Here is a 144179-nt window from a genome sequence, read left to right as displayed (position 1 = left end):
CTGTTCTAAGTGCTGGGGTAGATACAGGGTAATCAGGTTGTCCCACGTGGGGCTCACAGTCTTAATCTCCATTTTACAGACTAGGTAATTGAAGCACAGAGAAGTTAAGTGACTTGCCCACAGTCACACAGCTGACAAGTGGCAGAGTCGGGATTCGAACCTATGACTTCTGACTCCCAAGCCCGTGCTCTTTCCACTGAGCCATGCTGTACAGTGTTCTGCACATAGTAAATGCTTGATACCATTGAATGATCAATAGATTGATTGAATACTGGAACCAAAAAGATGTAGTACGTATAATTAATTAGAAATGATACCATTAACTTGAGCAATTTACAGTGGAAAAGAAAGAAGAAAATTTTGGACTTATAAAACCATGCACCCTATTAAGAAATGTAAAGATAAATGAAGGCAATCAAGATTGCAATATGAAGCTAATTCTGTATGGAACTTAGTTTTGTTGGATGCAGGTACCCAAATATGTATTTCACCACAAGAGTGGTACAAAAGGTTAAAATTTTAATTAGAACTATGTGTATGCTCATAAGAAACATTCAAATCATATCCTGGAAATAATATGCACCACACAATTTATTGTTGTTAAGGGGAATGATGTGGTGGTTTGGAATGTACAGATATCTATAGCATTTCTGTTTTATTTGCCAAAGGAAAATAGTCTAAATGTTGAAAATAGATATTAATTGGTAATTAAAGCAAGGGGAAGTTATGTATCAACTATATCATTTACAAATAAGGATTAAATTCTGATCATTTCTGCTCAAAGGAATGCAGCATTAATTTTATGAAGAGATAGGATAAGAAAAGCATAATGAGTCAGAAATCAAAACATAGTAGAGGAAATATGTCAACTTGTTAAATATTCACATTGATTAGTGATAGGGAAAAAGAATATATCATCTAGATTTTGTTTGAATCCCCAAGCTTAATTAAAATATTAAAAGAAAATATTTTCCCATGCCCAGATATTTTTGGTAATTACCAGAAATAAGTATATTTGTTTTTTAGATACATTTTGGGGTTCTGGCCGAACACCAATGAAAGAATCTAATAAGGCTGCTGTAATACTCAATATTTCATTTGGAATGGGTACTTTTACGTGGCTGTCACTTACACAGTGTCCTGCTCCCGATGGTTTTACATAAAACAATTCAACAGATACTAGAAGATAGAGAAGGTACAAAAGTGCACATTGAAGATATATTAGTTTGGGAAGCAGCTAAAAAAACATGAGCGAAAACTTGAACCGACGATTAAAATACAAGCAGTCAAGAAACAGAATGAAAGCGAACGTAAATTTAGATTGAAGGCAGTGCCATATTTTAGGGGAAAATTTATCAGCAGGTGGTGTAGAAATAGATCTAAATAGAATACAGGCCGTTACAAACATCTATTTCAAAAGACTAACAAGGGCTTCTGAAGACCTAGTGAACAAGTTCTATTTTTTGGAGAATATATTCCAAATCTGATTATAAAGCAAGACACAGAAGGTTTTTCACTCCCCTATTCCCATTGATACTCGATGACTACTACTGTCTAAATGACTCTGATGAAGTCTTTGATGATGATGTTGATGATGATGATGATGCTAACAACTGTGGTACTTGTTAAGTGCTTACTATGTGCCAGGCACTGTACCAAGGGCAGGGGTGGATACGAGCAAATCAGGTTGGACACAGACCCTATCCCACATTGGGGCATACAGTCTAAATCCCCATTTTACAGTTGAGGTAACTGAGGCACAGAGAAGTGAAACAACTTTCCCAAGGCCACACAACAGACATGTGGCAGAGCCAGGATTAGAACCCATGACCTTCTGACTCTCAGGCCTGTGCTCTATCCGGTATGCCATGCTGCTTCTTCAGTGATGATGATGATGTTAATGACAACGCTGTCTACCATGGGAAACAAAGCATAAGCCCAGGTCCTAAGATTTCCGAACCGAGACCCTGAACAAAGGAATTGATTATAATGTTAGTGGTTTGCTCAGTACCAATCAATCAGTGGTATTTATTGAGCACTCACTCTCTGCAGAATATTGTGCTACGTGCTTGGGAGAGTACAATATAAAAGAGTTGGTAGACGCGTTCCCTGGCCACAAGGAGCTTAGAAAGTGGACTCATCCCATGACTTATCTAAGTCGCAGCTAAGACACCATCTTCGCTAAATATTTAAAGGTTTCTTTGAGTTCAAGAAATTGGCATTTAAAATGGAATTGAAACCCCCGACGATCCAAAAGTTTTGTTTTTCTAGAATAAAACTAAAATTAGCATATTGCCAAAAACAAATTGAACCGATTCCTTCCGCCACTTGCAACAGATGGAAGCATCAGAACCCTGTAACTCCTTCTGTACTGCCCACTCTTAATTCCCAAAATCTACAGCCCAGAAGCTTCTAATAGCAGAGACAAAGTCATATGTCTTGAGAAACAGTGAACTTGAGCCAAATAAATAGGACTAAAACCACTGGCTATTGCTCCGTGATGTCCATAATTTAGTTGTTTATACTCATTTATGTTCATGTCTGTCTCCCCGTCTAGGCTGTAAGCTCATTAGAGGTAGGGAACGCTTCGACCAACTCTGTTACATTGTACTCTCCTAAGTGCTTAGTACAGTACTCTGTACACATTAAGCGTTCAATAAATAAGATTGATTGATCTATGTTTTGACCACAGGTTGAATTCCCTTTCATTATTACCTATACTAGAAAAAGCCCTTGGACTACTGAGTAGTAATCTGAGGGTCTGGCAAATGCTGAATAAAAATGTCTGAATGAATAAATGAAAGGTTCCTGGGACAGGAATATTTGGATCCACTCAGGCCATTTCCAACCACTTCCAGCATCTTGGTGCATCTGTGGTGGCTGTGGCTGCCCCCTATAGTTAGTGATTCTTGAGGAGTACAGGGAAAGGAGTTTATCCTAGTGTTGATGCCGTGCTGGCTGGAAGGGAGATCCTCTTCTTAGGAAGATTCCACACTCTGGCAGGCAGGCACTTGGTCTCTGACCTGCAGAGGAAATCCAACTACTGTTGTCATCAGTTCTTCTAGGAGGAGGAATGGTAGAAGTATGATACCAGTAGTGGTAATATCAGCGGTTATTGTCAGGCTGTCCAGTCGTGTCCGACCCATAGCGACGCCGTAGACACATCTCTCCCAGAACACCCCACCTCCATCTGCAATTGTTCTGGTAGCATATCCATAGAGTTTTCTTGGTAAAAATATGGGCATGGCTTACCATTCCTCCTTCCGCATAGGAAACGAGTCTCTGCCCTCGACTCTCTCCCGTGCCGCTGCTGCCCAGCGCAGGTGAGTTTTGACTTGTAGCAGATTGCCTTCCACTCACTAGCCACTGGCCAAGCTAGGAATGGAATGGGTAGGCCTCTGCTTGACTCTCCCTCCCGTAGTCATGACTGGTAGAGGACTGGAAACTCTCCAGGTGCGACCCTGAGAGGGGAATATCAATAGAAGTAGGAGTAATATCAGTAGTAGCATCAGTAACGGTAGTAGTACCAGTAGTAGTAGAGAGGCATCGTGGCTCAGTGACAAGAGCATGGGTTTGGGAGTCAGAGGTTGTGGGTTCTAATCCACTTATCTGCTGTGTGACCCGGGGCAAGTCACTTCACTTCTCTGGCCCTCAGTTCCCTCATCTGTAAAATGGGGATTTAGACTGTGAGCCCCATATGGGACAGGAACTGTGTCCAACCCGATTTGCTTGTAGGCGATAATCAGATACTATCGTTATTATTAGTAGTACTAGTATTTGTTTGTATCTACCCCAGTGCTTAGTACAGTGCTGTAGAATTGTTTCTGACTTATAGCGACTCTATAAATGAGAAGCAGTATGGACTAGTAGCAAGAGCCCGGGCTCGGGAGTCAGAGGTTGTGGGTTCTAATTGCGACTCCGCCACCCATCAGCTGTGTGACTTTGGGCAAGTCACTTAACTTCTCTGGGCCTCGGCTACCTCATCGGACGAATGGGGATTAAGACTGTGAGCCCTGTGTGGGACAGCCTGATGGCCTTGTATCTACCCCAGCGCTTAGAGCAGTGCTTGGCACATAATAAGTGCTTAACAAAATACCATTATTATTAGTAGTAGTAGTAATATCAGTAGTAGTAATTTCAGGAATAGTAATAGTTTCAGTAGTATTATGGGTATCAGCAATATTAGTATCAGTAGTACTAGTATTCATTCCTTCAATATTATTTATTGAGTGCTTACTATGTGCAGAGCACTGTACTAAGTGCTTGGAATGTACAATTTCTGATTTACTACTACTACTAATACTTTTGGCATTTGTTAAATGCCTACTATGTGCTAAACACTGTTCTAAGCACCGGGTAGGTACAAGGTAATTCGGTTGTCCCACGTGGGACCCTCAGCCTTAATCCCCATTTGACAGATGAGGTCACTGAGGCACAGACAAGTGAAGTGACTTGCCCAAAGTCACACAGCTGATGGGCGGTGGAGGCGGGATTAGGACCCATGACCTCTGATTCCCAAACCCGGGCTCTTGCCACTGAGCCATACTGCTTCTAGTATTAGTGTATCAGTAGTAGAATGAGGAGGAGTCAAAATGGCAGCATCAGTAGTAACAGTAATAGGAGATGCTGCCACAAGAAATAATGGAACTGACTGCATCTTTTTGACCTAAAACCAGGTTAGAGAAAAAGCCAGGTAACTGAATTTTCCCACTGGGAAAATTCATTGATTCCCAGTGGATTCTATTAGCTCAGGAGGAAGAGATCTCTTCGTATCAAGCGAATAGATTTGGTTTGGAAGCTTAACATCCGTCAATTCCGGTGACCCTGTCACTGGGCAGGGATTGTCTCTATCTGTTGCCAAATTGTACACTCCAAGAGCTCGGTACAGTGCTCTGCACATAGTAAGCGCTCAATAAATACTATTGAATGAAGCAACTTTGCCTTTTTCCTCACCCTATTGAAAGTTCTACTGATTCAGCAACGAGGGAATGAAGAAATTTCAGTGCCCTCAGGTAGGGTTTGGGAAACAATGAGGTACACATTGCACACACTGTATGAGACACTGAGGAATTGGGGGCACATCTGCAGTCCTCTTCCTCATATAATTTTTTGAAAGTTTTTTTATTATGTTTACACCCTCAAGCCCAACAGCCTGAAAGAAGTTATTGCAGTGCAGTCTACTGGGTAAATAATGTACAGAGGGTTTGAAAAACATGTAGGCATGTAATTATCCCTTAAACCAATTTCAGGTTTCATCTGGGAAAGTTAATAAAATGGGTTTGCACAAGGAATGTAAGAAATATATTACTGTTTGCTTAAACATCATCAGAGGTGGTTCTCTAGAAGCAGAAATGTGGGGCAAAAACTCAACTCCAGATTTAGTTTTCCAGAGCAGTGAAGTACTACAAAAAAGTGGGTGATGCCTGTACAGTTCTAGGCAGGACGAATCCTCCCTAAAGCTTGGAACAGGATCAATTTCAGGCCAGTAACTCATTTGCATCCCTAAAGTCACTTCTAGCCATTGTCTTTATGGTAAATGTGAGCTAGCCCATTTTTAGGAAGGGTAGATAAAGTCTAAATGATGATAATCATTTGACATACTCTGAGTTCTCACTAGGTGCAGGCCACCACTAGGTATTATGGGATTTACCTCACTCCTCAGGTGATGATATCCCGAGCCTTGCGGAGCTAACGATCCACAGAGAGAAATACCATTACTGCTGAACAAATACTATCATCAATTTAGGGATGGGTGAAATGACCAAACAAGGAAATCCATATAATTTTTTCCTCCTAACTGCGTCTCAATGACCTGTTGAGTCACACACTTTAGCCCACACCAAAATAGGGTGGAAAATAAAGAGAAGCAGAGTGGCCTCTGGCCTGGGAATCAGGGAACCTGGATTCTAATCCTGCCTCTGCCACATGTCTGCTCTATGATCTTGGGCAAATCATTTAAATTTTCTGTGCCTCAGTTACCTCATCTGAAAAATGGGGCATAAACCCTATTCCCTCTTTCTTAGACTGTGAGACCTATATGGAACAGGGACTGTGTCCAACCTGATTAACTTGTAGCTACCCTAGTGCTTAGAACACTGCTTTTACACTCACTCCCTCGGTGAACTCATTCACTCTCACGGCTTTGACTACCATCTCTACGCAGATGACACGCAGATCTACATCTCCGCCCCTGTCCTCTCCCCCTCCCTTCAGGCTCGCATCTCCTCCTGCCTCCGGGACGTCTCCACCTGGATGTCTGCCCGCCACCTAAAACTCAACATGAGCAAGACTGAGCTCCTCATCTTCCCTCCCAAGCCCGGTCCGCTCCCAGACTTCTCCATCACCGTGGATGGCACGACCATCCTTCCCGTCCCGCAGGCCCGCAATCTCGGTGTCATCCTTGACTCGTCCCTCTCGTTCACCCCACACATCCTATCCGTTACCAAGACCTGCCGGTTTCACCTCTACAATATCGCCAAGATCCGCCCTTTCCTCTCCACCCAAACGGCTACCTTACTATTACGGGCTCTCGTTATATCCCGGCTAGACTACTGTGTCAGCCTTCTCTCTGACCTCCCTTCCTCCTCTCTCGCCCCGCTCCGGTCTATTCTTCACTCCGCTGCCCGGCTCATCTTCCTGCAGAAACGATCTGGGCATGTCACTCCCCTTCTTAAACAACTCCAGTGGTTGCCTATCGACCTCCGCTCCAAACAAAAACTCCTCACTCTAGGCTTCAAGGCTCTCCATCACCTTGCCCCTTCCTACCTCTCCTCCCTTCTCTCTTTCTACCGCCCACCCCGCACGCTCCGCTCCTCTGCCGCCCACCTCCTCGCCGTCCCTCGGTCTCGCCTATCCCGCCGTCGACCCCTGGGTCACGTCCTCCCGCGGTCCTGGAACGCCCTCCCTCCTCACCTCCGCCAAACTGATTCTCTTTCCCTCTTCAAAACCTTACTTAAAAATCACCTCCTCCAAGAGGCCTTCCCAGACTGAGCTCCTCTTCCCCCTCTACTCCCTCTGCCATCCCCCCTTTACCTCTCCGCAGCTAAAGCCTCATTTTCCCCTTTTCCCTCTGCTCCTCCACCTCTCCCTTCCCATCCCCACAGCACTGTACCCGTCCGCTCAACTGTATATATTTTCGTTACCCTATTTATTTTGTTAATGAATTGTACATCGCCTTGATTCTATTTAGTTGCCATTGTTTTTACGAGATGTTCTTCCCCTTGACGCTGTTTAGTGCCATTGTTCTTGTCTGTCCGTCTCCCCCGATTAGACTGTAAGCCCGTCAAACGGCAGGGACTGTCTCTATCTGTTGCCGACTTGTTCATCCCAAGCGCTTAGTACAGTGCTCTGCACATAGTAAGCGCTCAATAAATACTATTGAATGAATGAATAGAACAGTACTTAGCACATAGTGAGCACTTAAATACTATAAAGAAGGGTTTTAGGACTGAAAAGTTCACCCACCACAGTTTATTTTCAGTGAGATTAAAAATAACTTTACAAATGAATTTGTTAAATTTTGATTGTTGTTTCAAAATAATAATAACTGTGGCATTTGTGAAGAGCTTACCACGATGAAGCACCGTACTCTGGTCTGGTGTAGATACAAGATATTCAGTCACATGAGGTTCACAGTCTAAGTATTGAAACCGCATTTTACAGATGAGGGAACTGAGGCAAAGAGTAATTAAGTGACTTGCCTAAGGTCGCATAGCAGAGAAGTGGCAGAGCCAAAATTAGAACCCAGGACCTCTGACTCCTACACCTGTGCCCTTTTCATTAGACCACACTGCTTTTCATGAGATAGGGACAGAGGGAGATCTAGTGAGTTAGATACACACCCCAAGTAAATGGTTGAACTCAAACTAGAAGTTATGAGATTAAATTCCTCGACTCAAATAATTGGACTTCAACCCTGCCATAGGCTTGACAAATGAGCTTCAGAAACTCCCTATGGCATCAAGGTGTGAACTGGAAACCTGGAAAATATAACTGAATTCATGTTGCAAGCAGAGAAAGCAATCAGAAGTCATATTAGGGCAATTGCTTTACCTGTCGGAGTCTCAGCTGGAACTGGGAATGAAGGTGCAGGATTTTGTTTCCACGGAAACACACAGGAATGGAGTCATAATGTTGGTATTTGTTAAGCGCTTACTATGTGCAGAGCACTGTTCTAAGCGCTGGGGTAGATACAAGGTAATCAGGTTGTCCCACGTGAGGCTCACAGTTAATCCCCATTTTACAGATGAGGTGACTGAGGCACAGAGAAGTGAAGTGACTTGCCCAAAGTCACACAGCTGACAAGTGGCAGAGCTGGGAGTCGAACTCATGACCTCTGACTCCGAAGCCCAGGCTCTTTCCACTGAGCCACGCTGCATATCCCTGTGAATGTGGGATGAGAGATGCACAGATAAATACTCAACAAAATTAACAACAAAAGAAAGGAGAACAGAAGGCAAGCATGAGAACTACGAAAAGACTAAAACTCTGATTGGTGATCCATTACTGAGTTAAACTAATTAATGATAGCTTATTAATTATACTAAGCTTATTAATGATGGTGATTAATGATATTCATTTGGTGATAATTATGTGCAGAACACTCTACTAAGCGCTTGAGAGAGTACAACAGAGGTGGTAGATATACGTTCCCTGCCCATCAAGAGTTTACATTCCAGATGGGGCGACAGACATTAAAATTAATTATGGATATGTATATATGTGCTGTAAGGCTGAGGTTGAGGTGAGTATCAAGTGCTTAAAGGGTACAGATCCAACCAGCCCAGAATCCTTCCTCTGTCACTTACAACGGGATGCTTAGAAGAACAATGTGATGATTGCCTCTCTGACATCCATTCTAACATTTTAGAGATGCACCTTCTGTCATCCCTACCGTTATATCCTATAACCTTAATTTTCTGTCTAGCAAAACATAATGTACCATTCATCTATGCATGTGCTCAAATTCCTCTTGAAGCTACCAATATTTTCAACCTAAATATTTTCCTGTGGTAATGAATTCGGGAGGTTTGCCATCACTGAGTTAAACAAAAAGGTCCTCTTTTGTTTGTTTTGTATCCATCCCTTTCAAGCTTCAGTAATTGCCCCCTAATCCTAGGTTGTGAGGTCTGGTGAACTGAATTTAAGGTTACCATACTTGATCCACTCTTCTGAAGAGTATGATCACTAAACTTGGAGGAGTCTTCCCCTTCTTCTCCAGTTCCTTTTCCAGGCTTGGACTCAGAAGCTGGAAGTTCTGGAATCTGTTTTGGAAAAAAACCTAAAAATCACCAAGAAGAATATCACACAGGTCTTGTCTTATGTTCTCGAGTCATCTCCAACCCATAGCAATTCCATGGACACCTCTCTCCCAGAACGCCCCATCTTCAACTGCAATCATTCTGGTAGTGCATCTGTAGCGTTTTCTTGGTAAAAATATGGAAGTGGTTTACCATTGCCTCCCTCAGTGCAGTCAACTTGAGTTTCTGCCCTCACGTCTCTCCCATGCTGCTGCTGCCCAGCACAAGTGAATTTTGTGTGCAGCAGATTGCTTTCCACTTACTAGCCACTGGCCAAGCTAGGAATGGAATGGGTAGGCCTCTGCTTGACTCTTCCTCCCATACCAAGATTGGTAGGGTACTGGAAACTCTCCAAGTGAAACCCTGAGAGGAGTCACATGGGGTCTAGTGAACAACTATTCCTTTTTTTTTCCAAAGAAAGATCAAGTGGGGAAATTGCAACAGGAAGGACTTCTGTTAAGCATTGTCCTGGTAGTAAGGAAGGTTGGGATTTTTCTCCTCTGTCACTTTAAGAAAACAGCAACTATTTTTCCTGCAATGAAAAAGTGTGATCAGGTTTGGAGGCAGAGGGATGGACTAGATCACTTCAATATCCCTTCTAGCAGAGTTGTTTTTTTCTGAAATTCTGTGGCCCTGCCCCACTACACCATGGTGAGTTGAATATTCATGAAGTATTAAACCTAGAACTACCAGTGAGAAGGGAGTAGGGGTGCAGCGACCTTTACAGAGTTGCAGTTAGCCAATACCTTCTTTGGGAAACAACACAGGAGTCTGACTGAGAAGCATTATGGCTTAGTGGAAAAAGTATGATACTGGGAACCAGGAGACCACTGGTTTGCTGTGTGACTTTGGGAAAGTTACTTAATCCCTCTCTGGGCTTCTGTTTCTTCATCTGTAAAATGGGGATAAGAGAATGCGAGTCCTGTGTCAGATAGGGATTTTATCCAATCAGATAACTTTGTATCTACCCTGAGTGTTTAATGGGTAGTAAGCACTTAATAAATGAATCTACGTCCATTCAGAGAATGATCTGTTCCCATCTTTCCAGAAGGCTTAGCACCCAGAATTTGGAGAGATTTGGGCTCTTTGAAGAAAGGTAGTTTTAGTACAATGCTCTTTCTGTTATTTATCAGCTGCAAAACCCAGCTCCTATTAAGCATTGAACTCAGAATTTTCAGTTGTAACCATAAATCAGAAATCACAGGCTATAGAACCTCACTAATTTGCACTAATGATGATGAGGCCCATAGCAAATCACATTTTGGGGATTAGAGAGATGCAAACAAACATGATTAAAATCAAAGATATTCCCTCCCTAAATGAACTCTATTCATTTAACTTGACAAGTGTTGTTTAGCTTGAACCAGTCACAAGAACACTTCATTGTATTGCAGTCGATGTCCTGATCTATAGGAAAATAATTAAGTGCTGGCAAAAAAGAGACCTCCCTCGCCATTCTTCATTAAATCTTTTCTGAGAAATGTGGGGAGACAGCCAGATTTTCTGGGAGACTAATCGAGATTGTGAATGATCTCTCTCCACTAAGGGAAAAAGAGAAAATGGTCCTAAAGTCTCACATGAAGGATTTGGGTCTATAAATATCCGTATCTGGAGTGCCATCAAATACTGAGATGGGCACAGATCAGTTAGAGTCAGAGAATAGCAGGGCTGGCAGAGGCCTTGAGAGAGGATATGGTCCGACCACCTTCCCCCAGGAAGGTGAACGGCTAAATAGTCCATGATGAATAGCTGACTATTAAGGATCTTCAGGGATGGAGGTGTCACAATTTCCCCTGGTAGCTAATTTCAGTGTTTTCACTAGCAGACCAACAATGCCATTCAATCTGTCAGTCGATCATATTTGTTGAGTGCTTTACTGTGTCCAAATGTACTCTCTCCTGCCATCAATAAAACCTGCTTGTGGAGGCACTTCTTGGAGATGGGATCTTTTCAAGGTGATTCACCTGATTCATATAAACTGGGCACTGATCACACGATACTTTCCATCACTGCTGCTGTCCTCAGGATCTTCACTGGAGCTATAGCCTGAAGCTTCACTTTCCAGCCGTGTTTGATTGGCTTGTGGGGCTACCACAGCAGAAAATCTTTCAATCCTGAATGTTTCAGAGTTATGTGGATTTCAGAGCATGTTTTCTAGATCTACAGATCCCAGAAACACTTGGTCTTAGAAGTCATAGAAATCCTTCCACACCACTGGCTTTCAAAAACCAAGTCTATGTCCTTGAAAGGATAGCTGTAAATGGAAATTATGAAGAATAGGCTAGTAATCTTCCCGGGGTGTTTTGCTCCAGTCCTGGGTGACATGAGGGAAACAGATTAGGTGGGGGTTCTTCAAATCCCAGAATTCAATGTTTTGGAAACTAACTAGTTCATGGCCCTAGTACACATGAGAGAATTTTGAAGGGGCTTAAGCTTGGATGTGGAAAGCTCAGTCGGCTGTTGGTTGGTAGTGGAGGTTGTAGAATTGGTCCCTCCCTAACAGCAAGGGAGCCGGTATTCCCAGGAAAACCACTAACTCAGCACCTTTGCCCATCCCTGGCAGCTGTCTTCCTGGGTTTTCTGACCCCATTCTAACCCAGGGGAATCAGAGGAATCTGGGATCCTTATGCTAAATCTGCTCACTACCATAGAAAACTGCCACAACTGGCAGTCCCACTCTGTCAGGGTCCTCTGCGAGGAGCCAGGGATTTCTTCAGTAGACATTTCAGGTTTGTTATAAGGTTATCTGGAAAGGGCAGCCATTCGATTACCCAAATGAGAGTGCTTTTTTTACTGTAATACAATTCAATCGTGTTTATTGAGTGCTTAATGTATGCAGAGCACTGTACTAAGTGCTTGGGAGAGTACAAAGCAACAATAAAGAAATGCATTCTTTGCCCACAGTGAGCTTACAGTCTAGACCCTTAAAACCCTTTTCAAGGGAAAACTACCAAAAACTTCTTAACAGGAAAATTTTCTCAGTGGGGAAATAGAAAATTAATGAAATGTAGACAGGACTCAGAAATATTCATGAAGACTGAGGGAAAACTTTTAGACAGAAACTTGGCAAGTTGAACTTTAAGACTGAGGGTGAGGGTGTTCATTATGGGCAAAGACTAAGAGAAATTGATCTTAGTTAAAGCATAAAAGAGAAACAGCTAAAACCTGTTCATTCTGGTTTCCAGAAAACCACACCTCTACATTTTTTCTGCAGTTTGAAGAGTTCTAGCATTAGAACATGCTCTGATTGGTTGGCCTAACTTCTAAAGCAGCTGCACCCTGTGGCTTATTTCTTTTCACCTGTAGCTTTTCCATAATATGAATGATCCAAGGTCAGTGGCTTAAATGAAAAGGAGTGACGGAACTTTTCAGCGACCAAAAAAAAAAAAACCCTGTCATTTTTCAACAACAAAAAAAAACCCTAGATTTTTAAAATAGACAAACTTCTCTAATGGTGTTTAACATCTGTCCTCTTGGAAAATGTTTTTCACACTGAATTTACTCTTTGCTCCCACCAATATTAAGGGAAACTACATGTGGAAAACAAATGTTAGAGAGAACCCATTACTTCACCCCCTATATCACTAGCTAAAGGTATGTGTACATAAGATCCAATATAGTGGTTCTTCTCAAAGTTTCAAATGCTAATAACAGAGTGGACTGAATACTGCAAGTCCTAACTACATTTAGCTTTATCATTTGTGCACCAGTTTTGCTTATGCCCTTGTATAAAGCTAGTTCAATTTTAAGGGGGTCAAATCATGAACTGTTTCACTTTTTCAGACTATGTTCTTCAGTTATTGTTTTTTTCAATATTAGACTTTATTGAAATGTTAGTGGTAAGATTTCATTGCTTTTGAAGTCACACGCATTTGACCTACCTTTGTAATAAAGGCATTTAGAATTAGATAACCCTTTTCCAGTGTTCATTTCAGATCTGACACTACCTATTAAATCTCCTCCTTGCCCCATAACATTGCTATAATGAATACTTTCTTAAGAAGTAATTACGGCCTGGATACTTACAGCTATGGATGGTACTTGATGGAATTATGCTTAACAGTATGTAAACAAGAAAACTTGGAGTTTATCAGTTGGAATCCCAGTTTTCCTAGGAAAAAAAACCATCTTGGTTGCAAATTAACAAAGATGTTAATTGGACAGAGTCTTTCTGTCTGTGACAACTTTGCAGGGCATTTTTTTCCCTCTTAAATAGGACCAACGGTGTCCAAAAGCTAATTGGATTAAATATTGAGAATGCCTTTATACTGATTTTTTTTTTTTGAGTTTTCAAAATATGCTTGCCCCTGAGCACAAAATGTAGTCCCAGACTTCTAGAACTGCACAACTTACAAAAGTATGAAAAGAGTGTACACTTTCTCTTTTTTCATTTGCTTTGTGCCTTCTTTATTTCCTTCTGGTTTATTTTGTTCTTTTCTGGAAGTTAGAGAAGACCCAGTGGAAGAGATGGGGATAGATTGTCAATTATAATGTTGAGTGGATATCACGACTTCATTCCATTTAACTGGGTGGGCAAGGATTCCCGGAATAAGTGGGGTTTAAAGTAGTTTTTAAAAGAGGACAAATGGTAGGTGGATAGATTTAAAATATATGTATGTCAATTCAGAAAAAATGGCATATTGGACCAAACAAATGGTCGATCGTACCCAGGACTTTTTCTCTCCCAAAAGTAACATGGTCTTGAAGCAACAATTGGAAGGTAGTGCTCCTTGATATTCATTATAGAGTTTTCCCTCTGCATCCCCAGCGTCCTCTCCATGAACTCCTTGTGGTTTGCTAATCTATGAATTCATCCAATCTCATCTTGAAGCTGTTTACTTGTGTTTGTTTTGCGCCTATCACTCTCAAGTGTCAACTGGCACCCTTCCTCCTGCCTCTCTTCAGTTGTGGGGTTTGGTGAACAACTCCAATTTTCTCCTGTTCACACCCTTCATGACTATGTAAAATTTAATCATAACTCCTCTCAATCTGTGTCTTTCTACACTGAGGAGTCCAGATCTTTCCAGACTACTTACACACAGAATCTTCTTCAGTCCCTTGATTGTGTAGGTCAGAAATTCAATACCTGTGCTCCCTTCTACTTAGAATGTGTTAAGTGCTTACTATGTGCCAGGCACCATTTTAAGCACTAGGGTGGATACAAGCAAGAATGTGAGTTCTATGTGGGACCTGATTATGTTCTATCTACCCGAGTGCTTGGCACATAGCAAGCTCCTGACAAATACCACAATTATTCTTATTATTGCTTTCTTTTCACCTTCTTAAGAGTAGATAACCAGAACTGTACACACCATACTCGAGGGGTGGGCAAACCAAGTTACAAAGGGTCAAGATTGATTTTGATTTTTTTAAATAATCAACCTATCTATCAGTGGTATTTACTCACTATGTACAGAGTACTCAACTAAGTGCTTGGGAGAGTATAATACAACAGAGTTGGCAGACATATTCCCTGCCCACAACAAACTTATAGTCTATCTTCCTGATGATACCCCAACATATTCTATTCCAGACTTAAGAGGACAGAAGAGGAAACTTCCAAAAGCAGGGTGGGAGGAAGGAAAAAAAGAGTCTGATAGGAGCTTTATTATTGTGTTTCAGTCCAGAATTATGATGCCTAGAAGCATTATTATCACTGCAGTCCAAATCTTAAATGAAGATAACCCTGTGGAGCAGAATAAGAGTATCATAATAATAATAATAATAATGTTGGTATTTGTTAAGCGCTTACTATGTGCAGAGCACTGTTCTAAGCGCTGGGGTAAACACAGGGGAATCAGGTTGTCCCACGTGGGGCTCACAGTCTTAATCCCCATTTTACAGATGAGGGAACTGAGGCCCAGAGAAGTTAAGTGACTTGCCCAGAGTCACACAGCTGACAAGTGGCAGAGCTGGGATTTGAACTCATGAGCCCTGACTCCAAAGCCCGTGCTCTTTCCACTGCGCCACGCTGCTCCTCTAATAATGTTGGTATTTGTTAAGCGCTTACTATGTGCAGAGCACTGTTCTAAGCGCTGGGGTAAACACAGGGGAATCAGGTTGTCCCACGTGGGGCTCACAGTCTTAATCCCCATTTTACAGATGAGGGAACTGAGGCCCAGAGAAGTTAAGTGACTTGCCCAGAGTCACACAGCTGACAAGTGGCAGTTCAGCCACTGCCTAACTAGGAATCAAGATGTAGCTGATTCTCTCCAAATCAACAGAGAAGCCATATTACACAGGCTCCAAAGAGAAACTCAGTGGGGAGAGCCATTTTTAGCCATGGGACTACTGTGCATAGATCTGTTTGAAGGGCTGTCCTTCCCATCCTCCTTCTTCGCATCACTCATCCTGATACTCATTCTTTCCAGTATCAGTAATGGGGAGCAGCAGATCATCTAAAATTAAACATCTAAAAGTGAATCACTGAAAAATTCTGATCATTTCCATTTTCAAAAATTAAAATCCACCCATCTGCAGCCTCAATCACTGAAAAATCCAGGTCAACTTCGGTTGACAAATCACTGAACCAGGAACAGATCACCACAGCCTTCTCTTCTCAAGTGGTAGGGGCTCCGACTGGTACACCTGATGGTTGTCATGGAGATTTGTGGACAAGAGGAATCTGTCCCCATCGAAACTCCCGGAACCTCCCCCATGATACCACTCACATTTAGGACTGCCTTAAAGATAGTGAGGGTCCTGAATACAGGACAAAAAGGAAATGAGCAGCTTTTCTGCTGATCAAGTGATGGTAGGGGCTAGAGGATACATTACTTTTGACAGTCCAGTGATTTATCTAAAATTCAACCTTGAATGATAAACACAGTCATCTTCCTTCACCTCTAATTTTAATAACTAAGGTGCTAAAGCATAGGTCTGACATTATTTTAGCAATTTTTTAATAGACCCGATGCTGGAAATCTTAGGAATCAGTCTTTACAACAGGGAGAAGCAGCATGGCCTAGTGGCTAGAGTATGGGCCTGGAAGTCGGAAGGACCTGGGTTCTAATCCCGGCTCTGCCACTTGTCCACTGTGTAACCTTGGGCAAGTCACTCAACTTATCTGCACCTCATCTGTAAAATGGGAATTAAAACTGTGAGCCCTTTGTGGAACTTGGACACCTGATTAGCTTGTATCTCCCCAGCACTTAGTTCAGTATCTGCACAGAGTAAGTGCTTAACAACTCTCATTTTTTAAAAGCCAGTGCCCATAATATTAGTAGAAAGTTTATAAATTCTCTTTCTGCCGTTGGTTGTGTCACAATAAAAATAAAATGTTCTTTCAGGGCCTCCGTTTCCACATTCCTAAAATAGGAAGGATAAAACTGGTTGTGAGATTTCTGACCAGGCTGAACCAGCAACTCTCTGCTTGGGTGTAATTTAGGAAAAAAATGCTCATCCGTGACGTTACCAGGGGTTTTCCACCCTAATTCCCTCCTATAGCCATGGATTCCCAGGTTCATGTGTCTTCCTCAGCAACTGGAAGCTTCTCCTCCACCCCCTATCTCAGTCAGACAGCAAGATCTGAGAGTGCAACAATCTTTAATAGGGTCTTAACAAGGGAATAAATGAAAGCAAATCCAGTTCCAACCGCCTCTCCTTGAATCTGCTACTTCTTCTTCCAGGACTCTCTGTACTTCCCAGCAGGCATCCTGGGGCTCACATTCTCCTTCACCTCAGGGGGCCAGGAGTCTGACTCCTCCAGAGTCCTAGCTGCTGGATTCCAAACCTCTAGGGATCCTCTTCAAGGCCTCCCTGTGCCTAGTGTCCCCCCAGAGTCCACAGTCAATCACACTTAACCCATCAGTCATATTTATTGAGCTCTTACTGTGTGCAGAGCCCTGTTCTAAGTGCTTGGGAGAGATATCACAGAAACATGCCTTGCACAAAACAAATTTACAGTCTAGAGGGAGAGACCCATTAATATGAAAAAATAAATTACAGATATATACATAAGTGCTGTGGGGCTGAAGGCACAATGAAAGGGTGCAAATCAGGGTGATGCAGAAGAGAGTGGGAGTAAAGGAAATGAGGCCTTAGTCAGGGAAGGTCTCTTGGAGGAGATGTGTCTTCAGTAAGTCTTTGATGGTGGGGAGAGTAATTGTCTATCAAATATGAAGAGGGAGAACATTCCAGGGCAGAGGCATGATGTGGAGGAGCAGCAAGATAGATGAGACTGAGGTACGATGAGTAGGTTGGCACTAGAAAAGCGAAGTGTGTGGGCTGGGTTGTAGTAGGAGAGTAGCGAGGTGAGGTAGGAGGGGGCAAGGTGATTGAGGGCTTTAGAGTGGATAGTAAGGAGTTTCCGTTTGATGCAGAGGTGGATGAGCAACAACTGGAAGTTCTTGAGGAATGGGAAACATGTCCTGAATGTTTTTGTAGAAAAAGGATGTGGGCAGTGGAGCGAAGTAATGACTGGAATGGGGAAAGAGAGGAGGGAGGGAGGTCAGCAAGGACACTGATACAGTAATCAAGAGGGGATAGGGTAAGTGCTTGGATTAATGTGGTAGCAATTTGAGTGGCGAAGAAAGGGTGGATTTTGTTGATGTTGTGAAAGTTGAACTGGTAGGATTTTGTGATAGATTGAATATGAGGGTTGAATGAGAGAAGGGAGTCAAAAATAATGGCAAGGTTTTGGGCTTGTGAGGCAGGAAGGATGATAGCACTGTCTACAGTGTTGGGAAAGTCAGGGATAGGACAGGGGTTTGGGAGGCAAGATATGAAGTTCTGTTTTGGATATTTTAAATTTGAGGTGATAGCTGGATATCCAAGTAGAGATGTCTTGAAGACGAGAGGAAACATGAGACTGCGGAGAGAGAAAGAGATCAGGGATGGAGATGTAGATTTGGGAATCATCCACACAGAGGTGATAGTTGAAATTGTGAGAGTGAATGAGTTCTCCAAGGGAGTGGGTGTAGATGGAGAATATTCATTCATTCATTCATTCAATCATATTTACTGAGCACTTACTAGGTGCAAAGCACTGTACTAAGCACCTGGAATGTACAATTTGGCAACAGATAGAGATAATCCCTGGCCAACAACGGGCTCACAGTCTAAACGGGGGAGACAGACATCAAAAAAATAACAAACAAGTAGTCAGGCATCAATACCATCAAGATAAATAGAATCATAGAGATATATACATCATTAACAAAATAAATAGAGTAATAAATGATATATACAAATATGCACAAGTGCTGTGGGAAGGAGAAGGGGGAAGAGCAGAGGGAGGGAGTAGAGGGAATGGGGAGGGAAGGGAGGAACAGAGGGAAAGGGAGGGCTCAGTCTGGGAAGGCCTCCTGGAGGAGGTGAGCTCTCAGTAGGGCTTTGAAGAGGGGAAGAGAGTTAGTTTAGAGGCTGTGAAGAGGGAGGGCATTCCAGGTCAATGGTAGGACGTGGGCTAGGGGTTTAAGGCGGGACAGGCGAGAACAAGGGACCGTGAGGAGGTGAGCGGCAGAGGAGTGGGCTGTAGAAGGAGAGAAGAGAGGTGAGGTAGGAGGGGGCCAGGTGATGGAGAGCTTTGAAACCAAATAGAATAGAATAGAAGTGTCTCAGTCCAATGCTCTGTACACAGTAAGCACTCAATAAATACAATTGATTGACTGATTAATTGATTTTCCCCTTCTCTTACTCCCATCCCACAGTTTCTTCTATTTCCTCAACTTTCTGTTCCTATCCTTTTCAACCTCCTCTCCTCCTTGTCACACACTCATACTCCCCTCCTTCAGCTTCACACTTATTCTCTCTTGGAGACTAGTCCATAGTAGTCTCCCTTCCCCTTTCTTAATTGACCATCACATCCACCTTTTGCTCCTCCAGGTCACTCCAGCCCTGCAGATTCCATGGTAATGGGACCTGCTTTTTGTTGACTCTGTTTCCCTTTTTCCCACCATTTCCAGTCACCCAGCCCCAAATCCCATACTTCATAGTAGCCTGGCATGACTCTCTCTGAACATCCCACATTGGAATTATTCATTTCTCACTTGTCTGGCTTCAATCAAGCAAGCTCAGTGGTATTTGAGCACTTGTCTGGCTTCAGTCAAATACTCAGTGGTATTTGAGCACTTACTGTGTGCAGTGCATTATACTAAGCATTTGGGAGAGTGCAATACAACAGAGTTGGTACACACATTCCTTGCTTCTTCTGGCCTTTCACAACTGTGTGTAGCTGAGGGAAATTGAGAATCATGTGGTTTTATTGCTACTGGTTGCCATATTGATTATTACGTAGGAGGGTTTCTGTACTAACGTACCCCCATAAAAGCAGATCCAGAATGTAACAATGTGCACCACCGTTCCATTAACATTATTTTATTCACATTAATAATGTTCTGATGGATTTTCATTTCCATGCCTCCATTTGCGATGGAATCATTGGAGGTGTTCTTCCCACCTCGACATTTATCTAGTGTTTCCCTGTTTCCCCCGGCTACATACACAGGTGTTTTTGATAATTATTACATCAGAAAACAGCAACAGAGAAATAATGAAATTGCCTCAAGGAAGCAAAGTTATAAAGCAAAATCTCTCTACCTATTATTTTTATTCCCCAATATGTAGTGTTCCCATTAACTTTAAGGGTCCAAAGACAGGCGAATTGGATTTTTCAAGTTCCTTGCTATTTGGAATGAAAATGTTTTGCTGCACAGAGACTACTGTCACGTGGTTTCCCATATTTCAGAATGTGTATTTCATTCACTTTGACAGATTTTTGTACTTCCAGAAGTATGGCATGGCCTCAAGGTGAGACTCCTAGGAGTACAGAGCTAAAATACATGTAGATTATAGCTTTGTATAACTGTCAGTGATGTAAGATGAGTTAAGTTGATGTGTTTTCATTTGATCATTTTACACCATCTAATAATAACAATAATAATGTTGGTATTTGTTAAGCATTTACTATGTGCAGAGCATTGTTCTGGGGTAGATACAGGGTCATCAGGTTGTCCCACATGAGGCTCACAATCTTAATCCACATTTTACAGATGAGGTAACCGAGGTACAGAGAAGTGAAGTGACTTGCCCACAGTCACACAGCTGACAGGTGGCAGAGCTGGGATTCGAACCCATGACCTCTGGCTCCCAAGCCTGTGCTCTTTCCACTGAGTCACACTGCTTCTCTAATAATGTTGGTATTTGTTAAGCGCTTACTATGTGCCGAGCACTGTTCTAAGTGCTGGGGTAGATACAGGGTAATAAGGTTGTCCCACCTGAGGCTAACAGTTAATCCCCATTTTACAGATGAGGGAACTGAGGCACAGAAAAGTTAAGTGACTTGCCCACAGTCACACAGCTGACAAGTGGGAGAGCCGGGATTTGAACACATGACCTCTGACTCCAAAGCCCGGGCTCTTACCACTGAGCCACGCTGCTTCTGAGCCACAGCAGACGTGATTAGGGATTAAGACTGTGAGTCTCACGTGGGACAACCTGATGACCCTGTATCTACCCCAGTGCTTAGAACAGTGCTCTGCACATAGTAAGCACTTAACAAATACCAACATTATTATTATTATTATCTATTTGAGTGTGATTACCAATGCAGCCCTGTCCACCAGGGTTTCTGATTTCCTCTGCTCCCTAGGGCTCTTGATCATCTTTGATGCCATTCTTGCTCTCATTCTCTGTTTCCCCACCCTCACTTTTTCCTTCCCCTTTTCAGGGTCAGGGACTTCTAGGATCAGAGGAGGGAAAATGTTCAGGAACTCCCCTTCCATGGTCCTTTCCTTAGCTTTTCATAGTAGCACATTTTCCTAAAAAGAGTTTGATTCATGGCAGGTCAGAGTAGAATAGGGGCTGATTCGCACTAAATCAAGAATCTTGAAACTACATGGTGTAGTGGATAGAGCACGGCCCGGGAGTCAGCAGGTTGTGGATTCTAACCCAGGTCCCGACACGTGTCTGCTGTGTGACCTTAGGCAAGTCATTTCACTTCTCTAGGCCTCAGTTATCTCACCTGTAAAATGGGGATTGAGACTGGGAGCCCCATGTGAGACAGGGACTGTGTCCAACATGATTTGCTTGTATCCACCCCAGTGTTTAGTACAGTGCCTGGCCTGCACTGCCATAGTCATCATTATTATTATTACTATTATTACATCCTGCTCTTTCCTACACATTAGCCCCAGATGATAGTCATAGAGAAAGGTCATTTTGTGTTATAAACAGAAGAACACAAAATTTGAAAATCAATTATCAAATCCACTTGAAAATGTAAGTCATTTTGAAAATAAATTGGAGTCCAAACATCCTCAATTGCTTTTACCTACAGGAAATCCTTTTTCCCACAAACATAGATTCCATTTCAAATCAAAGAGAAAGGTAATGGAAATGGGATATGGAATTTACATTTTCCTTGAGGGCCACCACCTGATTTTTCTTGCACTCTGGGCTTTTTTGGCAATCACTCCTTGGCATCTAGGATTGGTGGGCTCTCTCCTACCTAGCACTTGGATGTTTGAATTCAATCCCTTTTCATAAACATACTAAGCTATTTTTCTGTAATACCAAGCATATTAAATGAACAAAAACAGAAAATAGGTCAACTCTTACCACTCTTGTATACTCAAGTAAACTGTGAGGATTCTCCAGAATGAGTCAAAAGAAACAGGGACAGTGTACCACATCCATGAGTTTACTCCCCAAGCTATGCAATGAAGTTTGCAATGAGACAGTAAAATAATTGAACATAAGACAGGCCCACCAGCCAACCTGTACTGTACTTACTATAGTGCTCTGCACAAAAGAATTTCTGGATAAATACCACAGGTTGATGGAAGGAAAATGAGAACCGGAGCGGGTACGTGACTTGCCCAAGATCACAAAGCTGATGGGTTGAGGAACTGGAAGTGGAGTCCACTTCTCCTGACTGACTCCCAGTCCTGTCATCTTTCTGTTAAGCCTTAGCTGTAATTGCAATCTATGCATTATCCTTTAGTTATCCTAACTATTGTCTTCTTCCCATTAACTATGAAAAATATTTGGAAATAGGATTCATTCTGAACTCACTGCTATCTTCTGCTGGGGGCTGCACACCAGAAATAAATGTCTCTTTCATGCATTTTTAAACGGAACAGAAAGGCTGATGGAAAAAAAGGCACAATTATAATTCACAGATATTAATGTCTAATGGCTTTCCTCTTGCCCAGGTACTAATTCAGAACGAAAATTAAGATTTAATAAATCCCCTGCATATTATTAGCACTTGCACTTGATTTAGTTCCTTTAATCTAGCCCTCTTAGAAAACTTGGCAAAACAATTATTGATTACATATGGGGAGGGCAGAGACTTCTTTCAATTTAAGAGAGGTGGTCCTGGAGAGGAAGTCTGACATTCTTGGTCTCAAGAGCACAAGGCTTCCTTCCAGGAAGAGCAATGAGTTGATGTTTTAATCAATCATCAATCAATCATATTTATTGAGCACTTACTGAGTGCAGAATATTGTACTAAGCACTTTGGAAACCGTAACAGGGTTTGTAGACTTATTCCCTGCCCACGGTGACTTTACAGTCCAGAGGAGGAGACAGACACTGATATAAATAAGTTGATTCTGGATAGGTACATAAGTGTTGTGGGGCAGAGGGAGAAGTGAATATAAAGGATTAAAGGCTAGAGATCCAAGTGCATAGGCAACGCAGAAGGGAGAGGAAGTTGGGGAAAAGAGGTCTTAACTGAGTAAGGCCTCAGAGGAGACATGATTTCATAAGGCTTTCAAGATGGGGAGATTAGTGATCGGTCATATTTGGAGGAAGAGGGAGTACCAGGACAGAGGGAAGTAATGGGCAAGGGGTTGGCAGCAAAATAGAAGGGGAGATCAAGATACAGTGAGTAAATTGCCATTAGAGGAGTGAAATGTGTGGACTAGGATGTAGTAGGAATTCAGTGAGGTAAGGAAGGTGGGGGTAGAGGGAGGGAAAGTGAGCTGATCGAGCGCTTTAAAGCTAATGGTAAGTAGCTTCTGTTTGATGAAAAGGTGCATGGGCAACAACTGGAGGTTCTTGAGGAGTGGAAATATGTAGACTGAATGTTTTCTGTTTTTGTTTTGTTGGGTTTTTCTGTTTTAGAAAAATGAGCCGGGCATCAACATAAAGTGTCGACTGGAATGGGGAGACACAGGAGGCAGGGGGAGATCAACAAGGAGACTGATGCAGTAGTCAAGATAGGTACTTGGGTGGATGTAATAACAGTTTGGATGAAGAGGAATGGGTGGATTTTAGTTTGCTGTGAAGTTAGACCTACAGGATTTGGTGACAGATTGAATATGTGGGCTGAATGAGAACAATGAGTTGAGGCTAATGCAAGTTTATGGACTAGTGAGATAGGGAGAATAATGGTGCTGTCTACAGCAATGGAAAAGTCAGCGGGAAGACAGGGCGTGGGTGGGAAGATGAAGAGTTCTGTTTTGGACATGTTTAGTTTTAGATGTCGCTAGGACATCCAAGTAGAGATGTCCTGAAGGCAAGAGAAAATGCGAGACTGCAGAGGAGCAAGATTAGGGCTGGAGATGTAGTCTTGAGAATCATCAGGTAAAGACTGTAGTTGAAGCATAGGAGCAAATAAGTTCTCCAAGACAGTGTGTGATAGATGGAGAATTTAACCAGAAATCATATTTTTTTAAAAACTCAACCTTTTAAGGATTGACAATATATAATACTGCAAGAAGCTGAAATGGAATCTCCCATATTGTAATGGTCTTCCAAACCATAATCCTGACTGGGACTCTGGCTCTCACTTTAACTCTGCCTTTGAAGACCTATTTGGGTAATGCTCCCTATTACCTAATTCCAACTTTTTAGAATTCTGGGGACTTCTTGAATGTCACCCAGGAGTTTACATTTTGTTGGTCTGAGTTAGAAAAATCCAAGATGGGAAAAAAATCACAAGCATCACATTTTCACTCACGGGTTAAAAAAAAAGTGAGGCTTTGGATCATCACCACATGTCATCAAATACCCACCTAGCATATCTTTCCTCCTGCATTCATGGGACTTCCAGGACTTTAAAGAAAGCATCCTGAGGATAGATGAAAGTGAATCCTTAGGTGAATTAGATATCAAGAGATTAACTCATAAATTCTATTTGATGATGACGGTGTTGCTCATTCTTTCCCACGTATACATGGAGTTGTTCTAAGAACCGTATGGGCAAATAAAATAGACATGGCCCATGCCCTCAAGGGATAGTTCAGTGATTGAGGATGAAAGGGGTACCTGAAGTCTAATTTGTCAACCTGACATTAAGGCTGACAGTGATTACCCATTCCAAAGGGAAAAGAAATTATCAGCAAACCAGTAACATAACCCTACTTCTCCCCAGTAGCTACTTATAAAAAGATACTCCTTGAGGTCAGGTACTTCACCGATCTTTCAGACTCGTGGGGTTGGTACCATTTTGAACAGGAAACACTGTGGTAATCTCCTTACTGAACTTTCTGCCATGTTATTTCAGCATCTGAATCCCTCAAAACGGTAAATTTATTGTGGGCAGGGAATGTGTCTACTAACTCTGTTGTATTATACCCTCCCAAGTACTTACTGTAATGTTCTGCACACAGTAAACACTCAATAAATGCCACTGACCGATCCAAAAGAGTCAGTGCATTCTACTAGCACACGGGCAGCGATTACTCCTAAATCATATAACGATCAGTTATATAAGGCCACCCTCTTAGGTTGAAGTAACAGGGTCATAAGGCATATCTGTAAGTTCATTCATTAAAGGATTGAATGCCTTGCAAGAAACTGAAAATGTCATCTGATTTTAAGCATTGGAAAGAAACTGGCTTGTTATGTTACCTTAGAGAAATAATTATATCTGCATTTTAAAACCGCTCTCAGGGGTTTCTTTTTGGAATGGAAGTTATGTGTTCATTGAACCTAGAAACTTTCCTCTAGGGCTTGGCATTGCATGGCTAAGTAAGAGTCAGGTTAACCTAACTATGAATGTAGACTTGGTCATTCAGTAACATTAAAATGGAGCATTCAGTGTGGTTACTCAAGGTTTTGGGTTTTTTTCACCTAGAAATGCCTCCTACTTTTATGATGGTGTCCTGAACTGCTTAAGTTCAACAGTGTTAGAACATGAACCTTTTCACCTTAATGCTGCCTAATGAGGCCCATAAAGTAAGTCCATAAGTGTTCTGTTAGCTGTGCTGCTTTTAGAAATTCCAATCTCATGGAAAATGTTTTTTTTTTTTTCTCTTTAAGCCTAAGTACATATCTAGACTACAAGACACAGTTCTAGTAAAATGATGTGTTCATCCCACCTGAGGACTGATGAAAAAGAAATATTTTCTTCAAGGCCTTCTCAAAGACCGACCACCTTCATACCAAATAATATATCCCGGATACCTTCAGATTGGAAATTTTGAAAGAACCCCTGCTCCCATAGTTCTAATCTTTTCCCTCTCCATAAAAATGACTGGCATAATCCAGAATGAGCTGAATGGACCTGTTAAGCACTTTGGGGTCATTCATGGGAAGGAGACACTGTTTTAAAATGCCACTAGGTTCCAGAACCGGCAGAACGGTGTAACCCAAAGAGAACATTTTAAATTAAGAAACCACACTGAATTCCCACCACAATAAAGGGTCCACATGTTCTATTCTGTAGGAAAAATCCAGTAGAATGTAGCGGTGGATCCCAGACCAAATGTTACACAATTAACTATGTCATCAAAAAAAATTCAGATGACAAAATGACAAAGGGCATTCTAATTGGTATTACTGCGATGGCTAATCCACCCAACCTGGGAATGTAACCAAATGAAGCTCAAATCATCAACTGGCGTTGGCACACACACATATAGCTTGGATTGTCTAGCTACATCATGCCCACAGAACAGCCCCTTGGTTCCACTTTTGGCAAGGGTGGACAATTTCAGAGCCGCTACACTATTTAAATGACTCATAATTGTAGAAGAAAGTATAGGTGTGAAATCTTAGAATTTAGTTGATTTGCTGGTGCAGGAGTAGCAAGCCCTGAGCATTGGCTTCTATGGGTTTATCAAATTAATGAGGTAACTACTCCAGCTGAAATGAGCGAAAATATGGAAATGCCATTTATCTGGTCAAGTAGTTCAGTAAATGAAGGCTTGGTTCAGAGTCAGTTCTGCTTCGCTCTGAATTAGCTGTCCTATTCCCTGATGCAGTCTCTCAGTGGCCAATTGGTTTAATCATGTTTCTGGTGAGTTAGAAACTGAAGGTCGCCATAGTACACACCTAGGAAAAGTGAAGACACGCCCAATCCATACTTGCCCAGGTGCAATTAGAGAAAGGCGGCAAATCATGAGGTGGACGGGGGGTCGTAAGGATACATAGCCTCTCCGGGGATCCGACGGCAAACGTCCAAGAGAAGCCTTGTTTTCCATTCAAAATGTAAAACGATCAATCGATTATCATCTGGGGATTGGGCGATTGGGGAATTTTGTTCAAGCGACACGATAACTTGCTTGAAAATTCCTCCGGGAATTATTATTATTATTATTACTGTTATTTGAACTTTCCACTCGTAACTTGACGTGAACTGGAAAAGCTAGGTTTCTCTGCCATCTCCCTGTTGATATTGCGCACTAACTGAGGAATCCTAAGGAGAGGAAAGAGAGGAGAGAAAAGGAAATATGAGAAGAGGAGAAACGAAAAGAGGAAAGAAGAAGAGAGGCTCCGAGAGCAGAGGAGAGGAAAGACAAGAGGTGAGTCAAGAAGAGGAGCAGAGAGGAGGCTAGAGGTTTAATGACGGGAAAAAAACGATCAAAACTATCATTTTACTCTTAGATAGCTGCACTCCCGCAGACCTCCCCTTCCATTTGAAAAGCACAGCCTGGGAGTTTTCTCCTCTCCTGAGCCGGAGCGCGTTTTCCTCCTGGGTGAAGGGAGGAGAAGGGAGAGGAGAAAGGATCCGGGAGGGAAAGGTGTCTTAGCCTCGGCCCCTTCTGGAGACCTCGACGGCCTCGGTGGCCGACCTGTCCGGTCCTCAGGGGAGAGGGAGGGGAGAGGAGGGGGGAGGGGAGAGGAAGGAGGAGGGGGAGGAGGAGGAGGAGAGGGAGGAAGGGAGGGAGAAGGAGGCGTGGTCCAGGTTGGGAGATGGGGATATATAGGGCGCAGTTGGCGGGCAGGAGCAGCCGCCCGGCCAGAAGCATCAGCACCGCGGACAACGCCCGTCCAACCCGCCCGCAGCCCCAGCGCCCGCACCTGCTCCACACCTACACACAAACACACGCCCCCCTCCCCAACACACCCACACACACACACACACAACCCCTTCTCTCACCACCCCCCCCCTTCCCAGAAGACCCTCACCCTCACACACACACTCTGCACCCTCACACACACTCCGCGCTCGCACCCACTCGCTGATCCCGGCGCTATGGCAGAATCCCACCTGCAAGCTTCCCAGCTCACAGCTTCCCAGTTTTTCGAGATCTGGCTTCACTTCGACGTCGATGGTGATTGCCCTTCCCAAAGCCGCGCCGCCAACCGGAAAAAAAGTTGCTTTTTGGGGGGTGGGGGTGGGGGGTTCCTCTCTCTTCCTTCCTTTTGAGGGAGGGGGGGTCTTCATTGCAGACTTGAAACTTTTGATCCGCTCCAGCGGATCAAAAGGCAAGGAGAGCCGCGGGGGAGGGTGGAGGGTGGGAAAGGGGGGAAGAGGGGGTGGCGTTGGTTGGAGGGACCCCCATCACCCCTCCATCCCCGATGGACTCAAGTGTCCGAGCCTCCGGCCTAGGGGCTTGGGGTGGACACCGGGGAGGGAGTGGGGGAGACCGAATTCTGGTTGCGAGGTCTTGTGAGCAGATGAGAAGAGCCAACTTAGACTGTAAGCCCGTCAGTGGGCAGGGACCGTCTCTATCTGTTGCCGATTTATACATTCCAAGCGCTTAGTACAGTGCTCTGCACGTAGTAAGCGCTCAGTAAATACTATTGAGTGAATGAAACTGCCACCCAGAAGTTAAAGCTGCTTGCCTCGGGCAGTTGTCCACTTAAGCCACCTTGCTTCTCTAATTCCAGATTCTTTGCCCGACTACTTGTTTTTGCCTGACTGCTCGTTTGGTTTTGCTGTCTGTCTCCCCCTTCTAGACTGTGAGCCCGTCGTTGGGCAGGGATGGCCTCAATCTGTGGCCGAATTGTACCTTCCAAGCGCTTAGTACAGCGCTCTGCGCACGGTAAGCGCTCAATAAATACCGTTGAATGAATGCGTGCACGGAGTGGCGGAGGGAAGGTCGAGAACACCCTCCGGAACGGTCCTCACCAGCAATAATAATTATAAATAATAATTATAATAATAAATATGATTATGGCAGTTGTTGAGCGTTTACTACGTGCTCACGATAGGAGAGGGGGGGAAAGTCAGATGGGATCCCCAAGAAGCCTTTCTATGCTTGCAGGGAGCGGCTACTTGGAAGGCAAGGAGCTGCAGAACTTTATCCAGGAGCTGCAGCAGGCGCGCAAGAAAGCTGGATTGGTAGGTTCCGATTTCTTTCCTCCCCCTTAGATTAAAGAAAGCCCCTCCGGAGTCCAATCCAACTCGCTATCCCCCACTGGAAAACCCTCTGCGAGCTCGTCCAGCCAGTGGCCCCGCTGCCGATTTCGGATCCGTGGGCAATCGAAATTTACTAAATATTGAAGTTTGGCTAAAGTATGTTTTTCCCATTTGCAGAACGCATGCATTTCAGAGGGCAAAGCCACTCCCCGGCTGAATCTCCATAGCTTTCAGGAAAAAAAAAAAAAAAAGAATAGTTCTGAAATGCGTACTTGTGCAAATGACGGTGGAAAAACGTTGTGATCTGATCTTTTAGTCACTGTGGTTAGGGGGGATTAGTTAATGTTTCGCCTTTTTAATGGGAACCGAAGAGATGTGGAAATGTGTTTCTGCCCCTCGGTGGCCAAGAAACAGATCTGCAGATTAGGGATTTTTTTTTATTTTTTCCGAAGGGATTTTAGCTGTCCCGGGTTTTAGCAGGAAAGGAAAATAAATATCCCTTTTGGACCATCCCCGAACAGGAACCGGGGCAGGATACATCTCAGTGGTGAACGAGGTAACTCGGGAAAGCTGCAATGTTCCTGGGCTCTTTGTGGGACAGAGGCCGAATTTTCTAGAATTAGATACACTCTCCAATGAGGACTGAAGTTGCTGTGATGATTTTGAACAAATACATTATGGTGACATAATTTCAAAAGATGATCGCGTACTCAGAGACACCGCTAAACAAAGGGATCTTCTTTTTTTGGCTTAGTTTGCCATATAAACTCCCAGTTCATAAGAATTGGGCCAGGATGTGTGGGGGGCAATAAAAGAAAATGATTTCAACTCTAGCTGAGGCTGGTTGACTGAAGCAAAGTAAGCATTTTAATCATCTACTGGGAATTGTGTGACACTAGATTTTGGAATGGATTGCTGGATCGGAGATAATTAGTTGCCATTTGTTCTTGATTAGCTCTCTTTGAATTCGGCACCATTTATAACCCCATCTTAATTTCCCAGCTGCAAATTTGGAACTCACATCTATATATAATATGCCTCATTAAATATTAGCCTATGACTGAGACTGTGGTGGCTTCCACAAGTTTGCACCTTCAGTGTGGAATTATCATTTGCTAAAATCGTTGGTCAGCTTGATTTGAAACTGCCCGGATTTGGAGTTTGCTTATTGAGTTTAACACTTTCCCAGGGGTCAAGGCCTTTAGATACGATAGTTTCCGTGCCACTCTTCCTCCAAAAAACATCAAAATTAGGATTTACGGTGTGAAGAATTCATGGAATATTTTCATTCGGACTTTGTCCATCACTAGCAAAATTCAGATTTTTATACAAGCCGTTTTTCTGTTTTACAACCTATTCTTATTGAAAATCGGAATACTCGTTGAATGCGCGGTACTTTTTTCAGATTATTCTTGTCTCCCTCCTCTATAACACCTATCTTTTCATGGACATCGCTGATATACTCTCTATTATTCTGAAGTGCTTACATGTGCTTACAGTTTTTCTATCATGGTAATAATCTGGTTATAAACCTTTCAGGAATGTTCAGTTAAATGAACCCAACCAGTGATACTGAATTTGAGAACTCTGACTGGAACATCTCCAATTGCTTGGTATCTTGATCCTTGACACTTTTTCTGGACTAAGGATCTGGGCCATTTGATATTTCTAGTCTAAGGTGATTTTTTGATTGGAAGCTGACTTGCTGGTTTACCACACAGATTCACTGGTGTACTTAGCTTGGCCGCCGAGTCTGCTTTGAATTTCTCATCTGCGAGACTGAGAACATCAGATAATTCATAATGTCAGACATAGTGGTCTGTGATGATTCCGGCTTCTCTTCATTTACTTCCTCATTGTCATTAGTTTCTTCTTTCTCCTCATAACTGGAATTATGCCCCCTTCATGGCTGGATTCCACATCTATTGTGCTACCTGAATTAGCAGATTTAATCAGGTCTATCTGAAAATTTTTCAGCTTCTCCAATACTCATGTAAACCTTTGAACTTTTTCATTCATCTTTTTGTGAGTTCTAGACATTTTAATACATTTAAAAAGAACTGTAGTATTTAACTTGAATTATGAAATCTACAGATCGGAAAGATGAATATACTGTATTTAATTTGGAATTTGGAACACCTGGAGGACTAAACTTGCTTCACTTATGAATTACTCTAAAATTTTACCCTAATGAGGACTTCAGTTAAAGATCCACTGGACTCATAATGTCAAGTTAGCTGCTTTAAAATTTTTACTGAATGTAACTCTCTCAAATGCTAATATAAAAGGAACATCTTCAAACAGGATTAACTTGTATCTACCCCAGCACTTATAACAGTGCTTGACACACAGTCAGGACTTAATAAATACTATTATCATTATTTTCTTTAAGAAAATTTGATTTGAAATTGAATTAAAGTTGACTTTATACTTTAGAGGCTTACATCAACAATAGTGTCAATGTGTAATCTGCATTATTGCAGTTCTTAAAAGGTATCTCCATCCATAATACACTCTTTTGTAAGTTGTAATTGTAAATTATCTTTATCAACCACCAGTGAGTCTGAAATACACTTTTGGGGGTCAAAGTGTTTAGTTACTTCACAGATTTAAAGGATAGTATTTACTTTGTGCTATTATTAATATAGCCCAAATTTAACTTTTACATATCATTTAACACAGTATATAAACTTATCAATCCTCATAGCAAATCTAAACAGTAGTTCATTAATCCCAGAGTAACCGTGAAACCACCTCCATTTTAGATCTAAGGAAACTGAGGCCTCAATTGATTTCCCAAGATCACAGTGCAAAACAGTAATGCAGGGTGGCCCACTTAGAGAGTGCCCATAGTGCAATGGGGTTTGCTTTAAATGGGTCACCTTAGAAAACTAGAATACCCTGACCTGTACCCCAGGTCTATATTTGGATTCAAAGGTCACACTTTTTCTGTGATAAATTCAGTTCTTACCTATTCCAGTTGATTACGTGGAGAGAGATTGCACCGGTCACAGTACAGATGGAAACATCTATGTGTGAAAAAGAAATGAACTTGATCTCTCTCTCCACCCCCTCATATTTAGTAACATTCACAGAATCATGTAAGACACATCTGAAACAAGTAAACACCCAGTGACAAAGAACTGTTCACCCACAATGATGTAGGAAAAACTGGCCAAGAAAGGTAACATTCATCTCTTTTAGCAGGGCATAGGACAAATTTCAATTGTTCAAGTCTAAAGGAACCACCTGTCTTGATCCTCAGATGAGAACTGAAATCTTTCTGGCTCTGGCCAGCTCCTTGCCCCACAAGAAAAGATAATTTACTTAATTGATAGTATTATGACTCCCAACTTGCTATGAGAATATTGGACTTGTATCTTGAAGGAGTCTGGGTCTTTCCCTTTATCTTTCAATTTACCCGAAGGTAAAGAAAGACAATTTGATTATAAGATTCAGCATTTGAAATCAGAAAACATGGTGGCTAAATTAAGAAGTTATTGCAATAACGGATATCTAGATACGGACATGTCTTTATGGAAGCATAAATATTCAGAAACATTTTAAGGGTGTTATTATCTGGCTCAGTTGTTTTTTGTTTAGAATGAAGGTCTTCTGGCACCTGAAGGTAATGCAATTTCAAATTTATTAATGATAGAAAAATTGAATGGCTGATTTTGAAAGCCGAAGGAATAATTCTAAGTTCGTTGCCATATTGAAAAATTGCTAATGTTCTGGGGGAGTTGACATTTTTTTTAAGTAAACCTGACCTTTACTTGATTGATTATCTGATGCAAAATTGTTCTTCTTTTGTAAATTTACAGGACTTGTCACCTGAAATGAAAGCATTTGTGGATCAGTATGGGCACAGCGATGATGGAAAAATAGGAATGGTAGAGGTAAGGTGCTTTCTTTGTTTGCTTTTTATGTATACCTATTTCTAGAATATGCTTTTAATATATTTACTTCTTCTGATGGTTCTGCCTAGCGTTGACATAATATGGCAACATGCTAGAGAGTACCTCAGTTTTCTGATTCAACAGATTTTCTTTAAAGACATTTCAATCATTTGGTCAAATTGAAACATATAAGTAAATATACTTTTATTAATCTCAAACACTTCACTGGACACAGTTTCGTAGTTCAGACCTTGATATATTGAAAATATAATTTTTTTTGTTTACCCTTTTACAATGAAACTTCAGAAGGTAGCATTTTAGTATTTTAAATTGTGCTTTAGATTTGCACTTGCCATCAAGATTGAAATGATCATAAAAACATAACTTTGATTAACTATCTGAATTTTTCCATATGCTCCTTATAGTTAAAGAATACTCAACAATTTATAAAATTTAAAAGTACCGCTCTTTCTTTATGGTGATAGCTTTATTTGATTTCCAGGTTTTCTTTTGACAGTGAGAGGAGAATCAGTTCATCTTAGATTTAGGAAGGAGCTAGTTAAGCTTATGGCTGTCATCCTAAATGTGGCAGGCTGATATAGGGAACCCTGTGAAAAAAGAGGGATTTTTCAGGCATTTTTTTAAATGTAGATGTCCCCCAAAAGGCAGACTGAACTTCTTCAAAAACTATCCATCTTCAAGTTACGTGACACATTTTCACCCCCAACATCAGTTATTAGCATACGAAGAAATGGTAGTTGAAAATAGAAATAGAATGACATTTTTTAAACCAGTTTATTTAGGAATCCTATAAAATTAGATTATCTGGACTCTTTTTTTAATTATCCCCACACCTGTACCTCATAGCATATAAGTGTAACGTCAACTCAGTATTTGTTGTCCTTTATAGAGACTGTCTTTCTGTTACTTTAACTATTGTCAGATCTTTCAGTCCTTAGACAAAAGCACTTAGTTCTCGTTAGGTTTACAAGTGGCACTAATCCCATTTATTATCTTTAAATTTTCTTATAATTATGACAGTTGTCTACTTTGGGGGAAGAATCTCCAATTTTCTTTGCCTTTATCCTATTCATTAATTAGTTAAGTGAGGTTAAGGGTTGGGAAGCCTAAGGAAGAGAATGGGTCTTCATTGTTAGATTTGGAAGAGCAGAAAGGTGACCTGGCGGCTATCTAATAGACATCCTATTTGGAATATAATGAGGCACCTTAGTGTAATGGAAAAGCTTCAGACTGGAAGCTGGAGAACCAGGTTCAAGTTTGAGCTTTGCCACTGGCAATCTGTGTGACCAAGGGCAAGTTCCTTAATTTCAGTTTCCTTATCTGTAAATTGGAGATAATAATTTCTCCCTTTCTATCTAACTCACAGGGTCGTTGTGAGGGCAAAAATGAGATGACAGTGCTTTGGGAATAAAAGTACTATAAAAAACTGAGCTGTTAACGGAAGATGCAGGTGTCAGAGAAAGGAATGAATTAGGTTAAGAGGAGGGCTTGCCTGCCTAGGAAGAAAGGAGCAACATAGATGTGGGTGGACTGGTTATGTTTTTTGTTATAGGTTTCAGGAACCACTGGAAATTACCCCAGAAAACAGCAGGGAACACATGAAGGGTTTAGGTAAGGGAAATCACAAAGTTAAAACAGTTAATGTGAAAGATTATTTTGTCCATGACAAAAGACCCAAGCAAAGGAGATGGAAGTCAAGGAACTAACTGGTCACTAATGTCTGGGAAGCATTTTGGCTTTAGGAATGGAGACAAAAAAATAAATTTTTCGGGAGCCGAGAGGTAGAAGGTGCATAATTAGATATCCACCTGAATGGGGAAGAAAGAGTGAGAGAGAATGAGATGTCAAACTTGGCTCTAAGGGGTTTTTTTGGCTTTGTTTTGTTTTCAAAGCTATTTAATGTTGATTTTTTTTAAGCGTTTACCATGCTGTTCTAAGTGCTGAGATAGATATAAGCTAATCGGGTTGGAAACAGTCCCTGTCCCACTTGGGGCTCACAGTATTAATCTCCGTTTTACAGATGAGGTAACTGAGACACAGAGGAGTTAAGTGACTTGTTGTGCATCTGACTGCAGGAGGGGAGTGACAATAGCATAATCCCCCCTCGTAATCCCCCACTGTTCAAGTATGCCAAATGTGCCAACTTGAGGGAGTCTGTGAATCCTAGGTCGATTTGGGGAAAACTGGAATTGCTCTGAGTCCAGACCGGCCTTGAGATGTGCTCGGGGCTGCAGGTGTCCAGGATGGTCCAGGCCAGTGGAAACTTCCATGGGGCTAGATCAATTGGTAGTGTCCTGTATCCTTCCTGGGGAAGACCTCAGGCAGAGTCTTTGTCCACTTCAAGACCGAACCCCTTCTCTCATTACAGTTTCTCAGGGGTTCAGAATTTCCCCAGCCTGAGAAAGATGAGCTGACCAGGACTCTAAGACTGCACCAGGCAACCTGAATACTTGTGGTGTCAGCAGAGTTCCCTAATTGGCAAAGGGGTATAGAGGATCAGTGGTTTAGTGGATAGAGCACGGGCCTGGGAGTGAGAAGGTGCTGGGTTCTCATCCCGGCTCCGTCACACGTCTGCTGTTAGGTCACCTAACTTCTCTGGGCCTCATTTACCTCATCTTTAAAAACAGGAATTAAGAGTGAGCGTCAAGTGGGATAGGGACTGTGTCTAACCTCAATGACTAGTATCAACTCCAGTGTTTAGAATGGCGCTTGGGGCATAGTAAGTACTTAACAAGTACCAAAATTATTATTAATTATTAGAAAAGAAGACTGAAATGCTATTGGTTGTGTTCTGTCCTGCTTCCATGGCTGAGAGATGGTGGAACACCCCCCACACACACCTCCACCGCCCCATGGGTACAGTGAAGCTGAAGTGAAAGAGGGGCTTCAGCGGTTGATCTCTCTCTCTCTTTCTCTCTTTCTCCTATCCCACCTTTGGTTCACTACAGGCGCCCGTGCTCAGAAGCGTGGCACTGCTAACAATCTATAGCCTGCCCAGATCCATCATGAATAAAGCATCATGGGATATTCATTTCAAGCACAGCGGGACTCAGTCACTGTACATAAGATGCTAATCTTGATCAGACCTTAGTTAATGCCCCTGAGGGAGATTGGAATTTAAGGGCTCATCCAAAGCAAATTATAATCATCCTGTCTGGCTTACAGACATGATAGGCTGAGTCAGTCCTATGAGATACTGTAGGTCAAGGGAGTCCTTATGTTTGAAGCTGGTGATTAAACTGGAAAATTGTACCTTCTGCCTGATCTAGAGAATAGGCATATTTACATAGATATCCATCATTCATTTAATAGCATTTACTGAGTGCACTTGGTATCTAGAGATATATAGGGAGAAGAAAGCACAATATACACATTCCATTATTTTTATTCTTTATAGGCTCAGCTTATTTTTAATGTGTTCTAAATAAGAAACTTCTTCAGATGGATGCATTTCACCCCCTGCAATGAATTCTGTGATAACTGGACAAGTATCCCAAGAGTGAACAATATTCTGAATGGATACTAATAGTTGTTCTACAGGGAAGGCCAGTTAACATCCTTAAAAGGTGAAGGCCGAATGATTTCATGGCTAAGGCACTGATTTTTCATCTCTGGTGCTCTCATTAAAGAAAGTTTCAAAGCAAAGATATCTTGGGTTGGTACAACTTTAAGTTTTTAGCCTGTTCCCGTGGGCCAACATCTAACTTCCTTTCCTGACAATAGACTTGCTTTCCAGGTCAATGAGTCCCCTGAAAGTTAAGTCTGAAGCCCATGTTATCATAAACCTTAAAACTGTAGCCCTTCGGTATTCAAACCATTTAAGGATATAACCCTCCCAGGGAAGAAGTCACTTCCCAAACCATTCTTTGCTCTCTATTCTTCTACAAATGTGTTTGAACAAGGAAGAAATGGGTTTCAGTATGTGCCTAGAAACACTGTGTGTCATTCAAGGAAGAGAAGCCATTTCCCAGTGTAAGAGTCAGTGTCTGATAAATTTGATGGAAGATCAAAAGATCTTCAGGAAAAAGCTTTGGAGGAAGAAACTTTCCAACTATGACAATTGCTTCACCTCTCTGGTGGTCTAATGTAATTGTGGGAATTTATTAGAAAAGTTAGAAATTTCTGGGGTGCTTTCAACCATTCATCCTTTCAATCCCCTATAGACTGAAAACTCATTGTTGTCTACCAACTTCATTGTGTTGTACTCTCCTAAATACTTAATACAGTGCTCTCTATACAGTCAGTCCTCCATAAATATCACTGATGATGATGATCTTTCACCAAATTCACAGAAGACATTTTATGCTTCCCTGCTACTTCATATCCATTGTCAGAGTTACACCATCTATAGATGCATTGGAAAAATCATGTGTGTATCTGATCTATTTGCAAATTCACCTGCAAAAATGATGCTAAAATATATTTATATCCTAGTGGGAAGAAGCAAAGGTAAGCCATTTATGACAATGGGGTGAAATAAACCATATCATTCCTCATAACCTAAAAGGGGAATAGGTCAAGGATCTCTTTAGGCCTAAGATAATTGTTAGTGAGTTTTTCCTTTTATAAACATAATACCCATAAATATGTGGACACCACAGCGATTGCATGCCGGAGGCTTCCATGGAGTTGCCAAATATATTTCACTTAGATAGAAAAGATCTACCATGTGAAGTGTGGCCTATATTGAAAGGGTTGGTGGGACCAAAGTGTTGTGTGCTAGTAAAATATTTTCCCTACTGGCTTTACTGTCTCCAACATGTTCAAGATCAGAAAATGGGCATTGAGTTGAGTTTGTTCAAGGCACTGCTGTACCACTCTCCAGGATTATATGAGCATCCTTAATTCATGAGCTAGAAGCTCATTAAAACGTTGCTCTGACCATATAGTCTTTCTTTGGGTGCTTGCATGTATTGATGAGTGTGGGTTTACATATGCTGGGGATGTTCAGAAGATAGGGGTAATTCCATTACTGAGGAGTGGATAGGTAATCTTGAAGTGGATGATGCTTATCTATTCAGGGGATAAAATAACAACAGAAGATTTGAAATTTGATATTTTCTGTTTCCAAAAACAGAAACCTTTATTGTGATTCACTGAGACATGGAGTCCTTGGAGAGCATCCAGGGGAGTCCAGTGAAATCAGTCACTCAATCAAGGGTATTTATTGAGTGCTTACTGCGCGCAGAGCACTGACTAGGCTAGGGAGAGTTCAGTACAAAACAATAACGGTTGGGAAAGAGACCTTCCAAGGAGAGACTAGAAGAAACTGGTAACATCTTAAAGGAGAAAAGGCTGACGGGGAATTCAATAAGAATTTTTAAGTTTACAAAGGGAGATTAGGCAGGTCACAGTGAGCAGGTGTTCTCTATTTCCCCAAAGGGCAAGCAGGAACTGGTTTACATTGGGATGGATGGGATTTACTTTCCACTGCGTAAGAATTTAGCCAACGTTCTAGATACTGGAACGAGTTAGTGTGGAAAGCTTTGAGGCCTCCATTTTAAATATGACCAAGAAAGCAGTTATCATCCTGGAAAACTCTTGTTAGGACTTGCCTCAGGGCAAGGAGCTGGACTAGAGAGGACTTGTAGAGAGTTTTTGAGCCTTGAACATCTAGCTGTTTCTAGTGGCCTACTAGAAAGAACGTGGGTTTGGAAGTCCCAGAGGGTCTGAGGTCTAAGCCCTGCTCTGACACTTGCCTGCTGTGGGACCACAGGCAAGTCAATTCACTTCTCTGTGCCTCAGTTTCCCCAACTATAAAGTGGGGATTTAATCCCCGTTCTCCCTCCTACTTAGACTGGACATCCCAGGTGGGGCGGGAACTTTTTCCGACCTGATTACCTTATACCTATCCAAGCATTTGGTTAATAGTAAGTACTTAACAAATGACACAAGTACTATTATTATCATCATTCTGCATTTCTGCATTGAGACTCTACAATCAGGTCACAAAAGCTTTACTTTTAAAATATAGTTTAAAAATGCTCTTAGAGATGGAAACTTAGGATGTACCTCTTAATAATGTTGGTATTTGTTAAGCGCTTACTATGTGCAGAGCACTGTTCTAAGCGCTGGGGTAGATACAGGGTAATCAGGTTGTCCCATGTGAGGCTCACAGTCTTAATCCCCATTTTACAATTGAGGTAACTGAGGCACAGAGAAGTTAAGTGACTTGCCCTCAGTCACACAGCTGACAAGTGGCAGAGCCGGGATTCGAACCCATGACCTCTGACTCCCAAGCCCGGGTTCTTTCCACTGAGCCACACTAAAAGAGATGCTGTGTTTATTAGTTTTCTGCAGCACAATAATTAATTACATTTCCCATTATGCAAATAATCAATCAACTAAGTGATTGATTGTAAACTCCTTTTAGGCAGGAATAGGGTTGACCAACTGAATTGTATTATCCCAAGCACATAGCACAGTGCTCTGAATACAGTAAAAAGTAAATACCACTGATTGATGGATTGCAACGTATTAATTGCTCACATTGTCTCTGTTGCCGAATTGTATATTCCAGGCGCTTAGTACAGTGCTCTGCACATCTAGTAAGCGCTAAATAAATACCATTGAACGAATGAATGAATTAATTTCTTCTAACCAAATAAGACAAGGAAAAGCCATAACATGAATAACAACTGGAAATAATCACCGTTTTATCCCTAAACATTGATGGGCTGGTGAACTTTGGTCAGAAGATGACAAACTTATTTTGCAAGGTCAAGGCTGGCATCATTTTAAATGAAAGGGGGTTTCCTGTCATCTACTGAGGATTGATTCGTAGTGTCAGTTTAAAATCAAGAGTGTGGTGGGGTGAGGTTTGTGCACCTGGTTAGAGGGATAGAGCAGAAAATATGCTTATAAAAATCTGTGAGTCCACTCTCTAGATCATCAACAGCATGTATGGAATGTTTGTTGACATAGAACTAGGAGTTGTGTGGGGAATTACAAGGAAAGAATAAGTCATGATGTGTAGACTCAAGGAGTTTAGCCCTTATAGTGAGATAGAATAAACCCAAGAGTGATGAAGGTTCCCATCATGTGGTAAGCCTTGATCTTGAGACCTTAGGATCCAGAATCTGCACAAAGGAATTGACTGATTATCATACGAGTGTCTTGCACAAAACCACTTGCATTCTCTCGCTCCTGTCAGCCACGTTCCTGCTTGTGTAACAGAAGAGAAGGTAGGCTATGGGGCAGCTCATTGCAAAATGCACTGCAAAGATCATGAATGGTGTTCACCTTTGTTAGACCATGACAGGGAAAAATAGAACTAGAGCCCAGGTTTCCTATCAGTGCTTTTTCCACTGGGACAACAGCAGGATTATACCCAAGTACTGCAGACAAACAGTATATATCAGAGGCATAACCCTTGTATAACAGAAATATATCCACGTGTGTGTGTATGTGTGTGATGTAGGAGGAGTGGATGGCGAAGCTGGCAGGAGAGAATTTAATTTGGGAAGGCCTTCTTTAAGAAATGGATCTGTAGCAGTGCTGCGAAAGAAAGTCCTTTCATATTTTGGAGAATGGACCTCAGCAAGATGGCTGCTGTCTTAACTCGAGAATCAGAAAATTAAGCTAATAGATATCAAAAGAAAAGTGCAGATCTGTAAAGACAAAAAAATCAATTTTTACAACAGAAAGGAACAATTTCCATCAAAGGGTCAGAAAAAAATCATGAGATAAACGTGGCAAATCTCACCTTAAAAGGCCATAAATTCTGTATATTTTATCATTTTCCTGCAAAAAAATAGCAAATAGGCGCAGTCCCTCAAATTCATGCTTCTGGCATGTCTATCTGACCAAAGTTTTCCACCTGATTCAGTCATTCAAAAATAATACTTCAGATTCAGCAATTTAGTTCTGATTCTTGTCTATACTTCAATTAAAACAGTTACCAGTTTCATTGCTATTTGGAAAATGAGTAATCCTTCCGTGTGATCAACACCCCACAGATTCCTGAGCATAGGCCTGAGCGTTAGTGGTCCTAGGCCCTAACCCCAGCTCCATCACTTACCTCCTGTGTGACCTTGGACAAGTCACTTCATTGTGCCTCAGTTACCTCATCTGTACAGTTATGATTAAGACTATGAGCTCCATGTGGGATATGGACTGTGTCCAATCTGAATAACTTGTATCTACCCCAGTAGTTAGTAAGTATAATGGCTGGCACATATTAAGAGCTTAACAAATACCATAATTATTTCTATTGTTGTTATTATTATTGAAAGATCAGTTCTCGTTTTACCTGTACATTGAAGGTAAAAAAAAATTGGTGAAATGGCAAGGAATAGACATGACTTTTTTAACAGTATTTGGTAAGTGCTTACTAGGTGCCAATTACTGTACTAAGCACTGGGGTAGATACACGACAGACAATGAGTGCAGACACAGTCAGGTTCACAGTCTAAGTAGGACTTAAATATGGGGAGAGAAGAAAAGCTGTCCCAGGAAAATGTCATTTTTCATAGTTTAAAAGGTCAAAAGTGTCTTTGGTCTTTCCTTTCACTTATGCTTATCAGAAATTCTTCAAGGACTTCAGTCAGGCAGAGCCAGAGCCAGACCCTGTTGTGAAGATTTGTATCTATCAATCGATTAATCATATTTATTGAGCACTTACTGTGTACAGAGCACTGTATTAAAGTGCTTGGGAGAGTACAATACAACAGAGTTAGTAGACACTTCTTTATGGTTTTTTGTTGTTGTTGTTTTGACTAAGTGCTGGGGTTATTAAAAGTTAATCAGGTTAGATACAGACCCTATCCTACATGGGGCTCACAGTCTTAATTCGCATTTTATAGATGAGGTAGCTGAAGCAAAGAAAAGTGAAATGAGTTGCCCCAAATCACACAGCAGACAAGTGGCGGAGTCAGGATTAGAACTCAGGTCCTTCTGACTTCCAGGCCCGTGTTCTTGTCACTAGGCCACACAGCTTCTCTGTCCATATTCCCTTTCCACGAGGAGCTTAAAGTCTAGAGGGGAAAACAGACATTAATAAATTATGGATAAGTGCTGTGGGGCTGAGGGTGGGTTGAATAAAGTATATAAATCCAACTGCAAAGGCCACGCAGAAAAGAAAGGGTCCCGAGGAGTCAGCTGTTGTCTTGCTCTAAAATCCCCTGAGCCTTCTTTCTTCCTTGTGTACGAGTGGGCCATTTGAACCTATCGTACCATTTCTCTAGTTGAACTGGTGGTCCTCCTACCCACCTACTCCACGTTTGTCCTGGGACCCAGGTCAGGGACAACTGGGAAGTTGGAGTTTTATGATCTCATTCTATCTGGCCCCTGGCTGACATAGGACAATAATAATAATTATTGTTGTATTGGTTAAGTGCTTACTGTATGTCAAGAACTATACTAAATGCTGGGCAGATACAAGATAATAAGGTTCCACATGGGCTCACTGTCTTAGTAGGAGGGACACCAAGAATTGAATCCCCATTTTGTGGAAGAGAGAACTGAGGCACAGATGAGTTAAGTGACTTGCCCAAGGTCACACAGTAGGTAGGTGATGTATTAGGGATTAGAATCGAGGATCTCTGACTCCAAGGTCTGTGCTCTTTTCACTAGGCCATTCTGCTACTCAACCTCAGAGGGCTTGCTCCATGCAGCAGGGCCCACAGAGAAATCATCGGGCTCTGGAAATATAGTCCCCTATTTGGGGGAAGGCAATCCCAGTCAGTCAGTCAGTCAGTCAGTCTTACTTATCAAGTGCTTACTGGGTGAAGAGCACTGTACTAAGCGCTTGGGAGAGTACAATACAGCAATCAACAGACCCAATCAGCTGTGCTAGAACCAAATCCCCCATTTCATCTGCTGCAGGGGGATTTGCCCCTAAGGCTGACTTCCTACCCTGGCTGAGATATTCTAGGCCTTTCACACCCAGCAGCTCCCCCCGAAGCTACCTCAAAACAGCTACAAGCAGGGGCCTGGGAGTCAGAAGGTCCTGGGTTCTAATCTTGGATCCACCTCGTATCTGCTGTGTGACCTTGGGTAAATCACTTCATTTCTCTGGGCCTCTATGTGGGACAGGGACTGTGTCCAACCCGATTAGTCTGTTCTACCCCAGGACTTAGTACAGTGCCTAGTACATAGTAAGCCCTTAACAAATACCATTAAAACAAAAAAACCCCAGAAACAACAACAAAAAACAGCTAAGGGCCTGGCTGCAAGTGGGCTGATGAGGCATAAGAATTGCGAGTGGGTTGATGAGGCAGAAGAATTTCTACCAGCTATACTGGCCTGACTCTGGTCAGAGATGCAAAGGGGCACCCAGAGGAGCAGGTTGTGGGATCCCTGGAAACAAGAAATAGTCACTGTGTGATCTCCCTCCTCCAATAGAAGACTGATCCAACCCTGCAGGTCTGAGTACTTGGGGGCCTCCTTGTTCTCCTCATCTAGATGTGGAGGATACCCTCTGCCAAGTAGCTGCTTTGATTTCCATCTCTTGTGCTTGGCTTACTTTCATCTTAACTGTCTTCACACTGATTTCTTCAAACCAGGTTTTCCCTAAGGCTGATCAACTTTCTCTGCACTTCTTCCTTTCCTTTCACACCCTTGGACCATTTGCTCTTCTCCCAACTGGGAGAAATAGGGTCAAAAGGGTTGTTCACAACATTCTTTTCCCACCCCTGCCTGCCTCATTTTGCCCTATTCACATAGTCCCTGTAAGATAAAAAGAGAGTGTTGGGCTCCGCCTCTGTCCCAGAGGCTACTGTGCCCCTCGGATAGAGCAGGGGGCTTACGGAATAGGCAAGTGAAAACACAAACTGCCTTCCTGATTCTCCAAAATTATCACTGTGCTAGAAAATAAAAATGCTGGGGTGTTTTAGTGTGAAGCAGTAAAATATGCACAGGCCATCTTTAAATCACTGAAAAGGAACAGATTTGGACTCGAATATTTTTCATGATGGGTCATCTTTTAAAGTCATAATCTGAAATCCTAAAGGTGAAGCCCTCAAGAAGAAAATGAGTTGGGAGTATTTTTCATCTCTGCCCAGAGGTCTGGGGAGTAGAACTGTTCCTAAATACAGACGTCAAGTTAAGTGCAGGGCAATTCAAAGCAGAGATTTACTGTTCTGTTTAATGAAAAGAATGGAGCCCTCAGGACAGCTGAACCAGAGGCAATCACAAAAGAAGTGCAGGATTAAAGTACTTCTGATAAAGAAAGGGGAGAGGGAGACTTTTAACCAAGGTAGTGAGTGGGAACCTCCGGGTTTATGGATATCAGTCAATCTCCTATTTCTCTCTCCCTTCCTCCCCTCCTCCCTCAGTGGTGGAGACCTGGTTTATGAAAGTTGCCCTGGGCACTAAAATAATCTCCAGCCTCATGGAAACTTTCTTGTCCTTTCAATCTTTTCCAGTTGGCTCACATATTACCGATGGAAGAAAACTTCCTGCTGCTCTTTAGATGCCAGCAGTTGAAGTCAAGTGAAGAATTCATGCAGGTAACAACACAAGGGAACGGTCTCTCTTTCTCAGTTGGGTCTTTTGCAGTGTTGCTCAAATCTGATGATGACTTTTTACCAACACTGTTTTGAATTACTGTTTACAGACATGGAGAAAGTATGACACTGATCACAGTGGCTTCATAGAGACTGAGGAACTTAGGGTAAGTGAACAACAGTGTGCCTTGATTTGCTTCCTTCTTAGTGAAATTATGCATTTTCAGGATTTTAATCAATCAATCCATGGTATTTATTGAGCACTTACTGTGTGCAGAGCTCTGTACTAAGAGAGTAGTGTGACCTAGTGGAGAGAACATGGGCCTGGGAGTCAGAAAGACCTGGGTTCTAATACCAACTCCATCACTTGTCTGCTGTGTGACCTTGGGCAAGTCACTTCACTTCTCGGTGCTTCGGTTACCTCATCTGTAAAATGGAGATTAAGACTTTGAATCCCAAGTGGGACCTGGACTATGTCCAACCTAATTAGCCTGTATCTACCCCAGCACTTAGTACAGGGCCTGACACACAGTAAGTGCTTAACAAAGACCATAAAAGAAAAAAGAGTATAACAGGATTGGTAGCTTTGCTTCCTGCCCAAAACGAGCTGACAGTCTGGAGCAGGGGACAGGCATTAATATAAATAAATATTTCGTGGATATCTTTAATGTTAAAAAATCATACTTATTTAGGTGAGCATTGCATTTTTTTAATTTACCCTTATGCTTCAATCAGGAACTAGCCTATATTAAAAAGGCCAATAGAGACCTCCTAATTAAAATGATGTGTACAGCACTGTGTAATCAACAGCAGTTAGGAAGTTGAACTTTTCCATTTGTTTATCCACACTTCAAAGAAGTCATTAAAAAAATCTAGTCGTTTGGGGGGTGAACCTAATTAGTATCCCAATCGCTTAGTAGAGTGCTCTGGACACAGTAAGCACTCAATAAATACAATTGATTGATAGTAAAAAAGGTCAATTAAACAATGAATGGCAAAGTATCTCCACATCAATTCTATTTATGTCCAATGACCAAGAGCCCTACTCTTGACTAAGCCAACAGTGGATATGAGGAGAAAATCCAATATTGGTTCAGCTTCCCCTTCTCAGGGAAGAAAGTGGCTCCAATCAGAGAGACGGTTTATTTGTGCAGAGGATAGCCCCCTGGACTTTTTCAGTCTCTTTCTCAATGAACTAGCTTAAATTCCATGAAGCAGGAGAGAAGAGGAAATAATTCCCAGATGCCACAGGATTCTGAATCTCAGAAACCCAAGTCTCTCAAACGCCATGCCTTGAATAACTCTTGAATTCCACTGACGATCTATTGCTCAACTAAAATCTTGCATCGAGCACTCTGTGAGCAAAAAAGAAATTCACCCTGGCAGATGTTGTTGAGTTTTCTATGCATCATTTCCGTTTCCAAGTGAAAAGAGAAAAAACATGAAGCCGGGTGGAGGGAAAGCCGAGAAGATCAACAAAAGTTGGGTTTTTTTTATCTTTCGGGTATAAGAAATTACTGGGAAGTAATAATCTGAGTTCACTACCTCCTTCATCTCACAACTTTTAATTTCCAGGTGCCTAGCACTTGCCATGTTTGCCAGAGAGATATGAGGGGCATTAGTAGTAAGGGATTTGCTATGTGAAGCAACTAGAAAATATATGCCCAAGGGACCACCAAAGTCTAGCGTGTTGTTCAGCAGGATTTTGGTTCAGGGACCAGCAGAACAGACAGTAGCCCAGGAGGCCAGAGATATCAGTGCCCAGGGGGGAAGGGGTTGGGCTGGGGGGGGCCTCACTGTAGCCACTGTCAATCCAGGCCAGGGCACTAAGTGGGTGGTTCACTCACACGATAGCACTGACAGTGTTGCTGCTGCCTGCTATCTCACAACAGCTCCTTCAAGGGCCCTGAATTTTTTGGGAACTTTCTTCACACATCATAAGTTTTGGAGACTAAGAAAGACACCAAAGGGCGATCCTGCAAGCTACTAGGAGGATTCAATCAGACAGCAGTCAAAAAGCACTTATAACAGACACATCTGCTGCCCACAATGAGCAAGCCTTTAACAAGTCTTCCATTTACTTTCTTTTAACAAAAATTAACTTTAATACTCTCAGTTATTCACTTACCACGACACCCAGCAAAATTATGTCTGTTGATGAGGATTATCCTGTAACTGGGACTTAAATCCTACTCTCTCCTATTTAGACTGTGTCCCAAGTGGGACAGGGACTGTGTCCAACCTGATTAAGTTTTGAATTTATTCCGGTGCTTAGAACAGTGCTCTACATACAGTAAACAACTAATGCTATAATAATATGTGTAAAAGTGGGTATTTAGTGATACATAAATCTGTGTGGTCCAAAATGTGTCCAGCCTGAAGAGCTGGCATCACTCTTTGTCAGACGGTTTGAGCCTAAAGCTACTAAGTACAGTGGCAGCAAACTGAGTTGTTGGTAAAAGCAAAGTGAAAGTACATTGCTCCTGCAACTGTATGGGTTGAGGTCAGGGAGTCTGACCATGAGATTTAACTCTTGCAGGACTGGCTAAACCCAGACAAATTGGGGGTGTTCATGGGGAACTATCAGAATTGTAATCATCCAGCTACACCAATAATTTTGTCCTAATAATTATTATGTTTCAGGCAGAAATGAAAAATAATCGGAAACCTCAATTTGAAGAATGAAGTTTGTTACTGGATTCAGTTAGAAGTTGGCTTTTTCCCATTCATTAAACAAAGATGGAAATGCAGCTTAAAAGAGTGACAGGGAATGCATTCCAGGGAAAGAATCAGATGTTGAAATAACTGACCTGAAATAATTCATTTGGGGATAGTTGTTTTTTTCCCATAACATGAAAATCTTCCCATTTCCTGGACTCAAGTACAAGCACTTTCCTTAGCTGTTCATTTTGTTAATGTTGATCTGTTTTGTTTGTTTTCACAGAACTTTCTAAAGGATTTGCTAGAGAAAGCAAATAAAACTTTTGATGATACAAAATTAGCAGAATACACGGATCTAATGGTAAGATTAACCCCTATATTTCATTCGGAAAAGGTTGCTGCACATCAGTGCCCATGACAGCTTTCATAATGGATAACGTGGATCTCTCAGGCAGCTGGTTTTTGAATTCCATCGGTGGCCACATTTTTCTTTTTTACTACTCCCCTCTTTCTTTCATATAATTCTAATGGTGCTATCCCCTTTCCCTTTTCCCTCTCATGTCATTTCTTTATCCATTTTTTCCCTCCCCATCCCCTTTTCACCCTTTCTTAATTGTTGGCCAGGTCGAGTGACAGTTGAATTTAAAAAGCAATCCATCAGTGGTATTTATTGAATGCATACCATGCACAGAACCCTGGACTACGCACTTGGAGAGCACAATACAATAGATATGGTTGACATGATTCTTACTCACTAAGAACTTATAGTTTAGAGCGTCCGGCGATTGATCAATACCTTGTTTTAAGGCACTGACAGATCTAATCCAGGTCTTACTCTCCACCTCTGAAACTTGCAACAGAAAATACTTAATTTGGAATATAAACCAGATGCTTCACCTCCATTAACCGTGACCCTCTTTTACGAATCACAGCAGACAAACTTGGACTCTCAGTGACTTTCAGCTAATAGGCAGGTAACTAAAATCACACATTCCCTCTGCTGCTCCAGTTTTGAATGTCTATTTAAGGTGAGGTTTCAATGCCAGGTGGAATTTATAGCAGGTTTTTTTTTTTGAAAGAGGATCATTTTTTCATTGGTATTCTGGACTGCCATAAACCAGTTCAAATCCAGTAAGTAAAATTAATCAAGAGCTAATTAAGTTTTAAATGAAATTTGGGGAAAATATTTCCCTATGGGCACTGAACTCCATTCTTTTTAGCTACCTGATATCTGCCAGGACCCAAGACAATGTTAGAAATATTACTCACTGGGCATAAATGAGGGTTGAACTAGATTAAGAAAATAAATAAGGAACCTTTAGATATATAGGTAAAGAGGTACCCCCTTCCTCTCTCCCTGCATTACCTGCTCCTTTCCATCTCCAAAGGAAACCATCTCAGCTATAAAGAGTCCTTCCCTCTCTCACCTCCCAACCAGAGCACATATTTCCAATTTGTCCCTTATTTGTTCCCATTTCTTTAAAACCAATTGCAACCCTGTACACCAAAGAACTCTATCAGCACAATAAAGGCCAACGTGATCCTTTTTTTCCCCCAGTGTTATGTAACTTCCTTGCTCTAAATGTATTTTTCACATTTTATATACATGTCCACAGTGCAGACCTGAACAGGCTCACTTAATTTTAGAAACTGATGAGTGTCATATCTGTGCCTTAGGAACCAGAATACTCATGTTCCAAAGTAATTGTATTTAGCTTCCTCTTACTGCAATAAACCATGTCTTTAATACCGATAATAAGCAGAGTCTCTCTTTCAGCTGAAATTGTTTGATGCAAACAATGATGGAAAGCTGGAATTAACAGAACTAGCCAGGTGAGTTAGGAACTGCAAAGCCCAAGAGACGTGAACTTGACTCCCTTCGTCCCAAGGGAAAAGAGAGCTGTATAGAAGTGCTCAAACTTGTGGAAGTTTTAGGTGGGGAGGAGGCCTCCACTCTATAGGGTGTAGAGACAAGAGCTCTTGAATGCAAATGTGTCCTTAAAAGTTTACAGCCTATTTGGGCAAGGGGAGCAGCACAACCAAGGGGAGAAATGCAGCAGCGCATCCCTCAAAGTTGGTAGCCACAGCTCAGTAGAACAAGGCTTGGAGGGGCCGGAGCCCCTGACAGCCTAGGGATAAGGCAAAAGCACGGCGGTGAGCATCTGGGATTAATAATTATAATAATCGTGGTATCTGTTAAGTGCTTACTATGTGCCAGGCACTGTACTAAGCACTGAGGCGGATACAAGCAAACCGGATCAGACACAGTCCACGTCCCAGATGGGCTCCACAGTCCTAGTCTCCATTTTGCCGATGAAGTGAGGCACAGGGAAGTGAAGTGACTGGCCCGAGGTCACACAGCAAACATGTGGAGGAGCGGAATTAGAACCCAGGCCCTTCTGACTCCCGTGCCCATGCTCCATCCTTTAGACCCCGTTAGCATGAGTGACCCCCGTGGGGCTTGCCGTGAGACTCACTTGAGCTTGTCAACGTCCTGGGCCATTCTGGTTCAGGCAGCTGTGCTTCTCCACAGAGCCACAAGACCACATATCCAAGGCCCATCCCGCCCTCGAGGCTGGCGTGGGCCAATTTCAGCCTTCGAGGCCAGGATTGGAAAGGGACGCTGCTAAAATAGGCTCCTTCACTGCGGGATTAGCGGCTGCACTTCCCCCCACAACCAATCATAATCCCAAGAAATAGAGTGGCGGCTACAATCAGGCCCTTGTGTTGTCATGACTAGAAGATATAACCGGATAATTGGATTTTTCCCCACAGGTTACTCCCAGTACAAGAGAACTTCCTTCTTAAATTTCAGGTAGGCAATTTGACTTGTGAGAAACAGTACTGACCTCGAAGACCCTGATCTTTCTCATGGAGGACAGGGTGATTATCCCTCTGTGAGAGGGCAGGGGGCAGGTGACACTCTGACCTAGTGAGTGACACTTCTGCTCAACCAGTCTCAGGGGACCTGACCTCACTAACCCTTCAAAACAAGGCAGATGAGCTGGAATGACTGCCAAGTGCCTAGGGTTTCCCAAATGTCCTGCAGGCCGCCAGTATTTTCATGCACCTGATGTCACTCTAACCTTTGACCTTTTTCTGATTTTTAGGGAGTCAAAATGTGTGGAAAAGAGTTCAACAAGGCCTTTGAGCTGTATGATCAGGTAAACCTATGCTATCTATAATAATAACTGTGGTATTTGTTGAGCGCTTACTATGAGCCAGACAGTGTACTAAGCGCTGGGGTAGATTACAAGCTAATCGGGTTGGACACAGTGCCTGTCCCACATAAGGCTCACAGCCTTAATCCCCATTTTACAGGTGAAGGGACTGAGGCCCAGAAAAGTGAAGCTTCTTGCCCGAGGTCACACAGCAGACAAGTGGTGGAGCCAGGATTAGAACTCAGATCCTTCTGTTGCCCCCGGCCCGTGCTGTAACCACTAGGCCAACCTGCTTCTCTGTCATCTGAGTAGCAGTTGCAAACATCCAAACTCCAGAAAGTCCCAGAGCTCCAGGATTGTGAGGACGAGTGTTGAAAGGACTTTCCTTCCCACATTAAGGGGCTGAGATAGGAGAGACCAGGGAAATGCCCTCTAACTATGGTGATTTGTGTTTTATAAAAAATATTTCAAAACAGATGAGGAAAAGAATTCTCTACCTGACATGTCTTTTAGGGTAGGACTAGGGCCTTGAATGTTCTCTGCATGGAGGTAGCCCTTAATACATAAATGATGATGGAAATGGTCACCATTACAAAAATACACAGTTGAGTGGATCATAGGTTGAAATGAAAGGTGCAGCTTGGATGACTAGCACTGAATGCGCAATCAGTTCACTTTAAGCCACCCGAGGGCTGACGATCCTTTTGATGGCACAGACCCTTTATACCTCCTTATTTCCCTGCCCTTCATCCAGTTAGAACTCGTTAGCTTGCCCTCCTGAGGACAGAGAGGAAGAGAGGCAGGAGTGGGTGACAGATCTGGGCCCGAGCCAGCTGAGGAAGGCAAGGTTGCTGCCTTCCAAGCTCCAGATGGCATTGCCTCTGCCTCCACGCAGTTGCCATCTCCAAAGATGGCCCTAGCCAGATCTAGGGTTCATAGCGAAAGACAGCCCTGCTCTAGAGAAAAGAGCAGTCAAGGAGGAAACTCAGCCCAGGAACAGAGCATTCTCACAGTGGTGCTGATGCCAGCAAGGGGTGCCCTCTGCTCAGACCCATACTGGGGGTATCGCTGGACAAAGTGACTCCCTTCTGCATCACCCTGACTTGCTCCCTCTAATCATCCCCACCCCCAGCCCCATAGCACTTACCTACATATCTGTAATTCATGTATTTATTTATTTCAGTGTCTGTCTGTCTGCTCCTCTAGACTGTAAACTCATTGTGGGCAATGAGTGTTCGGCTTATTATTATGTGATACTCTCCCAAGCACTTAGTATACTACTATGCTCAATAAGTGTTCAATAAATACAACTGAATGAACAAATGAGCTGGCAGCAGCTCCACATGCTATGATAGCTTAGCATCATGGCCTGATGCAATTGCCCCACGCCCTGTCCCAGAATTGAACTGGCTTGAGCAGATGGATAAAGAGATGAAACTCAGATCCATCCATTTCTCTTCTTCTCTCCCCTTCTGGAAAAAGACTTGGTGACGGACAACACTGGATCAATTAGCTAAATGGAAAGTTTGGGATTATCTGGGGATTTAATGATCTTTGCCCTCCTCATCCCTTTGTAACATAGATGACCCTATTATCTCTTTTCCAGGATGGCAATGGATACATAGATGAAAATGAACTTGATGCTTTACTGAAAGATCTGTGTGAGAAGAACAAACAGGTAACTTTATTCCTCTTAATGATGGGTTAACATCTGGTTTAAGGAGATTTATCAACTCCTCCTAAAGGGGTGGGTCATTCAGCTAACCCATAGGCAATGGAAAACTTTCTCTGTCTACTCAAATCATGCAAGGTGGCTCCGAGAACTTGATCCCTTGTGAAGTGACCAGCCAATTAGTCAGGCAGTTGTATTTATTGAGCTTTAGTGTGTGCAGAGCACTGCATTAAGAAGTGAGAGTACAAAAGAGCATTAAAGAGATGCATTCCCTGCCCACAAAGAGCTTACAGTCTACAGCCAATTAGAAGGCCTGTCTCCCCCTTCTAGACTGTGAGCCTGTTGTGGGCAGGGATTGTCTCTATATTTGTTACTGAATTGCACTTTCCAAGCGCTTAGTACAGTGCTCTGCACACAGTAAGCGCTCAATAAATGCGATTGAATGAATGAATGAAAGGTATGTTTTGGGTTTATTTTATGGTATTTGCTAAGTGCCTTCTATACACTTACCACAGTGTCAAGTGCATTTTAGAAATCTGGTCAAGCAAAGGAGCAATTTATTACTTAGAATTATTGTTCTAGTGTTTTCAAACTTAGCCCGAGGGGTGGGATCACAGAGGCAATAATCATAGTTCCGAGATCAAAAAGGAAAGGAGAGCTGATCAGTTAAAAGTGGGAGTGAAAATGTGGCTAGTTAATATGTCCTCCCAATATAACCACCATTATCCTTTTCTCTCCCGAGCCAGTGTTCTCTTCTGTCCTTCCACTCACCACTTCATCCCACATTATCATTTCATGACCTGCCTGCTGTGGCTTGTTTTATGATTGTTTTTCCTTTTATATCCTGGATTATGCAAAGAAAAGAGACCTCTATTGCTCCCCTCGCTAATCCCTCTTTTCTCCCCAGGTGGAGAGAAGTGGGGAGAGTGGGAATATGGAAGAGAATGGGGAGGGGGATACAGAGAGAGGGAGAGTGATTGGTGGTGGGGCGGTTGTAGAAGCCCTCAGGAGGATCATAAAATGCCAAGCCCTTGGGCACCTCTGATCTTTAACACCGCCGAACAACAGTACCAGTTTGAAGAACTACAGCTCATAGTTGCCCTGGGCAAAAAGGGGGTTGTGAAGAAAATTTGGGGAATGGGAAATTGCAGGGAGAGGAACACAGGTACCCCACATAGGGCTCGGGAGGATATTTCAATGCCTTCAGCCCTTCCTGCTGGATGGGCTTTTTTAAATGGGATTTGTTAAGTCCTTACTATATGCCAAGCACAGTTCTAAACACTGGGGTAGTTGATCAGGTTGGAAACAGCCCCTGTCCTACATAGGGCTCGCAGTATAAGTAGGAGGGAGAACAAGTATTGAATACAGTTCTCTGAGGTACAGAGAAGTAACTTGCCGCAGGTCACGTTGCAGGCATGTGAGAAGTATCCATGGCCTAGTAGATAGAGCAAGACCCTGAGAGTCAGAAGGAGCTGGGTTCTAATCTTGACCCCGCCACTTGTCTGCTGTGTGACCTTGGGCAAGTCACTTAAATTCTCTGTGCCTCAGTTACCTCATCTGTAAAACGGGGATTAAGATTGTGAGCCCGATGTGGGACAGGGACTGTGTCCAATCTGATTATCTTGTATCTACCCCAGCACTTAGTACAGTGCCCGACATAGAGTTAGTGCTTAATAACTACCATTTACAACAAGAACAAGTGCCTCAGTTACCTCATCTGTAAAATGGGGATTAAGATTGTGAGCCCCACATGAGACAGGGACTGTGTCCAACCTGATTATTTTTGTATCTATCCCAGCGCTTAGAACAGTGCCTGACACATAGTGCTTAACAAATACCATTTACAACAAGAACAAGTGGAGGAACCAGGATTAGAACCCAGGTCCTCTCACTCCCAGGCCCATGTTCTTCATCAGAACTCATGTCAGGAGATCCTGGCAGCCAGGCTGCCAGGGCAGAGAGAAGGAGCAGCACTGTCCCGGGTTCCAAAAGCTTTCAATCAATCGTATTTATTGAGCACTTACGTTGTGCAAAGCACCGTACTAAGCACTTAAGTACAGTTTTCCCAGCAGACTAGCCCCTGTGGCTCCAGTAGACTGGAGTACTAATTATCCCCTTCTCTGGCTAGACCAAGTGGATCTTCTGGACTCTGGTTCATCTCAGAGCACGATCAACTTGTTGGTGCTTCCAGCTCTATAATTTGGTTAGGATCCCATCATTGGAGAATTCAAAACCCATCTCCTTTGGAGAGCATAAGGGTTAAAAAATGTACATTTTCTTCTCACACTTTGCCCTTCACAAAACGTGCTTTCATGTGGAAGTTGGGGGTTGTGATGCAGAATGTATTTCCTCCATAGGACTTGGACATAAACAACATCTCAACATACAAGAAAAGCATCATGGCTTTGTCCGACGGAGGGAAGCTGTACCGGACAGAACTTGCTCTCATCCTCTGTGCTGGGGACAACTAGAAAGGCACGATTCTGTCCACTTACAGATGATACATTGTATCCACACAATAACTGTGCACTATAAGGGAGTAGGCTGTACTTTCTTTTATATCTGTAAATTTCTGCAGATAGATAATTATCCAGGATGTGTGGCACATTCTTTTCAGTCTGTTTCTATACTGTTTGTAATGTACAGTTTTTGTAACTATAAGATCGATCGATAAAAGAAGAATGTCTGTTTGGGCCAGTCTGTATATTCAACAAAACAAGACATACCTACTCTTGCTTTCATAAAACACAGCTAGACAAGATTTCAAGCATACAATCTGCTAGGACCGTTCTGTGAAAATCATAGCCTCTGACGTTTGACCTGGATTCACCATAGGGCAGAAATATTACAAAAACCCACCTTCTATATCCCCTTATTTCGGGACGGAGTCACAGAACTGTCCCGCAAAACATTTCTACCCTGCCCCAGTTAGAAAGAAGAATGCATTAGTTGACTTAAAGTACTTATCGAGCCATCAGTGAACATCTCATTAGTACTTCTATCTGCTTGTAACTGTACGCACCTGATAGTTTTGCTAGAGAGGAAGGCTTATTAAAAACCCATAATTTACATCCTGGTAGAAGGTATGCCAGATGTAAATTATTTGGGAATCTTCCCCAGAAGAAGTTTCTGAGCTGACTGATTGATCTGATGACTGGTTAACTTGATTTGGAGACAAACTTCTGTAATTTGATTGGATGGCAAAGTAAGTAAGGCGGGCCCTGAGGTGACCATGCATTTTGTCTGATTCTCACCACACCTGTCAGAGAATATGATCTTCATCCATTTTCTAAACTATTTTCACATGTTGCAGATAATTATTCTAGTAAACTGCTGTTTTTACATCATATTCTGTGTATCCTATGATTAAATTTAATATACTAAGAAAACCGGTGTCTAGCTTGCATACTTCTACAATTTTATCTTACATAGATTGTAACAGTAAATAATTTATTCACATAAAAATCCCCCATATATTTCCAAGTATATTTTCTAGCCACATCTATGGCACCTTTATAACATAAATGAATTTTAAACTCATGGTCTGAAGACATTAAAATGCTCATTAATCATTATGCCATTTTAGGCCTTGGATTTATATTTTATATGAGAAACCAGTATTAAAGATAGTCATGAATCTTCTAAATGTATGATGTATCTGAAATGACAACTTTCTGGGGAAAGAAGCTCGGACAATATATTGAATTAGCAAGATGCAATGACTATAATATTCTTTTCACTTAATGACCAATTTAAAACATCCCTCATTAGGGGCAGGAAATGTGTCTGCTAATTCTGTTGCATTATACAGCTCTATGCACATGCCAATTGTCAGCTGTGTGACTGTGGGCAAGTCACTTAACTTCTCTGTGCCTCAGTTACCTCATCTGTAAAATGGGCATCAAGATTTTGAGCCTCATGTGGTAAAACCTGATGACCCAGTATCTACCCCGCGCTTAGAACAGTGCTCTGCACACGGTAAGCGCTTAACAAATACCAACATTGTTGTTATTGTTACAGTGCTCAATACATAAATACCATTGATCGATTGATTGATATCCCATGCCACCACCTGGGCAAACAAGTACTAGCTCAAAATGGACTCTAATATGAGATGACTTTTGGTTCTTTAATCATGAGGTGGGTGCCAGCAGAGAGAGGATGAAAGAGCTGTTTTATGAAAAGATGAAAGGTACATCCACAAGATGAATGTTGAGTCTTAGGAACATTTTGAATATCCTACAGCTGATGACTTTTCTTTCACTTTGATCTAAATGCTGCCAAATATGGCAAGGTCCCTAAGAGAAGGAATCATGAAACATTCTATTAAAAGACAAAGCGGGTAGAATTTACCAATTGGTTTAAGGGAATTGTAGGTAAGGTTTTTTTAGGATGGTTAATTTGAAGTTCTGAATTTAGTCTGATTTTAACCATTCAAAACCTAATGGGGGGATTCTTCCCCTTGCACTTTTGTTGCTGGAAAAAAAGTAATGTGATGAATCTTGTACAGACAATTCAGGTTGAAAAGTAATTTGTTTAAACAAGATGGAGCCGAAGAGATTTCATTCTAAAGAGACTTCAATGGATCCAAACCTGTCCCTCAACATTACGCATTAAAAAATTTAACACTGCCTCTGACACTGAGAAGACTATAGAAATTTCAGCCATCTATACATGTAACACTCTTTAAATTTGCTGTATTTGGCATGACACACTGCAATCACTGAGATCATAGTAGGGGACAGTGTTTGGATGTGTACACTGCAATCATGACTGTGGGTATTTTTCAGGCAAAAATACACAACCGTGAGTGAATTCACCACGAACGGTCTTCTTTGAGCATGAAGCACAGCTATCGATCTCTTCCTATATGCACACAAACATGTGCATATGTTTTTTCATGCCCTGAATATTTATAAATTATATATGGCCCCTAGGTGCCTATGTGATTTATACACATATACACATATATAAATGTATTTGGATTCCTTGTGGACAGGGAATACACCTACCAACAGTGCTGGATTATTCTCTCCCAAGCACTTACTACAGTGCTCTGCACTCAGTCAAGGCTCAATCAATACCATTGATTGATAATGCTTTTGGTTTTTCAAGTTTGGGAAGTTTCTGGGATATTTTTGCCTTGTAGGTGAGGAAATTTACATGATCCTTCTCACTCAAAAGTCTTGAAATTTAAAAAGAAGGCTTCTACCTATCTCACTGGATATGGGGAAGTGAAAGGAAAAAAATTGGGACAATGGTGTCAGGAAATAGAACCTAATGGTGATTACCAAATTCCACAATGACAGGGACCTGGAAGTTCTGTAATTATCCCACGAATCTGAGGAGTGTAGATGGGCCTACATGAATATTTCAGATAAGAGCTGTTTGTCTGTTTTGCTGAGTTATACAGGAAACTGCAGCTCGCCCTTCAGATATGTTTTTTTCTGATACTGTACCCTATTTTATGGACACAAAGCTATTCTTCCACAATACAGGAAGGAAACAGAATAAACCTGTCAAAATATAACAGAGGAATTTAATAGCACTTTCAATGTATTTCAATAAGATTTTATTAATATAGTAAATGAATTATTAAAGTCATTTTAAAATGACAACTTCTGCACCCATTGCAAAAAGAAAGCAGGGCCAGTGTGGCCTATGAACCTTTTGTTTTCCTGATCAGTCCTTCTAAAGTGTCCCACTGCTCCTTGGTCACCTGGCACAAAAAGAAAAAAAAATTTCAATATAGACCACAAATGCATCTATACATTGGAAATCGAAGCATTCAGTTATTATATACGTAACATATCATTACCTTCCTCAGGTTATTGAATTCCCCTGCCATGGAAACGTATTCTCCACCATCAAATCTAATGACCTAGGATGATAATGTTAATACATTGAAAGAGGCTGATTTTTATAAGTCTCTGAGATACTAGTAATACTTGTAATTTCCGGCTTCCTGATTCAATAAGTTCTGGCCACAGTACTTCTTTATTTTAAGTCTGTTTGGAAAACACCCTCAAAAAAAAAAAATTGCACGAACTCAGGCTACTTTGAAGGCACTCGGAATTAATACACAGGTTTTACTGGCTATATGATCAATTTTAGAAATTGGTCTTTTTCCCGGTTTTACCTTTACCAGCACGTACTTTTTCCAGTCCAATCTTCTGTACTACCAATATACCAGGTCCATCTTAGAAATGACAAAAAAATCCCACCAAGAAACAAGAACTCACGGCTCCATTAATCCAAGAAGCATAGTCGCTGCAGAGGAAGGCAGCAAGATTTGCAATTTCACCCACGGTCCCCAGACGGCCACAAGGTACCCTCTGGAGCATTTCCTTCTCAAACAACCCAGTTGGATCAAGACGGCTGAATGCTCCCTAAGGAATTAAAAGAAACATTTATTTGAGTAACATTAAAAATACCATAAACTCCATACTTGGGCAAATGAGGATTTTTATTCTTTGACCCCCTTCCGTTTCTCCAAGTGGCCTGCTACAAACTGGACTGGTTTAGGGAAACCCCTAGTCATCCATCTAGAGATTCGTTGTGATCTACCAACTCTGTTGTACTCTCCCAAGCGCTTAATACAGTGCTCTGCACTCAGCAAGCATTCTATAAATATCATTGATGATGATGAAGTAAGAAGAGGAAAATCTCTTTAACTGTTTGAGGGGCCACTGTAGCCAAGCTAAACAATGAAGGACCCCTCATTTGGCTAAACCCTTGATCAGAAATACAATGGGAATGGGAGGGGGGGAATGAGATCCTCAGGAGGAAGAGAAAAGCAACTCTAATCTTGCAGTTGTGTGGGAGATTTCCAAAAGGAGTTTTTAGAATTCTGAGAGAAAGCAACCGCAAAAGGGAACAAAACCTTATTGGACGCGAGAAAAACTGTTTTCCAAGTTTGGCTTTTGCCACCCACCTTAAAGACCTCTATTTTTTCCCTCTTCGCCGCCCACCCCAAATCTCTGCCGTTTGTCAAATGGCTGTTGAGAATTTTGCACTGCTGATCTTCTTCTCAGTGCTCAGCCCTCAGATCCCAGAGGCTGGGTGATCTTAGGAGCTGGAGGAGGCTGGCTCCCCTAATCACACATTAGACGGACATAAATCCTTGGGATTAGGATGACATCCACCTGAGTGATCTGCAAAACCCGGAGAGGAAACTGGAAATATTGGCAAGAATGCATACCCTTTTACAAGTGGCCACCATCCTGGGGGACTGGCAAATCACCAGTTTGACTCCCATCTAAAAGAAGGGGTCCAGCGTGACGCTGAGAACTATAAACAAGTGAGTACCCACTTCTATAGCTGCCAAATACAAAACGTTATGAGCCCCATGTGGAACTCACAGGACTCAAAAAGGAGCTTGGCCTAGTGGAAAGAACATGGGCCCGGGAGTCAGAGGACCTGGGTTCTTACACCTGCTGTGTGACCTTGGGTAAGTCACTTATCTTCTCCGTGCCCTCATCTGCCACCTGAAGATTAGACACCTGTTCTCCCTGTTTTTTTCCTAGAGAAGCAGCATGGCATAGTAGATAGAGCACAAGCCTGGGAGTCAGAAGGTCATGGGTTCTAATCCCAGCTCCACCTCTTATCTTCTATGTGACCTTGAGCAAGTCACTTCACTTTTCTGTGCCTCAATTTACCTCATCTATAACATGGGCATTTGAGACTATGAGCCCTACGTGGGACAGGGACCTCATGAACTCAGAGGTCATGGGTTCGAATCCCAGCTCGGCCACTTGTCAGCTGTGTGACTGTGGGCAAGTCACTTAACTTCTCTGCGCCTCAGTTACCTCATCTGTAAAATGGGAAGTAGGGAAGAAATTCCAGATGGTGGAATGGAATCAAATGGAATCAAATGGAATCAGCAAACCTGATTTGCTCGTATCCACCCCAGCACTCAGTACAGTGCCTGGCACACAGTAAGCACTTAACAAATACTTTTATTATTTTTATTATTATTCTCCCTCCTGTTTAGACTGTGGGCCCCATGTGGGATCTGATCATCTTATATCTACTCCAGAGCTTAGTACAGTGTATGGTACATAGTAAGTGCTTAACAAATACCACAGTTATTATTATAAATCATCATCATCATCATTATTTGGTGGGTCATGAACTGAGTCCAACCTGATTATCTGGTGTCTACCCCAGGGCTTATTTAGTGCTTAAAACCATTAAAGAGCACCTAGAAAAACTTCACCTGTTGGGGGAAAAAAAACTAGAACATCACACTTCACGAAATTCTAGAAAGAGGTCAATAAGCATGCAGTAGAAGGGAGACAGTGGAGACACAATATTTATATTTTCAAGAGGCCTTTGGTAAGGTTCCAAACCAAAGAAATCATGGTATTTACTAAGAATATTTGAGCATGGAGAGAACTCTAGCTAAAAGGTAGGAAAGAAACGGGAGAACTGGAGAACTGCAAATTCTGAGGTATTAAGACTAGTTTTATTTCACATTTCTAAAATGACCTAGAAGAAGGAAGGCATAGTAATACCTCCAGATCTGTAGATGATACTAAATTCTTCCAGGTGATAAGATTCCACAAGGGAGATCAACTGTAGGAAGCACCCAGAAAGCTGGATGAGTGGATAGAAAAGGTGGAGGTATATTTAAATGTGCACAAATGAAAAGTAATTGCATTTAGGGAAAAAAAAATGCAAACTGTAGCTACCTAAAAATGGATTCTGAAATATGAGTCACGGCCCAAGAGAGACATCTGGGAATCATTCCTGATCGTTTGCTCAAATCACTGGTTTAGTGTGGGGCCCGAGAGACCAACAGAATTCTGGGTAAAAAAAAGGAAGAAAGAAACTCATAAAAAGTATAGTTTTCCCACTGCATGAGGCCATGGGATGTCCACACTTTAAATCCTGCATGTGATTCCAGTCACCTCATTTTAGTGAGGGATAAAAATGTATAGCTAGAAAAAGTACCCAAAAAGGGCACTAGAAATGATGGATGGAATGGAGCAGCTTTTTGGCATGAAAAAAGTGGACAGAGCACGGGCCTGGGAGTCAGAAGGAACTGGGTTCTAATCTTGGCTCCTCCACTTGTCTGCTGTCTGATCTTGGGCAAATCATTTAACTTCTCTGTGACTCAGTTCCCTCATCTGTAAAATGAGGATTAAGACTGTGAGTCCTATGTGGGACATGGACTGTGTCCAACCTACCTTGCATCTAACTCAGGACTTAGTACACTACCTAGGACATAGTAAGCACTTAACTAATACCATATAAAAAAAACAGACTCAAAAGAATGCAGTTCTTTGGACTGACGAGGCAAAGGCTGAGGGGCTCGTGAATGAACTTTTCAAAATCCTCCCTGCTGCTTTCACTGTAATTTGCAGTAATGTCTGCCTCCCCCTCTAGACTGTAAACTCCTAGAGAGCAGGGATGAGGTCTACCAACTCTACTGTAGTGTACTCTCCCAAGAATGTAATGCTCTGCACGAGTGCTCAGTAAATATCACTGAACTATTGTTATAAAATGAATATGGAATTATTGTTCACAAAAGCCCAAATTAGGATTAAGAGGTCCTCATTTCATAATGAGTATTTGTAAAGCACTACCTTAATACACATGCACATAAAAATGATATTTAAAAGCCTATTGAACTGTTCTAGCATGGGTGGTGGAATGATTATAATACTAGAAAATTTTGAGAGGACAGAAGTTTTCTTCTTAATTCGTGACTACAAATAATGAAAACATAGCTTTTTGTCATTCAGTCAGTCTAAAGTAATACTGCATCGATCAATCAATCAGTCAATGGTATTCATTACTCAATGCCTGCTGTGCGTAGCGCTAAACCAAGAGTCGAGGAAAGGCCAAAGTATTAGACATGATCCCAGATCCTGAGTTGATAATTGAAAAGGGGCAGGAAGAGGACACAAGTCCATAAATGCAACTGAAGATACATTACATCCAAATGAGAAGAGAAACATAAACCTAGAGAAAATGCCTCAAACAAGAACATCTCTGGACCCTACCTCGGGGTCAGAAATGGGATCAGACCACCACCAGCTCACTCCCAAGGAGCTCTATGTTCTGGGGGTTTCAATCAACTTTGTCCAATTCAGAGAATGGACCTGCCAGGGAAGAAGAGTTGCAAGAGTCCCATTTCCTGAGTGATTGCAGTAAGGTAGCGTTTACCTGGGGGGATTTATGGAGGATGAGAGTTCCGGGTGTACATTTTAAGGAAGAAATAAACACGGATTGGAGAAAAAGAAGTAGGGAAGAAATTCCAGATGGTAGAATGGAATAGTTCAGAGGCAAGAGTCATACAGAATGGATCCTAAGCTTTCCTGGAATCTAGAGCATGAGCAACAGAGTCATTACCCTTGCAAATAAGCACCAAAGCTTGGCATGAGCATATCTATTTAACTATAGGCTTCATGGCCATAATGTAATCTGAATTCCCATTTGGGAGCTCCTACTGTCCCTCCCATCCCCTAACTGTGGGAGTCCTTCAAGGCTCAGTTATGGGTCCCCTTCTATTCTCCATCCATAGCTGCTCTCATGGAGAATTCATTCACTCCCACAGCTTCAACTTCCATCTCCACACAGATGATTCCCAAATCTACTGCTCCAGCCCTGAGCGCTCTCCTTCTCTGCGGTCTTACAGTTTCTCTTGCCTCCATACACTGCTACTTGGACATCATGCCAACACCTCAAATTTAACATGTCCAAAACAGAACTCCTCATCTTCCCACCTAAACCGTCCTAGCCTTGACTTTGGCGTCAATATAGATGGCACCAGTGTCCTCCATCTCACAAGCCAGTAATGTTGGCTTGAGTCCTCATCTCATCCCTCTCATTCAACCCACACACTCAGTGCAGCGTGGCTCAGTGGAAAGAGCACGGGCTTTGGAGTCAGAGGTCATGGGTTCGAATCCCAGCTCGGCCACTTGTCAGCTGTGTGACTGTGGGCAAGTCACTTAACTTCTCTGCGCCTCAGTTACCTCATCTGTAAAATGGGGATTAAGACTGTGAGCCCCACGTGGGACCTGATTCCCCTGTGTCTACCCCAGCACTTAGAACAGTGCTCTGCACATAGTAAGCGCTTAACAAATACCAACATTATTAACATTATTATTATTAGTGTCATGAAATCCTGTTGTTCTACCTTCGTAACTCCAGAATCCATCCTCTCCTCTCCATCCAAACTGCTACCACACTGATCCAACCTCTCATCACTTCCCTCCTTAACTACAGTATCAGCATCCTCGTTGACCTCCCTGCATCCAGTCTATCTCTTCTCCAATCCATAATCCATTTTGCTGCCTGGACTTTTCTAAAAAAAAAGTTCAATTAATATCTACCCGCTCCTAGAAACGTCCGATGGTTGCCCATCCACTTCTGCAATTAAAGGAAACGCCTCACCACTGGCTTTAAGGCACTCAGTCAGCTCTCTCCCTCCTACCTAACTTTACTGATCACCTACTACAATCCAACATGCACACTCCACACCTCGAACACCAACCTATTCTCTGTGCCTCAATCTTATCTTTTCCACCACTGACCCCTTGCCCACATTCTCTCTTGGGCCTGGAACTCCCTCCCCTTCATATCTGACAATCCACCACCTCCCTTTTAGACTGTGAGCCCATATCTGGGCAGGGATTGTCTCTATCTGTTGCCGAACTGTATATTCCAAGTGCTTAGTACAGTTCTCAGCACATAGTAATGACTCGATAAATACGATGGAATGAATGATTCAAAGTCCTGCTAATATCACATTTCTTCCAAGAAACCTTCCCAGACTAACTCCTTTTTATCCCCTAACCACCCCATGTTGACTGTGAATTTAGCTGTGTACCCCTTAAGCACCTTGACACTCACCCCAGCTCCACAATACTTACGTAAATATTATCATACTCTATTTTCCCATTCCTAATCTACATTAGTGTCTGTCTCCTCCTATAGCCTGTAAACTCCTTGTGGGCAGGGATGGTGTCTATCAATCTGTGGTATTGTACTTTCCCAAGTGCTTAGTATAGTGCTCTGCACCCCCATAAGCGCTCAATAAATATCACTGATTGTTTGCTTAGCTGAGCAATTCATAGGATTTATTAAGTACTGTCCTATGCACATGGGAGAGTAAAACACAGTTGGTAGACACAATCTCTGCTACCAAGGAGTTTACAATCTAATGGAGAAGACAGACATTAAAATAAATTATAGGTAAGGGAAACGACCACATATAAGGATAGGTATATAGATGCTGAGGGGGCAGGGAATGGGAGTTAAGCAAAGTAATGGATAGTTTGCTACTTGCTTAGCCTGATGATCAAGACAGCCCGGCTGGACTTTCATGGGTTGCTGAACTGGGTGGAGGAACTCCTCACAAGATATCAAACTGTCAAGATCACAATGCTGATCACTTAAGTGTATACACACTCACATACACAAACGCTATAAAATTGAAGCAAAAATTAGCTTACAACTTCTATTTTAATGATATAATAATGACAATAAAACCCACCTTTGTTTTTATCGGTCCTGGTTGAATCACATTGAATCGCATGCCATATCTACTCCATTCTGCTGCAAGTGACCTACATTATAGAACATGTTTAGTGTTAAAGGGTGTGATTTTTAATGCTAATCAGCTTATCAAACAAATTAGAAGCGTGAAGCTTTGATTTTTTTGTTTACATCTTTTTTGGGTGTCCAATACAATTTATCCACTCAATTTTTGCCCAAATAGATCTATATATTTAATGCACTGTCTTCATAAATACATTTATTTGAGAGAGATTTAAACTAGAGATAAAAGATCTGAAGTTCAAAACATGGTGAAAATCCAATGTGATTGTCAGATAGAATTTAGGGGGAAAGAAAATTAAGCCTGCTTTCCAAATTCTTTAGGTCCATTCTGCCCAGTACAACACTGGCCAGCTAAACAGTTGATGTTCTGCTCCTCTAGCCTCTGCACCCTACTCACTTTTCTTTCTATTTTGGGTATTGTGAATTTTGTTCTTGTCTTTTATGCTGTTTTAGTATTTTGTTTCACTGTTCCTGATGTGTTTTTCTCCAGATCTCTCCCCCTCTGACAGGCATAGGCTATGATTTCCCTGAGGGGCAGGATCTTTGTTTAATTCCCACATGGGTATATTTCTCCATGCTTAGTACAGTGCTCTGCACACAGTAAGTACTTAATACACACTATTACTACTACAGTCACTACCCACTGTTCACTTATTGCAGCCAAAACCCCATTATTTAAGGGGTGAGATCATATCTAATCTGAATACAGCAATCTCAGAATGCTCAGTGTGAGAATCCAGCTATCTAGTTCGTCCATCCCTGACACATCCCTACTTTCCTAGTCCCTATTTCCTCTGAATCTGTGAGTATGGGGGAGGGTGTGGGTCTGGGTTTTTGTGAGTGTGTGGGGGTAATTGAGTGGGTGAATGAGGTTCTGTGGGAATCTGTCTTGGCCACGCCATCCACGTCACATTACTCAGGGTTTATGTTCATACCAATCTGCCCTTTATGCTCTTGAACCTCTACTATTTTAAAGTCTGCATTTTGTTTTCTTATCTACCTCACTAGATGAGGTCTGTTGGCTCGTGATCACTTGACATGGCTCCTCAGGTCCTAGATCGTAGAAATTCAATGCACAGTGCTGTGGCATAATGACTGTATGGTTCCTCAGGGCTCACAATGCAGAAGCTCCAGAACCCCGACCCCTGCCCCATCCCCAGTGGATTCTCCTCAAGGGGCTTGGTGCTAGAAGTAGGAGACACTATTGTTGCCCTGTCCCAAAGTACAGTGAGGAAGAGAAAAGTGGTGGTGGTAATGAGAGCAGGTAACAAGAAGTGGAGCCACCATTTTGACTCCACTTCTGGTTCCTTCCCTACTACAAAAGATGGGTGGGCATCCACAGGTGCTCGCCCTGCCCAAAAAGCTACATGGGTGAAGACATTTTTCCCCTCTTCAATGCCAACTCCATGGGAGTGATGGCCCCCTTCACCCCCGTGAAGCCGGTGTCTACAGCTTCAGTTGTCCTGAGTATCTGCGTCTTTGGCTCTTGGCTCTCTTCTTTCAGTGCTGTCTTTAGAATGAAGCTGAGAGCACTGCAGAGTTGAGAGAGTGAGCTGTGTTTATTCTGCAAGCTCCGACACATGCGTGCTCACTGGTTCTGTAACTTCTTGGCCACAGGGACTTCTTTCGCCCTCAGCCACGTTATTAAAAATGTCAGAAAGTTCCAAAGAAGAAGACTGCGTCAGCATCAAAGGTACACATGGTTTGGGGGGTTTACTAGAGTGTAAGTTTCTAGAAGCAGCATGGCTTAGTGGAAAGACCTCGGGCTTGGGAGTCAGAGGTCATGGGCTCGAATCCTGGCTCTGCCACTCCTCAGCTGTGTGACTGTGGGCAGTTCACTTAACTTCTCTGGGCCTCAGTTCCCTCAACTGTAAAATGGGGATTAAGACTGTGAGCCCCACGTGGGACAGTCTGTTAACCTTGTATCTACGCCAGCACTTAAAACAGTGCTTGGCACATAGTAAACACTTAACAAATACCATCATCATTATTATTATTAGAAGGCCAAGATCATGTCTCTCAACTCTACTTGCTGTCCCAAGTAGAATACCAAAAAACACCACTGATTGATTGATGGAGATTAAAGAATCAAAACTCCTAATTTTTTTTTTAGCAAACCCCTTCCTCTACTAATTGCAAGACCAAATGCTGTCAGTGATCTCACCATCTTTCCACCCTGGCAGGGATTTTTGGAGAAGAAATTTGGCCTGTGGGTTGAGTGAGAACTTGTCAGTCAGCTGTATTTACTGAGCACTTACCTGGTGCAGAATACTGTACTAAGTTCTTGGGAGAGTACAATACAAAAATAAACAGACATTTCCTGACCACAGCGAACTTACAGTCTAGAGCGGGAGACTTTGAGTTAAACACCCCGTCCAAAGATATCCAACCCTTTGAACCAGCCTATGGCCTGGAACACCCTCCCTTCTCAAATCAGACAATTACTCTCCCCTCCTTCAAAGCCTTATTGAAGGCACAGCTCCTCCAAGAGGACTTCCCAGACTAAGCTCCCCTCTTCTCCCCATCCCTTCCGCATCACCCTGACTTGCTCCCTTGGTTCTTTCCCCCTCCCAGCCCCACAGCACTTAAATACATATCTGCCAGTGCTCAGCACATAGTAAGCGCTTAACAAATACCATAATTGTTATTTGTATTGATGTCTGTCTCCGACTAGAATGTAAGCTCGTTGTGGGCAGGGAACATGTCTGTTTATTGTTGTACTATACTCTCCCAAGCGCTTAGTACAGTGCTCTGCACAGACTAAGGGCTCGATAAATGTGACCGAGCGAATGAATGAATGAATGAATAAAGGATCAAGACCTGGACTACTCACTTGCTCAGTGCTTCCACGCCGGCTTTGGCCGAAGCACTTGGTGCTACGAATCCTGATCCAGTCTCAGTGTAGACAGTAGTAATAGCCAGGAACGCTGCTCCTGCAATTGATAAGATTAGAGGGTTAATACTAAAGCAGCTTCTCAGCGAAGCAGTTTACCAGGTGAAGCAGCGTGGCCGAGAGGACTGGGAGTCAGAGGACCTGAGTTCTAATTTCAGCTCCACCACTTGTCTGCTGGGTGACTTTGGGCAAGTCACTTCACTTCCCTGGGCCTCGGTTTCCTCATCTGCAAAGTGGGGATTAAGACGGCGAGCTCCATGTGGGACAGCGGCTGCGTCCAATCTGGTCAGCTTGTATCCACCCCCTGCGCCTCATACAGTGTCGAACACATGGTAAGTGTTTAATAAATACCACAATTATTATTGTAATTAATATCTCAAGCATCATTACCATTAATTCCACGAACTAGGTTAATACAATGGGCCATCTATACTAACATCTGCAGCCATGATCCAGTCAAACAAAAATTTTGATTTTTACCTAACAAATTCATACAAATATTCCTCCCTTATCAATGGAGATAACGCACTCTGATTAATTTTTCATATCTAGGGGTTGAATTTTTAATTATTATATAACCTTCAGCAATGAGCAGTGACTTCAAGAGATATTAAATTCTTTGTAATTTCATATAGAGGCTCAGTGGCATTTGGACCATAATTCATTTAAAATAACTCCGCAAATGTCAGGAGCAATTTATTTTCTTGACTTAGCTCATAGGAACTAACTTTTTTCCAGAGGCAGGATTCATTTTGAAACCTCAATTGTTTTGGAAATTATTTGCCAGTCAGAAACATGACAAGGTGGTTCCCAAATGTGTCATGTATCATTCAGTAGGCTTTGCACATGATGACACAGTCTCTTTGCTTAGAAGGCAAATATTTCAAGGAATTCAAAGAAAAAAAATCAGAAGATTAAATAAAATTTCTCCAGTTCCACAATGAATAGTGAAAACAAAATGGAATCCTTGGAAACTGTTGAAAAGTAAATCATCTTCGAATGAGAGATAAAGTTGGGGAAATGATGATTTTTGTTCAAACCCTCTTATTGTAAAGAAAAGGATTTAAGTCTTTAGTGGGTGCGAACTCTAGTATTGCATGAAATGAAGGCTACTGGAGAGTTTTCCCCTTTTAAATGACAAAATAGTTTTAGTGTAGAAAATACAGTGACTTTGGTTACTGTTCAGTCTCTCCTGGAGCTGAAATGGAGTCTTTCTCTCGCTCCTTCTGCGAAGACACTTCTTAACTGAATAGATTTCACAAACCCATTATCTAAAAGATCTTAAAATTCATCTGTTTTTCATTCTACCTGATTGTCTAAGCAGAAGAAAGATCTTTAGACAACCTTGAAATTGGATAGTAATGGTTTTATCAGGCCAAATGATTAGCAGGTGGGCTGAAAATAGTTAAAAAAAGGAGGAAACATAAGAGACACTAAAACCCTAAATAAACAAGTTCTAGACTTCTTGTTCTAATCAAGGCATCTTTTACATGGGTAAAATAATCATTTCAATTAGAATATCTGCCCAAGGAGCATCAATGTAAAATGCTGTGGTCTTTAGCAGCTCTGGGCAGGGGTAAAATGCCATAGTTAAGGAAGATTTAGTGAGGTGAAAAGAATGGTTAAAGGGACCTAAAAGGAAAATGAATATTCCTATGATTACTCCTTTTAGGAAATGGATTTGTAAAAATAGAAAAAAACACACAAATAAAAGCAAGAATTCTATCTGGGGGAAAAAAAAGTCTGCAAAAAGAACATCAAAAGAACATCAAAGTAGCCTCTCTCCATCAGAAAGAAGCTGCAAAATCAATTTTTGTATGGGGATAGCTAACTGTGCAGATAGAAGCAGCACAGAGATGATGGTAGAACCTACTCAAGACTAACGATGTTTCCTTTCCCACTGTCAACATCTCTGCAAAAGCAACTGAGGGCTAATGTATATATCTGTTATTTATTTATTTATTTATATTAATGTTTGTCTCCCCCTCTAGAATGTGAGCTCCTTGTGGGCAGGAAATGTGTCTTTTATTGTTTATAAACAATTGTTTATAAATATATTTATATATTATATTAGAATATTATGCATTATTATAATGTAATAGTATATTATATATTCTGTTTATAAGCCCAAAAAACTTACTGCACAGATGAAGTGCTCAATAAATATGACTGACTGAATGAATGAAAAGGTAGGAAAAAGAATCCCATATAGCCTAGTCAGCAAGGCAAACTGTCACCTTTCTTTACATGGCATGTGGCAGAGTAGATAGAGCATGGGCCTGGGAGTCAGAAGGTCATGGGTTCTAATCCCTGCTCCTCCATTTTTCTGCTGTGTGACCTTGGTCAAGCCACTTCACTTCTCTGTGCCTCAGTTGTCTGTGCTTAGATCAGTGCTTGGCACACAGTAAGTGCTTAACAAATACCATAATTATTATTATTTACAAAATGTCCATCTAAACATGTAGCTGACGAGCTAAATCCTGTAACTACAAGCCTTTAGCAGGTAATTCACCTAAGTCGATGGATGGATACTAGTCTTCCTGGACTTAAGTGGGCTGGATAGTGTTTAGCATTTAGGTTTATCATTTTTTACAGAAGAGATTATATTTTAGACTCTTCATCTCTTCCAGCTTCCAATAGCGGCAGGCTAAATGGCAGGATATACTACTTCCCTGGAACTTTTTCACCTGACATAATACTAAGGATAACGGTGGTTTTTATTAAGCCCCGGCTGTGTGCTAAGCACTGTGCCAAACACTGAGGTGGGTACAAGATAATCAGATCATACGCTGCTCCTGTTCCACTCTGGGGCCCAGAGTAGAAAAGAGAGGGAGAATGGGTATTTTATCTCCATTTTATAGATGAGGCAAGGTGACAGAGTAAGCAAGTGGTGGATTTAGGCTGAGAAACCTCTTTTCCTGACTCCCAGTACTGCCCTCTTCCCACTTGGCCTTGAGGCCTCCCAGTTTGCCATATTCAGAAGTCATGCCAAAAATACAGTTTTTCAAGTCTTCATTCTGCCTTCTTATTTCATTCATAATATAGAGAAGGAGAAATACATTTGGAGTAGCTGTGACATTTTCCTGCAGAACAACCACTCCCACGAACCTGAATTTTTTTAAAAAAATCACAGTGCTATAGTTCCGTTTTGTTCAACCTGCGTGGAAAGCTGCATAAAAGTCTAGCTAAAAAATACAGCATTTCCAGAAATGCTAGGCTACAATTCCGTAATTGTTACTGACAACATTAAAACACTCGCGCTCAAATGCTTTAGTAGGCCCTTAATTCCTGAAAGAATGGCTGTGGCATTCACAGTTCAGTTGCTTATTTTCTAAGCAGGCTGAAACCCTGAAAAGGACAGAGACAAAACTTTAAATGATAAACCATTTTCTGGGCACCACAATTGCAGTACCACAGCCCGTGGCAATGGGAGAAATGAGCACCTAGACCCTGGATTTCCTAGGTTTTGAGAGGTCAAGGGAGGCACCAAGAAAAGGCAAAGTTCTTCTTGCTGGATTGCTGTTGAAGTGAGAACCCTAGGAAGCTCAGCAAGAGAATGAAAAGTATCAGTCGGAACAACATAAGAAGATAAATTGCTTCTGCTGCTGTTGCCTCTGCCAACTTCTTGGAGGCAGCCATCTTTCTTCTCACCTGCTTCAGGTGCGATTGCTTTGGGCCCTGGATCTGGCTCTACTGAGTAATTTTTGTAGGAGAGTGTGTGTGAGTTGTAGGGATGGTGGAGAGAGAGATGGGGTCAGGGGAAAGAGAGATGGGGTCAGGGGAGATAGTTGGGGTGAAAGGAGAAGAGCCGAGTTAACGCTGGGGAGGGTTGGGTATTGGGCATTAAGGGCGGGAGTCGGGGGAACCCTTTAGGTGAAAACTTGACACTTTGGCTGTAGAGTGTTTTAAAAAAGGAAGAAAACCCATTCTGGAAAAACTCAATATGAACAATCTTATTTGCATATTGCTGTGGGCAATAGAGTATACGTCTCCATCTACGATTTACTAGGTCACGAAATTTGTGAAAGTGATCAATGTATTTTAAAAACATTTTTGGTAGAAAATGGAGAAAAGGACTTCGGGCTTCAAAATAGATAAAATATTTGAAAACAGACATGTTCTTTTCAAATAAAATGCAGATTCCATGAAAAATTGAAAGGATTGATTTTTATATGGGAGAAAATATGTATTTTCAAAAGGCATCTAAGAATACACTAAATTTTTGACTAATCCAATGTACGAACATCTTCTTTGTGTTCTACCATCTCATCTCGATATGTTACATATTTTTATATACTTCATGACAACTCTCTTTAGGTGTGTTCATACTGACAGTGCTTTTCACTGCCAGCTCCTGGAGGCAAGTATCCTGTGTATTTAATTCACTTTAACATTTTGCTCAGAGGATGACACTCGAAAATGGTACAGAAAAATCTTGAAACATGTCTCCAGTGAAAACTAATCCTGCCTTATATTTTATTTCAAATTTCTCAAGAAGATTAAGAAAATATTTCTAATGAAGTCGGGTATGAGAAGAGATAAAAACATGCTCAGAGATGAATAACTTAAAAAGTTTAGGACAAGCCTCAGGCACTATTAAAATGCTTCACCAATTGTGATCTAACATACCTTTCTGGGCTTTAATAAGCTCCTTTCCAATTTCCAACGTTACGAAGGCAGTGCCATTTAGAACAATGTCAATTATGGTCTTCCAGGCATTAGGGGAGAGACGTTCAGTTGGAGAAATAAAATTTCCTGCTGCATTGTTTATTATGATCTAGAAATTAGAAATAATAAAATAAGTTTGGGGAACTTCTAAAAAAGGAAAATGATTTTTCCTCTCTGGCTCTTTCCTTTAGTAGTAGTTCTTTTCCATGTGACTCAATAAAGCTCAAGTTGTATGTTCTTTAACTAGATGACACATGTCACATAACATACATATATTGTATTTATCCAATATAGTTGTTTATTGTTATACTGTACTCTCCCAAGTACTTTGTACGCAGTAAGCGTTCAATAAATGTGATTGAAGGAATAAATAAATAACTTATTCAGTAAATAATCATGCCATTACTGGGCCCAACTGGTACTCCATCTCATTCATTCTTTCAATCAGGAGGACAGGAGGTTTGAGGATGGAGTTAAACATCTAATATTAAGAAGAAGAATTACGGTACTTGTTAAGTGCTTACTATGTGCCAGGCACTGTTCTAAAACCTGGGGTAGATACAAGGTAGTCAGGTTACATACAGTCCCTGTCCCACTTAGGGCTCACAGTCCAAATCCCCATTTTAAAATTGGGATAACTGAGGCCCAGAAAAGTGAAGTGATTTTCCCAAGGTCACACAGCAGACAAGTGATGGAGCCGGAAGTAGAACTCATGACTTTCTGACTCCCAGGCCTGTGCTCTATCCACCAAGCCATGGTGCTTCTTGATCCGTGAGGATAGGGATCGGGAACTCTATTGTACTCTCCCAAGGGCTTAGTACAGTGCTCTGAACAAAACAGGTGTGCAAGAAATACTACTGATCAGTTGATCCATCTTCACCATTAGAGTAACCCTAATTTACCTCCCAGTCCTGGAACAATCAGCAGAGTCTTCTTAACCCCCTTTTAGAGGCCTTAAACTTCCCAATCCTTTCCCTTTGGTAATCCATGACTAACCACTCGTCCATTAACTGATGAAATCTCTCTTGAATTTTCTCATACTTTCCATCTAAATAACTTCCTGGGTAAATCAATTCCGTGTGAATACTAATCCCGTTGCTATCCCATTTTCTTTGGTTCTTACGTGTCACTTTACAGAGAGTGGCCTCTTTATCCTCTCTCCTCGCTGCCACCTCTCTCTGCACCTCACTAGGTGCCAGGCACTGGGGGTAGATACTCGATAATCACGATGGTCACAACCCCTGTCCCACATACGGCTCACAGTCTAACTAGAAGAGAGTAGGTGCTAATCCCCATTTTATAGATGAGGAAACTGAGACACAGATAAGTTAAATAATTTGCCCAAAATCACACAACAAGAAAGTGGCAGATCCGGGATTAGAACCCAGCTCTCCATCCACTAGGCCACATTAGTTTCTCATAAGACTATTCCCAACTAAGATGCACGGTGGGAGTTGAGGTTGATTATTTCAAAAAAATTCCATTCTGTGGGACATAATTAACCTGGAATATCAATCAATGGAATCTATTGTGAACTTCCTGCGTGCAGAACACTGTACTACTGTACTAAGTGCTTGGGAGAGTACACAATAACAGAGTTGGCAGATATGTTCCCTGTTCACAACAAGCTCACAATCTAGAGAGGGAGCTTACTTACATCAGGATGTCCTGCTACTTTGATTAATTCAGACACTGCATTCTTGACCATAGCAGGGTCCCTCACATCACAAGGGATTACAAAAACCTGCACGGTGACAGAAGAAGGAAAGATCATTCTACAAATTTCACTTAAAACTACAGTCTATAAACATTTAGGCAAACAAGGCTTATCAAATGCATTAAATCAATAAAAAGTCCAAATTCCCAGAACCCAAAATTATTTAAGAGCCAAATGCAAGCATTTTTTCAAAAATGTACCTCGTTTCCTGTTTGGGAAGATATTTCTTCTGCTGTTGCTTTCAAAACATCAATCTTCCTAGAATAAAATATGTGACAATTTGCATTCATTTTGAAATTTCATTATCTTACAAACATTTTTCTACTTGGGAAATACCAATTTCTCCCTTCTACCAAGAAATTATATAGAATTTTGTGGAAGGGTGGTAGGAAGAGTGTGGAGACCTTCTCGTTCCTACTTTTAAATTTACCGACCTTTTGCTTGAGGCTAAGGGAAACTCCAATTCTATACCCCTAGATTTTGAATGAAACTCTTTGGCCCCCAAGTACTACACTGCCACTTTTTATTGGGCCAAGTACTTTCGAACTATTTGCAAAGCTGGGTTAAATAACTTTTCTGCTAGGTTATGCAGTGGTTAAAGTGGTCATGCAGTGGGCTAGTTACACCCCAAAACACTCATGTACATATCTTTTCACTTTACTGCTTCCTCCTATTGGTAATTTTAGTATCTGTTTCCCCCACTAGATTGTACGCTCCTTAGTAGACAGAGATCATATCTACTAGTTCTACCATACTTGGGTCACGTTTCCCCACCCAACAACCTCTAGTGGTTGCCCATCCTCCTCCGCATCAAACAGAAACTGCTCACCATTGGCTTTCAAACATTCAATCACCTTGCCCCCTCCTACCTTACCTCTCTGATTTCCTACTACAACCCAGCCCACACACTTGGTATTGAGATATGGTATTGCACTCACCCAAGCACTTAGTATAATAGTCTGCACACGGTATGTGCTCAATACATACCACTGATTGACGGGGTAATGTTAAAAAAACAAAACAAAGCAGAGAGAAATGAAACAGAGACCCTGAAATGCCAATAGTATTTCTTTTTTAAGTTAATTATTTACCGGCTGGATATAACACATTTAGCACCTAAACTGGACAGGGCCGTTGTCATTCCTTTGCCAAGTCCTGTACCTCCACCAGTAATAAAAGCCACTTTTCCTTGAAAACTGTTAGGTGGAAGCATTATTTTTTGGAGTGGTGAAAAGAATTTTGCTTGTGAAGCTTCACTGCTTTGATAAAATGGTTGGGTTCCATTGCTGAAAAACTGAAGGGAAAAGAACAAAGATGAATTCATTCAAAGACACAAGAATTTTCACATATATAACAATAAGCTATAATTCTTTTCACCCTAATATGATAAAAATGTGATTTTGGACTAATACAAATTCACCCTAAATCAAGTCTGTATTGCACAATTTGGTCAATCATTATTTTCCTAACTTGATTTAAAGCAATTTTTCTCATGGCTAAAATAATTCTGCCTTGATTTTAATTTTTCAACAAAATATATATCGCAGTGCAATTTCAATACAACCAGCTATGCCTCGGGCAATACAAGTAGCAAAACAAATATTATAAATAATTGTGCTCTGACTTCTCCCAGTTATAAGACTATGGTGTAATAAAACAAATCTTCAAAAGGTGCCAATCATCCATCCTTTTATAGATTTACAGTTCAACCTGAAATTTTTAAAAATGGTTTCATTCATATTTGCATACACTCATTTAGTTTTCTGACTAATAAATTCATAACAGAAAGAATATTACTCTTTTTAAAATAGGAAAAATTAAAACAGCTTGAACTAGAAAAATCAATCTTCTTTCCAAACCTTATGCCATGTTTGGCTGTTGCCAGTGTACTTCATACTTCCATTTCCAACAAACTGTTTTGTTTTTAATCAAGCAGCTATGAGTCATATTTACATAGACACCAAAGGTTTATTTTTTGACAGTAATGCTTAAATTAAAAAAACAATTGGCTACAATACTGAGTTACCTTCTACTGGAGTTCAATTTACATAACTTATACAAAAGTGATATTTAAAGTCAAATACTGAAGCACAAAACACAACCGGTCCTTTTCCCCAGGCCTAAGCTAGTCATTAATTGAAAGAGAGAAGCAGCATGGTCTAGGAAAGAGCCCAGGCCTGGGAGTCAGAGGTTCTGGGTTTTAATCCCAGTTCCACCACTTGCCTGCTCTGTGACCTTGGGCAGGTCACTTCACTTCTCTGTGCCTCAGTTTCCTCATCTGTAAAATGGAGATTCATTAGCTCTTCTCTCCCCTACTGAGACTGTGAGTCCCTTACGAGGCAGGGACTGTGTCTACCTCAGCACTTAATAGAGTACTTGGTACACTTAACTGCTTAACACTTCTGTTGCTATTATTATTATAATCATTATTATCGTCAAGAGAGGACACTTTGGAAGCTGCATTAATTCTAAAGACTCCAGGAGTACCACTTTGCAGAAAGAAAGTAACTTTCTCCAAGGTAACCAATTTAAGGTTAGTGAAACTTCCAAAGGTAACCCATTTAAAATTAAATTGAAATTTTAGCAGAGAGACAGACCCTGGGTCAATAGTTGGCTTTAAAAGAGCAACGTTTTGCAAATCTCTAGGTGTTTGCAATAGAATTTTGCTTTTCTCCATGACAAGTCTCAGAGAAAAACCCTCAATTTTAAAGCTACAATATAACTAACTCCTGGGTATGCAGAGGGCCACACTCCAAAGAGAATTATTCAGAGCCTATTCTCTTGCAGTACATAAAAGGCCCCAAATAATAAGAGTAATAATTATGGTAGTTATTACATGCTGATTATGTGCCAAGCCCTGAACTAAGCACTGGAGAAGATATAGCATACGCAGATTGGACATAGTCCTTATCCCCCATGGGGCTCACAATGTAAGGGGGAGGGAGAACACGTATTAAATCCCCATTTTACGAATGAGGCACAAAGAAGTTAAGTGATTTGTCCAGGCTCACACAGCAGGCAAGTGGCAGAGCTAGGATTAGAACCCAGGTCCTTTGACTCCCAAGCCTGGGCTCTTTCCACTAGGCCATGTTTCCTCTGCTAGGTCATTTCAGGCAATGATGTGGGATAAGGGGGAAAGGGTTACAAGCGAGCTCAGGGAAAATTCTAGTCGTGGCTCAGAATCTCCTGCTTGGTGTGCCTTCTGAGGTAGATCCAGGCCTCACAGCCGCGTAGGACGGGTGGCTACCACAACAACCTTCTAGATTTGCAACTTGGAGTGGAATCTGATGCTCCGTTATGGCCAGATCATTGTTGCAGGCTACCAGAAGCCGGGGGAAGTAGCCTGGCCTAGTGGAAAGAACACGGGCCTGGAAATCAAAGGACCTGGGTTCTACCCTTGGTTCTGCAACTTGCCTACTGTGTGACCTTGGGCAAGTCATTTAACTTCTCTGTGCCACAATTTTCTCAACTGTAAAATGGGGATTCAAAACCTATTCTCTCTCCTACTTAGAGAGTGTGTGATTTCCATGTGAGACGGGGACCGTGTTGGACCTGGTTATCTTGTACCTACCCAGTGCTTAATAAAGTGTCTGGTACATAGCAAGGACTCAGCAAATATAAGAAGCAGCATGGCTCGGTGGAAAGAGCCCGGGCCTGGGAGTCAGAGGTCATGGGTTCGAATCCCAGCTCGGCCACTTGGCAGCTGGGTGACTGTGGGCAAGTCACAACTTCTCTGTGCCTCAGTGACCTCATCTGTAAAATGGGAATTAACTGTGAGCCTCACGTGGGACAACCTGATTACCCTGGATCTCCCCCAGCGCTTAGAACGGTGCTCTGCACATACTAAGCGCTTAACAACTACCAACATTATTATTATTATTATTATTATTAATAAATATCACTATTATCATTATCGCTTTAAAATTCTGCTTTTTGTCTCCTTAATTATTATCTAATTATCAATTAGAGAAGCAGCATGGCTCAATGGAAAGAGCGCGGGCTTTGAAGTCAGAGGTCATGGGTTCGAATCCCGGCTCCACCACTTAGCTGTGTGACTGTGGCCAAGTCACTTAACTTCTCTGTGCCTCAGTTACCTCATCTGAAAAATGGGGATTAAGACTGTGAGCCCCACGTGGGACAACCCGATTCCCCTGTGTCTACCCCAGTGCTTAGAACAGTGCTCTGCACATAGTAAGCGCTTAACAAATACCAACATTATTATTAGGACATTCGATGGACAGGTGCACTGCCCAGATAACAGCCGTCTCCACATCCTCTTCTCGACTCCCTATAGTGTGGCTTCCACCCCCTTCACGCCACAGAAACTGCCTTCTCAATGGTCACCAAGGATCTTCTTGCCCCACCTAATGGCCTCTACTCCATCCTAGTCCTCCTCAACCTCTCAGCTGCCTTTCATACTGTCGACCACTGCCTTCTGGAAACAATATTCAACCTTGGCTTCACTGACACTGCCTTTTCCTGGTTCTCCTCCTAAGGCTCCACCTGTTCATTCTCAGTCTCTTTGGCGGGCTCCTCCTCTGTCTCCCACCCCCTAAATTACTATCTTACTGTGTGCAGAGTACCGTAATGTTGGTATTTGTTAAGCGCTTACTATGTGCCGAGCACTGTTCTAAGCGCTGGGGTAGACACAGGGGAATCAGGTTGTCCCACGTAGGGCTCACAGTCTTAATCCCCATTTTACAGATGAGGGAACTGAGGCACAGAGAAGTTAAGTGACTTGCCCACAGTCACACAGCTGACAAGTGGCAGAGCTGGGATTCGAACTCATGAGCCCTGACTCCAAAGCCCGTGCTCTTTCCACTGCGCCACGCTGCTTCTCAGCGTACTAAGCACTCGTGAAAGTACGATAAAACAATACAAGATACATTCCCTGCCTACAACGAGCTTACAGTGTAGAGGGAGAGACAGACAATAATACAAATAAATAAATTACAGATACGTACAGAAGAGCTGTGGGTGGGAGATGAATAAAGGGAGCAAGTCATGGCAATTAGAAGGGAGTGGGAGAAGAGGAAAGGAGGGCTTAATCAGGAAAGGCCTCTTGGAGATGTGCTTTCAAAAAGGTTTTGAAGAGGGGGGGAGTAACTGTCTGTTGGATCTCAGGAGGGAGGGCGTTCCAGGCCAGAGGCAGGATGTAGGCGAGAGGTCAGCAGCGAAACAGATGAGATGGAGTTACAGTGAGAAGGTTAGCATTAAAGGAGCCAAGAGTGCAGGCTGGGTTGTAGTAGGAGAGGCCGCCCTGTTCCTTTCCCTTCATGGTGCTGCTCTGTTCCCTCCAGCCTTGGCACCCGCCAGGGTGGCAAAGTTTGCCCCCGGGAGGCTGGCTGTCCAGGCAGGGCAGCAACACTGCGTTAGAATGCATCGCTCTTTGCGGGCACTGGATGGGTCACCTTCTCAATCTGTGCCAAGCACAGTGCTCCAAATCAAGTGGACATTCAATAAAGGCTTCTATCATTTTTTTATAACATTTGTCATATGCCAGGAACTGTACTAAACACTGGGGTAGATAGAGGCTCATCGGGTCGGACATCGTCCCAGTCCCACATGGGACTCACAGTCTTAATTCCTATCTTTTAGATGAGGCAACCGAGGCCCAGAGAAGTGAAGCCCATTTGGGGAGGTCACACGGCAGGCAAGTGGCAGAGCCAGAATTAGAATTAGACCCCAGTGCTCAATTAGTACTTTTGATTGATGGAAGGATTACTGCTATTACTATGATTACTTGAGACCCGCAAGAAGACAGTACGTAGCCATGGCATCTGTCTCCTTATCTAGTCTCACTGTTACCTGGCGTGGCAAGGCGAGGGTTTTTTGTTGGGTTTTTTTCAAGACTGTAGGGAAGGTGGGATGTCTGAGAATAGCCAATTCTAAATTAGGAAAAAACAGAATTACACTGACTTGGGAACTTTATTTTCAAACTCCTTTTAAACAATGTACACATTTAACTATACTACTCCAACAATAATGGCTTAGGTAGTGTAACGCGGAAAGGCCACTATATGCTGCAAAATTTGTACGTTGGAAAGGATTTTAAAAAGCAAATATTTATAATAATAGTAACTTCCATTTCACAGGGGTTATTTTTTCAAATTCATTCATGCAACCGTATTTACTGAGCATCTGCGGTGTGCAGAGCACTGTAGTAAGCACTTGGAAAGTACAATTCAGCAACAAATAGACAATCCCTACCCAGCAACAGGCTCACAGTCACTTTCAAAACAAGCCTCATTTTATCTTCAGCACAGCCCTTTGAAGAGAGGGGCAGGGGTTTTTAATCTTCATCTGAGGGGAGAAGGATCTCGGATCTTAATTCAGAGAAATTAAGTGACTTCCGGCAGGCTGGTGAAAAAACTGGACTTAGAACACAGGTTTCATAACGTCCGGATCTGTTCTCTTTACCCCAGATTGGATTGCCACTCTATTCTCCCGGCTTTAGGTCAAAGTAACGGAAAAGGCAGATTAGCCATTGGTATATGATAAAATATGACTTAAAAAAATAACAAAATCTTTCTAAATTTTGCTTCTTTCCATGTTCTCTCCACAAATCAGTTCTTAATTTTTTTTTTAAGTGGCTCTCACACTAAGATTGATTTCTCTGGGGACTTAGTGACCTAGATGTTCCTCTTACACCTCCGAAAGTCCTCATTTTCCGCTTCATAATTTTGCAGTAGAGATTATATTTAGCTATTTGTAGGCGTCCCAAACCTCCCAACATGGGTTTTCCTCCCACTTCTTTCAAATTAAACCAGAATGTATGGCAAAGTTATTTTCAAAGCAGTTCATTAAGTGTGTAGAATGAGTGTGTATGTGAGCTGGGGAGAAACTCCTACTGATATTTTCTTTATAAATGGAATTTTATCTTCAGGCACTCTTGATTACAGCATTTAATATCACTGGAAGTGGAGAAATACCTGGTTTGGGATTTTAAGAATACACCAGGCTCACTGTTAGAGCTTTAGTGTGAACTAGTCGTAATTTTATTGCTGGTGAGAATGTTATAATTGTAGATGGATATCAGTTATTAATTTGTATTGAGGTTCAATGTCCTGCAATTAAATGAGCAATCTCGCCTAATGATAAAGCATGAGCCCCAGGAGCTGGGTTCTAATCCCAGCTCTGCCGCTGGTCTCCTATGTGACTTTGGGCAACTCACTTAACTTCTCCGTGCCTCAGTTACCTCATCTGTAAAATGAGGATTAAGCCTCTGAGCCCTATGTGGGACAGGAACTGTGTCCAACCTGATTAATCTGTATCTTCCCCAGTGCTCTCACAGTTTGAATTTTAGTGATTATCTTTCCCTCCTGCTTGACACTGTTAATGCTGGCGGTCTTCAGTTCCATGCACCAGATTGTGAGGGTTTTAAACTTCTGAAATCAAATATCCTTGTATGGGCATTTACGGTACAAAGCATTTTCGACTTTATAATTAAACTATCATGCTTTTGAGCCGTCCCCCGGAGCCAGGAAATCAATAAGGCAATTTCTAAAAATTAGTTTTCCTCTTTGCCCATGGTAACGACCACATTCAAATCAGGTTTTGCACTGCAATAACTTGTATTTATCCACAAAAACATGATGTTCCTGGAACAGCCTCCCACTTCACATATGACAAGTTTCCCTCCAAGATTTTCCCTCCCAAGGAACCCATCCTGGACCACCAGATGCCACCAGGAAGCGGAAGAGAGATAATTTCCCCTCCCCAAAACTATATTAAACCAAGGCCATCCCCATTCCCTTGCACATTTAATGTTGGGCACTCTTGCAACTGGAGTCAGTCAATCACATTTACTGAGGGTTTATCGTGTGCAGAGCACTGTATTAAGCGCTTGGGAGAGTACAACAGAACAATATAGCGCTCGGGAGAATACAATAGAACAATATAATAGACACATTTCCTGCCCAAAACAAGCTTACAGTCTAGAGGGGGAGACAGACATCTGTATACAAAAATAAATCGCAGATATGTTCATAAGTGCTTTGGGGCTGGAAGGTGTAGAGAAGCAGCATGGCCCAGCGGATAGAGCACATGGGCCTGGGAGTGAGAAGGACCTGAGTTCTCATCCCAGCTCCGCCACACGTCTGCTGTGTGACCTTGGGCAAGTCACATCACTTCTCTGTGCCTCAGGTACCTCACCTGTAATAACGGGGATTGAGACCGTGAGCCCCACGTGGGACCGGGACTGTGCCCAACCCGATTTGCTTATATCCACCCCAGCGTTTAGTATAGTGCCTGGCACATAGTAAGCGTTTAACAAATACCAGAATTCTTATTAAGGGGCGATTAATAAAGGGAGCAAGTCAGGGCAATGCAGAAGGGAGTTGCAGAAAAAGAAAAGAGGGCTTAGTCAGGGAAGGTATCTTGGAAGAGATATGGAGCTATGCAGCTATGGCGAGGTGGGGTGCAAAGGCAGCCCTGGGGTAGCCCCCACGACACAGTGGGAGAGAAGTCCTACCACCTCCACCATAGTGGAAGGGCAGGTTGAAACCCATCACACCACAATTTGAAATGTTGGAGCAGTTTGGCTCCTTGTGGGCAGGGACTGTGTCAACTGTGTGGTGTCCTCTCCCAAGCGCTTAGTACAAGCGCTTAGCACAAGTGCTCTGTACACAGTAAGCGCTCAATAACTGTGATTGGATGATTGACCAGGAGGGATGTGAGGAGTCGGGGTGGGGCGGGTCCCCACTAAGTACAAATAAACTGCTACATTTTTCATTCACATTTTTCATTTACTTCTGAATTGTGACCTTTGGTCTGTTTCCTTGAAGCTTCTATTTATTTTTCTCTCTATGTCAGTCCTTCTGACTTAACATTGTGCTGCCCATTGTGGAAGAGGGGCAAGGTCTCAATCATCATGACTTCTCCCCAGACCTCGGTCTGGTGCTTTACAAGACGGAAGTGCTTAATAAATGCTACTGATCGAGTGATGGATTAAAATAAATCTCCCCCAAAATTTACACATTCAAAATGGATGATGCTCTTTAACAAAGGTTAACTAGCCCTAATGATTTTCCTTTTGAAGAAACGATAAAGTGCCCCTGGCCTTCACGGGGTTTGCTGGGTGGAAATAGGCGTCAAGCTTCCCCTTTAGATTTAATTTGGCCTTGAATGACCCGTACAAGCTGTCAGCTTAATTCTTCCAAATGAAATCAAATCTTTCCTCTCCCTATTTTACATTTAACTGTTGCCCTGATAATCCCCGGCTAACACTCTCCGCATTCCGTAGTCTTCCCTCTCAACTCTCCCATCTCCTTCCCCTTTCACACATTGTTCCTCAGGGCCGGAAAGCCCTCCCAGACTGAATCCACTAGACCTTAGCTCTCCTCATAATAATAATAATATAACGATGGCATTTGCTAAGCGTTTACTATGTGCTAAGCGCTGGGGGATACAAGGCTATCAGGTTGTCCCACATGCGGCTCACAGTCTTGAGCCCCATTTTACAGATGAGGTAACTGAGGCTCAGAGAAATTAGTGACTTGCCCAAAGTCACACAGCTGACAAGTGGTGGAGTCGAGATTAGAACCCATGATCTCTGACTCCCAAACCTATGTTCTTTCTACTGAGCCACGCTGCTTCTCTTTAGAGCCTATCTAGAGCATCTTCTCTTTAGAACATCTCTTTAGAGCATCCTCATCTTTAGAATCCTCCTAAAATTCCACATCCTCCTGCGAGTCTTCCCCAGTTAATGTCCAGCTCTGTAAATCGTATTAATCCCGCAACCACATCCAGTATATAGGCACATAATAAACCCATCCTCCGCACTTGAGTCCACGAGGGACAGTGTGGCTTAGTCGAAAGAGCACGGGCATGGAAATCAGAGGACTGGATTCTAATCCTGTCTCAGCCATTCGCCTGCAGTGGGACCATGAGAAGTCACTGAATTCCTCTGAGCCTCAGGCTCCTCATCTGTAAAATGGGGATTCACTGCCTGCTCTCCTACATACGGCGAGTCCCATGTGGGGCAGACCTGTGCCCGACCTGATTTACTTGTATCTACCCCAGCACTCAGAACTGTGCTTAGGACGTAGTAACAGCTAAAGAAATACCATAGTAATAACAATAATGTAACAATCATAATAACATTAAAAATGTATATTCAATTGAACATTCAGTCATTATTCCAATTCCACCTCTATATATTTTTAAGTGTGTATCCCAATAAAAGATTTTTATACATAGGAAAAGTGCCGCTGGCTTCTGTTGTATTTTCCCAAGCACTTAGTACACTGCTGATGCAGACTATTATATCAGTCTCCTCACTTTTTTCTTCTTTTTAAAATGGCATTTATTAAGCACTTCCTATGTGCCAGGCACTGTACCAAGCGCTGGGGTGGATGCAACAAAATCCAGTTGGGCACACTCCCTCTCCCATGGGGGGCTCACAGCTTCAATCCTCATTTTATAGATGAGGTAACTGAGGCACAGAGAAGTGAAGTGACTCGGTCCAAGGTCACAGAGCAAACAAGAGCTTCAATCCATCCTTCATCCTCCTACCCATACCATTTTTCTAAAAATGTTGTTCCGGAATGTCTGGAGTGGAATGGCTCTCCACACCTCAGAAGTCTTTGAAAGGTACCCGTTCTTCCCTACATCAAACAGAAACTCCATACTATTGGTTTTGAGGGACTCCATCAACTCCACTCAGTTGCTACTATTATTAGGGTACTTATTATTTTTATTATACTTACTGTTATTACTATGGTACTTATTATTTCTATTATCATAGTATTTCTTAGACGCTTACTACATACCAAACACTAAGCTATCTACTGGGGTACAAACAAGATAATTAGGTCGGACACAGTCCCTGTCTCACACAGGACTCACAGTCTAAATAGGAGGGAGTAAGAACTAATCCGCGTTTTAACAGATGAGGGAAGTGAGGCACAGAGAAGTGAAGGGATTTGCCCAAGGTCACACAGCAGACAAGCGATAGACCGGCATCAGAACCCAGGACCTCTGACTCCCAGGACTGGGCTCTTTCCACGAGACCATGCTGCTTCTCACTGCACCCAAGTTCCCACTTTTTGTTCCTCTCAACCTAGTCAGTGTGCCCCGTTCTCCCACCTCCCACTTCTGATTTTTTTAGCACTTATGGTGTGCAGCGCACTGTATTAAGCGATTGGAAGAGTATAACGTTAACAGTATAACAGACTCCCTGACCACATCGAGCTTAGAGTCCAGAAGGGGAGAGAGACATTAATATAAATAAATTACAGATGTGTATATAAGCGCTGAGGGGATGAGTAAAGGGATCAAGTCAGAGCGACGTAGAAGGGAATTGAAGAAAAGGAAAAGAGACCTTACTTGGGGAAATCCTCTTGGAGGAGATGTGTCTTCAATAGGCTTTGAAGGAGGGGAGAGGAATGGTCTGTTGGACACAAGGAGAGAGGTAGCGAGGTGAGGTAGGAGGGGGCAAGGTGATTGAATGCTTTAAAGCTGACGATATGGAGTTTCCGTTCGATGCAGAGGTGGGCCGGCAACCCCTGGAGGTTCCTGAAGAGGGGGAAAACGTGGACAGAACGTTTCTGTAGCACGTTTGATGTGGGCAGCAAGTGAAGTATGGACTGGAGTGGAGAGAGACAGGAAGCAGGGAGGTCAGCAAAGAGGCCAAAGCAATAATCAAGCAGGGACAGGATATAAGTGCTTGGATTGACACGACAGTACTTTGAATGGAGGGGAAAGGATGGATTTTAGCGATGTCGTGAAGGTCGAATCAACGTGATTTAGTGATGGATTGAATGTGGGTTGAATGAGAGAGAGAAATCAAAGATAACACCAAGGTTACGGGATGTGAACCAGGAAGGATGGAGGTGCTGGCTACAGTGATGGGAAAGTCAGGGGAAGGACAAGGTTTGGGTGGGAAGAGGAGTTCTGTTTTAGACATGTTAAGTCTGAGGTGATGACAGGGCATCCAAGTCTTGAAGGCAGGAGGAAACGCGAGACTGCAGAGAGGGAGAGAGAAAAGGACAGGAGACGTAGATTTGGAAATCACCCACATAGAAATGGTAGTTGGAAGTCATAGGAGTGAATGAGTTATTCAAGGGAGTGGGTGTAGAAGGAGAAGAGAAGGGGACCCAGAATTGAACCCTGAGGGATGCCCAACTGGTAGGGGGTGGGAAGCAAAGGAGGAGCTCATGAAGGAGACTGAGAATGAGCGGCCAGAGAGACGGGAGGAGAATCAGGAGAGGACAGTGTCAGCGAAGCTGAGGTCGGATGTTTCCGGGAGAAGGGGGTGGTCGACGGTGTCGGAGGCAGCTGAGTAGTAGAGGAGGCGTAGGAAGGAGTAGAGGTTGTTGGATTTGGCAAGAAGGAGATCATTTGTAACCTCTGAAAGGAGAGTTTCTGTGAGGTGAAGGGAATGGAAGCCAGATTGGAGGGGGTCAAGGAGAGAGTTAGAACTTGGGAACTTGAGACAGTGCATGTAGGCAACTCACTAAAGGAGCCTGAACTGTAGGAGGGAGATGGGGTGATAGCAGGAGGGAGCCAAGGGGTCAAGGGAAGGGTTGAAGACACCGGAGAGCAAACGGTTGAAGATGGCAATCAGGGAGGGAAGAAGGGACGGACCAAGTGGTTTGATCAAGTGTAAAGGAACGGGGTCGCCTGCACAGGTGGAGGGGTGGATTTGCGGAGAAGGCAGGGAAGGTTGAGGGAATGGCAGGAGAATGGGGGGACTGGAGAAGAACAGGAGGGATTTTATGGAGCTCATGCCCGCTGGCTTCAATTTGTTTCAGTAAAGTAGGTAGCCAGATCACTAGGGGCAAGGGATGGTGGAGGTTGGGGGACAGGAGGTTTGAGGATGGAGTTAAACATCCAATAATAACAATTACGGTACTTGCTAAGCGCTTACTAAGTGTGAAGCACTGTTCTAAGAACTGGGGTAGATACAAGGTAGTCAGGTTAGACACAGTCCCTGTCCCACAAATGGCTCATAGTCTATTTATTGCTATTGTTCTTGTCTGTCCGTCTCCCCCGATTAGACTGTAAGCCCGTCAAAGGGCAGGGACTGTCTCTAGCTGTCACCGATTTGCACATTCCAAGCGCTTAGTAAAGTGCTCTGCACCTAGTAAGCACTCAATAAATACTATTGAATGAATGAATAAATCCCCATTTTACAAATGAGATAACTGAGGCCCAGAAAAGTGAAGTGACTTGCCAAGGTCATCCAGCAGACACGTGGCAGAGCCGGGATTAGAACCCATGACCTTCTGCCTCCCAGGCCCCGGCTCTAGCCGTTAAGCCACACCGCTCGGGTAATGGGCAGGGGTGTCAATAATGACGGAGAGATAATTTTGGTAGGCGGAGTTAAAGCCCACGAAGACGAACTAGAGGTGGATGAGGTCGGCCGGGTAGCTAGATTTCTGCTAACAGCGTTCTATGACTCAAGCAGAGGAGCAAAGGAAGACTGTGAAGGTGATCCGGGACTGTAGGCTAGTGACACGAGATTGACGAAGGGATAGGGGAGTGAGAGAGTCGAGTTCAGTAACGAGGATGACATCGATTTGGTCATCGAGGGAACGTGGCTTTGGCTACGGAGGCTAAATGAGGCGCGACGACGTGAGAAAATTGCTGGGGGGGGGGGGTCAAAAGATCGGAGGTCTCTGCGTGGGAACAGGACAGATCTGTGGGGAGGAGGAATGTGGGAGAGAAGGAGGGTCAGGAGGTGGCGGTCAGATAGAGGGATTTCAGCGTTGGAGAGGGGAGAGATTGTACAGTGACTCCAGATGATGAGATCGAGTGTCGGTCCGAGTTGGTGAGTGGACGAGCTGGTGAAGCGGGAGGTCAGTGGAGCTGAGAAGTGATGGAAAGCGGGTAGTGGGAGGGTCGTCAGAAACGTCCATGTGCATCCTGAAAGTCCCCAAGGATCGATGGAGGGATGGAGAAAGGGAGAAGGAGTGGGAGAAAGGGAGAAGGAGTGGGAGAAAGGGATTTAAATCGTTCAAAACACTGGAGGAGGGGCCCCTGGGACAGTGGATGACTACGATTAGCAACTGGAGTTCATTCAGTCGTATTTATTGAGCGCTTACTGTGTGCAGAGCACTGTACTAATAATAATGTTGGTATTTGTTAAGCGCTTACTACGTGCGGAGCACTGTTTTAAGCACTGGGCTAGATACAGGGCAATCAGGTCGTCCCACGTGAGGCTCCCAGGCTTCATCCCCATCTTGCAGATGAGGTAGTGAGGCCCAGAGAAGCGAAGTGACTCGCCCGCCGTCACACAGCCGACGAGGGGCCGAGCCGGGATTCGAGCCCACGACCTCTGACTCCCAAGCCCGGCCTCTTTCCGCTGAGCCACGCTGCGAACGAACAACTCGGCAACAGATAGAGACGATCCAAGGGGCTCCCGGTCTAAAAGGGGAGTGAGTGGAAAAGGCGGACGATAGAGGCTCCGAAGGAAGGGAAAAAGAGGGATGGGGGAGGTGGAGTGGGGTCAAAACGGCACTGGGGAGCGAGAAGGAAGCCCAAGTCTTCCCCTTTCCCAGTGAGTCTTGGGGAGCGGGGGAAGACGAGGCCCCTTCCATTCGATAATATTTATTCATAGTATTTATTGAGCGCTTACTACGTGCAGAGCACAAGACCATGTAGAGAAGCAGCGTGGCTCAGTGGAAAGGGCCTGGGCTTTGGAGTCAGAGGTCATGGGTTCGAATCCCGGCTCTGCCACTTGTCAGCTGTGTGACTGTGGGCGAGTCACTTTACTTCTCGGTGCCTCAGTTACCTCATCTGGAAAATGAGGATTAAGACTGTGAGCCCCGTGTGGGACAACCTGATTCCCTTGTGTCTACCCCAGCGCTTAGAACAGTGCTGTTCTTGTCTGTCCGTCTCCCCCGATTAGACCGTAAGCCCGTCAAACGGCAGGGACTGTCTCCATCTGTTGCCGACTTGTTCATCCCAAGCGCTTAGTACAGTGCTCTGCACCTAGTAAGCGCTCAATAAATACGATTGAATGAATATTGAATGAATAAGGGCTTAACAAATGCCATCGTCATGATTATTGTTGCGGGGTACTTTCCCCAGCGCTTAGTACAGTGCCGTGCACATAGTAGACGCTTAACAAATGCCATCATCATGATTATTGTTGCGGGGTACTTTCCCCAGCGCTTAGTACAGTGCTGTGCACATAGCAGACGCTTAACAAATGCCATCGTCATGATTATTGTCGCAGGGTACTTTCTCCAGCGCTTAGATCAGTGCCGGGCACATAGTAGGCGCTTAACAAATGCCATCGTCATGATTATTGTTGCGGGGTACTTTCCCCAGCGCTTAGTACAGTGCCGTGCACATAGTAGACGCTTAACAAATGCCATCGTCATGATTATTGTCGCAGGGTACTTTCTCCAGCGCTTAGAACAGGGCCGGGCACATAGTAGGCGCTTAACACATGCCATGGTCATTATCAGAGTTGCAGGGAACTTTCCCCAGTGCTGTGCACAGGGTGAGCGCTCCAGAAATCCGATCGGGAAGGAAGGAAGGAAGGAAAGGAAGGAAAGGAAGGAAAGGAAGGAAGGGCGGTGGGGGTGTGAAGGGCCGCCTTACCCGCCAGGGGGCGCAACCCCGGACCCGTCGGGCTCCCACACACACCGCGCCCAGCGCCCCCATCGCCCGCTCGCACCGCCGCCCCGACGAAGGACGGATGGACGGACGGAGGGGCGGGGCCGGACCAGGGGGCGGGGCCGGAGAGCGGGACTGCGATTGGCCGAGGGGGTGGGCGGAACGGGGGCGCCTCGGAAGGGGATTGGTCGGCGGGGAAAGGGGGCGGGGACGAAGCGTGGGGGCGGGGCCGGGGAGGGAGCGCCGCGGAAGGGGATTGGTCGACGAAGAAGGGGGCGGGGCCGAGGCGCGGGCGGGGCTGGACCCGAGATGGAATGGGGGCGGGGCCGGAATTGGGGGCGGGGCCGGAATTGGGGGCGGGGCCGGGGAGGGAAGCATCGGAAGGGGATTGGTCGGCGGGGGAGGGGGCGGGGCTTGGTCCTAGTGGGAATGGGGGCGGGGCCGGCGTTTGGGGCCGGGAGGGAAGGCGTCGGAAGGGGATTGGTCGAGCGGGAAGGGGGCGGGGCCGAGGCGAGGGGGTCGGGCCTGTGATGAAAAGGGGCGTGGCCGAGGTTTGGGGCGGGGCCGGGGAGAGCGTGTCGGAAGGCGATTGGTCGACGCAGCAGGGAGCGAGGCCGGGATGGAATCGAGGCGGGACCCGAGTGGGGGGCGGGGCCTGAGAGGGAGCGTGTAGATAGGGGATTGGTCGACGGGGCTGGGGGCGGGGACGGGGTAGGATAGGGAATTGGGAGCGGGGCCGGAGTGAGAGCGAATCTGCAGGGATTGGCGGAGGCGGCGGGGGGGGCGGGGGCCGAGGCTACGGGCGGGGATTGGTGGACGGGGCCAGGCCTGGGACGGGATAGGGGGCGTGGCCGGAGTTGGGGGCGGGGCCCGGGAAGGAAGCCAATCGGCAGGGGATTGGTGGAGGCGGCTGGGGGCGGGGCCGGAGGAGGAGAGAGAAATCGGAGCGGGGGCGAGGCTTGACCTGTGACGTAATAGGGGGCGGGGCCCTGGAGCGAATCGGCAGGGGATTGGTGGACGAGGCTGTGGGCGGGGCCGAGCCAGCCAATAGGGGGCGGGGCCGGCCTTGGGGGCGGGGCCTGGTCGGACCGTGTCGCAAGGGGATTGGTGGAGACGGGTGGGGGCGGGGCCGGGGAACCTAGGGGAAAGGGCCCGGGATTCCCAGTCGGAGGACCTGGGTTCCAATCCTCCCTCTGCCATGCGCCGGTTGCGTGGTCGGGGCACTTATCTGGGCCTCAGTTTCCCCTTCTGCAACATGGGGATCCGGTAGCTGGGGGTCCCCCTGTTTAGGCTGTGGGCTCCGTGGCGAATAATAATAATAATTTATAATAATGTTGGGATCTGTGAAGCGCTCACTATGTGCAGAGCACTGTTCTAAGCGCTGGGGGAGATCCAGGGTCATCAGGGGGTCCCACGGGAGGCTCCCAGTTAATCCCCATTTTCCAGATGAGGTCACCGAGGCCCAGAGAAGTGAAGTGACTTGCCCACAGTCACACAGCTGACCAGGGGCGGAGCGGGGATTCGAACCCATGACCTCTGACTCCGCATGACCTTGTTACCGATTTGTCCATTCCAAGCGTTTAGTCCAGTGCTCTGCACATATTAAGCGCTCAATAAATACTATGGAAGGAAGGAAGGAAGGAAGGAAGGAAGGAAGGAAGGAAGGAAGGAAGGAAGGAAGGAAGGAATAACGCCCAAGCCCGTGTGCTTTCCACTGAGCCCCGCTGGAACCTGATTAACACCTATCTCTCCCAGTATTTAGTACTCTCATTCACCCAATCCTATGTATTGAGCGCTTCCTGTGTGCAGAGCAGTGGACTAAGCGCTTGGAATGTGCAATCCGGCACCAGAGAGAGACCATCCCGGCCCGACGACGGGCTCACAGTCTAGAAGGGGGAGACAGACAGCAAAACAAAACAAATACACAGGCCTCGATACCATCAAAATAGATCAAGAGAATCACAGGTATAGACATGTCATTAATAGGCTAATCGGTAATCTATACAAATATAATAATAATAATAATGTGGGTATTTGTTAATAATATATACAAATATGATAATAACAACAATGTTGGTATTTGTTAAGCGCTTACTATGTGCAGAGCACTGTTCTAAGCGCTGGGGGAGATACAGGGTATTCAAGTTGCCCCACAGGAGGCTCACAGTCTTCATCCCCATTTTACAGATGAGGTCACCGAGGCACAGAGAAGTTAAGTGACTTGCCCACATGCACAAGGGTTGCGTAAGTTCAGTACGTAAGTTAATGAAGCGCTTACTAGGTGCCAGGCACTGTTCCAAGAGCTGGGGCGGCTACAGGGAAATCGGATCGGACCCGGTCCCTGTCCCCCGTGGGCCTCACGGTCGCAAACCCCACTTTCCAGATGAGGTCACTGAGGCCCAGAGAAGTGCAGTGACTGGCCCCAGGTCACACAGCAGACGAGCGGTGGAGCCGACTCCCAGGCCCACGGTCTAGAACGGTGGTTGGCACAGAGTGAACTCACCTCCTCCAAGACGCCTTCCCAGACTGAGCTTCCCTTCTCCCTCTACTCCCTCTACCACCCCCCCTTCACCTCTCCGCAGCTTAACCCTCTTTTCCCCCCATCTCCCTCTGCTCCTCCCCCTCTCCCTTCCCCTGCCCTCAGCACTGCGCTCATTTGTATCTATTTTTTATTACCCTATTTATTTTGTTAAAGCAGCGTGGCTCAGTGGAAAGAGCACGGGCGGGGGACTCCAAGGTCATGGGTTCAAATCCCCGCTGGGCCGCTTGGCTGTGTGACTTTGGGCAAGTCACTTAACTTCTCGGTGCTTCAGTTCCCTCCACTGTAAAATGGGGATGAAGACAGTGAGCCCCACATGGGACAAACTGATGACCTTGTATCCTCTCCAGCACTTAGAACAGTGCTCTGCACATAGTAAGTGCTTAACAAATAATAATGTTAGTATTTGTTAAGCGCTTACTATGTGCAGAGCACTGTTCTAAGCGCTGGGGTAGATACAGGGGAATCAGGTTGTCCCACGTGAGGCTCACAGTTAATCCCCATTTTACAGATGAGGTCACTGAGGCACCGAGAAGTGAAGTGACTTGCCCACAGTCACACAGCTAAGTGGCACCATCATCATCATTATTATTATTATTAGTCCAGTGCTCCGCACATAGTAAGCGCTCAATAAATACTATTGAATAAATGAATTTATCATGATGATGTTGTCTTGTTTTTGTCTGTCTCTCTCCCCTGTTTAGACTGTGAGCCCGTCAATGGGCAGGGCTGGTCTCTCTCTGTTGCCCAACTGTCCATTCCAAGCACTTAGCCCAGTGCTCAGCACATAGTAAGTGCTCAATCAATATCACTGAACGAATGAATGATTGAATTTATCAAAATGATGTTGTCTTGTTTTTGTCCATCTGTCTCTCCGATTAATACGATGGCATTTGTTAAGCGCTTACTATGTGCAGAGCACTGTTGTAAGCACTGAAGTAGATACAGGATAATCAGGTTGTCCCACGTGAGGCTCACGGTCTTCATCCCTATTTTACAGATGAGGTAACTGAGGCCCAGAGAAGTGAAGTGACTCGCCCACAGTCACCCAGCTGACAAGGGGCACAGCCGGGATTCGAACCCATGACCTCTGACTCCCCAGCCTGGGCTCTTGCCACTGATTAGACCGGGAGCCTGTCGCTGGGCAGGGACGGTCTCTCTCTGTTGCCAAATTGTCCAGTCCAAGTGCTTAGCCCAGTGCTCTGCACGTAGGAAGCGCTCACTAAATATAAATATGTGAATGAATGAATGGCTGACTGACTGACTGAATGACTGACACTGAATGAATGACCGACTGAATGAATGACTGGCTGACTGACTGAATGAATGAACGAGTGAACGACTGACTGAATGGCTGAATGAATGAATGACTGAACGAATGAATGACTGAATGAGTGAGTGAACGACTGACTGACTGAATGACTGACCGACTGAATGAATGAATGAATGAGTGAACGACTGAATGGCTGAATGAATGAATGACTGAACAAGTGGACGACTGAATGACTGACCGACTGAATGAATGAATGAATGAGTGAACGACTGAATGAATGAATGACTGAACGAGTGGACGACTGACTGACTGAATGACTGACCGACTGAATGAATGAACGACTGACTGAATGAATGAGTGAACGACTGACTGAATGGCTGAATGAATGAATGAACGAGTGAACGACTGACTGAATGGCTGAATGAATGAATGACTGAAGGAGTGGACGACTGACTGACTGACCGACTGACCGACTGAATGAATGAACGACTGACTGAATGGCTGAATGAATGAATGACTGAACGAGTGGACGACTGAATGACTGACCGACTGAATGAATGAACGACTGACTGAATGAATGAGTGAACGACTGACTGGCTGAATGAATGCGTGAACGACTGGCTGAATGAATGACTGAACGAGTGGACGACGGACTGAAGGAATGAACGACGGACTGAAGGAATGAACGAGTGAACGACTGGCTGAATGACCGGCTGACTGACTGACTGAATGACACTGGATGAATGAATGACAGACTGACTGACTGAATGAGCGAACGCACGAACTGTGGCGTCGGGGCCCGGCGCGAGGCCCGGCGCGAGGCCCGGCGCGAGGCCCGGCGCGAGGCCCGGCGCGAGGCCCGGCGCGAGGCCCGGCGCGAGGCGCGGCCGTTGGCCCCTCGGGGGCGCGCGCGCGTCGGGGTCGGGGGCGCGCACGCCGGGGCGCAGAGACGCCGAGGGGCGCAGGCGCGGCGCGGTTGAGGGGGGCGGGCGGCCGCGCGCGCGCGCGGCGTCGTCGTCGTCGTCCCCGGCGGACCCCGTCTCCTCCGGCCGGCGGCCATGTGGAAGCTCGTCCCCGCCGCGGGCCCCGCCCCAGGTAAGGCCCGGGCCCCGCCGGGGGGGGGTCGGGGGTCGGGGGGGGCGCCTGGAGGAGGCCCCGGCTCGAAGCCCGCCCCGCCCCCCCGGCTTCCTGCGGGCGCGCGCCTTCCGCGCCCACTCTGTGCGGAGCGCTGCGATTGGGCCACCCGGCGAGCCCATCCCCCCCCCATTCATTCATTCGGTCGTATTTATTGAGCGCCTACGGTGTGCCGACGGCTGGACTAAACGCTTGGGAAAGTGCACCTGGGCAACGGATAATAACGTCGGTATTTGTTAAGCGCTTACTATGTGCAGAGCACTGTTTTAAGCGTCATCATAGGTGGTCCCACCTGAGGCTCCCGGTTAATCCCCATTTTGCAGATGAGGGAACCGAGGCCCAGAGAAGCCAAGTGACTTGCCCACCGTCACACAGCTGACGAGGGGCAGAGCCGGGAGTCGAACCCATGACCTCTGACCCCCAGGCCCGGGCCCTTTCGCTGCCCCATTCATTCCTTCGGTCGTAGTCATTCAGCCCATCGTACTGATTGAGCGCTTACTGTGCGCAGAGCACCGGACTAAGCTCTTGAAAGGTGAAATTCGAGGGCAGATGGACACCGTCCCTGCCCCGGTCATCCCTTCAGTCACAGTCTGGAAGGGGGGAGACAGACGACAAAACCAACAGTCATCAATACCATCAAAATAGATCAGTAGAATCATACTGATATATACACGTCATGAATCAAATAAATGGAGTAATAAATAATCTGTACAAATAGAAGGGCTGTGCCAGGGGGCAGAGCAGAGGGAGGGAGGAGGGGCAGAGGGAAAGGGAGGGCTCAGTCTGGGAAGGCCTCCTGGAGGAGGGGAGCTCTCAGTAGATCATCCCCCTCTTCCCCGTCTCATCAGTAATTCATTCAATCATCTTTATTGAGCCTTTACTAATAATAAATAATAATGTTGGTATTTGTTAAGCGCTTACTATGTGCAGAGCACTGTTCTGAGCGCCGGGGGAGACGGGGGGGAATCAGGTTGTCCCACAGGGGGCTCACAGTCGTCATCCCCATTTTACAGATGGGGGTAACTGAGGCCCAGAGAGGTTAAGTGACTTGCCCACAGTCACACAGCTGACAAGTGGCAGAGCTGGGATTCGAACTCATGACCTCCGACTCCAAAGCCCAGGCTCTTTCCACTGAGCCACGCCGCTTCTCTACTGCTTCTTTACTGTGCGCAGAGCACGGGACTAAGCACTTGGAAAGTACAATTAGGCAACAGAGCCACTGCCTACTGGGCAACGGACTCACAGTCTAGAAGTCTAGAATAATAGCAGTGATGGCACTTGTTAAACATTTACTATGTGCCAGGCACCGTACTAACCGCCGGAGTGGATATAAGCCTATCGGGTTGGACGTAGTCCCTGTCCCGCACGGGGCTCACAGCCTCAATCCCCATCGTACAGATGGGGGAACTGAGGTACGGAGAGGTGAAGTGATTTGCCCAAGGTCACACAGCAGACACGCGGAGGCGTGGGAATTAGAACCCACGACCCCCTAACTCCCAGGCCCTTACTCAGTCCACAAGGCCGTGCCGCTTCTCTATCAATCGGATTTGAGCGCTTAGTATGCGCAGAGCACTGTAATAAATGCTCAGGGGAGAGTACGGGACAACAGCGTTGCCCGCAACGAGCTTACGGTCTACAGGGGGAGAAAGACATTAATATAATTCAGTGATTTATAATAGGGAATCCTGAAGGAGGCTTTTTCCTCTCCAACACGACAAATGGGGCTTTCTACTTTTTCTGAAACCTGTAACGCTTTAGTTTGAGGGTTTTAGTTGAAGTACCTCCATAAGCGACTGTAAGCCCCTCAAAGGGCAGGGACTGTCTCGATCTGTTGCCGATTGGCGCTTAGTACAGTGCTCTGCACATAGTAAGCACTCAATAAATACGATTGATTGAATACAGTGCCTGGCACATAGTAAGCGCTTAACAGGTACGACAGGTACGACTGATAGAGAAGCAACGTGGCTTAGTGGAAGGAGCCCGGGCATGGGAGTCAGAGGACCTGGGTTCTAATCCCGGCTCCGCCACTTGACTCCTGTGTGACCTTTTAGGCAAGCCGCTTACTTCTCTGTGCCTTAGTTACCTCATCTGTAAAATGGGGATTAAAGCTGTGATCACCCCCCCCCCCGTGGGACAACCCGATTACCTTGTATCTGCCCCAGCGCTTAGAACATGGTCGGCATCTAGTAAGCGCTTAATAATAATAATGTTGGTATTTGTTAAGCGCTTACTCTGTGCCGAGCACTGTTCTAAGCGCTGGAGTGGATACAGGGTAATCGGGTTGTCCCACGTGAGGCTCCCAGTCTTCATATCCGTTTTACAGATGAGGTAACAGGCACAGAGAAGTTAAGAGACTTGCCCACAGTCACACAGCTGACGAGTGGTGAATCCGGGATAACAAATACCATAATCATCATCGTTACTGCGCAAAGAAACGCTCAGTACATACGATGGAATGAATATGGCCCTACCCCTCTCAGAAACCTTGGGGAAAAGTTGCCTGAGTTGACACCTTGACATCCAAAACAGGGGACAGGGCCGGTTGCAGATGCCGCCAGCTGCAAAGCCGCATCTGTTTTTTTCGTTTGCTTTTTAATGGTATTTGTTAAGTGCTTACTATGTGCCGGGCACTGTTCTAAGTGCTGGGGTAGAGGCACGCTGCTCAGGTTGCATTCATTCATTCAGCTGTACTAATTGAGCGCTTACTGTGAGCAAAGCACTGTACTGAACACTTGGGAGAGTACAGTATAACAACAGACAGACCCCTTCCCCGCTCACAACGAACTCAGTCCACGTCCCGCAGTCGTAATCCCCATTTTACAGAAGAGATAACTGAGGCCCAGGGAAGTGAAGTGACTTGCCCGAGGTCACCCGGCAGACAAAACCCTCTCTCGACCCCACTTCCCCTTCCAGTTATCGTCCTATCTCCCTACTACCCTTGCTTTCCAAAATCCTAGAACGAGTCGTCTCCAATCGCTGCTTAGAATTCCTTAACTCCCATTCTCTCCTGGACTCCCTCCGATCTGGCTTCCGTCCCCTCCACTCTACCGAGACCGCTCTCTCTGAGGTCACCCGTGACCTCCTTCTTGCCAAATCCAATGGCTCCTACTCCATTCTGATCCTCCTCGACCTCTCTGCTGCCTTTGACACTGTCGACCATCCCCTCCTCCTCCACACCTTATCTCACCTTGGCTTCACGGACTCCGTCCTCTCCTGGTTCTCCTCTTACCTCTCTGGCCGGTCATTCTCGGTCTCCTTCGCTGGCGCCTCCTCCCCCTCCCATCCTTTAACTGTTGGAGTTCCTCAAGGGTCAGTACTTGGCCCTCTTCTGTTCTCCATTTACACTCACTCCCTCGGTGAACTCATTCGCTCTCACGGCTTTGACTACCATCTCTACGCGGATGACACGCAGATCTACATCTCCGCCCCGTCCTCTCCCCCTCCCTTCAGGCTCGCATCTCCTCCTGCCTCCGGGACGTCTCCACCTGGATGTCGGCCCGCCACCTAAAACTCAACATGAGCAAGACCGAGCTCCTCATCTTCCCTCCCAAGCCCGGTCCTCTCCCAGACTTGTCTATCACCGTGGATGGCACGACCATCCTTCCCGTCTCTCGGGCCCGCGATCTCGGTGTCATCTCTGACTCGTCTCTCTCGTTCACCCCACGCATCCTATCCGTTACCGAGACCTGCCGGTTTCACCTTTACAATATCGCCAAGATCCGCCCTTTCCTCTCCACCCAGACGGCTACCTTACTGCTACGGGCTCTCGTTATATCCCGGCTAGACTACCGTGTCGGCCTTCTCTCTGATCTCCCTTCCTCCTCTCTCTCCCCGCTCCGGTCTATTCTTCACTCCGCCGCCCGGCTCATCTTCCTGCAGAAACGCTCTGGGCATGTCACTCCCCTTCTTAAACACCTCCAGTGGTTGCCTATCGACCTCCGCTCCAAACAAAAACTCCTCACTCTAGGCTTCGAGGCTCTCCATCATCTCGCCCCCACCTACCTCTCCTCCCTTCTCTCTTTCTACCGCCCACCCCGCACGCTCCGCTCCTCCGCCGCCCACTTCCTCACCGTCCCTCGGTCTCGCCCATCCTGCCGCTGACCCCCGGGCCACGTCCTCCCGCGGTCCCGGAACGCCCTCCCTCCTCACCTCCGCCAAACTAACTCTCTTCCCCTCTTCAAAACCCTACTTAAAACTCACCTCCTCCAAGAGGACTGAGCTCCCCATCTCCCTCTACTCCCTCTACCGCCACCCCTTCACCTCTCCGCAGCTTAACCCTCTTTTCCCCCCATCTCCCTCTGCTCCTCCCCCTCTCCCTTCCCCTCCCCTCAGCACTGTACTCGTCCGCTCAACTGTATATATTTTCATTACCCTATTTATTTTGTTCATGAGATGTACATCGCCTCGATTCTATTTAGTCGCCATTGTTTTGACGAGATGTTCTTCCCCTCGACTCTATCTATTGCCATCGTTCTCGTCTGCCCGTCTCCCCCGATTAGACCGTAAGCCCGTCGAACGGCAGGGACCGTCTCTATCTGTTGCCGACTTGTTCATTCCAAGCGCTTAATACAGTGCTCTGCACATAGTAAACGCTCAATAAATACTATTGAATGAATGAATGAAGGTGGCTGAGAGCAGGATTAGAACCCAGGTCCTTCTGACTCCCTGGCCCATGGCCCATCCAGCGGGCCACGGTGCCTCCGCTTCTCCTCTGGTCGGGCTGCCGGCCGAGCTGCGGCCCTGCAGAGACGGGGGCTGCTGGACCTGGGCTTCTCCCTGGCATCGGTTGTTGCCGCTTCTGCCTTTCCATTATCCGCTTCGGGGAGCCCGCCCAGAAACAGCCCAGCTGGGGCAGGAGCGGCCGAACCGTAAGGGTCAACGCCCCCCGTCTTGGCTACTTGGATGAACGCAAAGAGAAACCGAAACTGGTCGAGCGTCTTGGATTTAGAGGCCCTGGCGGATCAAAGAGGAGGCTGAAATGCTTTTCGGGGAGAGCCTTGGCAGAGGGGATCGTGTCTACCTACTCTGTTGTGGCTGACTATCCCAAGTGCTCAGTACAGTGCTCTTCCCCTCTTCTAAGCCCTCCTGAGAGCTCACCTCCTCCAAGAGGCCTTCTCAGACTGAGCTTCCCCTTTTCCCTCTGCTCCCCCTCTGCCCTCTGCTCCCTCCCCCTTCCCCCCTTCACCTCCCCTCAGCTAAGCCCCCTTTCCCTCTGCTCCTCCCCCTCTCCCTTCCCCTCCCCTCAGCACTGTGCTCATTTGTATCTATTTTTATTACCCTATTTATTTTGTTAATGAGATGTCCATCCCCTTGATTCTATTTATCGTGATTATGTCGTCTTGTTTTTGTCTGTCTCCCCCGATTAGACTGTGAGCCCGTCAGTGGGCAGAGACTGTCTCTATCTGTTGCCGAATTGTACATTCCAAGCGCTTAGTCCGGTGCTCTGCACGTAGTAAGCGCTCAATAAATACTATTGAATAAACGAATGAATACAGTGCTCCAAGCACAGTAAACGCTCGATAAACACCACAGATGGCAGCTTCCAGGCCACTGCTAGCAATATAGCACTTTTCTTAGGCTTGAGCAGTAAACTGGACATAATATTGTCACATTTGTTAAGCACTTACTATGTGCCAGGCACTGTACCAAGCACAGGGGTGGATACGACAAGCAAATCGGGTTGGACACGGTCCCAGTCCCAGGTGGGGCTCCCAGCTCAACCCCATTTTATGGATGAGGGAACTGAGGCCCAGAGAAGTGTGGTGACTTGTCCAAGGTCACACAGCAGACAAGTGCCGGAGACGGGATTAGAATCCATGATCTTCAGACTCCCCGGCCTGTGCCCTACCCACTGTGCCATGTGCCGGGACAGACTACGGGTGTGCCCGGGCTAGTGTTCGGCCAGTGACATTGGGATGTCTGGATGAAAACTGTGACGTTTACAGTAGTTTGGAGGTACCACATCCCTAATTTCACCCTGTAAATTTAATGCCCATGAATCAATCCAAACTCTGAACCTGCTGATAGTTTCGACCGAAACAAATTCCGTGCCCGTACTTTATACGGTTTGAAAACCAAAAAAGTTTCTTTCCTTTTTCTTTACTTTTCAACTTCTTTGAATGCTCCCTCAGCCTGCTAATAATGGTTGTATTTCTTATGTGCTTACTCTGTGCCAGGGATTGAACTGTGAGATGGGAGTAGGTACAAGAGAATTAGGTCAGGCACAGCCCCTGTGCTACACGTGGGTCACAGTTTAGGGGGAAAAGGAAAATAGATGTTTATTCCCCCTTTTATAGAGGAGGAAACCAAGACAAATGACTTGCCAAAGATTCCACAGTAGGTAAGTGGGCCAAACTGGAAGGAGACCTCGGGTTCTGTGACTCCCACGGCTATATTCAGTTCCCACTTGTTGCTCTGGGAATCGTTGAGCATCAGCTCTGTGTTCACCCAATCAGTGAAATCAGTCAATGGTATTTATTGAGGGCTTACTATGTGCAAAGCACTGCACACAACTGTTATGATCTGGTAAAGGCCAGTCATGCCCCACCTCAACTTAGATCATCTTTAGATGGTGAGTGCCTCGTAGGCAGGGATTGTGTCCACCAATTCCATTATATTGTTCTCTTCCAAATGCTTAGTTCAGTGTTCCGCACACAGTAAGCGGTTACTGATTGATTGCTAGACGTACCTTTGCTCTCAGTCCTCAAACAGTTTGTCAGTACTAAATTGGGTGATCGAAACTGCGTGAGCTATTCCGAGGTGGACATATCCTGACTTTCTGTCCTGGCCAAATTATGCTTTCTGTTTTCTATCCCTTTGATTTTCCTGCTGGCTGGCTGGGAGGTTGATCAGTCGTCGGTATTCATTGAGTGCTTACTGTGTCCCGAGCACTGTATTAAACAGTTCAGTATAAGAGAGTTGATAGACATTTACTCTGCCCTCAAAGAAATTGCTGCATCTCTCTCTCCCCTATCCCTCTCCCTTTTTTCCGTCTCCTTATTTCTTTGCCTCTTCTAACTGATTTTTGGTGACTGTTCTCACCTACTAGAGTGTACGTTGTAATATATACAAATACAGATACTTAGGATGTAGGCCCTGTATCCTATTGAACATTTACCGTTTGCAGAACATTGTACTAAGCGCTTAGGAGTGTTCAATAAAGCATAGTTGGTAGATGTGTTCCCTGCCCACAACGAGCTTCCATTCTAGAGACGTTCATATAGATAAATAATTTATAATGTATAATTTATAGATATGTACTCATATAATTTCTAGGTATATAAGTGCTGTGGGCTGAGTGTGGGGCAAATACCAAATGCCCAAAGGTCACAGATCGAAGCGCCTAGTGATGCAGAAGGGAGAGGGAGCCGGGGACAGTCGCTCAATCGTATTTATTGAACACTTACTTTGTGCAGAGTACTGTCCTAAGTGCTTGGGAGAGTACAGTAAAATGGACTTGGTAGGCACGCTTCCTGCCCACAGTGATGTTCAATCAGGGAAGGCCTCTTGGGGGTGGGGAGAGTGGTGGTGTGGCATTTGTGGAGGGGGAGCAAGTTCCAGGCCAGAAGGAGGATGTGGGAAAGGGGTCAATGGCAAACCAGATGAGATTGGAGCACAGAGCTCGAGTAGCCGAGTGCCCGGGCTGAGCTGCGGTTGGAGATCAGTGAGGTGAAGTAAGAGGGCGTAAGCTGACTGAGTGTTTTAAAGCCGATGGTAAGGAGTTTCTGTTTGGTGTGGAGATGGATGGACAACCACTGGAGGTTCTTGAGGAGTGGGAAGTTTGGGGATTTTTTGGAGAAAAATGATCCGGGCAGCAAAATGAAGTGTCAGCTGGAGTGGGGAGAGGCGGGAGGCAGGGAGGTCAGCGAAGAGGCAGATGCAATAGTCAAGGTGAAAGAGATTAAGCCCTTGGATCAGCGAAGTAAGTTTGGGTGGAGAGGAAAGGGCAGATTTTAACGATTTCGGAAAGTAGAATGAGTCAGTCGTATTTATTGAGTGGTTACTGTGCACAGAGAACTGTAATAATGTCGGTATTTGTTGAGCGCTTACTATGTGCAAAGCACTGTTCTAAGCATTGGGGTAGATACAGGGTAATCAGGTTGTCCCATGCGAGGCTCACAGTTAATCCCCATTTTACAGATGAGGTAACTGAGGCACAGAGAAGTTAGGTGACTTGCCCGCAGTCACACAGCTGTACTAAGCCTCTGGGAGAGTGCAATATAACAGAGTTGGTAGACATGTTTCCAAGGAGCTCACAGTCTAGAACCAAACAGGATTTGGTGACAGATTGAATCTGGGGTCAAATGAGAGAGATGAATTGAGGACAAAGCCAAGGTTATGGCTTTGCGAGATAGGGAGGGTAATGGTATTGGCTACAGTGATGAGAAATAACAGTAGTAATAATAATTGTGGTATTTGATAAGCACTTACTATGTGCCAGGCTCTGTACTGAGTCCTGGGGGGGATAAAAGCTGATTGGGTTGGACACAGTTCCTGTCCCCATTTTACAGATGAGATAACTGAGGCCCAGAGAAGTGAAGTGACTTGCTCAAAGTCACACAGCAGACAAGTGGCAGAGTTGGAATTAGAACCCAGGTCTTTCTGACTCCCAGGCCCATGAAAGACAGGGAGGGCAGGGTTTGGGTGGGAAGATAAGCCTTCTGTTTTGGACAGGTTAGTTCTCTTCTGTTATGTTAGTGTAGAAGTGTATAACTGCATAATTGACCAAACTACAGGAATGAGTTTGGCATTCTTAATTGACATCATTACCTCAAATTATTTCTAATTTATTTCAATTCTTTGCCACCTTCTTGGTATTGATATTTTATCTTTTCATTAGGAGACCCATATCGACTTTTGATTGACATCGAGTATGTTGTTGGAAGGAAAAACTCTGCGATTCTAATCCGAGATGACCCATCAATCAGTCGTAATCATGCCACGCTAACCGTCAAGCATTCTGCACCTAACCTGGTAGATTACCATTTCGATGTATTAAATCTGCTGTTATACCCCTGGTACTAAAATCAGGAAAGTTGTAAAGTCCTATGACTTTAAACAAACTCATTCTTATGTTGCACCATCAATTAGGCCTGCATTGTTGTTTTGTCCAGGTTTATTTGTGTGTTTAGTAAGCTATTTTCAGAATGTATAATTTGCTTTCCAAACCTATATAAATAAACAAAAGAAGTATAAAAATCAGATTGTGTCCAATCACCATTACAAAGACTAGGTAACTAAGTAAATGGAATGAAGAGTAAAGCTTTTCTGTAATATTAAAATGCAACCAATTATATTAACCAAATGTGGAATCTTGAGGATCGTCAGATGTATTTCCTGGGGTTTTTTTGGTTTACTTTTGTATATTTTCATTCAGTTAGCTTTGGACTGAAAAGGCAAGGCTTAAAGTAGTTTTCAGTTGATAGTTGCTCCTTTGAGTGGCTAGTTTTCACTGGCAGTGGGCTAGTGTAGGAGTCCTGTGTTAAGATTTTGAGCACAGTAATGTTCAAAAAAATTTTTTACCACATTTTTATTTGAAGCTTATTTTTAAACTGCCAGTTGAGTTTTCTTGTGGAAGGGCAAAATAGATGTTCTCGGTAGCTCATGAATTTGAAATTTTACAGTTTTGATCAGAGGGTTATAAAACTGAAATCTGAATATGTCCTAGTTATGCTCTGTCATCTTATTTTCTCGCGATCTCAAAAGTTTACAGTTTGTGCTGGGTAATAGACTTTTAAGATCTAAATTCATTTGCAGAGTCAGGCCGTCGAAGCCCCTTCGTTGTCAATAAAAGATGCTTCCAAATATGGCACGTTTGTTAATGGTGAAAAAATGCAACACACCATTCCCAGAACATTAAAGGCAGGGGATAGAGTCACTTTTGGAGTTTTTGGAAGCAAATTCAGGTAAGAACTTTGTGGATTGATTTTAAAATTGATGGTTAATAAAATTGCCTTTTTCTTTACAGGTAAAATTCAAAAGGTAACAAGGTATGGTTAATAGAGAAGTGGAGAGGAAGGTTGTACCTCTGTGCATGCGTAACCACAGACCCGTTAAACTCTTGACTTGCCTGCAGATGCAGTCAGCCCTCTGAGAGGTCTGAGACCAGAAAGCGGAAAGAAAGTTCTGCTCCTCAGTCAGTCCCTCCCCTGCGCCTGCCCTCAACATGCTTCCAGTCTCCTTGTGTGCTCAGAGTAGTGTATGTGACATCGTGGGCATTCCAATAAGTTTTTTTCCTTACATTGGAGTGGAGTCATGGGGTATCTAAAAGTATGTGATCTTTTTGTTTACCTCTGTAAAAAATAAGTTGCATATTGGGAAATCTTTCTGCTTTATTCACACTTTTGTATTTTTAACTCTTGAAAGTCATCAAAATATGGGCCTACCGGTGTTTGAGTATTTGTGCCATTTGATTGTCATCACCCAGTCAATAGAACTGATTGAGTGCTTGCTGGGTGAAGAGAACTAGGCACGTAGAATTTAGCAGGAGCCAAAGGCACGTTCCCAGCCCCCGAGGAGTTTACATTCCAGTGACTGGGATGGGTAGGCTCAACTCATTTGTAAATAGAGAAGCAGGATGGAGGAGAAGGCTATAACTGGTAATAGCAAGAGTAATATAGTGTGAAGTAGAAGAATAAATAATGGAGATAGATGGATGTATACCACCAAACTATAGATTGGTAAGTGCTGTTGATGGGTGTAGATGTACAGAGTGAAACAGGGGGCTTGGGGGGTCGGTAGGTCTTGGAATCATGGAAATGAATGAATTTTAACCTTTTTGAAGCTGTTGCAGTTTGATAGAAGGATTTAATGTAAACCTTTCCCCCCACAGGGTGGAATATGAGCCTTTGATTGCCTGCTCGTCTTGCATAGACGGACCTGGGAAAGCTGCTTTAAATAAAGCTATTTTGAAACTTGGAGGGTGTACTGTGAACACGTGGACAGAAAAATGCACTCACCTGGTGATGATGTCAGTTAAAGTTACTATTAAGGTAAGTTGGGTATGCGTATAATCATGTCTTCAGGATGTGTGGCCAGCAGCCATTCAGGACCCACCCGTCCAGGCCACGATTTTCACCTCCAGCAGGGAGTGTTCTCCTTTACTCCTGGCCCCTCCCCTGAATGTCCTCGGGCTGCACGGTGGATCAGGTTCTCTTTCCTTTCCGGAACAAGGTAACTGCTGCGTGCTTCCATCCTAAAGTGGGGCCTTCAGGGAAGCCAAAGAGAGCTGGGAACTTCCCCTTTCATCTCATCTCCCCCCCCCAACCCCCACACCAGTAGTGGAGGTGGCTCGCAGAGATTTTTACTTATAATAATAACAGTCATTGTGGTATTTGTTACGTGCTTACTATGTGCCAGGTACTTTTCTAAGCGCTGGAGTAGATCCAAGTTGACATGGGGCTCACAGTCTTAATCCTCATTTTACAGATGAGGTAACTGAGGCACAAAGAAGTGATTTGCCCAAGATCACACAACAGACAAGTGGCAGAGCCAGGATTAGAACCCAGGTCCTTCTGACTCCCAGGCCCTTGCTTTCTTAGCCAAGCCTGTTGCATTTTAATTAAATTCTCTTTGAAGATATCAAAATGATTTAAAAATAAAAAAGCGTAGGTAGCCAAAACATTTTCCAATAGGCCGTCCTTGAAAAATTTACAGGGATAGACAACAAGGTCAACTATTTTGGGCTACCCCAGGCCTCCGTCCCCGGGGTGAAAGTAAAAAGCAGTGATTCCGACGAGTCCACTCTGTCCTGCATGCTATGCTGGGCACAAAAGTAGATTGTAAGCACCTCGAGAGCAGGGATCGTGTCTAATGCCATTGTACTCATCCGAGCGCTTAGTACGATGAATTCAGCTGATGCTCTGTGATCTCAATAATTGGAGCAAGTGGAATGTTTTTGGATGTTGGAACTTTCTGATGCAATGCAGAGTGCGCCAACCATTTTACTACAAGTAAAAGCAAATTTTTGATTGTTTTTGCCAGTAGAGAGCATTTGCATGGATAATTAAACAAAAAATTCAAATAAGTCCCAGTTAGACCCATCTAATCTTGGGCCCTTTTCCTGGAATGGCTTCTGATGTTGGGCAACTGATATGTGAGATTCCCCGCTACTCCACCAATTCTCCCCTGCTCCTAGAAGTGATACAGGAGCTGGGTAAAGAGAATGGGCCCGAACCCTGTGGGCTACCTAAACTGTGGAATGTCCAAGTTGCGGATAATCTGTGTATGAATTCATGCATTTGGACTGTAGCTGAATCTAGCGGTTAGATAGATACAAAATAGAAAGGATTTCCTTTATAGAACAGTCCTAATCTTCTGGTCTGAAAAAAAACTCACAAGCACTGCAGGCTGCTCTGATTTCTGCTTTCCGATAATGAGGTAAAAAAAAAAGGGTAAAAACAAAGGTGGCCAGGGAGCATGTCTACCAACTTTGTGATATTGTACTCTCCCTAGCGCCGGGTTCAGTGTTCTGCACACAGTAAGCACTCTAGTATGACTGATCTATTAAATCCCCCAAACTTTCTATTTTAGACCATTCCTCCTCTTTTGCTTCTTTCTAAGCTTTGGCATGGTTACAGGTGTTCATTCTTTTATTTCCTCATTCTTAGTGCCTTTCCTTATCTACACAGCATATGCCTTTTGAAATGGGCGTTTCCCGATCACCTTATTTCAATAAGACTTTCTGCTGCCCCTCCTTTCTCTTCCGCAGTCCAAAATGCCTTTTCTTTCTAGCCTCAAGGACCATTCTTGTTGCTGCTACAAGGTAGACTCTAGTTGATCTTTGGATTTAACCAGTATGGAAGTCCAACTTAACCCTAGTTTACTATTTTTAAAAAATAGACTCATTAATTCTAACGGGGGGAGTCAAACTAATGGACTTTAAATGAATTATTACCTAAAGCACAGTAGGAAAATAAAAACTTGCGCTTGGCACAGTCGTGACATTTAAGAGGAAGGAAAGGGTATCGATCGATATACACGCTCTGCCCCATGTTGGGCCTGCCCATCTAAATCAGTCCCCGTTCCTGGGATGATGGTGATGGTGGTATTTGTTAAGTGCTTACTATGTGTCAAGCACTGTGTTAGATACAGGACAGTCAGGCTGGACACAGCCCCTGTCCCACATGGGGCTCCACAGTCTTAATCCCCATTTTACAGAGGAGGAAACTGAGACCCAGAGAAGTGAGGTGGCTTGCCCAAAGTCACACAGCGGACAAGCGGCTGAGCCGAGGTTAGAACCCAGTCCCAGACCCGTGCTCTATCCACTAGGCCACGCTGCTTCTCTAGTTCCCCATCACCCTCTGGGGCTCCTGAATGCTCCTTCTCTGGGCAGCAGGCTCAACCCAGAGTCGCTCGACTCCCCGGAGCGGGCCCAAGGACCCTCCTGCTTACGAGAGGAGGACAGGCTGATGGTGTGCTTCAAACCAACGGCTAGGAGTTTCTGCCTGGAACAGAGAGGAAAATAGGTAACCACCGGAGGTTTTGGAGATGTGGAGAACTGTGTGCCGAATGATTTTATAGGGAAGTAACCCAGGTAGGAGAGTGAAGTATCCTCTGGAGAAGTCATGCAGTTCTTTGTAGAGTGCTCTGCATACGGTAAGTGCTCAATAAATATGATGGGTTGATTGATAACAAAGTCACGCCTTGATGAGTGAGCACTGTGGGGGCCAAGGAAGCGGTCCGAGCTGATTAACATGTCTGTTCCCAGTGGTTAGCACAGTATCCGGGTTAACACAGGCCTGTTGCAAGCGCTGAATGAATCCATCGCTATCATTTTTCTTCATTTTAGACAATCTGTGCACTGATTTGTGGTCGACCGATTGTCAAGCCGGAGTATTTTGTGGAATTTCTCAAAGCCATTCAATCCAAGAAACAGCCTCCAAAACTTGAAAGGTAAATTACGTGCTTTCACTGCCATGTAGTAGAAATCTTAACTTTCAGTGTGTATTTCAGTATCGGTCACATTTTCTCCCCTGAAAAAACACTGCCGTTATAAGTACGATCTAGTATGGCCTAGTGGAAAGACATGGGCCAGTCCCTGTCAGAGGACCTGGGTTCTGATCCTGTCTCTGCCACTTGCCTGCTGTGTGACCTTGGGCAAGTAAATCACTTAACTTCTCTTTGCCTCAGTTTCCTTATCTGTAAAATGGGGATTCAAAACCTGTTCTCCCTTCCCCTTAAACAACATCTGGGACAGGATCTCTGTCCAACCTAACGTATCTTCTATCTACTCCACCTCTAAATATAGTGTTCAGCTTTTAATAAAGTACTTTCATGGGTTCTAATCCCAGCTCCGCCACTTGTCGGCACTGTGACTTTGGGCAAGTCACTCAACTTCCCTGTGCCTCAGTTATCTCATCTGTAAAATGGGGATTAAGACTATGAGCTCCACGTGGCACAGCCTGATCACCTTGTATCCCCCCCCCCCGCACTTAGAACAGTGCTTCGCACATAGTAAGCGCTTAACAAATGCCATCATTTTTATTACTTAACAAATACAACATTTATTATTATTATCTTGGACCAAGACGTAAACCTCCACCTCAGTTTTTTCAGGAGATCAATAAGAAGCTATTTAAAAACATCCTTGCAAACATGTTTGTACATTGATCAACTCACATTTTATTTTCAACCCACAGCCCAGAATTCTTTACTCGACGTAAATTCTGCCTTGCTCTAAAATGAACAGCTTTTAGCAAGACAAATAGCTAAAAATGATTTTAAGGTGCCACAAATGCTTTTTATATGGAAATAAGCCATTTTTTCTATTTGGAAGACTTCACTCTATTTCTTTGAATTTTGTGTAGAATTTTTTTGGTAAAGGCACATGAAGCTTTATCTCATTTATCCTCACCAAGTCTATTTGAAATGAGGGCAATCGTCTTATCCCTATTTTACATTTATAGAGATCGGGTCCCAAAGCATTTAACATAGCTGATCAGTGGAAGTCATAGATTTCGGGCCTTTAGCACCTAAACCAGTGTACTGTACAGTCTGTAATGTCTTTGAAACTCTACTGCTTTTTAATTTCTTGGTGATGCTTCCGGCAAAATTTCCTCCTTTGTAATATAGATGAAGTTCCAGATAGCTAATTGAAATAACTCATTGAATCATTGTAAAAGAGTGAGATTTGAAGGGGTTGGCTGATTTGAGGGTACCTAACATGAAATAAAATATAATTTTCTTTTTCTGCATCTCTGGAAGAGAGGAAATCAATTTAAAAAAAAAACAATTAGGTACTTACATATGGCTTTGACTTGGTCTGATTTTTGTTTGTTCTATATAGAACCATTTTGAAATTCTTTTTGAAATTTGTAAGTAAAAAAAAAGTTCCCATTTAAAAGCAGCACTTTTAAAAAGGCATTCCCAATAGAAAAACGGAATCTCATTCTTTAATGGGGGGCGGTGGAGACGATGCCCCCGTCATTGACATTTAGTTCGTTCAGGAGTTTGAAGTCCTATTGGTGCCACACCGTGTCAGCCTTCCAAAAGACGTTCAGTCCTTTCTCTATCATTTCTCGAGGAGCCCATCATTCATTGAGACACTCTCTGGTTGGCAGCGTTCAGTTCAGTGTGCTCTTATGTGATCTAGCCAGCCAGGAGAACAGGAGAATTTAGAGAAAATTATTGTGTGGTCATTCAATGCTGGTGAAAACTGCAAGGCACTATTGTCTAAAGTACTAATATTTTGGCATAAAATACCTCAGACTATTTGGTTTTTTCAGATTGGCTGGGTCCCTTCTCTTTTTCCTTCCTTCTGGCCACTTCACTGGTAAAAATCTTCCCCTGGAAAGGGGTTAAAAAACCAAGTCATTATAGTCAGCTTTGTTACTTAGGCAAAAATTTGTTGCAGGGGGGATAGGTTATTCGACTGATTCACATAATGTTTTTAGATTATTTACGGGTTTTGGTTAGCTACATGTCCGGTTAGTGACATAAAGTATTGTTGGATTTTTATTTTTTTTTGCATTCTGAACTATAACATTATAATGGTATCCTGGAGGTATTATTTAGTCTGAGGCTGAAATTAAACTTTGGTTTCCATTCATTGCTTGATCACTTTTAGGAAATTAGCAAGGTAGTCAATTGCGCTGTAGTCCAGTTGAACAGATATCTGTTACCATCATGGATTTAGAAAGATCACCTGTGATTGCTTTAATTTCTAAATAACAAATGAAAATCTATATGAGTGGGATCTGAATTCATATTAATGAATTTTTATCATGTGATTAAACTTTAGTGGTGAAAATTCTCATGTTCCTTATGAATTTGTCTTTTATATCCGCTTTCCTAGAAAATCAAATAAAGCGTTCCTAGAGCTCAGAAAGCATTTTTAACTTAGAAGAGTAAAAAGCATGTTTGCTTGTTTTGTAAGATGGAAAAAATTTTAATATAATTCAACTGTGCCTACAGTTTCTATCCACCAGTCGACGAGCCGGCTATCTGCACTGATAATCTTGATCTGTCGGAGTGTAAGGAAAGAAAACAGATCTTCAGGGGGAAGACTTTTGTATTTCTAAATGCTAAACAGGTAATGGGCCTGTCCAGAAGGTCAAGAACTTAAACATTGGCTTTTTGCCAACTAAATTTGTTGGTTGGGTATATTTCTCTCCTCTGTCTCCCCCCAAACCACACACACACTGCCTCTTTAGATGAACCCCCACGTCTGTCAGCTCCTGTTGGCACATGATAAGCACATTTCCGTGCTTGCATCAGATTGGGAATTTGCAGATCTGCCCTTTCCTCTCCATCCAAACTGCTACCTTGCTGGTACAAGCTCTCATAATATCCCATCTGGATTATTGTGTCAGCCTCCTCTCTGATCTCCCTTCCTCCTGTCTCTCCCCACTCCAGTCTATTCTTCATTCCTCTGCCCAGATCATCTTCCTACAGAAACGCTCTGGGCATGTCACTCCCCTCCTCAAAAACCTCCAGTGGTTGCCTACTGACCTCCATGCGAAACACAAACTCCTCACTCTTGGCTTCAAAGCTCTCCATCACCTTGCCCCCTCCTGCCTCACCTCCCTTCTCTCCTACTGCCCACCCTGTACACTCCGCTCCTCTGCCGCTCACCTCCTCATTGTCCTCCGTTCACGCCTGTCCCGCCATCGACCCCCGGCCCACGTCCTACCGCTGTCCTGGAATGTCCTCTTTCCTCACATCTGCCAAACTAACTCTTTTCCCCTCTTCAAAGCCCTACTGAGAGCTCACCTCCTCCAGGAGGCCTTCCCAGACTGATCCCCCCTTTCCCTCTGCTCCCCCTCCCGCCCATCCTCTGCTTTTCCCCTGTCCTCTCCCCTCAGCACTGTGCTCATTTGTATAATTCATTACCCTATTTATTTTGTTAATGAGGTGTATATCTCCTTGATTCTATTTATTTTGATGATGTCTGCGCTAGACTGCTTGTTTTGTTCTGTTTTGCTTTGCTGTCTGTCTCCCCCGTTTAAACTGTGAGCCCGTTATTGGGCAAGGATTGTTGCAGAATTGTACACTCCAAGCGCTTAGTACAGTGCTCTGCACATAGTAAGCTCTCAAGAAATACTAATGAATGAACTACAATAGCTAAATCTGCCGAGCCAAATTTTGGGTAACCAAGACCGCAATAAATTTCAACTTCTGGGCATTGTTCAGGTTTATCATTAGTTTCTGGTTTTCCGCTTGCTCTTTTCTTATCAAACTGGACATCTAAGGGAGAAGCATGATTCCGTAGCTGAAATTTGAGTTCTCCGTGGGTGTTTTCGCTACACCAGAATATAGCCATTGGTGCTATCACCCTTGAAGGATTTGGAATTAGAGAATTTCCTACCTCTTGGGATTACGAGGATCTCAGAATTCCCCCACAGTCTCTAGAGTTTCTATGTGTTCCCCTAGAGACACCATTGCTGACACTAAGGATTCAGTTATTTGAATCTTAAGGTACTCTTAAAGTGCTTAGTTCAGTGTTCTATACTAATGACATTGATTGATTAATTGATTGATTGAGGAGAGGACCAATCCAGCTAAAAAGGAAAATGGAAACAAGTGCTGGGAAAGATATTCCATCAGGAGGAGGTGGGAAGATTGTAATATCTTCATGGAAAATAGAATTTTAGAGAATCCAGCTTACAAGTAAAATATTACTTCAGAGGATCTGGGTTCTAATTCCAGCTCCAACACTTGTCTGCTGTGTGTCCTGGGACAAGTCACTTAACTTCTCTGTGCCTTAGTTCCCTCATTCATTTCCTCATTCATTCAGGATTCATTCTTGCTCTCCCTCCTACTAAGACTGTGAGGCCCATGTAGGACCTGGTCATCTAGTATCTACCCCAGCATCTAGTATAGTGCTTCACACATGGTAAGCGCTTAACAAACATCACAATTATTATTAACAAATACAGTTAGAAATGACTGTAGGGTATTGATATAAACATGTATTACAGAAATCAGTTATACTGTATGTTTAAAATTATGTATTTCTTTATTTTTAGTATAAGAAGTTGAGTTCAGCAATTGTTCTTGGAGGTGGAGCAGTGAAGTTGTTGACTGAAGAAAATACAGACAATTCCTTCCTGTTAAATCCTGCAACTTGTGTTGTTGAAGTAGGAATAACGAACTCACAGGTGGTTTTTCCACTCTCCCACGGAACATGGATCGATTCAATTTTGAATGTTCTTCAAAGGTAGAGTTTGGGTGTTCTTATTCATTGTAGTAAACCAGGTGATCTTTTTCTTCTAGCATCTTGCACGGTACTCCTTCACAGTTTCTTATTAAATAACATTTGATATAGAAACTAGAACTTAACAAGAAACTTGGATGTCATGAATTTTGTAAAACCTTCACAGCTTCAGCAATGGCAGCAGATGCCAAAGAGTCAAAATATGATAAGTGCTTGGACCAGTGTGGTGCCAGTTCAGATAGAGAGGAAGGGATGGATTCTGGAGATGTTGTGGAGGAAGAATGAAGGAAATCTTGCATTTTCACTCTGTGTCATGACTGCCCTTTTGTTGATCCTCTTGATCCCAGTAAAGTTTTTGCCTGTTGCCTGAAACACCTTCTTTCTTTCTTTCATCAGCTTCCTCTGGAATGATACCCCGTCAGGGACTTGTTTCCCTGCAGATAGCTGAAAGCTGTCTTTGCACACTGCCTCGTTCCCATACACGCACTCCCTCGTATGTCAAAAAACACATATTTAGCACAGATGTCTGGCATCCATGATAGATTAATTTTACGGCTGATCATGATAGCACAGGTTCACCCCCCAGGCTCATCGTTAGGTCTTCCGCTGTAAGATCCTGAGCTCAGTTGTAGCTCCAGTTGACTTAGAAACAAGTGATTTCTTTTACCCTGATTTTCTCTCTCCCTGCAGAACCCAGATAAAGTCTTGTAGCACTCTAAGGCAACTCTCTTTCTTTCCCAACCCCTCTCATTTCCAACTCTCTTCCTGTGGGTCAAGCCCTGTTCTAAGCACTGGGGTAGATACACGGTCATCAGGTCAGATATGGTCCCTGTCCCACATGGGGCTCACAGTCTAAATAGGAGGGAGAACAGGTAGCGAATCCCCATCTTACAGATAACAGAAGCACAAAGAAATGAAGCAACTTGTTCGTGGTCACATAGCAAGCAAGTGGCAGAGATTAGACCCCACGTCCTGACACTCAGGCCCGTGCTTTTTCCGCTAGTTCCCGTTGCTTCCTGAGGGTAGAAGATATTTGGAGAGCCAGGTAGGCATGTGGAATCCAGCAGTGGAGAAGGGGGCTAAGACCAAGCCGGGAACTGATCCAGCCAGCACAGAGGGAGATACCTCTGACGCGGTGTCCAGGTAGCGGGAGAAAGGCAGGAACAAGGTTGACGAGCTAGTGCCTGGGGGGAGAAGAATGACAGTGGATGGCTGGGCTGTGGTGGAAGAGGACCCAGGAGACTGTATTAGGGACAGGTAAAAAGGTGTTGGAGTGGTGGGGGAGGAAAGGTGAGGATAGCTGAGCCAGTTTAGGACCATATCCTCTTGATAGCCAAGCCCTCCCTCTAGGAGGTATAGAATGTTGTTTTCCACAAGGCAAGACCAGGAGAAAACAGCAAGTAACTCAGATCCCTGCCACCTGCATTTCTTCCCATCCAACCAAACTCTTTGATTATGATAAATGTCCATGATTGCACTGTACATTTTTGATTACTTGTGATTATAGGGTCCATTGTCTTTCCTTAACATATCTTTCCTCACTCTCCTCTCTCCCTCTTATTCTTAGTTTGGGCCCAGGTCCACATCTAATTCTCAAAAGTCATATTATTTGTCAATATTTACAACAGTGCTTTAGACACAAATGTTTAATAAATACTATTACGTCAACTCCCGAGGACCTGGCAGTTGGAAGGAGGGAGCTAATAATCCGGTTCCTGGTGGCAAGCAGACGCAAGCTTGGGCCCAAGTGTTTTATTTTTGATTTTTCCCAAAGAATCTCATTAACCTTAAAATTGAAACTTCCAGGAGCACAAGACTAACCTGACATTTATTTATTTATTTTTTCTGTCCGTGTCAGAGTGTCTTTTCCAAAATAGCTTTTAAAATGTGTGATTTTTAGGTATAGTAGGAGAGATGGCTTGGCTGTATCATGACTTCTGTTAACTTATTCAGGTCTTGCATTCTTTTGCTGTAATGCGTGATCCTAATAACTGTGTATAAAACAACATTTTTCTGCATTGCTATATTTGATCAAGAGCAAAAGTGTGCGATTGATTTCAAATGATGAATTCAACACTTCCTCACCTTTCATTTAGGTAACAGTCACGCATGCATGCACAAACCCGTTTTTAGAATGCGAGCCCCTTCTGGGTCAGGGATCACCTTGCTCACCTGTTTATTCTTTCCCAGTGTTTAGTATAGTGCTTTGTACACAGAAAATGCATTAGAAAAGAGATTACTACTATGACTGCTACCCACTTTCACTTGCCAGATAATTGAAGACCCCTTCGTTTTGTGAGTGTATGGTTTTGAAGTGCATTGCCTCATGCGAGAAGATGTGGAATAAAGCTCCTTTTTTAAGCATTTTTTCTAAAACTACCTTGCTTTAACAGGCAGCGACTTAGAACTATTCCTGAAGCCGAAATTGGATTGGCAGTTATTTTCATGTCTACAGAGAGTTTTTGTAACCCTCAGATCCAGTCCACTGCAGGTAATCAAAAGAGCATCTTATCGATTCTTCAATGATCTTGTCTGTGATTACATGTAATACTCACGATGCGTGTGCCGGTGCAGATAAACATTGCCATCCACTTCTTCCAGGAGGCCTTCCGTGATTCATTTGTCCAGTTCTGTTCCCACAGTGACCCTGACACTTTGTGCTAAGCATGCATTTAGGTGCTCACCACTGCCTGTTGCACTTTGTGTGTACCCAAGTAAGCCCTCTCCCACCTCCATATCTGCCTTCTGTCATTTACCCACCAATAAATGATTCTAGTGTCTCTCTCGTCTGCTGGATCGCAAACTGGATTGTAAGCTCAACAAGGGCAAGAAGCTTATCTGCTAGCTATCATATACTCTGTGAAGTGCGCACATAAATACACTCAATAAATAACTGAATGATATAATGTGCACACTTATTGTGTGCAGAGCACTGTAGTGAGCATATGGGAGAGTACAATGTAACAATAAACGGACCCATTCCCTGCCCACCACGAGCTCTCAGACTAGAGGGTGGGGAGACGGACATTAGTATAAATAAAATCTTGATTGATCGATGAGGGAGATTGAAAAGGGATGAAGGGAGCAGTGGATAGCAATTGCACAAACTAGGACACTCACACCTGAGCACCGCATCAGCACAGACTATGTTCTGCAGTCTGAAGGAATGATCTGTCACCTCTCAGTGACCCACGGACTCTGATTTTATATAGTTTGGGAGTCATCCGGGCCTCTTGAACCCCCTTTCTCTTTCTCATACCTACCTTAGGCAACCCTTATAAGCACTTGCCGGAGTGTGGGGTGACATACTTTTTCGCTCAGTCTTTTTTGCCTCTGGAGTGGCTATCAGGTACCCATGGCATACCATTGAGAAGCAGCGTAGCCTAGTGGATAGAGGACGGGCCTGGGTTGTCATCCCGGCTCCGCCACTTGTCTCATCTGCTTTGTGACCTTGGGCAAGTCACTTCACTTCTCTTTGTCTCAGTTACCTTGTCTGTAAAAATGGGGATTAAGTCTGTGAGCCCAATGGGGGACATGGACTGTGTCCAACCTGATTAGCTTAGATCTACCCTAGCATTTAATACAGTACCTGCAAACTGTAAGTGTTTAACAAATTCCATAAAAAAATGGTGTCTAGTAGCCCCAAAACTGCTGCTTCCAGATCCCTGCTACTTTCTTTGGCTACCTTTTCCTCTGCTAGGCGAAAGGGCCACTCTGGGGAGTATTGTACCGTCAATAACAATGCAAGAGATTGGGGCAAATGGTAGCAAAATTGGTATTGAAGTCTGGAATGGGGAAAGAAAGGGCAGCCAGAGTGTATGGCCCGAGGCATTCAATCACCCGGTGGTATTTCTTGAGAACTCTGTGCAGAACATTGTAGTAAGCACTGGGAAGAGTTCACTTGAGTTGCCCCCCTTTCCTTTTTCCCCCCATTGGCCCTATTAGTCTTTACCTGCCATAGGCTGTGTGACTCCCAGTGGCTTCCCCTTCATAAAATAAACAAGTTGCAAAAATATAAATCAGTCAGTTACATAATTCTAATCCCACCTATGCCCTGACCTACTCTGTGACCTCGGGCAAGGCCATGACTTCTCTGTGCCTCCATTTCCTCAACTGTAAAATATAAGACACCTGCTCTCCCTCCGTATGTTAGGATGGGAGACGGGGACTGTGACCAATCTGCCCCAATACGCGGCACAGTTCTTTGACCCATAGTGAGCCATCAGGGATAAGTATCATTGTTGTCTTCTGTGATGATAAAGTTTGGTGGGAAAGAAACCTGAGATTGTGTTTTTAAAATGAATGCATTTTCATTATCCATACTCATCCCATCTATCGTTACCACAGGTATAGAGAACAAGTGTTTGTGGGTTTCCTTTTTCTGAAAATAAAGACCATTTGTTGGTTTTTATTCATACTAGTATACGATTTATCATTTCCATTGTAGTGACCATGTTTTGTGCCTCGGATCTGGGGGCACTCTGCATTTTTACCAGTCAAACTCGGGTGCAGTGCAGGCTATTTAATATAGTATCATGTTTGCTGCTGCACATTTGTGGACGTTAGACAGATACTTATATGGTGAAGTTCAGGAAGATTGGTATTCTAACTGTACCTATGTTTGATTTGCAGGATTAAGGTCAGGAATCCCCAGGCCAGGTGTTTCTCAGAGCTTGTTCGTAGACGAGACTTTAATGCCTGGTGCCACAATGAACGTCACAGCATATGTAGCTGATACCGAATCTGAACAAGCGGATACATGGTAAAAAAATCTTTGGAAATCGATTACATTTATTTTTGAGTTGCTATTTGGTTAGCAGTGCCTTATAATTTAATGCAAGATTAAAGAAGGTCTGTGCCAGGAGCCTTTCCCAGGATGCTTCAGAATTTAATCTGCGTGCGTCATTTAGGGACCATCCGACTTCTGAGCGATGCATCAAAATATTTACCCCTATATGCCCAGTCTCTAAGTAAGCTTGCCACTCAATTTCATCCTATCTCCAAAGCAGTGATGTTTTAAAAGACCTTTCTTCATTCGCTAGGAGAAACAAAACCTCTTTTTCTTTGAAAATCCTGATGCTTAACAAGTGGTACATTTCATTCATAATCGTCTCTGGCAATAATTTTCCAGACCAATTTCATGATATCTTAATCTACAACCTTTTTTTTGTGTGTGCCTTCTTTGGGTTGTAGCTTTCTTCTACCCATCAACTTTCTTACAGTTTTTTTCCATTGGTTTATACATCAGTATTTCTCCTTCAAATGGTTGTGAAAAATCTTGCAATATAGAATCTACAAGGCCTGCAACCAGCCACTGAATCTTCATCTCCACGGATGTACCGGTTTTGAGTTTGATATAAGGAATAAATTGAATAATTTTATTTCAATTTAAGGAAAATTAATATTAATATCTATAACATGTAACATGGAAAAGCATATTTAGTGCTTAGAAAGGTGTAGGGCAAAAGTCTTGGAGATTGGCTTCTTGGGTTAACTAGAGGAGCAGCATGGCAGAGTAGATAGAGCACAGGCCTGTCAGAAGGTCATGGGTTCTATTCCCGGCTCTACCAATTGTCTGCTCTGGGACCTTGGGCAAGCCACTTCACTTCTGGACCTCAGTTACCTCATCTGTAAAATAGAGATGAAGATTGTGAGCCCTGTGCGGGACAGGGACTGAGTCCAACCCATTTGTTTGTATCCACCCCAGCATTTAGTACAGTGCCTGGCACATAAGTGCTTAACAAATACCATAATTATTATTATTATTATTTCAGAGGTAATGCAAATCATGCAGTCCTCTTTGGTAATAGGGAATTACATCTGGTTTTGAGAGTCTAGCAATTTTCGTACTCCATCATTATCCTCAGGCCTGCCATACAGTTGTCTTTTGTGGACCTTGCTACTGTGGTGTCCTTTGCTTCAAGTAACCCCCATATTATTGATAAATTGGGAAACAATTTCCCTTGTATATGGTGGTACTTTGTCTTTTTTACATGGTTACAGTTCAGTAAGTACTTTCTATTCTTACCTCTTTGGTTTTTTGAATGTAATCTCTTTTGTATTAGCAGTGCTTATTAGTTTTGTGTCTTCTACAATGGCAGAGATGTTTCTGAAAAGGATAGGTGCATCTGGTATACTGCCTGGGCAGGGGTTTACATTTCAGGCAGATGCCAAAAGTCACGTGACTTTTCTGGGCCTCCCGGTTCTTATCTGTAAAATGGGGATGAAATATCTGTTCTCTCTTCCTTTAGGCCAAGTCCCTTGTGAGACAGGGACTGTGTCTGATCTGATTGCTTTATATTGACTCCCTGCTTAGAGCAGTTATCCTTATTAATATTACAGTGTCTGAAAGCTGCGGAGACTTTTCACTTCAGTATCTTGGGAGTTAAAGTCACAGAGGTAACCAAAATTCAGACGTCAGAGAATGCTTTAAATTCCAGTGCCCCTAGATCTTTAAATCTCAGCAGCTGTAGACCATGCTGTAAAACGTGAAACATGGTTGATCTGTGTTAGCTAGTGACATATGTTTACCTGGGATTTTTTTTTGGCTTTTTTATTCCAGTATGGATTCGAGTGAAAAACAAGAAGACGAAACTCTTAAAATAGAAACAAGAGGCAGAATGCAGTCACAAGATGCACCTACCGTAAAAGAGACACCCAACACATCTTGTGTAAGTGCTGGGATAACGTCGCAAAAGATGAGTAGGCTCAGTGACCAAGAGAGCCAACTTTCACCACCTAAATTAAATAGAATGAGAAATATTCAGCAACAAACTTACTCCATTAAAAACTATTTCCAGCCAACTACAAAGAAAAGGTATTTTCCCTTTCATTCCACTCTTTTGATTCTGAGTAAAAATTCATTTTTAGACTATTCTTTGAATTTTTAGTGGTGTTCTGGCATGGGTAAAACTTTCTCACCAATTAGTTTAAGTAGAAGCCCTTGGAAAATTTTATCTTTGTAGACGTGTAACCACTAGACTTATAAGCCTTAAGGACAGAGAGTCTATCTTAAATATCCTTAATCAGTGGTATTTATTGAGAACTTATTATGTGCAGAGCACTGTATTAAGTGTTTGGGAGGCTACAATACAGTAGAGATGGTAGACGTGTTCCATGCCCACCATAAGCTTGCAGTCTAGAGAGGGAGACAGACACTAATACAAATGAATAAGTCATGGATATGGTACCTAAGTGCTGTGGGGCTGAGGGTGGGGTGAATATCAAGTGATTAAAGGGTACAGATTCAATGTCATAGATGCAGAAGGGAGAGGAAGTTGGGGAAAAGAGAGTTTATTCGGGAAAGGCCTCTTGGAGATGTAACTTTAATTAGGTTTTGATGGTGGGTGGAGTGGTGATCTGGCATATATGGAGGGGGAAGAGAGTTCCAGACTAGGGGGGAACATGGGAAAAGTATTGGCATTGAGATTGACAAGATGGAGGCACAGGGAGTAAGCTGGCACTAAAGGAGTGAAATGTGCAGGCTGGGCTCTAGTAGGAGATCAGTGAGAAAAGGTAGTAGGGGGCAAGCTGATTGAATGCTTTAAAGCCAATAATCAGGAATTTCTATTTGATGTGGCGTCAGATGGGCAACCCCTGGAGGTTTTTGAGGAGGGGGAAGGTATGAACTGAACAGTTTTTTAGAAACATGATCCAGGTAGCAGGGTGAGTATGGACTGAAGTGGGGAGAGACAGGAGGCAGGGAGTTCAGGAAGGAGGCAGATGCAGTAGTTAAGGCGGGAATGGATAAATGCCTAGATCAACATAGTAACAATTTGGATGGAGAGGAAAGGGTGGATTTTTGTGATGTTGTGAAGATAGAATTGACGGGATTTAGTGACAGATTGAATATATGGGTTGTGTGAAAGAGAGAAGGCTAGGATAATGCCAAGGTTGCAGGCCTGTTAGGGAGAGTAGAAATATTGTCTACAGTGATTTGAAGGATGGGGAAGACAGGAATGGGGTAGAAATATAAATAGTTTTATTTTGAACATTTTTCATTTGAAGGTGTCAGCAGGACATTCAGTTAGTGATGTCTTGAAGGCAGGAGGAAATGCAAGACTGCAGCAAAGTGGAGATGTAAATTTGGGAGCCATCGGAGAAGCAGCGTGGCTCAGTGGAAAGAGCATGGGCTTTGGAGTCAGGGCTCATGAGTTGGAATCCCAGCTCTGCCACTTGTCGGCTGTGTGACTGTGGGCAAGTCACTTAACTTCTCTGTGCCTCAGTTCCCTCATCTGTAAAATGGGGATTAAGACTGTGAGCCCCATGTGGGACAACCTGATTCCCCTATGTCTACCCCAGCGCTTAGAACAGTGCTCGGCACATAGTAAGCGCTTAACAAATACCAACATTATTATTATTATTATTACAGCTGGTAGTTGAAGCCTTGAGAGCAAATAAGTTATCCAAGGAAGTGGGTGTAGATGGGAATAAAAGAGGACCCCATACGGAGCCTGAGGGACTTCCATTGTCAGAGGGAGGGAGACAAAAAAGGAGCCCATGAAAGAGACAGAAGGAACGGTCAGAGAGATAGGAGGAGAACCTGGAGAGGACAGAGTCAGTAAGACAAGGTTGGATAATGTTTTCAAGAGAAGGGGGTGGTCAGCGTGTCAAAGGTAGCTTAGAGGAGGAGGAGGAGGATTAGAATGGTGTAGAGGCTGTTGGATTAGGCAAGAAGATCATTGGTGACCTTAGGGCCGTTTCCATGGAATGAAGGGCGGAAACCAGGTTGGAGGGGAGGAATTGGAGGCAGCAAGTGTAGACACCTCCCTCAAGGACTTTAGAGAAGAGCGGTAGGAGGGAGATGGGCGATACATGGAGGGAGCTGTAGGAACAAGGGAGAGTTTTTTTAGGATGGGGATATGTGAGCAAGCTTGAAAGCACTGGGGAAGAAGCCATTGGAAAGTAAATGGTTGAAGATGGTGGTTAGGGAGGGAAGATGGGAAGGGGCAAGTGATTTAATCAGTTCTGAAGGATGGGGTCAGAGGCACAACTAAAGCGGGCAGTTTTGAGAGGAGGCGAGAGAGTGTCTCGAGATACTGCTGGGGATAGTAGGGAAGTCGAAAAGGGCACAGGAGTGTCAAGAGGAGCAGGGAGATTTTAGGGAGAACATGCCCGATGGTTCAGTTTTTCCAATAATGTCAATTCATTAAGGGAAAGAGATATGGGGGGATGAGGAACAGGAGGTTTGAGAAAGGAGTTAAAAGTATGGAACACTTGGCCGGACCTAGAGGTGTGGGAGTCCGAATTAGGAGGAAGAGAAGGGCAGAGCTATCACAAGTGAGGACGAGTTTGAAGTGGACAAAGTCGGCCTGGTGTTTGGGTTTCTGTCAGCAGTTCGTGCCCAAGAGCGGAGGAAGTGGACTGTGGAAGTGACCAGGATGTCTTACGAGATCAGCAGGGGTGTTGGGGAGCGGGAGAGTTCAGTTGAACGGAGGAAGTGGCGTTGAGGGCGTCACTCTGTGCATCAAGACGGTAGTTTGGGTGTGGAGACCAAATGGGGCATGATGGCTCTAGAATGATGGAGGGGATCAAAAGATCGGTGGTCTCTGTCGGGGAACAGGACATTTGCGGAGAGTGAGTGTATGAGAGAGAGAGAACAGGTTAAGCACTCTAAATACTGTAAAGGATGATGATGATTGGTACGCACTAGTTTCAGAGTAAAATGCTTTGAGTTTTACCTGAGGAAATTTGAGAAATATCATTTAGACATGGCAAACACTCTTGTTTTGATCTCTGATGAAGGGAAAGAGATGAAGAAGAGCAAGAAATGCCTGCATCAAAATCAGCAAAAACAGAAGAACTGAGTTCCTCACTTTTGGCACAAACTCAGCCCACTCCTGCTTCGCCCTGCAGCAGCAGGGAAAGCCAACAGCTTCAAAAGGGGCCCTTGACTCTGGAGCCCAAATCAAGTGATTCATTTTCTAGATCGAACGTAGAGCATGATACAGAAAAGCGTACTGCTGCTGGATCTTTACCTGAGGCAGAGTCTGCACTGAAGAAGAGAAAAAAGCCTGATGATTTGGCGCTGGAGCCCGATATCTTACAAGCAATTGAGAGCTTTGAGCACGATTGCGATAGTGAGATGGGAGAAGAGAATCAGGAGAATGGGGCCAGTGTAAAGAAAAAGCAAAGGTTGGATGCGAAAGAGAATAACATTCCTGAAGATAAAGAAATAATACAGAAGAATAATAGAGCATCAGTAAGTGATGTTCTCTTATTATCTTTGCAATCATTATTGTGCATGATTGTAATGATGATCATGGTGATTGTGGTATTTAAGTGCGTACTCAGTGCCAGATATTGTACTAAGTGGTGGGGTAGATACAGAGCAATCAGGTTGGACACAGTCCTTTACCAACAACAGGCTTACAGTCTAAGTAGGGAGGAGGACATGGGGCTGGAATGTGGGGTAGGAGTACTTAAATATCAGATTTGCAGCACCACTAGCTTTACTAGGGCAAGCTCTGCCATTATATTTTGAGAAAAAAGATAAAGGAAAGTGAACCCGTCTTTATTTAGTCAAAAGGGGTTCTGCTCCAGGACCCTCCCGGCTTAAAAAAAAAAAAAAAAAATGAAACAAAAGCCTCCCTTGCCTTTGCCCAGCAGGCAGCCACATATACGAGTTCACCCATACAGCAACAGCAGCCACACTGGGGCCAAGCATCACTTTTCCTATCTGTTCCTTGGTGCTGGCTCAGGTCTCTCTGGTCCAGAAAAGCAGTGTGGTCTAGTGGAAGGTGCACTTAACTTCTCTGTGCCACAGTTCATCTGCAAAATGGGGATTCAGTACCTGCTCTCCCTCCCATTTAGCCTGTGAACCCAATGTGCCGCCTAGTTATGTAGTATCTACCCCAGTGCTTAGTGTTTGACACATAGTAGGCAGTTAACAAATACCACCGTTGTTGTTGTTATAATCATCATCATTATTATTATTATTATTATTATTGATCTCAACAAGACCGTCTCGAGGACATTAATTAGCAGCAACTACCAATCAGAGTGGGTAAGGACTTTTTGAAGACAATATAGAATGGTCTCACTTCTTTGTGTAATAAGGAGTAACTGAAATTTCATCAAAGCGAGGGACGTGGTTTTTTAAAAAAAAAATTTTTATTATTGTTAAACAGGAAGAAAATGAACTTGGGAAGACAGATGAAATCAAGAAAAAATCACCTGAACGTGTGCCCGAACAGCAAAACGTGAGGAATTTTCTGTTCATTTTATAGAATTCAGTGATTTCCTAGGAGCCTTACACATTTTTTGACTTTAGTTTTACATGGGTGTTTTCCACTGAAATGAATCAAGCATCCTTCCAATTTAACAGTATGTTTCTTGTAGGCAGCCAAGTCTATAGTTCTTACCTAGTTTGTCCCTTTGTTGTCCAATATCTACTGCTGCGTATGCCATGGGGAGATCAGAGCCTTTTTTTGCCTTTCTAAATTTTTTTTGACAGCTTAGAATGACTGAAATGAGCTCTTTGTTTGAGCCAACTAAATCAGTGGGAAGTTTGGGACTCTGGACAGGCCACTTTTCTTGTGTACTTACTAAAATGAGCAGAGAGCTCACAGGCTCCCCAAGTCCTAATTTGGGGGACCAGACAGAGGTAAAAATGCCCAGTTGGGTTTGGGCTGGAGAACCACACTTCCTAAACACTGATCATTTGCGGTAGCGTTCTATAGGCCTCTCCCTCCCTTCGCAGTGGATGGGAGGCCTGGGCCAGAGTCGGAGCCTGGGGGCTGAGCTGAGAAGGGGGGTCAGACAGGTTCCACGTGTACACAGGGATTTCATTCACCTTTGATGAATCAGGATCTGATTTGTTACTACCTGTGACCACCCGAACTTGGCACATAATAAGCGCTTAACAAATACCATTACTTGTGGTATTTGTTATGTGCTTACTCTGGGCACTTGGGTGGTTGGACTCAGTTCCTGTCCCATGTGGGGCTCACAGTCTCAATCCCCATTTTACAGATGAGATAACTGAGGCATAGAGAAATGAAGCGACTTGCCCCAGGCCACAAAGCAGACAAGCGGCAGAGCTGGGATTAGAACCCATGACCTTCTGACTCTCCGGCCCGTGCTCTCTCCACTCTGCCATGCCGCTTCCCGGGTCCTTCTGTGCTTCTCATGCTACCTCTCACCCTCCTATTTCTCCAATCCCTTCGTGGGCAGCCTGCTTGAAACCTGAATTGATTTTTGCGGGATTCATTATAGAAGCATTTTTATTTTTTTTTTTTACTTTTTCTTTCTCCCTACTCCCTCCCCTCCTTAACCCTTTTTTCCTTAGAATAACGAAAACCGTCAAGATGACAGCGAGGTGCTTCCCAAAAAGCTTCTGCTGACCGAATTCAGATCCCTGGTGGTTGGCCACACTAGAGCCAGAAATTCCTCCACCGTAAGAAGTGATTACGGACATCGGAATAACTTCAAGAAATTCAAAAAGGTCGGTACAGAATTCGGTACAGAATTTCCTGTAATTGATCACAAGAGGGCACTCTGAAAGTATTTTAAGGGTTGCTAAACCCCGGATTTACTACCAGAACGACTGCAGATGGAGATGGGACGTCCTGGGAGAGACGCGTCCATGGAGTTGCGATGGATCGCAGGCGGCTCGACAGCGTAAGACAAGACGAGACAATAACGCTTCTGTAGATGTCACAGAGTGTCTCGTGTAGTTGAATAAAAACAACAGACAAATGAGAAATGAAGCCACACACGGTTCGAGCTTAAATGTATAGATTTATTTACATTTAAAATTGTGAATTGTGGTATTGGATTTAAGGGCTGTTCACAAAAGCCTCTGATTTTTTTTGAACACAAGTGTACGTTTTTAAATCCTTACTTTTACAAATTGGATCGTGCTGGTATTTAAGGGAAGTATCTTTGGGGAGGTCTAGTTTGATTCCGTCTCCTTTGCAGCTGCATTATTTAGGCAAGAGAGAGTCAGAAATTAGCCTATGTCCTGCCTGGAATTTGGGGCTGCAGGGGAGACGAGGCTGCTCAGAGTTATCACAATAAATTTTAGCCTTGACTGTCACACTGCCTCTGTTGGGGGTGGGGGGGAATCCAATTTTGTTTCTTTTTTAAAACTTGACAACCATAAAACAGGGGACATGTGTCATTTGGAGGCATTTGGTATTTAAATGACTGTACTACAATTGTAAAATGTTTAAGGCCAGTAAAAAGCAGCGAAGGCTGAAAGCAGCAGACATTTTCCTTTCAGCTGTAATATTTTGAACATTAATTTCTGTAGACTTTATGGCAAGTTGTTTTTATTAGAATTCATTTGGTAGAGTAGGATCTTAATCATAACTGCAAACTACCATACTTCAGATGACAGGAAGTCCAAGTTAGAAGAATAAAGAAGAAAACTAGATTCCAATCCAAATATATTGCCTAGAAATTTTTTTGACTACTAATTTTTGGGGGACTAATTATTTTCTAGTATATAAATTATGCTTTTACTTTTCCCTTGGATCTGCGACCTCTGGGCGTTTGATATTCACCCCACCCCCAACCCCACAGCACTTATACGCATCTCTAAATTGTATATTATAAATTATTTATGGATTTTGACTCATGCCTGTCTCCCCCTCTAGACCATTAGCTCGTTATGGGCAGGGAACATGACTGCTAATTCTGTTGTACTCTCCCAGATGCTTAGTACAGTGCTCTGCACATAGTAAGCACTCAATAAATACAGTTGATTGAATTTATTTGGCAAACAGAAATCATATTTCAAAACTATTCCATTTAGTGACTGTGGAGTGAAATACTCAGTTTTTGCTTCATGGCACCCTTTCAGAATCGCTGAAATCATTTAATTTGCATAGCCCTTCTCCTGATCAAGAGAGCTAAATGTCTCTTTTCTTAAATTTCGTGAAAAATGCAGTTATTCCCGTGATTAAGGTCTTTAACCTGCATCATGATTTGGGGCATTTTTGATATCCAACAGGTAGCGTATCCTGGGGCGGGCAAGCTTCCCCAAATTATTGGGGGATCAGATCTCATCGCTCATCATGCTCGGAAGAATGCAGAATTAGAAGAGTGGTTAAGGCAAGAAATGGAGGTAAGTAGGGAATGGTAACGATAAGTTTGCTTTTATCTATCTACATTTTGCTCCCTGGTATATTGCTTAGTGACAAATTATGTTCAAAACTGAATTTAAAGTAAATATCCTGCAGTCATTCCATTCAACCAAAACACCAGCAGTTATAAAGCAGTAAGATTAACATGTGTCATTAAGGCAGGAAATCCAGAGCTACACTTTCCTGTCTGCCTAAATTAAGGTTAATCTCTGATATGTTTACAACTATTTTAATAATATGAAAATCACAGTGTTACAGAAAAAAAAATTTAAAGCATTTTAGGGGGCATACATACCGACAATGTTTTCCCTTACCTGTTTAGCATTAAGCAATGCTTAACTGACTGCTTTTTTTGGTTTTTGTTTAATGGTGTATGTTAAGCGCTTACTATGTGCCAGGCACTGTACTAAGTGCTGAGGTAGATACAACAAAATAATCAGGTGGGACAAACTCCATGTCCCACCTAGAGCTCATGGTCTTAATCCCCATTTTACAGATGAGGTAAGAGAAGTTAAATGACTTTCCCAAGGGCACACAGCAGCCAGTTAGTCACTTGCTAATTGAGTTTTTCCTAAATAGGTTTGGTCGTGTGAGCATCCTCTTCAGCTACTCTGACAGTTTTTAATGAGGTAGCTCTTAGTAGCACCATATGTTCTAAGGACAGGTGAAAGCATTCACTTTTGCAAATCAGTAGGCAAGAAATGGCGAGAGAGACACTCAGGGGCCTGAAGAAACTCACCAGTGGCTGAGCATGTCACAGAGAGTAACAAAGCTATGGCGGGGGAGCCTCCATTCATGCATTCAATTGTGTTTATTGAGTGCTTACTGTGTGCGGAGCACTGTCCTAAGCGCGGCGGAGAGTAAACTACAACAATAAACAGGCATATTGCATGCCCAAAAGGAGCTTACAGTATAAAACAGAGTCTTTGAGGAGATCATGACTCCAAAAGGAAAAACCAAACCGTGAGCAAGCACTGTGAGTTCCAATTGCAGTGATGCAGCATGGGACAGTCTTTAAGTGTCCCTTGAGATGGGATTTCCAGTCACGTATTGATCTCGTCAGCCTTGGATGTGCACATATTGATAAAAATCTCACCCTCGGCAGTGTCATCTTTCAAACAGGAGGAGGGACAACTGCACAGTTGCCGTGCATTAGGGAAGAGAAGGAAAATTAATACTATCTGAGGGGGGCACATAGAAGAGAGGATATCTGAAGACAGTTTAAAAAATAGATATTCCCCCTTGGGCAATATTTTGAAAGCATGTTTTGTTTTGTCAGATTCAGAGTCAACGTGCGAAAGAAGAGTCTCTTGCCGATGACCTCTTCAGGTAAAATTTCCCTCACTTTAAAGGACCTCGTGCAGGTGCAGGGCTTTGGAGGTGTACACAGTTGTGTAGGTCTAATTTCTTGTATGCCGATGAAGTGTGCGTGGATCACCCAGTCCCCTCTAGTGAGTAAATAGTAATGGTATTTGTTAAGCGCTTATCATGTGCCAAGTTCGGGTGGTCACAGGTAGTAACTGTGAACTAAGCTCAGGATTTCTGTGGTGATATAATCGTTCCTCGTCTTCTTCCCACCATATTGGTGGCCAGTCTTTCTTGCGGCTCTGCCAATTCGCAGTCCGGCTGGGCACCTTTCATAGCCCTGGTCTCCTCCCAGGCTTTTTACTCCTGCCCTTGAATGCAGTCGTTCTGGTCCCAGGGCTTTAGCATTCCAGGCCATTCACTCCAGTCAAATAGTGATATTCATTTGAATTCTTACTGGGTACAGAATTAAGTGCTTAGTCTTTCCCCTGTCCTTCTGGCCCATCCCAGGCTCCTTCATCTGCAAGCTTCTTTCCTGAATCTATTTGTCAGATTTCCCCTTCTCACTCCATCTCTCCACTTCCCAGCCACCTTTGACCTTCAGACATTCCTTTCCTAGCACTCTGAAATCCCTTGCCTTCTGCATTCTCTTGGGGGTGTGCACCTGGGAGTGAACACACGTGTGTGTGTATGTATGCACACGTGCTTTCATACACAAACCTCTCATGGCAAATCCCGATTAGACTGTAAGCCCGTCAAAGGGCAGGGACGGTCTCTATTTGTTACTGATTTGTACATCCCAAGCGCTGAGTACAGTGCTCTGCACATAGTAAGCGCTCAATAAATACGAATGAATGAATGAATGAATGAATGAATGAATGAATGAATGAATGAATGAACGAATGAAATTCGCCCCTCCTCCTCTCCAGCATCCCCCCAATGTCCCCACCCTCAACCCCAGGGAGAACTAGTCAATTGATTGTATTTATTGAGCACTTACTGTGTGCAGAGCACTGAACTATGTGCCGGGAAGGTATAACAGACACATTCCTTGCCCACAGCGAGCAGCGTGGCTCAGTGGAAAAAGCCCGGGCTTGGGAGTCAGCGGTCATGGGTTCAAATGCCCGCTCTGCCACTTGTCAGCTGTGTGACTGTGGGCAAGTCACTTACCTTCTCTGTGCTTCAGTTACCTCAACTGTAAAATGGGGATTAAGACTGTGAACCCCACCTGGGACAACCTGATGACCCTGTATCTACCCCAGTGCTTAGAACAGTGCTCTGCACATTGGAAGCGCTTAACAAATACCAACATTATTACAGTCAGAGGACAGAAAAACAGTAACGGTATCCTTTTCTGCCATCACTGAGTTCATATCTGTTACCGATTTGTCCATTCCAAGCGCTTAGTATGGTGCTCTGCACATAGTAAGCGCTCAATAAATACTATTGAATGAATAAATATCCCCTCTCACCATCTGGAGGCTTCTGCCCAGCTGGCCCATTCTGGGGGTGCAGGTGCTGACAACAGTCTCGCAGTGAGGAGGCAGGTGGACAGAAAGCAGCTCGCCTCCCGGGACTGGCAAAGGAAATGACTCACGCTCACAGGTCCGCAGGCTGGGAGCTGGGCCCCGCTAGTAAAGGGCAAGGATTGAAGCCACCGTGATGGCTCAGTCTGAATCAGTTTATCAGTCATGGTTATCGAGCCCTTAACTGGGTGCTGAGCACTGTATTGAGTGCTAAAGAGTAAGTCGACACTCTCCCTGCCCCAGCGGAGCTGACGGTCTAACAGACCTCTGGCCCCCTTCTAGCTCCAAGGGGCAGGATGGGCTAGCTCAAAGATCTGTGAGGGTAAAGCTAATTCATCGTTCATTCAATAGTATTTACGGAGCACTTACTAGGTGCAGAGCACTGTACTAAGCGCTTGGAATGTACAAGTCGGCAACAGATAGAGACAATCCCTGCGCGACGAAGGGCTCACAGTCTAATGGTATTGCTCGTGGCTCAGTGGAAAGAGCACGGGCTTTGGAGTCAGAGGTCATGAGTTTGAATTCCAGCTCTGCCACTTGTCAGCTGTGTGACTGTGGGCAAGTCACTTTACTTCTCTGTGCCTCAGTTACCTCATCTGTAAAATGGGGATTAAGACTGTGAGCCCCATGTGGGACAACCTGATTCCCCTGTGTCTACCCCAGCGCTTAGAACAGTGCTCTGGACATAGTAAGCGCTTAACAAATACCAACATTATTATTATTATTATTGCTCCCTTGGCCCCAAGTTCACTGGGCCTATAATTTCTTCCTGTTAATGAGTACCCAGTAACTGTTTTCTGAATTTTGTGGTGGCACCGTCATTTCGTTGGCCTGTGGCTTTTCTTCAGCGGCCCACAGCTGAGTTACTACAGTATGCGAAGTTCCAGGCATTTAAAACATCAAGGTTTCACCAGAATGTTCTCTGTACTGAAACTAAAAGTTCTCCCTCATGGCCTCCTTCCAAATGCTCGTTGGGTTCGTGGCAAGCTCCTGTTTGGGGATTGGTACCTCCTTTTGGTCCTCAAGATCATTATAGCCCCAGAAGACTGAGGACTACCCAGCTAATATTGCCAGGCAGGTGATGGAATTAGGCTTCCAGGTTGGGACAAATTGCTGCCTAAGAAAAATTGATTGACGAATGGGATCTGATAGAAAGGAGGTTAAAATGCCAAGTCATTTGATTTGTTTGATTTTTAAGTTCACGTATGAAGCAATGTATGAAAAATATGACTGAATGAATGAAAGAAAAGGTTCAGTTAGAATTTTAAAGCAACGTTTTTGGGGGGAAAACAGAGGGGTGGGGATGACCAAGTTCCTGTCCCAAGTAGTCTAAATGGCCACAGTAGTCTTTTCTTTATATCAGAACTGGCACTAGTTAATCAATGATATTTATTGAGCACTTACTGTGTGAAGAGCCCTGTACTAAGCACTTGGGAGAATACAGTATAACAGACATTCTCTGCCCACATCAAGCCTACAATGTAGAGGGAAAAGGAAAGAGAAGGTAATGACATCAACCAGGGTTCTGGGGGTACATTATTTTCCCAGATATAAAATATAGATATATATTAATAGATGTATATTAATATAATTTATATTTTTGATTATCTTAATGATCCCTAACTGATATATCTTTAAAATTAGCTGATCCTACAGGTTGTTTGTAAAAGTTCAAGTTTACAAAACAACACTTTTTGAGATTTGCCAGTGGATTTAGATGAGGTAGACCATTTTTCCAGGGTTTGGGGATTTTTTAATGGTATCTAAGTGCTTTTACATAGCAAGCACTTAAGATAGCACTTATATATATATTACTTATATATATATATATCTGTAACATTTATTTTATTAATGTTTGTCTTCCCCTCCAGACTCATGATGAACAGGGAACGTGCTTACCAAGTCTGTTATACTGTATTTTCCGAAGCGCTTAGTGCAGTGCTCTGCACACTGTAAGCACTTAAGATTGACTGACTATGTGTTAAGCACTAAGTGCTGGGTTAGATGCAGGTTTATCAGGTTGAACACAGTCCTTGCCCCTCCTTAGGATCACAGTGTAAGGAGGGAGTTGAGGAAACTGAGGCACAGGGAAGATAAGTGAGTTAGCCATGGTCACATACCAGGCAAGTAGCAGAGCTAGGATTAGAGTCCAGGTCCTCTGCCTCTTGGACCCGTGTTCTATCTACAAGACCAAGCTGAACATTCTGAATGCTTAGTCTCAGTCCTTGGTTGACAAGGTTTCCAAACCGGAAAGGAAAGGAAAGTAAATAAAGGAAAGGAAAGCAAACGTGCCTTTGTAGCAAAAGGGGCTCATTCGAATGTGTTTTCATTATTTAAATAGTATTGTATAATTTGAAAACTCTTTACTATCATATTGACTGGATCCCTCAGAAACACCCTATAGTGGATTCAGTAGCAGACATTTTACAGACCCTAAAACGCAAAGGACAAAGTTGGGCCTAGATGGACATTGACATGAACAAAAATAGAATTTCCAACCTGAATCTCCAGTTTGTGAGGGGCAAGGCTGCAGGCCTAAATCATTTCACCAGGGAATTCCAGAAAATTCAGGAAAATTCCATGACCCATTTGGAACCATTTTAACCATATTTTCTTTTCCTGCAGATACAATCCTAATGGGAAAAAAAGAAGATAGCTTTCAATGAGGACAATTGAATGAAGCCAAGAAAATGTCATCGCAGAAACCAGATTATCACTGGTTCCATGTATTGTAGAGAAAGAATTAGGTGGCATATGTGTTTTATAACTAAAACATTCTATTAAACTATGCAAGAATCTATTTCTTAGTTGTGATAGTATTTCTCTAAGTTTCTAAACTTTTTAATATTTTGGTTTCCCATTTTTTTTAATCCAGTAGCAGACAATTGTCTTAGCTCTTGATTTTTAAAATGGCATCACCATATGACTCAGAGCAGGTTCTGAAGCATTGCTAAGCCCTAATATTTCTTTTTACTGTATTGTTTCAAATCCAAGCTAAAATATGATAGAATAGAAAAATAACTCCTTCCTCAATTCTTACCCATATCTGTGTGATTGTCGCGTCTTTCATGTCTTTAAGTGAGTTTTCAGTATGTGGCCCTCATGATTTTTTCTCCAGAGACCTGAGCACAAGGAAAGGAAAAAAGACAACACAGATTTTAGCCTTTTCAGCAACACTTCCTGTTTATGGCTTCCCTTATTCTTTCTGAGCATAGAAGTAAATGAGAGGGAAGGAGGAATTGAAATATCCAAGGGCTTTAAGTGCAGTCATTTGGATCTGTTTAAGACAAACCTCCTGAGGGTTTGGAAGTGTTTTTACTAAAATAACCCAAACGGTTTTTGTGTTGTTATAGTGTGACTTATTTTGAATTATAATTGACCTTTCAACATTGGATTCATGAGTTTTACAGCTTATTTTCAAAGCGCTTTTAAATACGAAGCTTAACCTATTTCCCTGTTTGCTATTATTTATTCGTTTATGCCTAAAAGGGCTACCCAGTGGTGGTGATTCTAAGAAAATTGAGAAAGATTTGGAATTAAATTTGCTTTTGCACAATATAAATAAGAACATACTCTAAGGAATATTTTATAGGCCTGCCTTCTGTGAAACTAAATACTATAGTATATTTGGGGAGTCCCATATCATCGTGTACACATAGAATAGCTTTTCTTTGAGATTTTTGGGTGAGTTACAGAAAAGGTGCAGCGAATCTCCAGATCCCTATCCGGCTGGCAGAAGACAAAGTTACTAACTTTAGATTTCCTTTAAATTCTCTCCCACCACCTCCCGCCCTTCTATCCCTACATAGAAAAATCACAAGAAATGACTAGTCAAACTGTTTTTTAATGAATGTAGGGCTAGAAAAAGCAGCAGCACGGTCTAGAGGATAGAACACTTGGAAGTCAGAAGGACCTGGGTTCTAAGTCCTCAGAAATGGCAATGTTGGGAGCTTACTATGTACAAAGCACTGTACTGAGCACTAGGGTAGGTACAAGATGATTAGGCGAGACACAGTCGCCATCCTACGTGGGGCTCACAGTCTATGGAAGAGGACGTGGAACAGCATCTTTTGCCGGTTTACGGATAAAGGTACTGAAGCATGGCAAAATTAAAAGCACAATCCTGGGAATCAGAGGACCTGGCTTCTATCCCCAGATCTGCCACTTGCCTGTTGTATGAGTTTGGGCAATTCACTTAAGTCCTCTGTGCCCAGTTTCCTCATCTGTTCTATTTATTGCTATTGTTCTTATCTGTCCGTCTCCCCCAATTAGACTGTAAGCCCGGCAAAGGGTAGGGACACTCTCTAGCTGTTACCGATTTGTACATTCCAAGCACTTAGTACAGTACTCTGCACATAGGAAGCACTCAATAAATACTATTGAATGAATGAATGAATGAATGTTCTCCCTCCTACTTAGACTGCAAGCCCCAAGCTGGGCAGGGACTGTGTCCAAACTGCATATGTTGTATCTACCCCAGCACTTCCTACAGTAAGCACTTAATAAATCAATCGAATTTGAGTGCTTACCATGTGCAGAGCACTGTATTAAATGTACGGGAGAGTACAATATAACAGTGTTGGAAGACGTGTTCCCTGCCCTCAAGGAGCTTACAGTCTAGAAAAACGCTCACTACAATTCTTATTTCTGAAGGCCAGAGAGTTTAACTGACTTGCCCAAGGTAATACAGCAGGCCAGTGGCAGAGCTGGAATTAGAACCCAAGGCTCCTCTGACTTCCACGTTCCTTCTGGTAGGCTTCACTTTCAATTCGTTAAAAAAAACTTCCCTGTTTACATTAGGTATTTTACCCTATTGCCTGTTTAGGTCTTCAGTTTAAAAAGCATGGACCATCAATGCTGACCAAACAACATTGCCATGACATCTAAAGCTTTCTTGAGTTTTCTCCAGTGATTAGTCTATAATGATTTTTTTAAGGAATAATTTGGTAAAATAAAGAGCCGCCTCATATCCAACTCTACACTGTAGGGAAAAATTTCCAGTGCTTCTACAATAAAACCAGTTGAGTCTGAGACATGTTCTACTTATAAATCGATTTCCTTTTTGTGCTTCTCAGCAATTATATTGATTCTCAAGTCACATACTAATCAGGGAATACAACTCTGGTCTGGATTGCAAGGTGATTTACTGATGTACACATAGAAAACGCCCCTCTCGGGATAACACCTGGAGAGTTCCCACTCTGGACTATGGAAATGAGAGTCAAGCAGAGGCATACACAATCTGCTACACGTCAAAACTCACCTGTGCAGGGCAGCAGCGACATGGTAAAGAGTCAAGGACTTGAGTTAACTGCTCGGAAGAAGAAGATGGTAAACCACTTCTGAATTTTTACCACGAAAACTCTATGGATACACCTACCAGAACGACTGTAGATGGAGGTGGGGCATTCTGGGGGAGATGTGTCCATGGAGTCGCTATGGGTCGATGACTCGCCGACATAAGACAAGATACATGTAAAAATAATTCCTCAAAGGGAATTGGGGAAATATATGGGCTCTTGTTTCCAGCCACGTGAAGTAATCCAATTCTCAAAAGTGCTCGAGACCAACTTAACCCACTCTAGCTTCACTGTCAGCCCAAGTATGTTTTAGGTAGAGAAAAATATGTTTTCCACATGAAGATCTCCCCTGGCTCAGTCGCAGGCATGGGACACACCTCACAACAACAGGAAGCTCCCAATTTAGAGGAGCACAGGTCAGGGAGCTAGAGGACTTTTTTGTAATATTATTATTTGTTAGGTGCTTTCTATGCGCTAGGCATTGTACCAAGTGCTGGGGTAGGTATAAGCTAATCGGGTTAGACACAGTCCTGATCCCACAGTCTTAATCCCCATTTTACAGATGAGGGAACTGAGGCACAGAGAAGCGACTTACTTGCCTAAGGTCAGAGAGGAGACAAGTGGCAAGGCCCGAATTAGACCACAGGATCTTCAAGTCAGTCAATTGTATTTGCTGAGTGCCGTGGCTTAGTGGAAAGAGCATGGGCTTGGGAGTCAGAGGTCGTGGATTCTAATCCTGCCTCCGCCACATGTCAGCTGTGTGACTTTGGGCAAGCCACTTCACTTCTCTGTGCCTCAGCTACCTCATCTGTAAAATGGGGATGAAGCCTGTGAGCCCCACGTGGGACAACCTGATTACCTTGTATCTACCACAGTGCTTAGAACAGTGCTTTGGCACATAGTAAGTGCTTAACAAATACCATCATTATTATTACTGTGTGCAGAACACTGTACTATGCGCTTGGGAGAGTACAATATAACAGACCCATACTCTGGCCACAGTGAGCTTAGCGGTTAGAGGGGAAGACAAGCAGTAATATAAATAAATAAAATTAGAGGTATGTACATACAAGTCAAACTCACCTGTCCTGGGCAGCAGCAGCACGGGAGAGAGTCGAGAGCGGCGGCTCAAGTTTCCTGCGCGGAAGGAGGCAGTAGTAAACGGCTTCTGGATTTTTACCAAGTCGATGGATACACTGCCAGAGCAATTGCAGATGGAGGTGGGGCGTTCTGGGAGAGATGTGTCCATGGCATCGCTATGGATCAAACACGACTCGACAGCATAAAACAACAACAACATACTTTATGTGGGGATGGCAGGGTGGATAAATAAACGGAGCAAGTCAGGCCAACGCAGAGGGGAGTGGAAGAAAAGGAAAAGAGCCTAGTTAAGGAAGATGTGCCTTCAATAAGGTTTTGAAGGAATAGAGAGTAACTGTTGGATATGAACAGGGAGCGTGTTCCGGGCCAGAGACAAAATAATAATAATAATGGTATTTGTTAAGCACTTATTATGTACAGAGCACTGTTTTAAGCGCCGGGGTAGCACAGGGTCATCAGGTTGTCCCACGTGAGGCTCACAGTAAATCCCCGTTTTACAGATGAGGTGACTGAGGCACAAAGAAGTTGTGACTTGCCCACAGCCACACGGCTGACAAGTGGCAGATCCGGGATTTGAACCCTGACCTCTGACTCCCAAGCCCAGGCCCTTTCCACTGAGCCACGCTGCTTCTCCGGAATGTGGGGGAGAGGTCGGCAGCGAGGTTGATGAGGTCAAGGTATAGTGAGAAAGTTGGCATTAGAGGAGCCAAGTGTGCGGGCTGGGTAGTAGGAGGAGAATAGCAAGGTCAGGTAGAAGCGGGCAAGGTGATTGAGTGCTTTAAAGCTGATGGTAAGGAGATGGACTCCCATGCCCATCCTGGGTTCTAATCCCACACTTACCTGCTGTGTGACTCTGGGCAAATCGTTCACCTTCTCTGAGCCTGTAAAATGGGGACTCAATACCTGTTCTCCCCTTCCTACTTTGACGGTGAGCCCCACGTGGTGGGACCCTGTCCCATCTAATCAACTTTTATCTACCCTAGCGTTTAAAAGAGCACTTGACACATAGTAAGCTCTTTGTGGGCAGGGAATGTGTCTATTATATTGTACTCTCCCAAGCGCTTAGTACAGTGCTCTTTTCACATAGCAAGCAATAAATATGATTGGACACACTAAGTGCTTAATGAAGAGTCAGAAGTCATGGGTTCTAATCCCAGCTCAGCCGCTTGTCAGCTGTGTGACTTTGGGCAGGTCACGTCACTTCTCTGTGCCTCAGTGACTTCATCTGTAAAATGGGGATTAAGACTGTGAGCCCCACATGGGACAACCTGATCACCTTGTATCCCCCCAGCGCTTAGAACAGTGCTTTGCACATAGTAAGCGCTTAACCAATGCCATTATTATTATTATACTTATTAATACCATTATTACTATATAAGCTCCCTATGGCTCTACCCCCCTGGGGGTGGGACTTTCTCCCTATTGTCATTGAGCCCAGCCTCCTCCCAGAATACTCCAAATAATTCCAGTAGGGAAGTTTGTCTTTCTGCCAGGCCTATGACTTTGCTGCTTAACCTGAAGAAAATGGGCAGAGGGAGAAAAACGCTGTCTGGAAGGTTTGGATTTTTGCAGAGGAGAAAGCGAGTCATACTACATGATATACATAGCCAATCTTTTTGGCCCTGCAGGTTTGGCTTATAGAGGATTCCAAACAGACTGAAGGCAGCAAATACAGTAATAATAGTAATGATGTTGGTATTTATTAAGCGCTTACTATGTGCAGAGCACTGTTCTAAGTGCTGGGGGGGGATACAGGGTAATCAGGTTGTCCCACGTGAGGCTCACAGTCTTAATCCCCATTTTAATAATAATAATAATAATGTTGGTATTTGTTAAGCGCTTACTATGTGCAGAGTCATGTTCTAAGCACTGGGGGGGATACAGGGTAATCAGGTTGTCCCACATGAGGCTCACAGTTAATCCCCATTTTACAGATGAAGTAACTGAGGCACAGAGAAGTGAAATGACTTGCCAAAACAGCCATTAAGTCTTCAGGTGATTCCAGTGTTTAAAACATAGAACCTACTTGGCTATGCAGTGTTTGTACAGAAGGACCAGTCCCATGAGATGAGGACAGATTATCCATTTAATGGGATGATGTCCGTAATTCACATTCAGAGCACATTTTTTATCCAGTTAATATTGAGTCCCAACCAGTACCTTCCGTGGTACTGGACATTTTGGGATGAGGTATTGGAACAATTAAGCCTGTTTCAGTTTATAAACTGAATATTGCTAATCAACTTTCTACATAAACCTTGCTCCTAAATGGCTGGGGAAACCGGGAGATGAAGCATAGAGATTCATTTACTCAAGGTTTAATTGCTCCCGACTGAATTAGCAGGAACCAGAAAGCCTGAACTCCCAAGTCCATACTCTAATTAGCTTTATAAAGAAGTACCAAAACTAGGCCAACCTAACCTCTCCCTTCTCTCCTGTCCAACCTGCAGATGATTTATGTGGGCTAAGACCACAAACGCATTCAATCAGTGGTTTTTAATTAAGTGCTCACTGTGTGCAGAGCACTGTGCTGCATTCTCCATTTACCTACCTGCTTGTTGCACTCCAAGCCCCAGTGGGTACACGCATAGCTGGCTTGTTAATCTATTTCTCTCTGCGTCTTCTTGATCCTGAAGTTTCAGGACCAAGGTTTATCCATTGTTCCTAATAACAAAGCAGTGGTAATTTTAAGCATTTACTGCGTGTCAAACACTATACTAAGAGCTAAGGTAGAATGGATTCTAATCCTGTTTTCGCCACTTGTCTGCTGTGTGACCTTGGACAAGTCACTTCACTTTTCTGTGCCTCGATTATCTCATTTGTAAACTGGGGTTTAAGAATGTAAGCCCTATGTGGGATAGGACTGCATCCATCCTGCTTAACTTGTATCTACCCCAGCACTTAGTACAGTGCCTAGCACATCGAAAGTGCTTAAATAATATTTTTTAAAAAGTCATCTGACTCCCAAGCCCATGCTCCTAAATTCAGAGCTTCCTGTTCTACCCCCGCATTTAGTACGGTGCCTGGCATATAGTAAGCAATTATCAAATACAATTATTATTATTGATAATAGATATTGATAATAGAGAGAAGCAGCATGGCTCAGTGGAAAGTACCCGGGCTTGGGAGTCAGAGGTCATGGGTTCGAGTCCCAGCTCTCCCGCTTGTCAGCTGTGTGACTGCGGGCAAGTCATTTCACTTCTCAGTGCCTCAGTTACCTCATCTGTAAAATGGGGATTAAGACTGTGAGCCTCATGTGGGACAACCTGATGACCCTGTATCTACCCCAGAGCTTAGAACAGTGCTCTGCACATAGTAAGCGCTTAACAAATACCAACATTATTAATAACCATAGCAATAATGATGATGATAAGAAGAAGATAGGTTGGACACAATCCCTCTCCCTCATGGGGCTCACAATTCCTGATGGGAGATTCCAATAATGTGGGCTCAATCAATCGATTTATCATTTACTGAGTGCAGAGTATAGTGTACTAGGTGTTTGGAAGAGAGTTGGTAGGCATGTTCCCCGCCCACAAGGCTCTCACAGCCTGGAATCTTCATGAACCACAGTATTATAAAGTTGCACTGATGCTTGTAAGTTGATATGTAGGAAGTCTAAAGTTGCAGTGAAGCAACAACAGCGCACCTTTCCATTATTTACGGTCAATCATCCGTGACCATAAAGCCTCACTAAATCACCCCTGGTGAATTTCTATCACAAAACTCGGTGTCCTGGCTTTGAAGGTTGCAGAACAAATAGCTCTGGTTCTTAGAAAGACCTTGGGCTGGGCCTAGACCAGCTAAGTAAGCATACAGAGCTCTGCCCATCAGAAACCCTTTCCTTTCTGCTAGATTCCAGCCCAATCAGGCTTCCTTCCTGCTCTGCAGTCAACCAAAATGACCTCACCTCCTATGTGCAGAGCACTGAGCTGGGTGCTTGGTGCACAGTAGATACTCAGTAAATAATTTCAGGTTTTGGAGCAACGTGGCCGAGTGTAGCATTTCCAGTAAAACATTCAGTCGCCAAACAGGCTCAGCACCCTGCCATCGTAGGGTTTCAGAAGTACATCCAGTTCATGCCTCTCCACTCAAGCACTGCCAACATTGAACTTCCACATCAAACAGAATCTACTTACCGTGGCCTTTAAAGCACTCAGTCAGCTCTTCCCGTCATACCTTGACTTCCTATTACAATCCAACCCGCACACTTCACTTCCCTGAACGCCGACCTACACACGGTGCCTCAATCTGGTCTCACTGCCTGACCCTTTGCCCACAACCTCCCACCGGCCTAGAACTTCCTCCCCCTCCATATGTGATAGCCCACCACCCTCCCCACCTTCAAAGCCTCATGAAAAATCACAACTCCTCCAAGAGGCCTTCATTTTCCCACTCCATTTTCCCTTCTGTCATCTATGCACTTGGATCTGTACCCTTTAAGCATTTGATATTCACCCCACACTCAGCCCCACAAGCACTTTCGCATTTTACAGAGGAGGTAACAGGCACAGAGAAGTTAAGTGACTTGCCCACAGTCACACAGCTGACAAGTGGCAGAGCCGGAATTCGAACCCATGACCTCTGACTCCCAAGCCTGGGCTCTTTCCGCTGAACTCTTTCCGCTGCTTCTCTATACCATCAATTGACACGACAGAAAGAGTAGACATGATCCCTGTCTTAGTAAATTTACAGTCTAGCATGCCAGGGTCACACTGCCAATCAGTGACTTTTTTTGTTTTTTAAGTTTTTGTCAAGTGCTTCCTATGTGCCAGGCACTGTACTAAGTGCTGGGGTAGATACAAGCTAATCACGTTGGACACAATCCCTGTCCCACAGTCTTAATCCCCGTTTTTAGAGATGAGGTAAATGAGAGACGGAGAAGTGAAGTGACTTACCCAAGGTCCCACAGCAGACAAATGACAGAGCCAGTATGAGAAAGAAAATGGTCTTTGTTAACTGCTTACTATCTGCCAGATACTGTTCTAAGCACTGGGGTAGATACAAGGTAATCAGGTTGGACACAGCTGTCCCACATGGGGCTCACAGCCTTAATCCCATTTTACAGATGAGGTAACTGAGGCCCAGAGAAATGAAGTGACTTGCCCAAGGTTACAGCAGACAAGTCGAGGAGCCGGGATTAAAATCCCTGTCCTGCTGACTCCCGGGGCCAGGCTCTAGGCAGGGATAGAGTGGGAGGTAGCCCAGATGGATGAAGTGGGATCGGAAGGAAGATCTCCTCTCCCACCTTGTGTCTGGCTGAAAAGCAAGAGAAACTTATTCAGCCTCTCTCCACCACTTCCCCACCACCCCATACATTAACTGCTTTCCCTCGGCACCTGATATTAATCCAACTCTCGGTTCCCCATTTAGAGAAGCAGTGTGGATTAATGGAAAGAGCAAGGGCTTGAGAGTTCTAATCCCAGCTCTGCCACTTGTCAGCTGTGTGACTTTGGACAAGTCACTTCACTTCTCTGGGCCTCAGTTCCCTCATCTGGAAAATGGGGATTAAGAATGTCAGCCCCACATGGGACAACCTTATTATCTTGTGCCTACTCCAGTGCTGAGAACAGTGCTTGGCACATAGTAAGCACTTAACAAATACCATTATTATTATTGACATATATATCCTTACACTCGACCATTCCTCCTATCCATAATTTCTTTTCATATCTGTCTCCATCTCTAGACTGCAAGCTTCCTGTGGGAAGGGATCTTGCACCTACAGTGCAGTAGAGGAAGCACTGTACTCTCTCAAGTCCTTAGTACAGAGCTCTGCACACAGATAGCACCCAATAAATTGACTGGGCAAGAATATTTTTGCCTGTTATTTCAGCTTTCAGCTCCAAAACAGCTGAAAATGCCCTTAGGCTCTAGCAAAGCCCGATTACCTTGGCAATGAAAGTTGCAACTTCCTGGGTCCTCAGAGCTGACAGAGGATGGCAAGAAGGAACATGTCTAGGTCAAAGAGATCTCACTCACTGCTATTTGGCATATATATCTTTATCACCCTATTTACTTTGCTTATTTTGTTTAATGAGATGTACATCACTCTGATTCTATTTAGTTGCCATTGTTTTTATGAGATGTTCTTCCCCTTGACTCTATTTATCGCCATTGTTCTTGTCTGTCCGTCTCCCCCGATTAGACTGCGCCCGTCAAACGGCAGGGACTGTCTCTATCTGTTGCCGACTTGTTCATTCCAAGCGCTTAGTACAGTGCTCTGCACATAGTAAGCGCTCAATAAATACTATTGAATGAATGAATAAAGAGGCAGTTCTTATTTTTTTGTTGGTGGTGGTGGTGGTGGTGGTGGTTGTTGTTGTAAAGAACTTACTATGTGCCAGGCACTGTATTAAGCACTGGGGTAGACACAAGATAACCAGTTTGGACACAGTTTCTGTCCTATGTGGGGCTCAGTCTTAATCCCCTTTTACAGATGAGGTAACTAAGGCACAGAAAAGTGAAGTGACTTGCCCAAGGTCACACAACAGGAAAGTGGCAGAGCCAGGATTAGAATCCAGATCCTCTGACTCTCAGGCTCGTGCTTTTTCCACTAGGCCATGCTGCGTCTCGTGTCTGGCCACCAGGGTCCCACTGGAACTTCCTAACATTTTCCTGCCCTCTTCCTGCTGGAAGGGGTGGGGGGGGCGGCACACAGCTTGGATTGTAACTGCCAAGACCCTGGTATAATTGTTGGTATTTGTTAAGCGCTTACTATGTGCCGAGCACTGTTCTAAGCGCTGGGGTAGACACAGGGGAATCAGATTGTCCCACGTGGGGCTCACAGTCTTAATCCCCATTTTACAGATGAGGTAACTGAGGCACCGAGATGTTAAGTGACTTGCCCATAGTCACACAGTTGACAAGTGGCTGAGCCGGGATTCGAACCCATGACCTCTGACTCCAAAGCCCGTGCTCTTTCCACTGAGCCACGCTGCTTCTATAAGAGGAACAGCATGTATAAGAGGAACAGCATGATGTAGTGGGCAGAGCAAGGGCCTGGGACTGGGTAGGGAAGCAGCGTGGCTCAGTGGAAAGAGCCTGGGCTTGGGAGTCAGAGGTCATGGGTTCGAATCCTGGCTCTGCCACTTGGCAGCTGTGTGACTGTGGGCAAGTCACTTCACTTCTCTCTGCCCCAGTTCCCTCATTTGTAAAATGGGGATGAAGACTGTGAGCCTCACGTGGGCAACCTGATTACCCTATATCTACCCCAGCACTTAGAACAGTGCTCTGCACATAGTAAGTGCTTAACAAATACCAACATTATTAAGGTCATGGGTTCGAATCCTAACTCTGCTACTTCTCTGCTGTGTGACCTTGGGCGAGCTACTTCACTTCTCTGTGCTTCGGTTACCTCATCTGTAAAACGAGGAGAAAGACTGGGAAGCTTATGTGAGACAGGGACTCTGTCCAACCCGGTCTGTATCCACCCTAGCACTAAATACAGTGCCGCGCACATAGTGAGCACTTAACAAATACATAATTATTATAAGATAAAATAAAACCAACCATCTACGTCGGCATGGCGTAAGGGGACTGGGGAGATGGGTGGAGTACATGGGCACCAAGGAATCGCTAGGAATGGTGGAAGGGAAAGGATGGGAGGCGGGAAGAGGCAGGAATGACCTACAGGGTACCTCTTAGATCGTGAGCCCTCTGAGAGATAGGGACCAGTGCTCTGCACACAGTAAAGACGTAATGAATATTATTACTATTACTACTACTTTTTAAATACCTAGAAGGGCTAGGTCATCACGCTGAGGCTGGGTTCAGAAGAGGAAACTGACAAACTACATTTAAGTCTTTGGGAAACTCCCTAAAAGCTCACTGTGGGCAGACAATGTGTATGTTATACTGCATTCTCCCAAGTGCTTAGTTCAGTGCTCCGCACACAGTAAGCACTCAACAAATACGACTGATCGATTGGGAAAGTGGATCCCATAATATGATGGTTCATGATACACCCACATTTTTGAGAAACTTACTATATACGTGTCCTGGGTCATAACTGTTTTGGGAAAAAGAACTGATTCCAAATTTCCATCACCACTAAATTAAAGATACTGAGAATTATCAGCTCAAACACCAATCTTCATTTTCAACCCCAAATACTATAACGGTTACAATTCTACTACCCCTCACTCCAGGGAAAGTGACTATTGAATTTGGAAAGTCTTGGGGGTAAAACTGATCTT

The 144179-nt window shown here is 43.8% G+C and overlaps 3 protein-coding genes and 1 non-coding gene across 4 annotated transcripts; 2 read left to right on the top strand and 2 right to left on the bottom strand.

The window, feature by feature from the left end:
* Positions 1–3333: 3333 nt before the first annotated feature.
* Positions 3334–3471, bottom strand: LOC114811470. The gene has a single exon (XR_003759173.1). It is a non-coding gene; the product is annotated as a small nucleolar RNA SNORA7 (small nucleolar RNA).
* A 23952-nt stretch (positions 3472–27423) lies between these two features.
* Positions 27424–55029, top strand: CALB1 (calbindin 1). The gene is made up of 11 exons (XM_007665095.4): positions 27424–27748; positions 28685–28761; positions 32604–32678; positions 44066–44149; positions 44257–44313; positions 47091–47168; positions 48585–48640; positions 49583–49622; positions 49918–49971; positions 51575–51646; positions 53998–55029. Exons 1-11 carry the CDS (start codon positions 27670–27672, stop codon positions 54109–54111), a joined length of 786 nt encoding a protein of 261 aa, XP_007663285.1. The 5' UTR covers positions 27424–27669; the 3' UTR covers positions 54112–55029.
* A 2165-nt stretch (positions 55030–57194) lies between these two features.
* On the bottom strand, positions 57195–89154 carry DECR1 (2,4-dienoyl-CoA reductase 1). The gene is made up of 10 exons (XM_029063854.2): positions 89044–89154; positions 74580–74782; positions 73689–73746; positions 73429–73515; positions 71733–71880; positions 67044–67143; positions 64146–64218; positions 57883–58029; positions 57459–57521; positions 57195–57359 (listed from the first exon to the last, which is right to left on the bottom strand). The coding sequence occupies exons 1-10, from the start codon at positions 89104–89106 to the stop codon at positions 57300–57302; spliced, it is 1002 nt and encodes a 333-aa protein (XP_028919687.1). The 5' UTR covers positions 89107–89154; the 3' UTR covers positions 57195–57299.
* Positions 89155–93864: 4710 nt separating this feature from the next.
* On the top strand, positions 93865–132380 carry NBN (nibrin). Its single transcript, XM_029062893.1, has 16 exons — positions 93865–93965; positions 102844–102977; positions 103761–103909; positions 104836–104995; positions 107794–107897; positions 110418–110535; positions 112472–112662; positions 115053–115150; positions 117292–117421; positions 119222–119476; positions 122404–122860; positions 123789–123860; positions 124949–125104; positions 126617–126730; positions 128029–128078; positions 132206–132380. Exons 1-16 carry the CDS (start codon positions 93929–93931, stop codon positions 132234–132236), a joined length of 2256 nt encoding a protein of 751 aa, XP_028918726.1. The 5' UTR covers positions 93865–93928; the 3' UTR covers positions 132237–132380.
* Positions 132381–144179: the final 11799 nt, after the last annotated feature.

The sequence above is a fragment of the Ornithorhynchus anatinus genome, chromosome 4 (genome assembly GCF_004115215.2).
Source record: "Ornithorhynchus anatinus isolate Pmale09 chromosome 4, mOrnAna1.pri.v4, whole genome shotgun sequence".
In the NCBI taxonomy this organism is placed as follows: Eukaryota; Metazoa; Chordata; class Mammalia; order Monotremata; family Ornithorhynchidae; genus Ornithorhynchus; species Ornithorhynchus anatinus.
Note: the sequence above shows the minus strand (reverse complement) of the source record. Positions and strands in the feature narration are given on the sequence as shown.

Bases quoted from the DNA above. Each gene is read 5' to 3' on its own strand.
- CALB1 (XM_007665095.4), top strand. From the start codon at position 27,670: ATGGCAGAATCCCACCTGCAAGCTTCCCAGCTCACAGCTTCCCAGTTT. The intron at 32,679-44,065 runs GTAAGGTGCTTT...AATCTTTTCCAG, and splicing joins GAAAAATAGGAATGGTAGAG to TTGGCTCACATATTACCGAT. The intron at 48,641-49,582 runs GTGAGTTAGGAA...TTTTCCCCACAG, and splicing joins GAATTAACAGAACTAGCCAG to GTTACTCCCAGTACAAGAGA.
- DECR1 (XM_029063854.2), bottom strand. From the start codon at position 89,106: ATGGGGGCGCTGGGCGCGGTGTGTGTGGGAGCCCGACGGGTCCGGGGT. The intron at 71,881-73,428 runs GTAAGTAAGCTC...TCTAATTTCTAG, and splicing joins AAGTAGCAGGACATCCTGAT to ATCATAATAAACAATGCAGC. The intron at 58,030-64,145 runs GTGGGTTTTATT...TTAATTCCTTAG, and splicing joins CAGGACCGATAAAAACAAAG to GGAGCATTCAGCCGTCTTGA.
- NBN (XM_029062893.1), top strand. From the start codon at position 93,929: ATGTGGAAGCTCGTCCCCGCCGCGGGCCCCGCCCCAG. The intron at 102,978-103,760 runs GTAGATTACCAT...ATTCATTTGCAG, and splicing joins AGCATTCTGCACCTAACCTG to AGTCAGGCCGTCGAAGCCCC. The intron at 115,151-117,291 runs GTAATCAAAAGA...TTTGATTTGCAG, and splicing joins TCAGATCCAGTCCACTGCAG to GATTAAGGTCAGGAATCCCC.